Genomic DNA, 104,127 nt, shown 5'->3' on the forward strand with positions numbered 1-104,127 from the left:
GGGTCAAGATAAAGGCAGTTTAATAAAAGCAAAGGCCACGCACAGAAGCCAAGAAAAGCTAAAGAGTTATTTCCTACTTCCCATCAGCAGATGATGTCCAACCGCTTTTTGGGAAGCAGGGCTTCAGTACACATAGCTGCTGCTCGAGAAGACAAACATACTAAATAATGAATGGCCCCTCGCCTCCTTTCTTTTACCTTTATTGCTGGGTATATGTCATGGTGTATGGAATATCCCTTTGGTCAGTTTGGGTCAACTGTCCTGGCTATGTCCTCTCCCAAGATCTTGCCCATCCCCAGGCTACTGGTGAAGGAGGAATGTTGGAGAGACAACCATGATGGTGTGTGAGAACTGTTCAGCAGTAGCCAAAACACAGTTGTGCTAGCAATACAAAGCTGTGAAGGCTGCAAGGGGGAAAATCAACTCCCTCCAAGGCAGACCAAGTCCATAGGGATATGCAAGAGGTCATTGCTAAAACTTTAAATTTTGTGTAGCACTCTTTAGTCATATTTTCTTACAGTTGCAAGTACACTAGACTTGCCTATTTTCAAGTGAACTCTAACCTTCTCAGGAGAAATAATCTGTGCTGTTCAACGTGTGGGAAGTCTTAAAGTTTATGCCATGTAACCTTTCTAGATCATTTTGACTAAGAAGCTGGAACAATGGCTACACGTGCCTCATGTGTGTGATCTTTTCCTGCTTATTATTTACCAAAAATAAAAATGTTCTAAATTGTGGGTGTTTCCTATATAAAAATTGTCCTCTTTTTCTCCATAAGAAAGTAGGAAGTAAGCCTGAATCAAAATGTTTTTCTGCCTTAATTGTGATAATTTTATTTCATCTGTTTTTGTGAAAGACTTAGATTGGGCTATCCAGCATGTATTTTCTTAAACCTCATTTTGACAACACAAGAGTCTTATTTTATATTACAAGTCATTTGTTTAAATAAACACCAAAACTCCACCAAAAAAAATATTTTTTCTAAACCTTAATTATTTTTCAGATTTGATATCTTCAGTTATTGCAGTCCGGTTGTAATATACTAGCTACGTGTACTTTGGGGAAAAAAGGTTGTTGATGCCCAGTGCTTTGTGCATCCATAAAAAAAGGACTTTAATATAGAAGGAAACGGCCTCCACTCTAACTTCATTTTATAGAGTATGACTGTTCTATGTATGTTTGAAGTTCCATAATCTTCATTTTTATTTCCCCACTGCTCCATCCTGAGCTTCTGGGTATGTTTGTGTGCATGATGATGAGAAGTCCAGAACGGAGAGGCGTGACTGGAGTTAGCAGCTGACCTAGCTAGACAGATGGATGCTTTCCTGGTGTGTAGCATTTACATGGGATGTAGCCCACGATTGCAAATTTATCTAATACGGTGTTTTGCTCTGAACTATTTCAGAATGTTATTCCTCTGTGGTTTTCTGTATTCCTGTGCATAATTTTTAAGTAGCCGGACTTTTCATTTTCCCCAAATGAATCTCATCTTTATGATGGTCAATATTTTCAGCTTTGTGTTAATCACCTGGAATATATTACTACTGCAAGTAGTAATTGCATACTTAATTTTTTAAATGACTTTTATTTGTAGCATAGACCCTTTTAACAGTAACTATTTCAAGTAAATGCTGTGAGCAAACACTTCTTCAGTTACTTTCATTTCTCCTATTTTCATTCTGATTCCTTTTGAACATTCTTACTACTGTTACAATCACAATTGAAGTAAATTCTTTTATATGATCTTGTACCTGGAAAATATTTAAATCAAAATAGTTATATGGGAAGACTAATACTTTGATCGCTTTTAACAGCTAAAAGGTATAAGATTAAAATTTTGGATATTTAAAAAGAAATGATTTTATTGTAAAAGCAACTTTATGTATGGACTCTAGGTGGCAGAATTGTTTTATGTTCTGAAATTCACAAGTGTGGTGAACTTCATAGTAAAATTGAAAAGGCAAAGGTGTGCCAGCTTAATAGCAACTAGCATCCTTATTTGTGCTTTCAAATGTAACCAAATTTATAGTTTTAGAATGATTGCACACAAGTGTAATGGCTTAACTTCCCAGACTCCACTTTATCCTGTATTAGCTTCCTTAGTAAAGCTGAGAAGACTGTTACATTGCTGCTAGGTACCAGTGCAGGCATTTTGAATGCAGCCAGTGTTTAAAGGAAAGGTGGGCCAGATCATGAAAATTTTCTTTATGTTGAGCAATAATGAATTTTGTTTTGTAAACAGGTACATTGAATTTGTCAGAAAAATCGGTAGAATGAAGTGTATAAGCTTACTGAAAGAAAACTTGTTTGCTCTAAAATAATCTCACCATTCTTAAGCACTACTATAGCTGTTAAAAATTGCATTTCCATATGCAACATTCATAGGCGATATAAGCTTAGGCTATGTATGAGGAGGATTTTTGAGCAGATTTTATGCTGTGCTCTATCTTTAGGGTATTATAGTGTTGCTGTTCTTTCATACTTCTGAATTAGGTGTTGTGCTATTTCATGTTAAATGTCTCAGTTGTCTTTCCTATAATACTCTTGCTATAAAACCTTGTTGAATATGGAACAAGTGAGAAGTGGAACTTTTTACTGAAAATGTAGCTATTAGCCCTGTGTATTTGTAGACTGTTTTCTATTCAGTGCGGTGGACTATAGTAATACTAGTTAGACTGAAACATGAAGGAATGCTACTTGATTCCCAGAGTAACTTTTCATGAAAGGGAGTGTCTGATTTTTTAATATCCCCCTCCCCTCCAAGCAGTTAGTAACAAGTTCAGTTTTATGGATAGGTTTTTTTTATACCTATAAAAAAACCTTAATGTGACAGTTTTAAAAAAAAATAAATTGAAATACTCTGCTTCAGTTTGTTAGCTAAATAAATTCCAGTACTTTACTGCAAATTCCTTAAAATCCTGTTGTCCTAAAAGCGTAACTCAGGTGACCTATTTATTTAGGTAGTTATTTTTAAAATTGTCAGTAGCATGGTATGTATGTCAGAAGTGAACAGTTTGAGAAGTACTGTGAGGTCTCTGCAAACAGGTCAGTGCAGTTTTTTTTTTTATAGGTTCCTTAATGTGACAGTTTTAAAAAAAAAAATAAATTGAAATACTCTGCTTCAGTTTGTTAGCTAAATAAATTCCAGTACTTTACTGCAAATTCCTTAAAATCCTGTTGTCCTAAAAGCGTAACTCAGGTGACCTATTTATTTAGGTAGTTATTTTTAAAATTGTCAGTAGCATGGTATGTATGTCAGAAGTGAACAGTTTGAGAAGTACTGTGAGGTCTCTGCAAACAGGTCAGTGCAATTGAGCATCTTGTTCATTTTACATGTTATTCAAATGAAAGTCAGTAGGGGAAATGGGAGAGGTGCATATGTATGCAATTCAAAAAGGAGGATTTACTTCACAACCATGTAATTCCAGACTGTCTTTCTAGCTGTGGTTTCTACCTGAAGGAGAGGAAGGATGCTCGGTCAGAAATGATGGAAATTTTAATGGTCTGAATAGGCACAGTGCAGAGAATACCAATAGTTCACACAGACTTTCTACCAATATGTTTGCAATTGCTTGTGATTGTCCTGAAGTATCAGTCTTGCATGTGTCCAGCCTTTGATTCTGAGAGCATCCTAGTGCACAATGTAAAATGCAGTGCTTTAGAACTATCTTTAAATTAGGAAAACATGGGGGAGAAAAGATCAGTTTCAATATTGGTGAATAGTTTAGAAGCTGAAGCTACTGATACTTAGGTATACTAGAGTAATGCCTTAAATGAAAGACTCCAGATTTAAATGTGCTTTAAATTTAAATGTGCAAAATATTTTCTTTTAAATATACAATTCATCAGTTTATGTTTCATACAAAGAGTTATTTAGTTTCTGCTGTAATTTCATGAGACACCCTGAATGCTGCTTACATTTTTCATGTTAATGCAGTACATAGGACCTGCTGAAAATGTGTGATGGATATATACATTTTCTGGTATTGTATTGTCTTTCAATCCGTCAGTGGCTGTGAAGGACTTAGCAGGATGAGCATATCAAGCAAACATCTAAAGAAGTGTTGGTAGCAGCTTGATTTTTCTTTCTACAGTCCTATTGTAAGTTTGGGCAATATTTATCTTATTCTGCAGCTCTTGATGCTCTTGGGGTAGATGTCCAACAAGAAATCGTTATTGTCAACTCAAATAAAGAGTATGAGTTTGTGGTTGTTCCTGACTCTTTTTCTCCCTGCAGTGAAATACCAGAATGTAAAATCTATTTTGTAAACAATTTTTAATCAGCTACAGGAAAGTTTTGAAGCCCTATATGCCAGACTTTGTATCAGTGTATGTGCTTTTAGTTTAATATGTTAGACTTAATCTTCTAATTTCATTTAGATGATTAAGATGAAATATACTTTTCTTTATCTTTTCTTTGCCTCAGGAATTGTTTTCTGTGAGTTTGAAATCAGTATGTCTCCTTGATGATCATTATTAGAGTATTTTGGTTTTGTGGGTGTTTTTGCAGTGTTTTAGTTTTTTACTAGCATGATAAAGCTGCTATTGTGACTAGAAAACTTTGCTAATGAGCACTGGGGTTATGGCTAGTTACAGAAATTAAAGATAGGTTGCAGAATGAAGATTACAGGTTTTTCAGAACAAATTGTGATATATATAAATGGAAGCATTTTTATTACAAAAGGAGTCTTGTTAGTGATGTAATTTCACTAAGTCTTCCCCAGCAGAGTGGGCTGACCTTACTCTGGTATTTCTCCTGAAGCAGCCTGGTATGAAGTGAACAGCAGCAAATGTAACTTGACTCGGTGTATATTAGTCACTGTGTTGGCAAGGGGTAGAGCATCTGTGCCAGTAAATTTTGAGCATTTACATATTGTTGCAGGCTTTCCTAAAGAACCCGAGTCTTTTTCTGTTGGATGATTGACTATGCTTATCTGACCATACCTGCTGTTACTGTCTTTTGGCTACCATTGTTTTCCCTTCCAATTTATGTCTAGTTCATAAGTCTTCATTTTAGAGGCATGAGTGAGGTGGGTGGAAAAAATCTATTATGATAGGGTTTTATTTAAGGTAGTATGAAATCCTGATTTGGTAGTTGCTGAAACACTTTGCATCTTTTATTTCCCTACCACCACCACCTGATCTGTTGACTTGCTACTCGGTGTAGACGTGGTTGGAATCGACAAGGAGTGCTTTCATGGGAGTAGCAGCACTCTAGGCAGCTAACAAGAATCGATGGAGTTATGCTGTTACATACTGAGGATTTACATAAGCATTGTTTTTAAAGCATGTTCAGATTGCTTTAAGACTTAGCGCAGAGAAACGGATATTTAATTTTTTTTTCCTGCTTTGTCGCCCAGATCAGAAGTTTTTGATAATAACAATGTTGCACTTGGTGTTACATTTAAATCTAGGTCAGGAGCTAGTGGATGTGCGTATTCTGATCTCTGCAGGGATGAACAATGAAAATGTAGCAGTCTTGCAATTCTTCAGGGCTTTGCAAATCAGTTGGTACCTGCAGTGGACTTCCTGCGCTATCACTTTTCTGTCACAGGAATGTAATCCCATATCCCCAACCAAGCCAGTGAACAGCAAAATGATGGAACTGGTTCGAGGGCTTTGTTAAAACACTGCTGTTTTTTTCCCTTCCAAACTGATATTAGTTGTGGCCTTGAGAGAACTGCCTTTTCACGCTGTGGAGAAAAGATATCAGCAAGAACATTTTAATGCAGTGCATATTAGTGACTTCTCAGCAGTTGGGTGAAAATCTTATAGGTTGATTTTTTTTTTTTTTTTTAAATATCAAATTTTAAATTTGATACAGGAAGTATCAAAACTTTTTTTTTAATAAAATTTTAAATTTGATACTGAAGGTGTGGTTTCAGGCTATTAAAATCTGAGATACTAAAGTGCCTTTAAAAAAAAATGAGAATTTATGCTCACTTGCAGAGTATGTTAACTATAGGTTTTATGAATGAAATATGGATGTGAAAGCTTGTTGTAGCATTTTTGTGACAAAAAAGAGACTTGGCTTCTACATCGACAATCACTTATAAAATTCTTCCAGTTGATTTTAATTAGTTTGCCTTCCTGAATTCCAGAGGAGTAGCTTGTTGTTTCCAAGAGACAGTATGTGATGGAGCAGAGCAGTGATGAGAATGGTGATTGATATGCTGCCCAGTCCACAGTTTGGGAGAAATCTCTGAATTTCCAGTAAAATAATGTAGTTTAGACTTAACTTTGTGAAGAACAGAGCTGAATTTGAGTATCCTTGTATAATTGATACGTGCATGGCTTGTAGCTCTTTTAAGTTTTTTTTTTTGCCAGGATTTTCCTGACTCAAAAGAACTTCAAATGCAGTTCTGTGTGAGTTCTTTCAGTCTTTGTGAAAAGAACTGGGTTTGCTCAAGGAAAGACTTTGCCTTTGTAGGTGGTTTCTGGTGGTCTTCCAGTTCCTGCCCCTCTGGCTTGCAGCAGTTTTGACAAAATGCTGACTGAGGTCAAGTGAACAAGCTTAGAGAAGCTTTGCATTACAGACCTCTCTAAATGATTTCTACAAAATTCACCCTAGAAGTCCTTGTTTTGTAATTCATTTATTTGTTTTGTAATGCCAGTGCCATTATGTTAGCGCCACTTGTTCCAGAATATTGTATGCTAATGCTGAATATAAGCATTTTGTGAATGCTTTATACTATTCTGAACTAGTAAAAAAAGCCATTTTCATTAGCTGATAAAATATTTATTTTACTGATAAACCCTTATTGACAATATACAGTAATGACACGCATTGTGTATACGTATCTCTATAGCTTAAAATGGCTATTGAGTGGTAATGTAAGCAGCATAGTCTTTCAAAAGTTTAATTAGTGTTTACATTTTTGTTTAGAAAAAAGCTGTCCTACTAATATTACCAGGAGGAATGTGTTTTAAAAACCTTGATCAATGTAATTTGTTCAGTTGTGCATGAGTGACTTGGTTATCTGACAGAACACTGCATGACGTTATTAGAGTTATCCTGGATCACTCTTGAATCAAGGATTTGTGAGTGTGATTCCTGTACTTGCTTCCCCCAATATGGAGAGTTCTACCGTTTAAATTACTTGATGCTAAATGGAGTAAAGTTGTAATTCAAGATAAATATTGCAAGAACTGCACTGCAGTGTGATAGGGTTGTGCCTGTGAACCACTAACAGCCGGTTGAAGCACGCTGTGCTCTGCTCAGGACCTTGCTGGAAAGCACAGGAAGTGGCTGCCTGTCTGCCTTGCCTCAGCTGCTCCATGCAGGATCAGGGAAAGCCTCCTGAGCCTTCTTCCCTGAAGATAACGACTCTTTCTTAAGAGTAGCTGATTGTGCTTGTGTGGAAGAAAGCTGTAGCACAGGTTTGGCACACAGTGGGGCTGTGTCTGAGAGATCCTGTCAGGAGGCCAAAAGTGAGCAGACAGGTGCTCATTAGCAGATGCACACCTGGGCCTCAGAGATGAGACAAGTCCTGGGAATCTTGAGTAAAACTTTTCCCTCCTTGCTATGGCAGGAAGTGTTCCAGAGGGAGATCATAAGGACATGGTAGGCAAGAGGGGAGAAGGAGATGACAAAGCACTTTGTGAAAAGTTTGGTTTACCCTGTGGTGTAATGAAGCTAGTTACGTCTGGCAAATTTGAGCCTTAAGGAATAGGGAGTAACAATGATGCCTTAAAACTCGTTCTGTTTAAATTCTGTCACAGAAAAGCAGTCAGAAAATATCTACTTAGAAAATTGGTGCACTGGTTTTGTTGTTTTGTGAAGCTCAAGTAAATAAAACGGTTTCTTCTACCTGTGTTGTTATGTGAAACACAGATAGTCAGCAAAGTTCATGGGCATCTGATATGTTTTACAGAACTTTGCCAAGAACATTTTTGCAATTCTGCAGTCAGTAAAGGCGAGAGAAGAAGGCCGAGCACCTGAGCAAAGACCTGCACCAAATACAGCACCAACGGTAAGAGCAGCACTTTGAGTATGGAGGCTGTGTCACCACAAGTGAGAGCAGAGTGTCTTGTTATTGTGAAATACAAACCAACGAATGCACCGCTCGCAAGCATAACTTCACAAATATTCTTTGATTTAAGTTACATTTATTGGTATTTAAAGAGTTGAATACATTAATTTGTTCAATATGTTCTTGTTATTTAGAAATTAAACTGCCAGTGCCAGCTTCTGCATCTATCAAACGCTAGTGACATCCTGCATCTATTTGCAAAAAATATATTAGATGAGACTACTGCCATTTCAAACAAAATGTTTTGCTATTTTCCTGACAGATAGGGTAGCAAATGTTTAAGAATCTGGAACATGACTCATGAGTGGGAACAGCTTGAACCAGCTTTCTTTTGCCTGTAATAAATCAGGAGGACAGACTTTAGAGCTTTGTTGTTGAAGTCTAGCTAGGTATTAGACGGGATTTGGTTTGTATTGTGGTGTTTACTATTGAGCTCTATTACACCTAATATAGGCTTGAACTCAATGGCATTCTGCTGTAAAAGCTATTTAATCATATTTGGATTTAGTTTTGCTGCTACTGCATTTAACAAAGAAGTAAATTTTAATGGCAAGATGAATTCCAACGTTTAAATATTTGTTTTGTGCTGAATTCTGTAAATTGTACGTGGGACTGTTCAGATGTCCCATTCAGAATAGCTGTGAATGCATAAATAAGCCATCCACAAAAAAGACTGAATTGGTATTTAATGTGCCTCTAGATTTGGTGCTTTATTTTTTTTCCCCCCTCTGTGTCTTTTCCCTCCAAATTTGTTTTATTCTGTATGTTTAGGAGAATTTTAGCTTAATCATCCTAGTAAGGAGCATTTTATGTGTAGGGCTGAAGGCTTAATCATGAGTTTTCAGCAGACGTTTTTTTTCTGCCTGCTAATTCTTGAGATATTACAAAAATTCCGTGATATATAAAACTTACAGATTTTACTCATGTAGTTTGTTACTGCTACTTTAGTTTTGCCTCAGGTTGTTGTCATTGCTTTCAGTATGTACTTCTAAACTCCATTTCTGCAAGCTTGTAAATGGATGTTGAAGGGAAGCATATCACAAGTTTTCCAATGCAGTGAAACTCTTACAAAAGCGAACTAATTTTATACTCCTAGGCAGTTCCATGTAATATTTTATGAAGTTCAGTAACATCAAAGACCTTTCAGTATGTTTTACGAATCTAATTTAACCTGTTTTAGGATCCTGCTTTACGAAATAAGCAACCTATTCCAGCTGCCTACAACAGATACGATCAGGAAAGATTCAAAGGCAAAGAGGGTAAGTTGGTCATAATGCTTTTTTTTAAAAGAGAAAAAAAAAATTGGGAAATGAAACGGACAAATTCTAAAGTTTGGGTTAGGGGATTTTGTGCCATTACTTTTCTAACCTACGAAAATACAAAAAATAGCTGTAGCTATGCCTTAAGATAGCTTCTCCAAGTAAAAGTCTAAAAATATAATTTCTTAGAAATTATTTGTACGTCTAGGGAGCAAGCTCAAAGCTTTAAACCAGAACTTTTTGGGGGAGGGAATTTATTTGTTTGGGAAAGGTCATATGCAATTAATAAAAAAGCAGAACTTGCAAATATGACTGTCAGGCACATGAAATGAAATAGATTGCCTGTCCTTAATCAAAATTACTTTACAAGTTGCTTCCAGTAATTACAATAAATATTAGCTTTTTATGTCTCTGTAAATAAAAAAAAAAAAAAACCGAAGCAGTAGCAGCAGTAGAAAATATTACCTCCCTTCTGGAGAGAAGATGCAAATCATGTGTTTGCTGTGTTCGGATGGTTTTTTTTGTCTCTTGCAGAGGGCAGGCAAATCTTGTTACACTTTTGAGTCTAGTTCTTGAACAAAATAATTAATGAAACTTGCCATTCATGCCTCCTAAAGGCTTTCTTTTCTGGCTGCAAGAAGTTACGTGCTGTGAAATGCCATTTTAAACTGTAGATGAGCAATTCAACTTACATCTTTTAAAGTATTTGGCCTTGTCCATGTTAGTACTATTTTTGGTTCATGGAAACCGAGTAGCATTGATGTGCCATGGATATGAATTCTGAGATATTTTTCTCAGACAAGTTTATGTGCCTTAGCTTTCTAGTTTCTTATATTTGGCTTATTCATATATGGTGTTAATTTTGTATTTCAGTTTTCTAGGTGTATTTAAAGAAATAGTAGCTTATGGTGTAATGCCAAGTTAGATAAGTGTAGGCTAGCATTAGAAATACGAATTAGGTGTTTGAAAGAATGTATTTCAAACACAAGATTTACTATTGGAGGGTATTCATACAGCATTTATGGAAGCTATGTAGAATTAGTAATCAACATCTGGATTTCTTAGGAGAAGACCTAGAGATACTTGATCGATCTTCTCCAACTACAAATTAACCTTAGAAAATAGCAGATCTTACTTCTGGTGTGTTCTGTAATAGACTAAACTTTTGGAGTTATAGTTTTAGCAGAAACTCACAGTGCAGGTAGTTTTCAGAAGCCATTATTTAGGCATTAATGTTTTCCTTTGCCGTTCAGCACTGGTTTTGTGAACTGTAACTGAACTATAGGCATCACTTGCAACTGTATGTCAAGGGAACTCATTCCTTAAAGGATTTTTAATTTAATTGCCTTCAAAATTAAGTTGTGGGCCCAGTATATTCAGTGCACAAGTGAGATTGCAAACAGAAACTGTCATGAATAAAAGTAAAATAAGGCACTTTGTTCCTTTAAGACTTTTTTTTTTTTTGTTTAATAAGAACTGGAGGTCATGTGTTTATGGAAGGCTTGCAGTATTGGGGATTTTGGCAAAGAAGTCTGAAGGAAAGGGATTATTAAGTTCTAGATATAGTAACCTGCAGTAGTAAAAATGGATAACACTTGGGATGAAGTTCAACCCTATAGGTTTGTGTCACTCTGAAGGGTTTCCTCCCCTTACCCAGGCACGACTCTGTGTTTCACTGGAGGCTGTGGAAGGAATGATCATATGATGCATGTAAGAAGGTGTGTAGTAGTGGTTTTGGCTAGAGAACGAAACAAAACCAAGAGAGATGTCTTTAAACTTTTGTCTTTGTCTCATGTGTTTGCTCTTTCCTCGGAGACATTGAAACTGCAGGAAGAATTCACAGTAGTCCTCTACTAGTTGCATTGTGATTGCAGCTTAATGTCTGTCTACAGTTTCATATAGTACTACAGTATTCATGAAGACTTAAGTTTTAGGCAGCAAAGAGGTGAATTGCTTTTTCTTCGTGTATTTATGTGGTTTAATGCAGTTCTCCCCTGGTGCTTTCTGCCGGAGGCTGCAGGTAGGACCGTTACTCCCAGCTGCAATGTAGAGTACATCTGTTTGGACTGGCCCAAGGGCTACTGCATGTACGATCTCTCGTTTGATCTGTTCAAAGGCTTGTTTTTGTCCAAGACCCCAGTTAAAATTGTTTTTCTTTTGAGTCATTTCATAGAGGGGTTTTACAATCTGACTGTAACCAGGAATATGCATTCTCCAGAAACCAACAGGACCTGGAAAGGCTTGTGTTTGCTTTTTGTTAGTTGGTGGGGACATGGCTGTTATTTTGTTAACCACATCCATTGGGATCTGGGGATGCCCATCTTGCCATTTAATTTCCAAAAACTGGATCTCTCGTACAGGTTCCTTGGCCTTGCTTCTGTTGGTGGCAAATCCAGCATCTAAAAGAATTTGAATTATTTTCTTACCTTTTTCAAAGGCTTCTGCTGCTGTATTACCCCACACAATGACATCATTGATGTATTGTAGGTGTTCTGGAGCTCCACCTTTTTCCAGTGCAGTATGGATCAGTCCATGGCAAATGGTAGGGCTGTTTCCACCCGTGGGGCAGTTGATTACAGGTATACTGGACACCTCTCCAGGTGAAGGCAAACTGTGGCCTATATTCTGGTGCTATAGGAATAGAGAAGAAAGCATTAGCAATGTCAGTGGTAGTATACCACTTAGCTGCCTTGGACTCCAGCTAATGCTGGAGTTCTAGAATGTCTGGCAGAGCAGCACTCATTGCTGGTGTAACTTCATTCAGGCAATGATAGTCCACAGTCAGTCTCCATTCCCCATTAGGCTTTTGCACTGGCCATATAGGCCTGTTAAGGGTGAGTGAGTTTGGCTAATCAGCCTTGGACCCTCTAGTTGATGAATCGATTTCTGGTTAGGAGCTACAGAGTCTCTGTTAGTGTGATATTGTCGTCGATACACCGTTTTAGTAGCAGCTGGCACCTTTTGATCTTCAACTTTGATCTGCTCCACAACAGCAGACTCCTCTGAAAGTCCAGGCACAACAGCCAGCTGTTCAATGTCCTCAGTCTCTACAGCTGCTATACCAAAGACCCATCGATACCCTTTTGGGTCCTTATAATACCCTTTCCTGAGGAAGTCTATGCCAAGGATGCACAGGGCATCTAGACCAGTCATTATAGGGTGTTTTTCCCACTTATTCCTGGTTAGGCTCACTTCAGCCTCTACCACAGTCAGTTCTTGAGATCCTCCTGTCACTCCAGTGATAGTGATGGACTCTGTCCCTCTATGATTCGATGGCAATAGGGTTCACTGTGCACTAGTGTCCACCAGGGCTCTGTACTTGTGTGCTTCAAATGTGCCAGGCCATTGACTCTACACAGTCCAATAAGCTCTGTTGTCCCTCTCCTCCACCTGGATGGAGGCTGGGCCCCTCTAATTCCAAGGGTAGCACCCACTATTCAAAAGTGAGTTTGTGTTGTTCGCCAGGTTCACAGGGCTGGTGCAGGCGCCACGCGCTGCACTTCGTGTGGCCTGCTCACATTTGGATCTGAGGCCCGTGTGCTTGGACCGGACGTGCTCCGTCCAGAATGGATGAGTCCTCCAATGCTGGACGTTGCAGGAGCAGCAAAACCGAGCAAGAAGACGGAAGAGCAACAGAAGGGCTTGCCCCTCCTAATCCTTCAGCTTTTACACTAAATACGAGGGATATGGGGTGGAATACCCCATTGGTGAATTTCAGGGTCACTTATCTCCTCCGCTTCTCCCTGCAAGTGCGGCTTTTACTTTCTACCCCCTTCCATGTGGGACTCAAGCTTCAGCAGTGACCTTGGTCTGCACACCAATCCCTGGCAGTGACTCTAAACATGGAGTGTTATCACTGCTAAAAGCAGGCAGTCTGTGAAAATATGCTGCTAACTTCAAGACAGTGCAGTTAATTAGAAGAGCTTTAGCTGAAAAGTTAAATCACTAAACAGAACCATCTCTGTTTCTACCCCAAATGAGGACACTTTGTATATTTGTGTGGTTTATGCAGGGTTTTTCAATTAACAGTCGTGTTCTTAGCATAAACGATCCAAAGCTCATAGAGCTAAGACAGTAGCTTCAGGAATTTTAACATGAGAAGCATTAAGTAAACTGCTGAGTTGCAGCCAAATTTCTCTGCTTCTTCTGATGGATCATTATTTCTGGTGTGGTGGATAAGGATTCTTCTCTGGTTGGCTTACTTAAAATTTTCATGCCAGATGGGACAGGCTTTGCTGCTAGAATGGTTTAGATTGCTTTAATAGTTAATGTGAGTGGGTTGGTAATTGTCAAGTGCTGTCCTTGAAGAGCAAATCAAAGTGCTCGTGCAGCCCTGAGTCAGTCAGTGGTAGCTTTCCCTCAGATGGGTGTCTTGTTTCTGAAGCTTTGGTTAGGCAGGAGAGAGAAATCTTTCCTTTAGCATTTCTAAACTTCTGTGATATATGCCATATGTCTCTTGCAGTAGGACTTGTTCTGTTGTGGAAATACCTAGGACATACATATTAGTTGACAGTGCACCCACCATGCTGAACTGTTCACATGGATTTTGAGGTGGGGAGGTGAACTCTCTGCAATTACTTTCCCTGACTGCTCTTTCCTTCCTGTTGGGTTTCTTTCATGCTGGCAGCCGGTGATGGTATCCTCTCTTGAACAACATAGAGCTCCACTCTGTGCTAAACTTTCTCTACTTCTCCTTTTGTAGTTTTATTGCTTCATATTGCTCTCTTTAGCTTTATTTCTTACATTTTATAAATGTCATTTATAAAAGTGCATCTTTCTTAGTGGTATTTTATTCATGCCACAGACCATCTTGTTCAAACTATAGCCCGTCCTGTCTTCTTGAGCAACGTAATTTTTAAATGCTTTTCAGGATTTAAAAATCTGGTGTCCAAATATTGTTTGAGGCTTAGGAAGGTATCTTGGGTCCTCTCCTGTGTGCCTTAATGTTTGATATTTAAAACAATTTTTATTGACTTCTTCAGCTCAGTACAGTAAAGTTTTGAGCTCATGTGATCGTTTTGTTGGACATTATAGGTACTAAACTGTTTGGATGCTATACCTTGACTTTTCCTGGGTTTTTGGGTGGCTTTACTCAAGATCCTCCTGTTCACACGCTTGTTTCTTCAGTAATTCCAGAGTGTGAAGTAGTGCTGGGGTGATAATCTTGAAGATTTAACATTTTCATTATCTATTGAGTGTATCTCTTGGTACAGATGGTAAAGTTCCTTTGTGCTGCTCCAAGTGTTAGCTCTTAGAGGCTTGTTCCAGGACTGCTGTACTTGTTTGCCTTGTATTGTTGTTGTCAAGGTTTCAACACAACAGAAGCCAATTGTTGTTAAAATTAATAATGAAAAAAGACATGTAGTTGTATTTAGTGTAAACTGGAGAGGGTCTTGCTGTGCAGCCATGTGCATTTCAGTCCACAAAGGTGAATAGAATGTTGTTTACCACATCCAAGTGAAGCTTCAGGAAGGCTTGCTGTTGACTTTCTGATATTGTTATTCTGTGTTTGAATTATTCTTGTAATTGTGTTCGATTTTCAACCATAGCCATAGTTTTTTTAGAAGTATGGCTAGCTTTCAATCAGTCTTAAGTGTTAAGCCTATGCAACAGGGGACTCTGAAGTTTCTGAACTTGAGGTGACTCTGGACCATAAAAATTTTCTCCTCTGTCCGATATGTTGTTAAGAAAGCTTCTTTAAAAAGGAAGTATTTGTCATAAGTGTTTTCTTCTAAACTATGTAATCTCTGTTTACATAAGGAGAATAGGAGAACTGGTAGCAGAAGATGCAAAGTTCTGAAACTTGACTGCCTTGTTAGAGGTTTATTCATTGCATTAATTTTTAAGGTCATAAGATTGTGCTTTTGTTTTCTAGCAGCTAATATATGCAAGAGATTCACATTTGGAAACCAGGTTGCAGTCTGTCTCTCTTTTCTGGCTTGCTGTGACCAAATAGTTTGATAACTTTCAGTAGTGTATATTCACTTCAGTGCTGAAAAACACACAGATTCATATTGTAATTTTTTTTTTACTAGTACTTTGAGAAACTTTTAAAAACTTGGTGTTAATTACTTGTTAAGATTATAACTGAACTGTTACATGTGAACTGTGGAGAGTATTTCATAAACCAGTTAGTGTAGCTTGAAAGTTTAGGTGTGAGACTTAACTTTTACTGCTTAGGATATAGTACTGAAAAGGAGTGCTCAGTAAACTCTTACGTGGAATGAAATTTGGTGTCAGTGATTTAATTACCATGAATGTGAAGTGGAATAGTGAATGATTTCCAGGCACACTGCAGAGCTGTTGCTATCTTAGGTTTGAAGAGTATACAGCTGAAAAAAAGAAGTGGTTATTTAATCTTTTATCATCCACAGTTTATGCAAAGCATTTAGCTTGAGCTTTTCAGTGTTTTAGAGATGTGCTTCTTGGTTCTTTTTCAAGTTTGCCTAGTCTGCCTTCCAGAAATTTAGGCTAGTTTGGGTCTTCTTAAAGCTGTTATTCTTTTGGTAATGTATCAGTGCTCAAGTTTGCAGTCAGATTGGGTGGCTGGAGCCACAGCAGATGCAGTATCAAAACGAAGGGTGACCTAGATGGATGGTGAGAAGTGGACTTTTTAAGCAAATGGAAGACACTTTGATCATTAATACCTATATGGAAGAAAATGGAACACAGGCCTGAGTGGTGACCGAGAATATAAACAGTCCAATAAGCTGATGCATTAGGTTGCATATTTTTATTAGCAGGTCTAATTCTTTCAAGTGAGAGAGGGCACTCAGGCTGATGAATGGTGGTGCTAGAAAGGCAGCTAGTGATGAACCACACTCAAAGTGCGTGGTTCTTTTGACAGTCTTTGGGTCATTGAACTGTGAAATTGTGATTGTAATACATGCTGTGACTGGAGAAGAAAAGATGGCCTTAATGTTAACTGATGATGGTTTGTTTTTGAAGTGTTAGAAGTCATTATTCAGTACTAGTTTCTGTATGTAGTCTTAAAATGTAGTTTTTAAGGCATTTGTTGATGTTTTAATGCTTATAAAACAGAAGAAGTTGCAGTACAGTTTGTCACAATACCTTGTTGGGCTTTGCTTTCATTCTTACCTCAAATTCAGGTCTACACTAAGGCGTAATTTAATATGGACTGCTTTTTGTCTAAAGGAAGTTTGCATGATAACTTCGTTGTAATTTTATTGAAAAATCCCTATGTATTGAAGGCTTTCAAGTAAGTGTTTTTAACAGTTGTTCTCCATCTAATTTTAAGTTTAAAAATAAAGGTCCAAAGTCTTGCCATTGCGGTACTTCTAAAAGGCCCTTTTCTTCTTCAATACCCTTTCCTTAGTGGATGGCTCATAATTTTAGCTGCTTCCCCTATTACTATCGGTGAAGCTGTGATTTTGAAACTGGAGTTAGAAACTAATTCTTGGTAAGGTATTAGTATTTTGTCTCTGTGCTGGTGCACAACTTGGGAGCACAGGTTTGAACCGCTTTGGGAGAGAGGTGAGAAACATCTTACTTCTGTGTTCTTAGTCAGAGGGTATGGTACAGCATTTACACTGAGGTTTGCTGGGGGAATGTCTCCTGGTGCTCCACATTGCTGTTCTGCTCCTCTTTATTGTGGCCTGTGGTTCCTCTTGTATCCCAGGTCTGCTTTTGAGCAGCTGCATCAGGGTCAGCCACTACCTTCAGAGAATGCTCTGGAAGAAGTGCCTCTCTGCTTTCTAGCCTGGTCCTTGAACATCTTTTACAGCCAGCTGCATTAACCTGGCTAACACTCTCAGCAGTTTCTGAAGTGGGAATGCAGCCATAACTGTGGAGTCCCTGACTTGGATGCATTTGTGTTCTGCTTTACGCAGGCTACGCTCATTGAGTGGAGCTGAACATACTACCATATGTGGCTAAGTGTGCAAACTGTTGAGACCTTCTAGAAAGGCACAAAAGTGCAAGTGGCAGAGCTCTCACTTGTAGCAGCATTTATTTCTGTAGAGAAAAGTGAGTGGCTGACTGTTAGAATATCACATGAATGTGAGTGTGCTAGGTTAAGGTTAAAAAAACTGTATTCTGAGCAGTGTGCTGTTGCCAGTTAGAGGAGAATTGCTGTGGTTATCTGGAAGCTGGAGATGCTTAAGTCTCATTCAGCAATGGCTTCAGAGTTTCAGCCAGGAAACCTGGTAGCTGGTGGGAAGTTTGGGAGGTGATTTCTTCTACTCCTCCTATCCTACTTGCAGGTAATGGATGCTGGAGCCTGCAGTCAGCCTCATAGTGGCTGCAGTAACTTTGCAGGAACGTAAGTGGGTACCTGTCTCCTACCTTGTCCATTTAGCATCCCTTAGATTTATGTTACTAAGGAAAAGGACTATGCTGTTATTTACAGATTATCAGAACCCTTTTATTTGCTACTATTAAATAGCATTGGAAGGCCTATGTAGCTGCTGGCAGCGTTCAGCCGGTCTAATGCTTGAGGCCACCGGTGCCTCTGTCAGATCTGAGCTGTTTTCCTGCTAGGAGGAAGGGTCAGCACAAGCCTGAGATCAGGAAGCTGGTGAGAGCCAGAGCTCTGCTTAGTGGCTCTTGTGGCTCACAAAATATGAACCAGGATGTAAGTCTTATAAAAGAACAGGGTTCTTTTAGAGGCTTTGGAAGATTGTTGTGAAAGATGAAACAACTGGCAGATGAAACAAGTACAGGCTTGTCCCTGCCAGCTGCCTCTCTCCCCTTTGCTTTGCTTCCTAACTCTGCTGCTGGCTCTGTGGGCCTTTATTCCCTTTGCAATGCTGATGGAGACCTGAGCTAGTGGTTTGTTTTAATTATTTGAGAGGAATGTAAAGTTTTATTAGGGAAAAGTGGAAAGAATTAGCTGAAACAGGGTACAAACATGTAGAACTGATTATAGAACCAAGATTTGTGCTGAGTGGAAGCAAACTGTGGCAGGCCAGGCACAACAGGGCCTGCTTTGCTGACCTTGTTAAGGGGTGTCTGTATTCTGTGGAGTTTGGGAATAACATCTGATAGAAATAGTTGGAAATTTTCCATGTCACTGGCAAGAGGAACCCAAACTAGGTTAGTTTGGAAAGGGGAAAGGTTCCTCTGTTGTTGAAGTTCTGAAATTTATAAATAAGTGTCAGCCTAGATTATACACCTCAGATTTGTGTCACTCTAAGTCAGCAAAAGCATCTCTTCAACTTAGGGGAGCTCTACCAAGTATTCTGAAATATTAATGTGCTCCTTGCCCAGAAACGTTGACCTATATAGTTACAGAGAAAACTGTTAGGCATCAAAGTGTTGATTGGGTGCAGCGTCACTCTGTTTAGCTCAAGTCCAGCTGTAGGAGCCCTGAGCTAAGACTCAATGCATAATTGCATCTTGGGCTTGGGTAGAAAGTCAGTAAGGCAATATCAATTTATAAAGGGAAGCTAGGCTTCTTTTTATTCTTTTTTTTTCCTTTTAATTAGTAGAAAGACTGCATTCATGTCTGTCTGTACCTGCATTTTGCTTTCTTGGAGACAACTCTGTATAGCTCAGAAATGTTAAAACCAGCAAAAGGGGAGAGGTGGCCTTGAGGAGCCAAGATGAAGATGGGCTGGAGCTGAGGTGACTTCTGTGTAAAGTAAAATGTGGTCAGTAACACTAGAACTCTCCACTTGATAGTTGGTGTTAGGTCTGGTAGCATAGTCAAGGGGGACAAGGTAAAACCAAAACCAGTGTTCAGAAGGTGGATTATCTGTCAATGCTATGAGTCGTATATGATGAAATTTTCAACTTTTGGGTATCTTTTTGTAGACACTGGAGAATTACTAAATCAGGGGAACTTTTCTGCCTGATTTCCTACAAGTTTCTGATAACCTTCCTCATCTAAGGAAGAGCAGATAAACAACCGTAGATGATTCCCAGAGCATATGCATTGTTTTAAACATTTTTCTGTGTTTCAATTTAAGTTAATTTACTCATGATAAAGTCTAGTATTTATCTTTGACGTTTTGTAGGTTCAGGTATGAGCATTGCTTTGATTCTGAAATGTTTTTGGTGTATTATGTTTTTGTACTGATGCATTGTGTGAAGGTGTTGTAATAAGTGGCAAAATCTTCCAATTCTGACTAGCTGTTTCTGCACCATGTAAATTACCTTTACCTAAGCATATTTGAAATAGCCCAAAAGCTGCTTAGGTGTAGACAAATGCTTTCTTACCATGGTTTGATTGGTGATCACCATGGCATTGTAAATATGAATTAATTGAATGATTGGTTGATGGGGTCAGTTGACAATAGATGCATGAGGCTAGGGAACTTGCAAAAGAAAAAAGGTTTTCTTGCAAGTCCTGGTGGCAAAATTCCTGAGCTGACTTTGCTCTTAGAGCGCTGAGAGTAGGAGGACAGAGGAGGAGTACTGAAAAGTGAACAGACTGGTGGCAGCAGGCTTAGTCACTGACCACTTGCAGGTTTCTGGCACTCAGCATAAATTCGGTCTGATTAAAACTGCTGAAAAAGATCTAAATGATGAAGCAAACAAAAAAGATAGGAAAAAAAAAAAAAACAACACAAAAAAAACCACCAAAAAAAAAAAAAAACCAACAAAACCAAACACCAAAACAACCCTTTTTATAACCTTTAATCTAGTAATGTGAATTTATGCAGATTCTATCCATTGTATTATATGACAGTGATGTTGTTCTCTTCTGCACTCCAGAAATGAATTTATAATGTTATGTGGCCATGGTTTTACAGTCAACATGTAAACCAACTTCTTAATAAGTATATTTTTCCACTAATACAAGTTGAAAATGTTGCTTTTTAATGCGTTCTGGGAGTATGAGGTACTTCTCTATTTTGTAGTGAAGAGAATTTCCAAGACTGCGTGCATGTTGTAACATATTCTCACAAAGATTTAAGTTTATATGCTTTCTCTGGAGTGATTTCATACAACAGGAAAAGCTTACTCTGGTTACAGAACGCAGAAATACCCAATAGACCACTGTCTAAAGAAACCACCGATTTCCTAATTACTAACCAGGTTTTGTATTGTGAACAGAGCCAAAACCACTGCCAATAACAAGATGCATTTTTTGTGAAAATAATTGATATGTCCAGTGTTGTCCATTTAGACACGGCGTCCTTGTGTTGATAATGATTTACAAGAGACCTTTTTTCCTTTGCAGAGACGGAAGGCTTTAAAATTGATACCATGGGCACCTATCACGGAATGACTCTGAAGTCTGTAACGGTAAGCTAAAAGTATTTTCTTAAATATCTTTTATAGCAATGGTTGTGTGTACCCATCTGTCTGCGTCTCTTGTCAGCCTGGCCTAGGCTCTGGAAGGTCACTTTGGCTGGCTAGCAGAATTGATGAAAGGTCCCTGTTGTGAAAAGATAAAGCATGTTTCGATTTGGTCTCTGCAGACTTTGGAGATTTGCTCCAGGGATTTGTCTGCAGTAAAAAGGTGTGCTGGGAAGGCTTTGCTCTCATGTTCTTCTGGAGTGCAGCGTTTTTGTCCTCAACTATGCTAAGAGACTCAGATTTTTGCTAGGCTAATGTACATCTGTGAAGGACATATTTCATAATTGCACGTGATAAAGCTGTACTCCCAAAACTGAAGAAATAAAGCTAGGTTTTGGAGTATTGCTCTTGTTTCCTGCTCTGAATTTGATAACAATAAATTTGTTTAGTTTTCTATGACTTTACAGTGCTGTCAGTGGGAATTGCTGCATACACAAATGGGGAAAAGAGGCCCTCAAACAGATTATCTCTCTTTTTGGCTAATATTTGCCTGCTTTTGTTGAAGTGAGTTGAATGCTCTCAAACAAATGCTCTTTTGATCAGCTGGTAAGTAGGACAGATGCTACAAAACTAATGCAGAACCCTCATTAAGGTTTTTGCCATCTGCATACCTACATAAATCTGATGAATAGATGGCACTAAACACTTTCCTAAATCCATGCATTACTTCTAGTTCGCACTCGTAATTTGGACATAAAGTAGTATCTTGAATATAAATTAAGCTTTTTCATATTTGATAAAATGTTCTTCCCCAAGTCTTTAATTCCTCTGGACTTTAAATACTTAAGGAATATTTTAAGGAAAGAATCTGCTTCATTGTAAACAGTGTTGTTTCTAGATTAATTCAGAAATTGATTTGGTGAAGGGAAAATTAACTTATTATGTCTGAAGATTTGTTCTTGAATCTTGCACAACTTTAGGGCTGCTTTATGAGAAACCGAACAGTGTTGTTATACCAAACCCAGATTTCTATGCTGTAATTTATCTGTTTAAGGTGGTAGTGACTTGAAATGACTTAAATGACTTCCTAAATAGGTTCTGTTTAAATATCCCTGTAGGGAGGGAAAGGAAGACCAAAGGAAAAAAGAAAGGAAGATTATAGTGAAGTGGAAATGTTGAAACATTTTAAGCTTGTCAGTATAAAAACTGTAGAAGTGAAAGGATGCACAGTAACTATAAAAATCATAGAATGCCAGGGTGGAAGGGACCTCAAGGATCATCTGGTCCAACCTTTCAAGGTAAAAAAAAGCTATAGATATATAAAAAAAAAAAAAAAAACCAACAACAAAACAAACAGTATATAGTTTAAGTGAGATGGCCCAGCACCCTGTTGAGCTGAATCTTAAAATGGTCCATTGTAGGGGTATCCACCATTTCCCTTGGGAGACTATTCCAATGTTTAACTGTTCCTGAAGAAATTTTTTTTTTTTCTGGATTCCAATTGGAATCTCCCCAGGAGCAACTTGCAACCATTCCCCCTTCTATTTTCCATGTGACTCCTTGTAAAAAGGGAGTCTCCATCCTTTTGGTAGCCATCCTTCAAATACTGGTACATGGTACCAAGGTCTCCCCTAAGCCTTCTCTTCTCAAGGCTGAACAAACCCAGATTTTTCAGACCTTGTTCATACAGCAGGTGTTTAAGTCCCCTGATCATCCCTGTGGTCCTTTTCTGGACCCTTTCCAGCCTGTCCGTATCTTTTTTTGTATAGCAGAGACCAAAACTGAATGCAGTGCTCGAGGTGCTGCCTGACCAGGGCCGAGTCAAGTGGGACAATGACTTCCCTACCCCTGCTGGGGATGCCCTTGTTAATGCAGCCCAGCATCCTGCCCGCCGCCTCTGCTGCAGCACACGCTTCACTCATGCTGAGCTGGCTGTCCACCAAGACCCCCAGGTCCCTTTCGTAGCGCTGCTCTCCAGCCAGGTGGATCCCAGTCTGAGTTGCATTCCTGGGTTATGTGTTCCAAGGTGCAAGACCCTACACTTGTCCCTGTTGAACTTCATCAGGTTCTTGTTAGCCCGCACCTCCAGCCTGTCCAGATATTCCTGGGGGGTGGCTCTCCATTCTGGAGATTTTTATTTTTATTTTTTTCAAAAACAATTCATTCAAAAAAAGGTGGGGTTTTTTGAGGTCAGAAAGTAGTTCAGGTTGTTTATTCTAGGAATCCTAGCTCATGTGTTCAGCATACTACCTAGAGTTTTGAGGTAGTGTTATTCAGTTGTCTTTGTTTTCATTCTTCCATTAAGAAACAAAATATAACCGATATTAAATTACTAGTAAACCTTTTTGCAACATAAACTAGAATTTTTTGAAATAACTATTTAAGAGGTATTGCATGACTTCACATAAAGCATCATCTGGTGTCATGACAAACGCTAAAACTCCATCTGTCACTTGGCGTTTTTCTAAGAAAGAGCTTGTAAGGGATTTTTTGAGCCTTATTTTCCAGACTATTAAAAAAGTGCCCCAAATGTTTAGCTCATTCATAAATTGCAATGACATACTGATTTTGTGGTTCAGATGGGGGAGAAATAAATCTGTTGACTATGTGGCACAAAAATGTTCATCTCTTTCTGTCTAAACTTTATCACAAGGATGGACCAGATAGTTCTAACCCATAATCTTCAGACAGTTTTGTATAGAATGCTTAATCTCCTCTTGGTTAGCAAATTTCATATAGTGCTTTTCCTCGGGGTGGTTTTTTTCCTATTTTTTTTATGCTAGACAAAACTAGGGGGAGGAAATAGGAAAGTAATTTTTTTTTTCCCTAGAGGTTGAATAGAAAAATATATTATATTCATTATCAATATGGAGGATGGCACCAGAATAGCATTCTACCTACCTGATGTCATTTTCTATCCTTATAGTATTGGTATAATCCCTTCTGTGAACTCTTAAAACATTTCGAAGGAACTGAAATGTTAGGTAGCTCTTTGTTAAAGGCTGTGTTCAAACTTCAGACCTCTGATTTCCAGAGGAATGGTGAAACTTGAAAGGTTTGGTTTTATGCTTTTTATTTTGTTCTCCTTGACTTAGGTAGCTCCTCTGTTTCTTCTGTGATGTTTTCATTAGTGTATTTATAGCAAGTAGTCATATTCTCTTAAAACTAATTGTTTTGCTGGGTTAAACAAGCCTTATTTCACAATGAGCTTTCAATTCCCATGGGAATTTTCTTTCTTTAACTGTTCTAGTAATTGAGCTTTTTTACAAGAGTGGAGAAGTAAAATTTCAAGTAGTCTTCTAAGTGAGATCTCACTGATGGTTTGCAGAAAGGCATTAAGAATTTCTTACTGCTTCTGAAACTACAAATATTGAGATGGATGAATTATGTATTTTTCTTTATCTGTGTTCTTTATCACTCTTTCATATCTTCTTATTTTTGCTGTAGTTTCCACTTCAGTTATGAGTTGTGTGTTGGAGAAGATGGTTTATCTTGGTGTGGTCGTTGGGTGTTTAACATAGGTAACAGCATCTCCCTGGCCTTTCATTCTCCCTGTGCTATATTGATTCCTTTGGCTTCCTTGTTACACATTGGCCTTTATTTTCTGTGTCTGAAGGGAACAGGATTTTTGATGGTTAGTCTTGTACTTAAAAGGCTGATGGAGCCTTTAGCTTAGAAAAGGTCTAGTCTTGTTCCCAAATAAGCTCGGAAAAAGCTTTGTAGACATGCTTACTAGCTGAAGTGTAAATGTTGACCCGCTGTCTGGAGTTGCCCACCTGCTTCTCATGTAAATTTTGTAAGCAGTTTTTATTTGTTGTGTTATATCTCTTATGTGTCTTCCATTTACACTCTGCTTTATTGTAATTCTCTGTAATGATTTTTATGAAATGTGCAATACTTCTGTGTTTTTTCTTGCTGCAATGCGAGTTGTCCTAGATGCTTGTTCTTTTTAACACCAAAACAAAAACTTCTGCATCTTGACTGCTTTCTTTTCATCAGTCATGTTGGAAAGTTTCTTAGCATTCAAAATTTGTGCCAGAACAGATGGTGAATGGTGGGCTTTTTCTGAAGTAATGTCAGCTAAAATAACTTGTGCTGCTGGCAGTTCTTCCCTGTAACAGGGGTTTTGCTTAATTGGCACACTTACTTTCTCTTAGGAAGAACTGACTTATTTAATGAAGTTTTATTCTGAAGGCATGATTTTATTATTCTGGACCTGGAATTCTTTATGTATACATCTTCCTCAGAAAGCTTTTTCTAATACCTATGGCACCTTCTGTTGGTTGATGATGTTTTGGAAACCAGTGCGGTAGTGGTGGTAGCTGTAGCTATCTAGTTACCTGGCAGTTCATGTTGCATATCATGCAGCATGACTTCTAGAAACCTGCAGGCCTACCTGCAGGCTTCACTTCGAAGTATAATCCCCTGCAGAGCAGGACAACTTCTGTTTTTTAAGTGGAGAGTTTGTTGTTTGAGCGAGATCAAATGAGAGGTATGGCAGAGAAGTATGTTAGTATTTTTGAACCACACAGGGCGTGAGGGCATGCTGAGGGAGGATCTTAAGCTGATCTTCTCAACATGTTATTCTTTACTTGTGTAAATTTGACACATTTAGGGCATTAGCCTTCTGCTTTTCTAAAGAGAAATGTTGTTAACGTGGAGTATAAGCCAGTGTCATGTGGTGGCAGCCTAGAAAGTGTCTGATCTTTTGTATATAATGAAATTGAATTTTGGACTACTGGTTTCTGTAACTGGAATATGTGAGCAATTTAACTGTTACTATAGCTTGAGATGTCAAGATTGGAACCAACTAGCTATCTACATCTATGTCAGGATACAGGAGAGGTTGGTTGTTCCATGAGGCCTGATAAAGCTGGCTATTGTAGGTTGGTACTGAAGTATGTCCTCTTCCAAGCTGAGGGCACACTTTATATTGACTGTGTGCACCTGCAAATCTTTGTTTCTGCATGACAGTAATAGTCATGGTGATGCACACATCTTCGTGTTTTTTTTTTTTTTTCTTAAGTTTTCATAACTTTCATATGAAAGGAAGGAATAGAGTGATAGCCTGTGGAGTTGTGTGGAATGATTTCCTCTGAGCCAGTTCCTGTTTGGTCATGAGCTGTGATTCAGGGTGGTTATAAACTTGAGCACAAGCAAATAACATCTGCTTAGTGCTGCAGTAGGCCCTTGTAGAACTTTGTTGCCTGTACTGATTACTAGAAACTTCTCTTGTTTTCAACTTCTGGTTTCTTCTAGTGTCCGTGGCTGCTGAAGCTCAGAAGCTTCCTTTGCCTTTTGTCTTTGCTGCTACTAATGGAATATTTTGTTGTTCATCTGCACTCAGTAAGCAACCAGAACTACTGTTGGCATTTCTTTCTCTAAGCAGGTGGATGCAACAGCTCCTTCAAAGGTATTGAGACAGTGTCTGTAGTAGTTAGTTTGGGGCTATTGATACAGTTGGAGAGGGTTGCAGCTGAGACACTTCACTTTAGTAGACTGAAATGCTAATTCGTGTATTTAAACATGTAAGTTTTATCTTTAGTAAGAATTGATATGTAAGTTTTTAGTGCTTCTGAGTTTAGTGATAATGCTTTTCCTTCAAATTAAGTAACATCCATCTTTCCAGGGTAAATTGCCAGGCTTTACAACAATCTCTCATTTGTAAAATTACACTGAATAAACATATGAGACTATCAGTAATTAAACAAAATACATTACATTTCAGTCAAAACAAATACATTCCATAGTTTCAACAGAGAACAACTAATTAAAAATGGGGGTCCCTATGTAAGCCACAGCACAAGCAGGCTTAATTTCAGAAGAATCGGAAGACTGGTTCAGCATCTTTAAGGTCAGCAGCATCAGTTTGTGGGCAGTATTGGATTTTGAGCATTAACTAATCAAAGTATGTTACTGTTGTTGCCCTCAATCTTTTGAGTGTGGTATAGTCTGTTATTTTCTTATTTTAACTGAGAGGTTGCTTAATCTCTGGTGTATTTTCAAAGGATTAGTGTGTAGAAGGATGAAGGGAAATGCTAAGTTCCTGGCACCTTTAAAGACTGGGCCATTGGAGAGGAAGCGTGTTGAGGCAGAAGCGATCAACATGGTGTGTGCACACATTTTATATAAAACACTTGAGATAGTTGATATGCTTTTGTGTAAGTGGGTAAATCCATGAGATTTTTTTTTAATTTATCACATTAAGATTGTGATTCGGTGCCCAAACTTGAAATTAGTTTTCAGAATCATATGGTGGAATTGGACTTTGTCTCTCAATATACAGATAAATAGCACTTACCCTTAAAAAATTAATGAAAATTTAATACTTCTTAAATACTAGATAGGAGAGATACAACTACATTTCCACATGTCACTAGTTTTCTGTGTCGTGTACTCATCCCATTAAAATATTTGAGAGCAGTGGTATTGAGGGGGGAGTCAGGAAAACAACAGAGGCTTTGAAATCATTTGAAGCAGGCTCTGAATCGGGGCATAATTTTCATGCATCCTGTGCATAAGCTGGTCATTATTCTCAAAGTGAGTGTGACCGCAGCCGGCCCGTGCCCCTGCTCCCTGCCACCGGCCCACCAGCTGACTTGCTGTGCACACTGGTCAGTTTTTAACCCTCCAGAGAGGAAGTGAGATGAACTGTAGCAGCTGTCAATTAGAAGAGTGTTTTGTAGGTGATGCTGGAGGTAGAGACTTTTGTTCTCATCGGATTTGTCAATTTTTTTCATGTTAAATATATTTATCAGTAATTGTACTTGAGGCATAACCACGAGGTTCTCAGTGCACAAGAGTCAATGCCAGGATGTGAGCACTAACTCAAAAAATCATTGAGCTGGAGAAATGGATGTTTACCCAGAACACTCTGCCAGCAACCTTACAGTACTTTGGGGTAACAGACTAGAAGGCTTTGTGTGTCTAGTACTCTCGAGTCTTGTCTCGACGCTTGAGAGGGGGTGAAATGCGACTGAGTTTCCTAAGAACTATTACTCTATTTTATGTTTAAGGTCCACACAACAGTTTCAGTGGTTATTTCATTGCCTCAATCGTGCTTCAAATATTAAATTGCTCTCCCTTACATAGTTTTAGTGTAAATAGTCAAGCTGATAGAGACTATGGAAAATCACATATGAATGCTGCTTTCAAGAAGTGTTAGGCTGAAGAACGCTGCACTCATTTTCTCTGCAATTGTAAATTATGTGCATCTGTGCCAAGGTATCTTGCCATTGTGCTGTTATACAATGGAGCTGCCTGCCTTGTTCCTCATAATAGATTTTGTTTCGAGACAGAACTGCAAATTCAAGAAAACAAGTGGATGTTATATAACCAGTCACAGATCTGGAAGTTGGGCATTGCTGTGTTGCCCGGTACGTTACTGAATAAAAGAGGGCAAGACCTGGCGCCGTCCAGCTTCGTTACTGAATGGACGTGTTTGGAGTCGTCGTTCTGTGTGAAACTCAGCTGTGTCAGCGTGCTAAGTGTGCTTGTGGCATGCCTGTCAGGTCATGGAGTGGTTGAAATGGAGGAGTACAAATTATTTCAATCCAGGTATTTTTGAGCATGTGTCGAAGGAGAGCTTTAGACATCCAGGGATCTTACCTTCAAAAAGCTTGAGCGTTACAAATTCTTGGTATGCATCTTAAGATGACTTGCTGGTCTTGTCTTAATGTAAAGCTGAATGAGTTTGAGCTAGCACTGTGGGTGTCCCTTGAGAAACTCATCTGCCATGCACTGTGTGCACTAGGACTCAGATTCTTTACAAATGATTCAGGAGTCATTCTCATTTGGCAACATGACCCCAAATAGAAATGTCTGGGAAATGTTATTTGTTTTCTTTTAATTGGTGTCCATGTTCTGCTTGAAGCCTGTATAGGTGTGTAGACTCATTTGTTTCTCATGTCTTAAGATTTGTGTGTTCTCTCTCTTAATGAAAGTTTTAGAGGACATTGCTGATTGGTAACAGCTGTACTTAAACTATGGAATTTGGTACTTTGTCCTAACTGTTCTGAACAGTCAAACATCATGTGCTTCACGCAGCTTATATGTTAAAATTATCTCCAAACATCTACTGAGTATGTGATAGCTGCATCTTCAACTGACAGTTTGTCATCAGATTTCTTCTAATGGAGAAAGAACGACTTAGCTATTACAAAGTGTTGTAATTTATTCACAGCTGTTGAAGGGAGTATAAATGCCTTACAGACATGGTAGAAATGGACATGTGACAGTTCACTTTACATCCCTTCTCCCTGCAAGTTTATCCACACTTGCCAAAGTAATCACATGGGTAGCTGTCCCATCGGTTTTGAATAAGAGTTTTAATCAAGTTTGGAAAGTTTCTAACACACTTTGCAATTCATGATACAGTAAACCAAATCAAAGTTGACAATTCAAGTATTCAATGATAAGCTGAGTTATTTGTGTAAGTACCCTGAGATGACTGAGTCAAGATTTTCCTCTGTTCGGTTGCTGAGATTGTTCCATTGTCATTAGGCCATGTGATGCTTTATTACTTGATTGTTTGCTCTTAATGGAGTAAGAAAGAAGGCAGTATTTGTGGAAAGAAGTTTTCTGCTTGGAGTACTTGCTTAGCATCGTAGTTATACCTTTTTTTGAGCTTAGAAAGTAGGATAGTTGGTGATACCCTAGCAACTTCCATAGGAATGTGCCTCAAAGCCCAGTCTCCTGTACATCTCACTCATGCTACATATTGATGCTTAGTCAAGCAAGAACAAATTCTCCTTTATGGCTTTTTTTTTTTTTTTTTTTTTTTTTTTTTTTTTTTTTTTCTTTTCTCATTTCAGTAAGTTCTGTACTTTGTCCTTATTGTCAAGGCCATCTTTGAACATTCTTAAAGACTGTTGTTCAATTTGTGGACTTAGTTCAGCATTTGCTATTTTAAAGGCCTATCTCCTTTCCTTCCTGCAGTTTTTTTTCCTCATATTGAACTCTCACTGTGTGGCTGTTAACAATTGATTCCAACCAGAAGGTGTCTTGGTGTGGCAGGCTTTCTTCACAAGTGCACAGTTTGTACAAGATTGTGGTATAGGCAGCTGTTCTTTAGTTCTTGCATCAGAATGTCAGGTGAAGATAGTATTTTCAAAGCACATCAAACCTGCAGGGCTCAGAATTGAGACATGTAAGTTGATGAGAACCAGGTTTCCTACCATAGTGTTGCAGTCTTCTGGGGGGACAGATAAGTAATGTTATTCGGCACTATTTCAATGCAGTGCATCATCACTAATGAGATGTTGCAGTTAAAATAAGAAAACAGGTGATACATTTTAGACTTTAAATCAATTCCTTCTTGATGTGCTATTAAAAAAAGTAATTAAGACTGACTATATTTTGGTCTCTGTGATTTTGTTCCATCTAAATCCAGATGTTAGTACGCCTGTGTCTTTTTGCAGCCACAGGCTGTTGCTGTCGAAGTGGCATCCTCACTTTCAGGATGTTTGAATGTGTTTTATTTATCTTTGCTAAGAAAATTTAAGGGCAAAGTCCTTGTTTGCTCACTTTGCTGCTGGTAGTGGTGGATATTACACTACACTATTTCAGTGTAGTCTCTCTTGTTAGGTAAATATAAGACCACGTAATGAACACTGTATTAGTTGTGGCTCACTCAGCTAGAGTTTTGGCAATACTGATCATACTGGCTGAAAGATACCTGTGATTGTGATCTGTTGAGCTGCCATCTGGAGCTATATTTATTCTTTCATGGAGCAGTATGCTATTGTGAAAACTACTTGCATCGCTGCTGCTGGAAAGGCATTTGGTCTTTATTTATCTAAAGCTGTCTTAAAGACACGGCGCAGTTAAGTGAAGTAAATTGAGGCTTGCATATGTATGAAAAGTACCAGTAGGTAAGAGTTGAAAGACGTATTGGCTGTTTTCTTTTTTATTCACCACTTTCTATTTTGCCCCTCTATATTCTTAAAAGGATTGTGGGATTCTCTGGAGTCTTTTGAGCTTTGTAACTCACAGGAACTCAATCTATATATAGGACTTGAGCCTTGACACTGGGGATACTGATTGGGTTAAAATAAAAAATGTGGTATATATAGTCTTTGTGAGTTGATAAATGCACAGTGTGAATGTGAATTTCTTTGAGATAAAACATTCTGATTTTCTTTTTAAATGTAAAAGCAATTCTCAGACTTTTTTGTCCAATGTATTGAAAATGTCAAATTTATCTAAAGCAGTTGGTAAATTGAAATAAATTGTTAAATAACTTTGAGGACAACTGTTCCTTTACAAATTGATATTTGGATTAGCTGGAGTGTAAAACTTTCACTTTTTTTTATTTCACTTTACATTACCATTGCATTTGGCAGACTAAGTTTTAGGAAGTTAACATTCAGTTGATTTGCTACTTTAAGAGACTTAAGGTGTATTATTTGAACTAAAATATCTCATGGGTTTAGCTCTTTTGAGGTTAAAAGCAGGCGGCAGTTTCCCTCCATAAAGGTGTGTGAGTGGATTTTGTGCATAAGCCGTAGATATGTTTCTAAAATTCAGCTAAACTGTGACGCAAACTTTGTGTGATGTAGCAGTGTGGTAAGATTGCTTGTAGTTAATTGTCAGTCTACTTGCTGTAACTTCATAGTACTTTTAATGCAGGATATTTTGTTTTAATTCTAGGCTTCTCAATAGGGAATAAAAGTAATGTATTTTTTTCTCTATAATCACCTAAGCTTCTCTTCCACCTGAGTATAGTGAGTATCCCCCCATAACCTCCCTCGACCTGGAAGGAAGTGCAGTTGAGTTAGAGATGTTTGGTTTTGGGTTGCTTGGTGCTGCCATTTTGAAAAGGCAGAGAAAAAAGCACTGCCTGCCTTTCCTTCCTTGGGAACAGTAATTGGAGAGTTTCATTTCCCTGGCAGCGATTTTCCTAGGCAATTTTCAATTGACAAAGGCAATAAATTTTCTACAGGTTTCATTGAAATTGTGAAGTAGGTTCAAAGCATACTGTGGAGGAAGGGAGGGAATGCTAACTGAAGTAGACTGCTAACAAAACTGATTTCGGGGGATGGGGAGGAGGGGAAGGACCCTTTCCTTTGACTTTGGCATCAGGAGACTTAAGGATGCGTCAGGCAGCAGTATCCATCAGTCCTACTTACTCGTTATCTTTGGAGCAGATGATGTAAATCAGGCTAACAGATTGCACTGTTACTGAAATGAAAATGGTATCCAGTTGTCATTAACAAAGATCGCCTGCCTGATGAAATGTCTTTTATTGTGGTTGCTAAGTAAAACAAAAGACTTATGGTTGGAGAGGGTTTTATAAGGCCTTAACCTGATAGTAATAATTTTGTGGCTAATAATATATACAGTATATTATATACACAATGTAAACACTTACCTCATATTGGTCTATAAAGCTTGCTCGGTTTTAGGGTAGCATGGTATGCTGTAACAAACCACTGATTTTTGTGTAGGTTTCACATGTATAATTAGGCCTGGAAAATAATGTAATGAAAAAGCTTCCAAAAATATATGAACAGCAGGCAAAATGCAGATTAAAGTAGTAAAATACATATTAGAATACTAAATGGATCATAATGCTGTCTTAGAAATTAAGATCTAAAGGGACTCTGGACTGCCTGCTGTTATGTTAGATCTGGTTTTAAAGGGTAGTTTTAAAGTTGGCTCAAATTTCATGTTTGAAATATGAACATGTAAATCAACTTCCTTTTTCAGATCAGAAATCTTAAAAATTTTCCTCACTTGTTTGTTGTAGTTGCTATTTGGACTAATCAGGCAGTTTGCTCACCTTTATTTGTACGTGCTGAATATTTAATAATGGTAACTTTCATATGTATGTTATTCTACTGACAACAAACTCGCATATTCAGTGTTACTTATATTCCTTCTTCTGGCAGTTCTCAGCAAGACTCTTAATGTCCTTTTATTTCCTTCTCTGGAGAGCTGTCTGGACTTGGCTTGTATTGCCAAACAGTTGTGAGTTGAAATTCTTTCTAATATGAATGTAGGTATTAGAACTTCTTAGACAATGAGCACTGTAACAATAATCCATATGCAGGCAACGTTTTATAGATATAAATTTACAATACACAGAAAGTATATTTAAGTGTTGTTCTATCACTCCTTTATTCTTTCCCTCTGGGCTCCATATATAGAAGTTAATAAGTACTGAACATCCCCCAGTTTAAGATCAAGAATGTATTAAATAGTCACTATTAATATACTAATATTTACTAAAGTTCTCAATTATGATTAAGACTCATACCTTTAAAGAAGTAAAGTAACTCTTTCTGATGACTCTCAGAAGCAGAATGTCAATGGATGATAAACCTGACATATAATATTTGGTGAACTTCAAGGAGTTTTCTGCCTTTTGTTCAGGAAGTTGATGCTTCTTTAGTGAACCTATATTTAAGCTGTATAAAAATGCATAGAGATATATTGATGAATGTGGCATAACTAAACATTTCTCAAAACTGTGAATGTTATTTTATTTTTTCCTCCTCCCCCTACCCCCTTTAAAAAACAATGGCAACAACAAAAAAACAAGACTCACTTTGGCTCAAGGACACTTGGCTAGTTTTCTCTCTTACCACATTCCCCAGAAGGAAGCTAAATAAATTCTGTCCATTCCAAGACGAAAAGCTGATGAGGTGGGCAGATGTTTTCTTTTCTCAAGGGTAAAGGGAGTAGAATAAGGTTCTCTAGCAAGTATGAAGATGATGGGGCAAAACCTGTTTTGCTTCAGTTAAGCTGTAGAAAGGCATTTATGCCTTTCTGTAATATATTTTGGGGCAGTTTTTTGATGGGGGGAGAGAGCTCTCAGTCATTTTTATACTTCATGTGCTTTGTGACATTTTATTGGTGGAGAAAGACATATTCTGGTTTTATTTATTAGTTCACATTAACTGTGATCTGTAGTGTATTTGTTATACTTCAGTGTAAATTTAGATACTGTGACTTGAATTTTGCTTTTCAATTCTTTGTTTTTCACTGTAAAATACTTACAACTTAGAGATTTTCTACATAGAAAGGCATATGCTTATCTAAATCTGGGTTCCGTTATTCCTCAGTTCTTTTGATTAATATTTAGGTATTTTTCTTTTTTTAATCACTGTAACCTGTCATCCAGCTGTCATAGCTTCCAACCTGCTGCTGACTTCTTAGCTCTTTAATAATTGTAAGTTTACAACTTCCTTTTTCAGCATCTGATCTTCCTGGCTCCCATCTTTTTGTTTTTTATGGATTTTGTCAATACACTTGAGGGACTTCAGGATCTTCTGGAACTTCCTCCCAGCCTTCACTTTGAGCTGATGAGATCCTAAATATGGGATTTATTTTAAAGGGTTAAAAAATTATTTTTCGTTTGTAATTAAACACCTCAGGTCTTTCCAGGGTGAAGCTGTTTCCAGCTAAGCATGGCTAGGAGTCATTAGGGATTTAGCCTTTGACAATCATTTTTATTTTCCTGTTAAAGCATGTGCTTCATAGATCTGCCGTTCAGAAATAGCCTTTTCTCCTTAAGACAAAGGACAATGCAATCTAATATGGAAATATATGAGTATTCCTTAAGGCTATACCTTGATCAAGGCACTGGAGCAAATGAATTATGAAAGTGTGCAACACCAACATTCTTAAGTTATAATGCATTAAATTGCTATTGGCCAGTGATGTGTTTAGGAATAAAATTACTTAGCTGTAGTTTAATCTCCTTGGTTTACAGTGAGTGAATGCCAATTTACTTCTGCATGCACGTCAAGGCTGTACTGCTATCCAATGAGATCTAGACAGGCTAGGGAGCTGGGCAAAGGTCCTTCTTGAACTACGTGAAGTTTACAAGTGTAGAGTCCTGCATTTGGGGAGGAGCAAAACCAGGTACCAGCACCTATTAAGGGTCATACTGCTGAAAAGCAGCTCTGTGGAGAAAGACCTCGGAGTCCTAGTGGGCTGTGAGCTGTCCATGGGACAGCAACGTGCCCTTGTGGCCAAGAAGGCTAGTGGTATCCTGGGGTGCATTAATAAAGGTGTGTCCAGTATGTCCCCCTCTGCCCTGGTGAGACCACACCTGTAATACTGTATCCCATTTTGTGCTCCCCAGTTCAAGGAGGACAGGAATCTACTGGAGAGGGGCAATTGGAGAGCTATGAGGATGATTAAGGGACCTGAACATTTCTGTCTTTTTTTCATAGGAGTACTGGGGCTGTTTATTCTTGAGAAGAGAAGGCTGAGGGGGGATCCTATTAATGTCTATAAACATCTGAGGAGTGGGTGTCAACAGGGGACAGGCTCTTTTCAGTGGTGCAGTTCTACATCACCATGAGGAGAATCTTCGATACAGAGCACTGGACAAGCTGCCCAGAGAGGCTGGGGGGGGGCCTTCTCTGAAGAATTTCAAAACCTGCCTGGAGGTGTTCCTGTTTGGCCTGCCCTGGGTGATCCTGCTCTGGCAGGGGGGTTGGACGAGATGGTCTCTAGAGGTCCCTTCCAACCCCTAGCATTCTATGATTCAAAGATTCATGTAGGGATTTAGTGCATTTAATTTGATATGCTTTGATTTCTCACCTTTACTTGAATCCATATAAACCTTCAGATTGTTTTTTAGCTCATTAAGTTTGGGAGCAGCTTCCTCAGACTCTCACATGCATTTCCTGCTTCTTTTGGTGCTGAGGTCCCACTTCTTAGTGCTGTGTGCGTGTTCATTACTAGCTCACATAGGAGTGCAGATCTGATCTGAGTGAGAGCCAATACAAATTAAACAATTGCTCTTCACTCCAGGTAGTAATGGCAAGTTACAGATGTCTTTTTAAACTTTTTTGGTGAACAAATGCAAGGGTGGTCACTTTTAGTTTTACATAGTGTGTTTGGGGTCTTTAAGGTGAGAAAAGGATAGAAAATTAAATTGCTGTGAATGTTGAGAAGAGCGACTGTTTATTTTAGGCCATAGTCACTTCTTTCACACTTTGATTGTCTCTACACGAGGAAAAACTCATTCTTCTCATTCTCTTCTGCACAAGGGAAAACTCAGTTTTTTTTCTCCCATGTTCCTGAAGATAGGACAAGAGGAAATGGGCTCCAGTAGTGCCAGGGGAGGTTTCGACTGGTTATTAGGAAGAATTTCTTTCCTGAAAGACTAGTTAATACACTGGAACGGGTTGCCTGGGGAGGTGGTGGAGTCACCATTCCTGGAGGTGTTCAAAAAACATGTAGATGTGGCACTTAGGGACATGGTTTAATGGTCATGGTAGTGTTGGGTGATGGTTGGACTTGATGATCTTAGAGGTCTTTTCTAACCTTAATGATTCTATGATTCATTTCCAGAACTTAAGTGGGTAGACTTCAACTGATCAGTTTAAAATTCATCCTCTCATTTACTTACCTAAGCTGCTTAGGGCAGAATATTTTTTCCTTACAGTTTCTGTGGTGCTTGTCCTGCCTACGCATTTCCCCAGAAATGTGGCTTTCCCTGGTTTTGCATTTTTTATCTCTCTAATAGAAAAAAATGTACTATGTAACACTGAAGTATCTCAGTTTTTCATGTTTGGAGTAATGGACAGTAATTGTGAAGCATTTCTATGGGTTTTTCTTAGATTTTTTGTTTAATGTAGTTAGCAGTAGCACTGAGTTTAATGGTAATTTCTACTCGTATACTGCATGTATGGAGGATGGTGTAGTCTCAGAACATTCTTACAGTTAAATCTGCATAGCTAAATTTCTGTTTTATCATTACATTTATCAATAAGTAGGCAAATTCAAGTAGTATTTGTGTAAATTGTTGGATAAATTTTATCAACTCTTTAGGGGAGGAGTATTGGTAATAGCAGATCCTAATCAACATTTATTTATGCTTATTGTTTTTTTTTTTAAATCTGTTTTGATACATTGGCAAACCATTAAAAGAAGTTGATATGGTATAATAAATTTTGATGCCACTGTTATGGAAGGAGTTAGTCTGCAGTGTATGAGCAATGTTTTGATGATGTTTAGAGGACTCAAGCTTGTTAGTAAGCTTTGAAAATGTTGTATAAAAAGAGAAAATGTATTTTGGTATTTATTAGAACCAGACAGGTTTGTGTAATCGCTTCTCAAATGGTTATCTTCAGAAGTGATGTTTAGGGACTTGTTTAAAACACGACCACTTAGAAGATTCTGTGAGAGGAAAAGTTTCATCATTAGCATGTTCTTAAGGTGTTTGGGTGGGGAGGGAGATTGCAATGGAGTTTGTTTAGGGAAGTGCTGGTTTTCATGTTACATCTTTCAGAGACTCACTTCTAGTGGGTTACCACATATCTGTTTGGTAACTTGGGAAAAACCTTAGCTGAGAAGAGCTAGTTGTCCAAGGGAAGCAGGAGAGCAAGAAAAGAAAGGTTTATGAACCATTATAAAGTTAAGTCCATTTTTATTGACTTCCCAGTAGCCAGGGACAAACTATGAATTTGGATTTTTGTGTCTGTGTTGGCCACTGAAACAAATAAAATGTGACTTTTTTTGGGTGGCCATGGTGGGAGGCAGTCTTTTTTCTTTAGCAAGTGATCATTTTTCACTTCAACTAACTGACAAAGCCATTGTAAAATATGTTCAGCGAATATGTGAAGCTATTTTTACCCAAGAGTCTAAGTGTCATAGAAAAAAATGGAAGTTATCCAGCACCTTGCAGCATACATCTAGATATGATAAACAATGTAAAGGCCGGCTACGCAACCTTCTGGCATGGTTGAATCAGTCCGTCCATTCAGAGCATGACCACTGTCCAACTCTGCAATTTACCTTAACTTTAAACTGGATCATAATTATATATGCTGAAATGACTGTACCAGTGAATATTTTCAGCACTTAAAAGCATTGCAAAAGTATTTTGCTATATCCTAACTAGAATATCGTAGCATGTACTGCTTTCTGCAATTCAATTTTACATGGGCCAGTGAGAAAAAAAAGGAAAGAAAAGGCACTTAATGCTCACAATGTCAGTTTGGTCATGAACATTCTAGGGTTCATCTGTTCTGTGGGTAAATCAAGATGTTAGGAATCCAAGTGTTGATTTAGTATTTCATGTGCAACTCCAAGAAAATAGTGCGACAAGAAATCCCCTTTATTCCATGTGAAATCTTATACCACGAAAAACGTTTAGTACAAGATACATAGGTATTTTTCTCTTTCAGCACTGGAAGAGGTAAAAACTAGTATTTGTTATAAGGAGTCTTACGTGCAACCGTAACGTTTCTCAAAAAGGTGCTATTTATGAAATGTGTGCAGAAGAGGACAGTTAAAGTGTATGTTCATGTGCTTGAAGTTTTTTGATGAATAGGAGGAGGGGTAGGTAAGAAATGTGACAGTGCACTTGATTCTTGTTTTTCCATTCAGCTCTGCTAGCGTGAAATTTGGACGATAAATCATTTGAACTGTGTAACTTTAAGTAGAAAATGAGGAAACAGTGGAAGGTAAGAACATTAAAAAATGGTTGAGGGACACAGGGTATTTTGTAACAAATATGGCAACCCTTTTTTATTTAGACTTAAAGCTCCCAAATTATTGGCAGAAGGCTGTCATTCCTTTATTAACTATAATGAAAGTTAGAAACCTTAAGTTGTTTACAGCATCCATTTCTTAGCTTGAGTTTTGATTAGAAAGAAATTAATACCTTTGCTGGAGGCAGCAAGCAAACTTCCCTACTTTTAAAAATGAGAATTTGTGGCTGAATACTATGAAGTAGTGCTAATATAGCTTTTAAGTATGAAGAAACTATAATTATCACAAAATAAAATAGTAGTGATTCTTCCTCTAAATATTTTTGGGTTTTTTTTTATCATTTTGAGAACTCAGGAGAAAGATTAGCTTTTTAAGTTGTGTGGTTAACTTCCAAAATAGATATACTATCTCAAATTTGATAGAATGATAGAAGTAATCTTCTGCATCAACTTATAAAAATCTTTTCAGATTTGAAAGGCAGAATTTCCTCATGACAGTAATAGAGGCATTATTGAAAATATTTTTCTCTTGAAGATATGTTTACATAGGAACCATGTGGTTTCTGTGGGTTTGTGGTTTGGTTTCTTTTTTCCCCTTTGGTATGCGTCAGTGTGCTTACAGCATAAGCTTTGTAATTGGCTTTTTGAGGAACAGATGTGTTAGTTGTCCCCTCAGGTATGTATATTATATTTACGTTTATTTTACAGTCTTAAGTAACGTTAAGAGTAGCTCTGAATTGTGATCTTGTTTCTTTAAAATATTTGGACGTAAAAATGTTACCTTTCTCTATATTAAAAACAATAAAATACAATACTTTAAATTATTCAAGGATGATACAATGGGAAATTTGTTATTCTCTTGATTCAGGAGGCTGGATAATTGAGTTGAATTTTTATGTCTACAAAAATCAATGCCTAGGTGGACTTTGGAGGAATGCCTATAAAAAGACTGGCATTTGCATTAAATGGCAGTGCTAAATTTTTAACTGAGTCACAGATGGTGTTTGCTAGTGTTTCATTTTTGATTTATCATCGTGCATCAACCTGTATGTTATGGCACAACAGGCTTAAATTATGACGTAGGTTTTTTTGGTTTTATATTAAATTCATGCTTCTTTTGGAAGTGATGACAGCAACATAGAAATTCTGAATGAAACCCAGAATCTCTCACTCTCAAAAGATTTCTTAGATGTCAGCTTATTTAAATGCAGGATGTGTTAAATATTTAGTAGAGGCAATGAACAAGGTTTTTGTTTTCCTGGGTGACTTGTTTGGTATTTTATTAAGAAAGGATTTCTTGTGGCAGTTGTTTTTTCTTGCTTTAAAGTTTGAGTCTACTGAGATGTAGAAACACTTGGCCTTTCCACAAGGCAAGATGGGGGGGAGGATGTTCTGTTTTTTTCAAGAGTTGATAGGATTTGGTGGTTTTTTGATGGCATGAATGGTTTTCATTTTTAATTTAATACAAAACTTTAAAAAGTGTTAACAGGGAAATAACTGGGAATACTTAACTTCTTGAGGACTTAATGTTTTAATGTCTCATCCATCCTTGCAAGCATGGCTGTCTTCTCTAGTCTGATTTTTGTGATCTTGGGAAATTTTAGACCTTTAAGGGATTTCACACTGTTCACAGTTTCTTCCATCTTTTTTCAGTTGAGTTAATTGCAACACAATATCAAAGCTGGTATCCTTATAGTGCTGGGATGAGAAACATGTTACACACACTTTGCTTTCTAATGAGGTGAAGAAAAAGACACTTCTCCGCTATGCCCACACTGAGCACCTGGGAGATCAGAGCGAGTGGTCCACCTAATATTCATATTAAGCAGTTGAAATGTCAATTAAAGTTTATTAGATCAAGCTAAATGGGCAGAAAGGAAATGGATGTGCTTGTTCTGATGCATTTGTCCTCAAAGGCAGACTTGTATAGTCTTCAGTACACTCTGGCCTCCAGTGAAGTAAAGCAGCTTGCAGTGTTTTCTTATTTTTAAAAAAGTTTATATTGATTACAGACTGATAAAAACTGTAGAAGAACACCAGTTTCCTCTTACTCGTCTCTCAAGGAACTGATATCTGGAAGATACCAGGAGCATTTCAATTCACTCATTAGAAAGCATATTGTTCTCTCCAGCCTTTCCAGGCTTTGAGAAAAATCCTGTCAAAGACCTTAGCAGTCTTGACTTCTCCACCTGGTATCAACTGTGCACAGCTTAAGCATTCAAATGGAAAGCTTTGGAAACCTTAAAGCATAAAGCTTTAAGATCAAGCTTATGTGCTGGAAGGACTTTGTATTTTGAGGGAGAGTAGTAATTTAAGGTTACTGTCTCTTTATTGTCTCTGTCAGAACGTTTTGACCACAAGCACAGTCTTGAGAAAGGCAAAGGGAGTGGTTTGTACCCTGTGGTTTCTTATACAGCAGTTAGGTCATGAAACAAAATGCCTCATTACTATCATCCAGTTAGTGTTACCATGAAAACTGTCAGATTTAAATGCTTTAGAGTGCTCTTCTAACTGTTGTCATAGTAACATCAGATAGACAACATGGTAGTTTTGATCTGTATCCCATGTTCAACTAAATTCCTTTGCAATCAGCTGTGAAAGGAAAGTACCACATTGTATCAGGATAGATTTTCTCTGAGTTAACCAGGGACAAATGAAGACTGGAATTAACTCTTCCTTTGAAAATGAAATATAAATCCTTAGTATAAGTGATTGAGTTTTCTTGGCTTTTGGTTTGACTGTCCACACCAACAGTCTTACACGTAGAACGCGCTCTGTGGAGTTACTGACCGTCGTGTCATGTCTTGGAAGTGAAAAGCACATACTGCAGTCACAAACTTAAAACTTTTCTTAGAAGAATGGATTTACCTCACAGATAGTAATTTTCTTTGGAAGGGGAGAAGTGAAAACACCACTAGAAACTCAGATCCTACTTTCTAGTTTGACCTCACTTTTAATGCTTCCCTAAGCTTGCCCTGTTTTTTTTTTTTTAACCTCTGTGGTGTTATCAGCTACTATGTTTTTAGTTACATTCTTCTGTTTTCTGATGTACAAGAGCTTTTTTAACTGACTTGCTGTAGGAAGAAGGCATCTACAGCCCTCTACCAGCCTTCCACCCCAGAAAGCCTTTAACTTCACTCTTGCTGTGGGCACAAGGCAAAGACAACGTTCTCTCCTTTCTGACCTACATTCTCACAGTGCAGCTTGGCAGAGCTGGCTGCACGGCTCCCCTGCCTCCCTCCTTTCAGGCTGGGTACGTCTGGTGAGGCAGAGCTGAAGAAGGGACTGGATGGGCTAGAGATGTTATCTCTGGTAATACAGCAAATGCCATGTCTATTAGGTATGATCTGCAGTCTGAAATTGTGGTCAGCAAGGGTGAGGCTGTGTCTGCCCAAATCTCGTGTTGTTTTGGAAGAACAACCTGAAATGAAAAGGACAATAATGCTCTTAAAATTTGATAGGTGCAGTTATCAGTGTAATTAAGTAATTGTCCAATATTTGTTTCTTTCTGTTATTTGACAGCACAAAATAGGGATCGGGAAACATTTTTTAGAATTGTAAAGATATATTAAAACCTACTGATGGTTTTGCAAATCAGTTACAAGACTGTTCTTGCTAAGAGCACAGATGTGAGAGGTCTCCCACATTAGTTCTCCCCTGTATTTGCATTTTCTGTGCTCAAAATCTATTAATCTGTAATTGCAAATAACTCACATCACTGATTTTAAGTGGGGATGTGAAAGGAACAGTTCTGTTGTTGATGAATAACAAATTTTGTGGGACATCGTTTTGGTCATCTAGTATCAATGTGTAAATTTTTCTTTAGTTGAAAGTTAAGAAAAAAAGTATGAAATTCCAGTTTCTGTTTTTTGTTACTTTGCTTCACTTAGATAAGATTTTTCTCTGCTGTAGTGATGGTACTGGTGACATTGAAATTTTTTTATGTAATAACTTTTGAGTCATTCTGACTTGTATTTGTTCTCGATTTGAAGCAGACACAGAAGTAAAAACATTTAAAGCAAATACTGTACAAATGTCTATATCTCAAGGAGTAAAGTAGTTTTGGTTGGGTTTTTTTAATTGCATTTCAGACATATTGGACTTTTGGATACAAGCTTGTATCCTATTGCTCATGAAAATACTTTTTTTTTTTTTTTTGGTCCTCCTTTATGGGGGAAGGAAGAGAAAGAACTTGTTGAAGGTTTTAATGCTATAAATAATTATTGCACTGTTTTTAACATGAACTATTTTTATGTTCTAGTAGAGTGAGGAAATATGTTACACACAAGCTAGAAAATGCTAAAAATAATCAGAGAATAGAATGTAGATATTTCATTCCGTAATTGCATATTTCATCATAGAAGCTGTCCCTCTTCTGAAAGCTTTGTAATGAACTATGCTAGAAAACAGCACTTGGACACAAATTATTTAAGTAGCTTTTGGCTGCCTTGATAATGACTCAAATGTATTTATAGAGTAGTTTCAGCCTATACCCAGTCATTAATACAAATTTTTAAAAATTATGCTGGACCCTTAAAAAGGCATTAAAAATAACTTCTATTTAACATCTTATGCTCCTCGGTAGTATTTTAATTAGAAAGAAGTTTGATATACTGAACTTGTAGGTATTGTATCATAATTCTGCCAAGTTTGGGCAGATCAGCATCATACGTGAGCTCCGAAGTGGAGTACCCAAGAGGTTGTTTGGCTGCCAAACTTTATGATTCAAGTGCCAAACTATATAAGGTTTAGTTATTAACATCTTGGACTATACCCAGAAGTCAGTAACAGCATTTTGAACTAGACGGAGTTGGTAAAATTCAAAGAGAGTACATTACAGTCTAGCTTGAAAGTGCTGAGGGCAAGGAACACTCCTGAAGCCCTCTCCAAGATGATGGGCTGTGTTCTTGGCTGGCATTACTAAGGTAGAGGCCACTTAAGGTATTGTACTTCTTCCAGAGCTGGATACCCTTGAGTAGCAGCTGGCTAGACTCCGGTTGTCTAAAACCCACTACTGTGTAAAGCTGGCGTATAGTTGACTTCAGCCAGGTGGCTTTCAGCTGGGGTATTACCCGTGGCCTGCGCTAGCTGGGTGGGAGGAAGCAGATCAAGTGTGGAGTAAACTATAGATGGGTGTTGGAAGAACACTCCCAATGACTTTTTCTAATGCAGCTTGCATGTCGGTGTCACACGAACACCAACAGTTGTTACATAAACAAAGTGGATGCGCTTCCAATCTAGTTGGAGAAATCTTTTCTGCAGAGAGTTTCTATTTTTACACACATCTGCTTTTCCTGGAAATGGATGCTTCTACAATTTGAAGTGTCTTGGAAATGCTCTAATGTATGATTATCATATCTCAAATACAGCAGAAGACAAAATTTGGTGGAGGATCACCAAAAAGATGAAGAACAAATTCCCATATCCATCTTCAATAGGAACCCTTAGAATTTCTTCAGAGGGCTAGTCCAGTGCAATATAGTCTCTTCATGTGTCTAAGTGCCAGCATACAGACAACCTCAGGGCTGCTGAGAGTGCTCAGTAATACAATTTGTCTTTTCATTACAAAGAAAGAAAACCTGCTGTGATTTGTGCTGTGCATGGTATGAAAACTAGTCTTTAAGAACTAAGAACACTAGAAAAGAGAAGGAACACTACAGCTAGAAATAAATTTCTTCCTCAGCAGCTTTCCCATAGAAAGTGAAGTCTGAAGACCATAAATATAATCAATTTTATTAAATAATAAAAGTACATCAAATATTTGTTCTTTATCCAATTAAAAAGTCCCAGTCAAACAGAAAACTAATCACAATTCCATCATTTGCTGCTAAATCTGAGGTGGGTATTGCTTACCCTGGCACTGTGACAAACAGTAATAACCTGAATCTGATACAACTCAGCTGTAATTCTGTTGGAAAATAAGCTTTAAAAGTTCTGTTTGTTAGAAAACTGGAAACCTGTAAATAGATTTAGACTACTTCTCACATTTGTTTTCAGTGGTACGTGTTGTGGCTTCAATTCTAAAAAAAGCTTGGGTTTTGTTCTTGCCCATATTGTTGTCTAGAACTCTTATTGGTATGACGACCCATTCTTCCCCACCTATAAAGTAGGGTGTGTGGCTGAGCTTTCTCTAACAGAACTGTTTTTCACTTGACTGATCCTTTCTTTTCCTTGCACACAGGAAAGAGCAAAATAACAAAGATATGGTTGCTTTTCTCGCTCTTTCCTCAAAATGAGATGTTTTCAAGACTGTGAAGTTCCATTTTGCATTTCTGTTCAGCCATTAATTGCTTTACGTAACTTCAAGGTAACTCAATAGCAGATTTAATTAATTTGCATCAAGATGCCAAGCTGAATGTCACTTGGCACCAGATTTTAGGAGCTTGCCCTATGATGTCTAGAGAAAAATAACTTAGTCAATCTTTGAGGTGAATCTAGTTGAACCTATGATGGAACTTAGAACACCGCTTGCATTCCTGAAGGTGATGTTCAAAACCACAGTCTTCTGAACTTTGATTTTATTTATCCCTGCTTCCTAACTGAAATCAGCAACCTTCCCAAAGCTGGGCCTACTTTAAAAGAGTACTTTCTTAGTGTGTTACAGTTCATTGGTAGTGTCTTAACTTAATTGAAAATGTGACATTCCTAAATATATGGTACCTTAAAGAAGTGTATGACAATTTTAATGTGGTATTTGAAGGTAACACTGATCTGCCCTTTGTGCATTTCCTTAGTTTTTAATTTTTCATTTTATAGCAATTCTAGATAGCAAGAAATCATTACATTGAAGAGACCTAGAGCTATGAATTAATTTTTTTTTAAAATAAAATTTTAGCGGGGGAAATATGCTCAATTATCTTTTATTGGCACATAATTCCATAATTGTACCACCAAAGTGTGCATGCTTATTATTGCACATTAACACAAAAATTGTCCTATACCATCTTCTTTTCTCCTCCAATTTACTAGGAAAACCTTTTGGTTATAGTTTCGTAACATTAGTGTTATCAAGAGCTATACTTTTTATTTTTGGATTAAAAAAATATTTTTCAGACTCCACTATGTGATGGGTATCAACTAAAAGCTGTCCCATGAAGCTCATCCATTTTCACTGTACATGCGCTCAGCGGTATTTACAGATTGCACATGGCGGACACTTGACAGGGCAGCGTTGTCCTTCTAGTGCAGCTTACGGTGGCGATACCTGCCTGCTTTTTCTTTTGCTGCATTGGCACAGGCGTTGTGCTTATTTTGTTGTAAGTGGTTCCAGTATTTGATCAGTTCACTAGGTTGGAACTGATGGGAGGTAATTAGGTGGCTATATTTACAGCTGGAGTAAGAAACTCGCCAGTGATTGAAGACAAACTCATTGGGCGGAGGCATAGGGTCAATTCGCAGCTTGGCGAGACAGATTCCCACATATACATCCTCTAAATGCAAACGTCTGATGCTTAAGGAGACTTTAAAGATTTTTTCTGCTAAATCTCCAGAAAAAACATAGCCAGTTCCAGAGCAGAATACAGGATAACGTTCACTTGGATACAAATCGGGTGGCATATACCACTTACTATCTTTGTTCCTATTAGGTGCATAACCTCTCATTAAATAACCTGTGAAATACTTGTGCCTCGGAGGAAGTTCTGGTTTCAAAAGCTTGTGTATTAAATATTCAGTATTGACAAACATATCGCTGTCAGTTTTCATAACATAGGGAACGTGTGGACAGTAGGATGCAACCCAGTTCATTCCCATCAGAGTTTTAATGGTTAAATTATAGTAGGTGTCGAAGTATTCTTGTTGAATGATGTCATGGTACTGTCTACTTTCCTCTAGAATGGTACGCTGGAGGTATCCATTTACCTTGATGCTTAACCCCAGCAAAAAAATGCGAACAATTTGGATGCCAGGTGTCAGGCTTTCGTTACCCCAAGTTTGTCGAATGGCTTGTCTGGCTTCCACCTGGCCTGGCTCTGCAGCTATGAGCAATATTAGAAAAGGGGTCTTCTCCTGGCACTTCTCAGGCTCATTGATGATATATTTGAAATGATAGGAAGTTGCATGCCCAGTACCTTTCTCTTTGTAAATACTTCCATTGGCACTGAGGGTGTTTTCCAAGCCAGTTACTCCTTGCGGTGAGAGGTCCGTGTTGTTGGAGTTGGTGACTGTTTGAGGCCTGAGCGTCTGAGGTATGACATCTTTCCACATGTTCCTTAGAGAGCTGTGATTTGTCTCACTTTTTGTAGACCTAAATCCTCGTATAGTGTAAGCCATGGGATTGTCTCTGAATGCAGCTCTGCCTGGTAGCCAGTCGTGGTGATTGAAGAACAGAAACATAGCAAAAAGAAATACCAGAGAGACCAGACCAATGAGATGGGTACGAAACAGAGACCTTTTGGCATTCCAGGTCATCTTTGCAAAGCAGCAGTGTCGTCTTCTCCACTGAAGCATGTTGTAAGAATCTAGTGATGGAGTATGAGACAATGGCCACGCAAAATGCTTTTCCGATCGTGTTTGAATCGACTGCTATTCTTTGGTGTTCATTTTCTTTTGTTCACGTTGAGTAATTGTCTGCAAAGTTTTAAAAAAAGAGAGTCAGAAAACTTAAATTCTACACACTCATAAAAGGTTACAATGAACAACCAGGTATAAATGTAACTGTGTTTCAGTTTTTTAAAAAAAACGTAGCCTGTATTGATATAAGCAAGGTTCAAATTATGCAAAAAGCCAGCCTGGTTTTATGATTAAAGTTGACTTGATTAGCTAGGTTTTTGTGGTAAAGGTTTTGACAAACATCCTGGGTACCAAAGATTAAAAGGGGAGGGGAAAAAAAAAAGATCATCTTAGCAGAAGTGTGTAGTAAACATAAAAGGCTTTATGTATCCTGACTGTGAATTCCTTGTACAGTGCTTGAGAAGGACTGAATGGAAAGGCGTTGATACCAGATGGAAGGTTTATTGGCATTAATTAAAATCGATTTGACATGCAGAGGCTAGTACAGCTCGGCGTTCAAAAACCCTTTTTGTGAAATGGTCATGCATTGGTGGTGGGACAGACGGCGCACGGTTGATTATGGCAGAGTTGTGTTAGTCACAGAACACTGCTTGGCGTGTTTCCACTAGCCCCAACTGTGCTCAGAAAGTCAATGAGAAGATGCACCTGTCAAAATTAATTTTCAGGGTCCAGTAACCTCACTGCACAGTCCTCAGATGATAACACAGGTTAACATTTTCTCAAGCACCTTTAACCTTCTCCTCTACGTTGAAAGAAAATATTGAATGCAACACTTGGCTGCCATGCCAGGCTCATATGCAGCCGAGTTAAAATTAAGCTGTTGATTTGTAGCAGGCAGAGATGTAGGGTAAATCTTCATATTAACTTGAAGTAAAATTGCCTGGTGCTGTTTCTGGCAAACTGTCTGATGAACATGATTTTTGCTTCTTTCCTGTGAAAATGTATATGTAACTACTATGCTTCCAGTATCACATGGAAATCTCAAACATTGTTACCTGCAGCTGTAATGGTAGAAGGAAAGTACCAAAGTAGTTTGTGCCTCATTTTATCTTAATTTTTTTTTTCATATTCAAGAGCAGAGTCAATATGGCAGCTTCATGATGCTGCATATTAAAAGCTTATCACATCATCTCGTAAATGAACCTTTCACTGCACAGTAGCAGTTCGTTTGTGATTTTCAATTTGCCCTAATTTACTTCCTGGCTCTAGGGTTTTGTATAGGAAAAAGGATGACAGTTGAACAAGAGTCCAGAGAAAATGGTATTTCTAATATAAATATGTAATTTATTAATTGCTTTGCTATCTTCTAAAACCAATATTTGGATTAATGTCCACATTTAGAAATTAAGTGACATGTTATGTGGGAAATTATGGGATTTTACTTCATAAGGAAATACTTTAAGACGAGATAGCAGTTGAAAAATGTATTGAATTGTATGGGTGTGACCTAACATTCAATCTGCCCTGTTCATGTCAGTGAAAATTTGTATTTCAAAAGGATAGGGAGGGACACATAACTAAGTCTCAGTTTAATTACTGTATGTCAGTTTATATATAAACAAAATAAGGTGTATGCAGAAGGATGCCTCATTTGCAGCATTTGGGAGCAAGGTGAAGGAGGTGGCATCACACCAAGTCAGGGTTGTCTCTCTTGCTGACCTCCACTAGGAGGAGCAAGTAGGTGGGATTTTAACAGGGCTTTGTGACAATGTAAATGGGTCTGAAAAGACAGCACTGCTCCTTAATTCTGTTTCGGAAATAGCAAAATGTTTGCCTGGTGATATATTAAGCTCTTCCCCATCGCTGTGCTGTTACACAGCATTCATTAGTTCTCAAGCTCACTGAGAGTATTTCTGGTTGGGTTTTTTTTCTTTTGTTTTTTTTTTAATTGATGCCACTTGCTGGGGACTGAGCTATCTTTCTACGAAGTATTTTCAAGTCTGCAGCTGTTAAATCTGTGTCTAAAGGATGCAGCTTAAGAATGAACCTGAAATTCCACACTGATCTTTCTGTGCTGCTTTAACTTGGATATTATCCTTAGGTAAAAGAAAAAAAATCCCTGGAGGTAGAAGGCCTCTGGCCACTTGAACCTGCTTTTACATGCTCAGAAAATAAAAGCCTGCCCTCAAGACTAATAACTTTTTATTTCTCTGCAGTAAGTTTTAAGTGAATGCTCAGCTATTTGGGAAGAATATCTCTGCAAAAGCAAACATAAGTGTGGCTTCAAAGGGTACCCTAGATCTCACAGAAATTGTTTGATACGAGTTTGGAGGACACTAGTGGGAATATTCAATTAATTGTTGTTGCATTTCTGTGTGCATAGTTCAGGAAGAAAGTCAAACCCAGAATTTCATGAATACGGAGTAGCAGCTTGAATTGGAAAAAAAATTGTGACACTGAATTGTTCCACTTCTAAAATTGTCATCATTAAATGCAAACAATTCAGCAAATCTGTGTTTGGTTTTTAGCTGAGGCAGTGTTTTGAGGTTGTGCACCTACTTTCATATGGCAGTAGGTGCAAGTGAGAACCTTAAGTTATGTAAATACTTGTGTAAACTGAAAACTGTTTTCAGGGGCTGTCTTTCTATGATACACTGAGAAAGTGTCCCAGAAAAGGCAATTGTAATGGCTGAAACCTTTTTTTTTTTTTTTTTCAAGTCTGCATGCTCACATTGTGAACATGAAAAGAAGTTTTATTGTGAAGGATGGAATGAGAATTGTAAGATGTTTAAAGAGAGGAATTTCTCGGTTAGTTCCTTTGTTTTTCAGGGTGGGAGTTTCCTAGAAAATCTTCCATCTCTGCCTGTTAAAAAGGCATTGTATGAACAGGAAAAGGACCCACATCTATTTCCTGGGTTCATAAACCTATTGTCTGAAGAAAAAAAAAAAAAAAAACAAAACACCTTTGTGTCTCACTTTCTTTATAATTCAGGTGTAAAACATTTCAAAATATACAGTGGGTATTAAACATTGGAAATTCAACAATAGCACTTGTTCCTTTAAAAAATACTGCGTGCTAGGCTGCGTTGCTTAAAAATACTGTAAGCAGCTGTCAATATATATTAAACCCACTGTCAAATAGTATCATAAAAATATTATTTTTCTCTCAGTTTTTAATTAGTGCTAGAGTGTTACTGTTTTTGCCCAAATATTTAAAATTTAATTTCACAGAGGGCAACAGCCATTGGCAAGAGGTAAAAAAAAGACTAAATATAGCAAAAGGTTTCTACAATCACCTTGTCCTCTGAAAGTGTGGTGTTGCCTGTAGATCTGAATTTTGAAGATACGATTTACAATAGTTCTACTTCATTTTTGGCACTTGACTGTGCACTCACTGATGCATTATGAAATGCCAGATATATAAACTGTGAGTGCCTCTTGAATTTTTATTTGTGGTCTATGCTCTGCTGGTGTTTTGGCTCCTTGTACTTTCAGTTCTGCTCTATAATTATAGCTTTGCAGATTGAAGCATTCGACTTCCTATTCACACGATCTGGATTTTCATATTTTGATTAGCTGTGTGGGCAAACTCTTTAATTAAGAGGAAAGAGTTCAAAAGGCAGCCTGAGTCAGTATTTTGTTAAACAGCAGCAGCAGTTGAATATTAGGCCTCACATAATGTACCTGAGTTCGCTTAGAAATTGCATTAATCTTTTGCTCAAATCAGTACTCGGGATGAGGCTTGTTGTGCAGGTTTTTAAATGTCAGATATGAAAGTCGCAACACTAGCTAGGCATGCTTCTGCAGGTGTATTGCCTCAGGGTGGATTTTTTTGGTTTTAAAAGTTCTGGAAAGTGACTTCACCTTCTAAAAGTCTTAAAAGTGGTCTGAAGCCCGTGACTGTTGTATGCTGCATCCTTAGGTATGTGAACTCTGTCCAGCTGCAGTTGTTTTATTGCATGCTAGCATTGCCTTGGGCAAAGAAAACACATTTATGTTGACATATAATGATTTATTGCAGCTGATTGGTATACTTTGCAGATAGGCACTTTTTCTGTGATGTATCAAACTGGTACAGATTTAAGTCTTAAATTTGTATTGCAAATATTGATCTTGTTTGTTTGCTACTAGTGATGAAGCATTTAAATTCCAACATAAATAGAAATGGATGGCAATTAGATGGAATGTCATTTTACAATCCAAGTTAAACAGTCAGTGTTTTCACATGAAACAGAAATTGTAATGATGGCGTGAGATAAGTTACGAGCTCACCATTTTGAGTGTGCAGTGTTTGAAGGTTCCCTTTGGGAATGTCAGGGGAGCCTGATGTTACTTGTAAAATGTGGTGCCTGATTGCACTGCTGATGCTTTTAAATCATGTCCAATCTTTTGCATGCTCTCAGTATACGCTTGGCTGATATTAGCCTGATGACATTTTGCTTGTGTTTGGGGGGAGGGGGGGAGAAGCAAGTATAAAAAGGTCTGAAGGTACTTTTATGATAATGTAATTTGACTGCATGGTCTGTTTTGATGGTTCAGTGCTCTCAGTGTGCCACATCATGGACATTTTACCAGTGCTTTAAGATTACTTTAGATAAGGATTAATTCTGACCTAGTTTGAGAGGATTTCTGGGTTTTTTTTTTTTTCTGCATTGAGGGGAGGGTTTGAGTTTTTAATTTCTCAGTTAAAAGCAATCAATACAGCAGCTACAATATCCCCTTTAATCCCTCCTCTCTAGCCACACCAACCTTGTGCAGACTGTAAGCAATGCATTTAGTAGGCGTAAGGTAGTGACATTGTGCTGTGGGAGAGGAAAGCCTGCTAGGTTTTTTCTTCTCCCTGTTCAGAGCCGTTATCTCGGGGCTCTGCAAATTAGGGACAATAACTATCTGTAATGGCTGAAAAGGTAAGAGACAATCGAATGAGTATCACGCACAAGGATTTGACATACCTTCCTTGGTCAGGCCATTTATGGTGCGAGGATTATACCCACAGAAAATAGTTTTGGCACGCCATCCCTTCAGCAAAAAAGATGCTATCGAACATGCGCACATCCCCCAGCAGTCTGCTCCCTGCGATTGCTTTCCACGGTATCCAGCCTGTCCATCCGTCTGCTCGCTGCCGCGTTACCTTGCTCGCTCATAAGTGGTGTCCTTGTCTTGGGGCTGTTTGTGCATCCTTTGAACAAAAGGGCAGCAGTGCTCGTTCCTGCTCTGGCCGGGGCCGTCTGGGGCTGGCGGGCGGCGTGTGGGCGCTCTTACAGCGGGTGCTTCCCGTGCCGGACGGTGCAGCGCTGGGCTCTCCCCTCCTCAGGATCCATGTTTCTGACGGGAGCGCTAGCGCCTGGTGGCTCCGTTGCCTTTCATAATAGGATTCCCCTCTACTCCTTCCTTCATTGTTGCTAGGCAGTAATAGAAATGGTTTTGAGCTTTTTGAACTGAGGATTCTGGTCTATAAAATCCATTCCGTAGTTCCTCAGCTGCTGCACAGGCAGGCAGCAGTTTAAATGTGGGCTTTGACAGATGCTGTCTTCTGACAGAGCAGAATTTAACGTCATTGCTTGGCTGAATCCCACGTGATTGTTTGCATTCATTTTGACTAAATCCGAAGGCAGCCAGAAAGCTTCACAGGCTCTCGCTCTTATGTGATAAATGATACAGACTGAGTTCAAGCACAGTGATAGGTGGATGGTGCAAAAATTGTATGGTTATTAAATGAATGATTGAGGGTTTTTTCAAATTATTCTCACTTTTCCTTGACGCTGTAACTTATGATTCTCTAGGGGTTTCTTAATGCTAGACATTCTATTCCTGTATTCCAAAAGCTGTTCTTCAGTGCAAAGGAATTATAAGCATTTAAATACCGAAGCTGAATTTAACCCTTTTGGCTCGGTTCAAGTATAATTCTTTTGTGCCTTTGTGCCAAAGAAAAAAAAAATCTATTTCTTTGCTCATACTTCCTTTTACACATGCTTACTCTATAAAAGCTGCTTTTGGTAATCTTAGGTTAGTCAATTAAGCTGGACAACACTAATTTGTGAACACATGTTGTTAAGCTGCCTTTCTGTTGTTAATGGCTTGCTTTCTTGGTAAAGGTTGAAGTCTGGTATTGCAGAATCGTGGGTGCTTGATTTCAATTATTGATGGAACTAAAGTGTTTTTTGTCTGTTACAGACATCCTATGTCACAGAATTTGTCTTTTGGTCCTAATGAAACTTGTCTTACTTTCTTTTTTGTCCTTTCAATGGGTGACCCTTCTGTACTGAAGCATCTTATTGTATTTACTACATGTTATAAATAAAGTATTACAAGTGAGAGCTCAGAAAGCAGAAGGCTAGACTCAAATGTCACTGTGTTTGCCCACTCTGTTTTGAGAAGTTAATGACTAGCTCATTAGACTGTTTTTTTGCGTTTTGATTGGTTGGATTTTTGGTTGGGAGGATTTGGTTGTGGGTTAGTGTAGGGTTTTTTGGTTTGGTGGTGTTTTTTTGTTGTGTGTTGGTTTTGTTTGGTGGGGGTGTTTTTTTTGTTTTGTGGCTGGGTTTTTTTGGTTTGGTTTTTTTTTTTTTAGCCAAAGGAATAAAAAAAATTATATATATTTGCTCTATCACATGAAATCTCTGATAAGTAGGATTTGGGATAGGTACATCCTTTACTTGCAAATACGGCTTCCCTAGGCAGTCAGTGTGTTTTACTACTCTAGATGTATATTCTGATAATTTATTAGAAACATAATCAGATTTATATCCCCTTAACTAAATCACTTTTGCACACTAACTTTATTTATCTAGTCTTGTATGTGTTTCCTATCATAATGACAGTTTCCACAAATCCTATGATCCTGTTTGAGGACACTTTAGGAACATGAGCATATCTCCCAAATACCAAATACAAATACAATGTAAGGATCAGTGATGACTTGGATCTCCTCCACTATAAAAAAAAAAAAAAAAAAAAGTTTTTAAATAATAGAGCTGGGGGGGGGTCAGTGGGGTGGTGGAATGAGAGAAGAGAGACTCATGTCCAGCACCACTTAGTGTTCTGGGTGTTTATGAATAATTCACAATGAGTGCTTTGAGAGATTGTGTGTGTGCCCAGTCTACTGAATTTTCCACTTAAACACAAAGCTTTGTAATCCTTACCCTATGTAATATACAGAATGTTATATAATCTGTTGCTTTATGTATACAAATATGTGACAGAATTTGGCTAGGAGTGTTGTCAGTTTGCTGTATTCTGTACTTCGAGTAGGAGATCAAGTGAGGTATTCTTGTAGTTAATTTACCTGGGCTGATGTACATAGAAGCAAGGACTGTTTTTTTTCGAACACCATCATGTAAATCTGCCTCTTATTTTTGAATTTTCAGATAAGACACATATTCAGCAAACAAGTCTAATTCTCAGCACAACAGTTATTAAAATCCATTGTATTTTCACTTTATTTACTACTTCTTCACTGTACTTGGAAGTGTAACTGAAGGTTTGAGTTGTATAGTTTGTTTACATTCTGGAATGGGCAGAGCTGGCTTTATTTTTTCTGTGAATACTCATTAGTAAATAATAAAGGTAAAAAAAATCCCAAGGGCAGTTTTTTCTAAATATAGACTATAAAAAAATATAATTTTTAAATAAAGTTAGAAGGGAACAGACATCACTTTTGGCTTTTAATTATTTTACTATGTCACTTGTGCATAGCTTGTAAGGTTCAGGTGGAGCTCTTGCCTGCTGATGTGTGTAAAATCTGTCATTTTGCCATGCGAAACGAATTTAATTTTGAATTCTTAAATGTTAAAGAACAGGGTTGTTTTTTTTTTTTTTTTTCTTCACTCATTCTTTGCTTTTCAAGCTCATCTTACAGGAAAGTGGGGAAAAGCTTTGATTTTTCTACTACCTTCTATCTGGTTGTGAATGGTGTAGCTTCAGAGAGTCAAAGTTTCAGGAAGAAATTACTTCTCTTTTACAGCACTTTCTTCTTTACTACTTTTAAGTGATATGGTGTATTGCTGAGTATTTCGGGAGGGCAGAGCTTGCTTTGTGTTGGAAATGTGACCTGAGGGTTTTTGTAATCTTGCTGGGCTGGAGATTGGAATGAGCCTTATTTTGGCTAAATCTCATTGTGAAGGGTCAGTGGTCTGCTTGTTCCTGATCCAAGGAGTGTAGTATGTTCTGTCATGTTTCTATGGTTACATCTTAAATTAGAAGCTGCAACGACAGTGTTTGAAATGCTGCCATCCATTAAGACTAAGAAGTTACTCTAATGTGAAGATGTGCTGCGTGTGTGTAAGGAACACTGCAGAGTTACCGTGGCCAGTGAAAGGTTGACTGTTCAGCGAGTTCTGCAAAGCTAGAAGCACATGCAAGGAGTCAGAAAAGATGTCTGTCTACCTGGAAGAACCTGTCCACACAACAGCTGTGGACTGTGCAAAATTTCCTTATGCATAACAAAGGTGTGTAAATTTGGAGTATTTTCTTAAAAACCCTTGAACTTCCTACATGTCATTTTTCAAGGGTATCACTAGAATCTTGTCTAACTGGTTTTAAAACCAATCGGACTGTAAGGTTGTGCCATTAAGTTCTGTCTTCACGCCATTAACAGAGGTTTCTCAAATCAATTTCAAGTTGTTGTGGTAGCCAGGTGTGTAGTGCTTGGCAATTCTCTGCCTGGTGGCCGCAAGTCCCCTGAAAGTTACACTAAACATCTGCATTGTAGCTGACCTGCCAACTGAATGTTCCCACATGGACCATGCTTTCCATATACTCCATGAGTACTTTGCAAAGATTATTACATTTTATTGTAGTAAAACGTAGTATTATTTCAGCTGTAATATGTTGAAAATGTTTCAAGTGACAGTTTCAGTTTGAAATGATTAACAGCAACATTTTCAAAGCTTTTTTTTTTTTTTTTTTTGCTTTTAAACATTCTGGAAATGAGAACAGAATGTCATAAATGCTTATTTTTACTTTTCTGTGTCAGGAATTATTAGGTGTATGGCCAATGGCTATTCTGTTCTTTGCTTCAAAAAGAATACTTCTTCCTCAAGTCATTTAGAGTGGACAGGTCAAGGTTGTAGAATATTTGTCATTTTCTTGACTGCTTTGTGATCCCATTGTATTTCTTAAAAAGCATGTTTGTAACTGAGTGGAAATAGCAATCTAGAAACGACCACAAGTGTCAGTATTGCCTGCCTTATTTTCCTTAGCATATTTTCACCATTGCTTAGCTAGTTGAGAAGCACAGCTTACACTTTCTATGTTTTTTCACAACTGGCCAAGATTCTGCACTTTATGGTTTGTTTATGGTGTGCTTAAAATAAGCTTATAATCTTTGAATGTCTTAAATTTGAAACAGAAGTGCAGCAATACAAGCTCAATCAGAAACAGTGATAGATTGAGAAAAGGTTTCTAGTTGTTCTGAAACATGCATATTTTTGTTTGCTAATGAGTAGTTGATAGTTATGTTATTCAAAAAGGAATATCCCCTAACTTTGCGAAGTTGTAAGAGAAAAGACAGTGATCTTTTCAAGACAGGGGTATGCTTCTTGTTTTATCTTCCCTAGGAAATGTTTCAAGGGTAAGTTTCATAATTCCAAAGCCTGCCTGCATTTTTTTTTTTTTTTATTCAGTGAATTGACATTCTAGGTATCCAACAAGAATTCAATCCATTCTCCTGTCACGGATTCCTGTGAGGTTTGGAGAGCTTCAGAATTCACATGAAAAGCCAAAATACAAAGTGCTTTCAGTCTGCATTCTGTTCTGGTTTTGTGTCTTATTCAAACTTCGTGTGTTGGACGGCTGTCCAGACACGCTTCTTTCCTCAGTAATGTGTTGTTTGCTTTATCACATCCTCTTTCTTTTCTGTATTTTGGGTTTTCATGTCTTCCCACAGGCTTTACATCCAATTACTGCTATCTCAAGTGCTAATTGCAGATATTCTTTATTCCAGGGGATGGACAACATAATTTTGTTTTTATTATGCAGTAGTTTTGGTTGTGCGGTTCTCCCCTGATGAACAGGCAGTCCAGTGCCAGTGGTAATATTTTTCTGCCTGTCACAAGTGTTCCTTTTGCATTCTGAGAAGAGCAGGGATTTTATGAAGCTTTGATTCAGCACAGCAGGGGAGGAGAGCAGGCCAGCCAGCAGAAGTACCAAACGTTTGCAGGCAGTTTAAAGAACAACTGTGGAAAACAGACTTTTGTTTTTCCCCTTGCCTTATAACTTACCCCTAACACCAACCCTCGCACACCCAGCACGGGAATTTGAAATGACAACTTAAATTCTTACAGAAAGTGAGACTTTGGGATAGAGCTGATACTACATATCAAATCTCTTAAATCAGGAAGAATCTGGCATCCTATGGGAGGACACTACCTTCTGTGCCTAAGGGGCAAAATGCATTGTTCCAGCTGTTGCCAGCTGTCCAGCCCCATTTCTCTGTCTAATTCTTTCCTGAAACAGGCAGAGGAAGACCTTTTTTTCTTAGGCTATCTTTAGGCTCTTTAGGCATCCAGCACTACTGTTGCAATGATCTGAATAGTCTTGGTCCCTAAGATGCATTCCCAGGATGCAGACATCCTGCCCAGTGCCCTTGGACTGCTGGGTAATCTATGTAGAAAGACTGTTGAAGAAATGAGCAGCTCCAACTGTTCATCTGCTTGCTACATTTCCACATACCCCCCGCCCCTGCATGTGTATGGCTTGTATGTGAATAAAAAAGCATTTTTTTGAGCCTCAAATTCCTGGTTTTGAAGCTGAAATGTGGCAACACAGACATTTAGTTAATGTTAAATAATATTAAATTGAAGAGCTGGTCTTTCAGAGCTGTCAAAATTTCAAGTGTCTCAGAGTTGAGACCTATAGTGACTGTCACATTCCCTCAGTAGCTTTAGGACATTAATTCCTATAGCTCTGTCCTGTAGGTATCCTCATTTATAGCTAAATCTGTGGGACATGCAGGATTTATGAGAGAAGTAACAAAGATTTAGCAAGTGCCTAGAGCCTTTTTTTCAAGCACAGATGCTTAAACTAGGAAGAAAGGCAAAACCTGTGGAAAAATCCTGTCTCCAGTGATCCAGCAAGTACCCTTGTAATAAATTTAGCCAATATTTGTTCATATCTAACAGAAAACCTGAGATAAAATGGAGAATAATTCCCCTTTTAAGAGCAGTTCCATGCCACGCTCTTTGACATGTTGAGGGAACTAAAATTGCTCCGAACACCCTGCACACCACCGAGATTGATACATTGGCTTCAGCTTGGCCAGCCTGTTTCATGTATGTGGTTTTTCATAATGTTGTTCCATGTTAATGATTCCATCAACATGAAGTAGTTTCCAGTCTGTATATTAATGAAAAGCTGATTTTAATACATGCTGAGTTTTCTCATGTAGTGTCCTTCATACCATTGAACTGATTCCTGGTAATTTCCAAGTTAATTCTGTTTTGTGGCAAAAGTCCTTTGGAAGTAGACTTGTTTGGAAGATGTTTTATTGTATATGCTTCTTGTGAACAAAGACATTGAGTTACCACACAAAATGGCTTTGCATACCCCTGGTTGACAGTCTGTCCTGCAGACTGTCTCTTTCCACTTCTGAAATTCACATTAAATTTTAATAATAGCATCCCTTTAGCAACATCCAAGGAAAAGGAGACATGGCTTAATGGTTGGACTTGATGATCTTAAGGGTCTCTTCCAACCTAAAGGATTCTGTGATTCTGTGAATGGTGCTTTATTTCTGAATAAGTGTGTTCATAATTCCTTCTGTAATCTGATTAAGATTCTAGATTAATTTTGTGAGCCCAAGGATTTTTTTTCACATAAATTACTAATGTAGAGTCAGAGTCTCCAGGACTTCTGGCCCTCAAATATATGATATAGAAGAAATCCTTAAAGTTCAGTTTGTATTATGTTAATTGACAGAGAATATTGGTTCAGAATTAGAGAGTTTTTGTTCTTTTCTGCTATCCTAAACTATTTCAAATTTAAATTCTAGGGTTTTTTATTTTCTCTAATTCAGTCCCTTCCAACAGGAATAAGGAGTCAGAGAGAGCTCTCTTGCATCTTGTCCATCTCAAGTCATAATATTAAGAATTATTAGTGCATACTGTAGGGAGCTATGTGTTTAGCAGGGAAAAAAAAAACCACACACACACAACTAGATATATTTAATGTAATAATGCAGACTTAATAAAATTTGGCCAAAAATTAAGGATTAGATTTTTCTGTAATAGATGAATATTCTTGTAAGTCTTAATCAACATCTGCAAAGCTTTCTATCGCTCATCCGTTCCACTGGAGTTAGTTCATAGGGAGCATCTGTCATCTAAAAAAATCAACAACAGAACCTCTTAAAAACACAAAAAACTGTTATCCTCTTAAACTCCAGATATCTCATGACCCCCTTTTTTTTTGTTTTCTCATCACAAGTATTTTCATTAGACTTCTACAAATACTTTTTCAGTAATTTTTGCTTAATGTATGTTTCTTATTTGCATGTGTATTATGTTTTACACTGAGGAAAAAAAAGAAATAACTTTTAGGAAACCAAATCTGGCTTCTGCCTGCTTTGCATCTCCATCTTACTGTTTTCAATGGAGTTACTTAGTTTGACAAATATAAAGATCTCTGTAATTCTATTAATATTAGTAAAAAGTGTAATAAAAAAAAAAAAAGACAACAGTCTATTTCTACTTGTGTTGCATTTCTAGGTAAGCAAGAAAAACAATAAAATGGAATACAAATCCCTTCTTAATTTAATGAAGCCTGGATACAATACAAAAAGAATTCCCCACCACCACCACCTTTTTTTTCTTTTTAAAGAATCTAGGTCACCTCATATGGAGATGATTTCTTTACTGTGAAAAACCACCACTTTTTTTTTTCCATTTTCTTTTCTTTTTTTCCTTTTTTTTTTTTTTTAAGTTGACCCTACACAGTGCTATCTGGTACTATGCACCAATATCTGTGCTTTTATGCTGAGTTTGCTTTGTGACAGGAAAGAGGGGGGTTGTTATGTGTAATTAACTAACTTATCTGAGGTACTCTGGGAGAGAGGAATGGGCAGGGAGATGTGTCAGTAATGTGAGAAATGCTGGGTACAGTGGGGAGGGTTAGAGCAGGTCTCTTCAATCCGTACTTCTCTTGCTAGCAGGTTGCTTTGGACCAATGCCAGATTAAAATTGGATCTGTGCATTCACATGGTAATGCACACAATCAAATAAGCCTTGTGGAATGTCAACCATTAGGGAATAGATGCATCAGCCTACTCGGAATAGTCTGGAACTCTGGAGTTGATTCAGGTCCCATGTGGCTGGAGCTAAGAAGCTCTGACTCTGTGTAGAATTGCTTGCTTGTTCTCAAAACAATGCTGTGGCATACATGAGATGCTTGCAAGATTTATAAATAGTAGCTCCATGCTGTGTGGTGGTGCTGTTTCTGGAGCCATGCTGGCCTGGGAAGTGAACTGGCTGTGCTTCCCTAAAGCTGCCCTGAGCTCCTGAAATCGCTAAATCTAACCACCTCTGTCATCTCAGGTGGAAAATGTGCTACCTAGAGTATCTGATCCCAGTTGATTGAGACCTGATGGCAACAAAAAGTTGGGGGGGTTTTAGAACAGCTGTCATACTGGTAGTGCCTAATCATTTTTATCTAATTTTCTGATGTTTTTCTTCAAACTAAGCACTAAACAGTGACAAATTTCAGAAGATAAGTGTTTTTGCTCCTCCTTCAAAATAGGCATATATGAATTTGCCCAAGAATATGACAATGTAGAAGCTGAGAAGTAAGGAAGAAATATGTAGCCTGGCATTAGCTGTTCAAACTTTTCCTTACATTTCCAAAATGTCTTTTTAGAGGAACAGGAATAAATAAAAATGTTTGCTTTCTATACTTATTACCAGCCTTTTGAGCCACACATAGAATTACTATGTTGCCCTTTCTCAAAAGGTGACGCTGCTATTTTGATTTGGTGCTTTTCTCATAAAAGTAGAGCACCACCAGATTAAAATGAGGAAATTATTGGGCAAGTCTCTCTGAAATTGAATCTGTTTGTGACTGGTGAAGCCCTCCTAAGCACGTACAGAAAGTTCTGGGGTGTCATAAGAGAGGAATCTTGTTATGCTTTGGGTTTTTTTATTGAGATCTTGGCACTGAAAGCCTAACTGTATTCCAAAACATTGTTGACTCTTAATGGCTTACTCATTTTTATTTCCTGCCACCTAAGAGGTTAGCTTTCTGGTGAGGGGACCTTCCTTTGCAACAGATTGTGAGAGAAAAAAAAAACATATTTTTTGTCACTGACAGTAGACTTTTCAAAGGCAAAACGACTATTTGAAGTAACAGGACAGATGTGAGGGCTGAAGGAGAGCTGAAGAGGTCTTGCTGCTTAAGGCAGATTTCCTTCAGATAAACTGTGAAATCTACAGGATCATTATGCATGACTGATATTTGCTAACATGTAAGTTGCAGAAATAATAGTTGCAGTGAACTTCACCTGTGTCTGTGGTGACTGGCGTAGTCTGTCAACTTAGACATTTATTCACAGTGGGAAGTTCTTCAAGGCAATTTTATGTGTCTGTGTGTATATATATATATACACATGGCGGAGTGTGGGAGTGGAGAGAGAGAGTGAGTGAGAGGCAACATTGGAAACTTCTAAAATTTGTTTTAAAATACACTTCTGAGTCTGCTCATTTTTTTGGGTATTTTGTGGGTTTGGTTTTTTTTAATTTTTTTTTTTTTTTGCAGTGGTGGATGGAGACTGCATAAAAGTCATGGTATAATAGGAAGATCCTAAAATTTGTAGTTTTTATAAGGCACTTGTCCTGTCTTCATCTTTGAACAGAATGACCCCAGACTGTTTGAATGAGACCTTGTCAGTTTACCTTCATTTAAGAGGCCTGCACTTCTGCACTACCAAAAATACAGCTGTGCTGTAGACATTTCAAAGAACAATTGTATTATAAACCAGATCTCATCATGCATAAATAGAAGCTCAGAGATAGTCTTATCTACTGTATGCATTGTCTATTAAATGGAAAAATAAAAGTTGAATGCTGTCTTCTTAGTGCTTTGAGAAGGGCTTAATTTAATCTTCTCTACTAAAGAGAGAAGAATAATGGGGAATTTCAATATAATGCCAAAGGAGGCTGAAAGTAGAGGCAGAAGGCCAAATGGAAAAATTCCTTGTGTGATACAGCCAGAATACATCCTGTATTTTAACTTAATGCACGATTTATTGCCATTAGAGTTATTTTTTGATACAGGCCGTATAACATCATCAGCTTTTGCATTCTACAGTAGGGTGGTATGAATATGTGTATTTAGGATAGAAATACCAATAGCAGTTTGCACATCTTAGCTGGTATATAATATTGTAGCAATAATTGACAAATTCTTTTGTATGCATGCTAGTACAAATAATTTTTAAGGGAATTGTTTCAACCTAAATATTTGTCATGAAGCACACAAGTAGAAAGCATTCTTGCATTGATGAAAATATGGTATCTATTCTTCTGTTGTTTGTCTTCAACACAAATCTATGATGTGTGACTAAAAGACAGCCCTGTCAAAGGCTGCGTAAGTTGTCAGAGAGCCATGCTTTTACAACACACTTAAATGAAGACAGCTGAAATTTAACACAGTATTGTCTGTTTTGCTCTTTGGGTACAAACCAGAAGGTTTTAATTTCTTGTAGTGTTTGCAGAATTAGTAGGGTTCTTTTTAAATCTTGGAATCTGTTGGACAAGTACGAATGCTTAATCTAGGAAGTACAGAATTTTGGGTTCAGAGGATGTCTTGCTGGCTGTTTCTGATAACATGTACAGTGGTTTAGTACTTACTCTACAGTAGTGTTCCCTGCAGGATATTTTAACTCTTTAGTTTGTTTACAGCTGTACCTTGGGAGGGAAACTTCAGACCTTTTTGAGTTACCCAGTTGTACTGAATGGAAATTTCTTGGAGAAGAGTGTGTGGGGGAATAAATGTTTTGGTCTAATTTGAGTGCTCCTTCATAATTATAAATAAAAACAGATTTCAATTAAAACGGAATTCTGGAATGAGAGTTCTGCCATGAAAAGCACATAGTGCAATGGGTCTCACTGGGAAACAAGGAAGGAGAGAGTTGGAGAACAGGACTACAAATGGCATATAACAGTACCCAAAACATCACTTTTTTTGTTCTAGGTGTTTAACTGTGTTGGAGTGTGTGAACCTTCTACGTAGTGCAGTGTAAGGAAAAGATCTCAGCAGTCTGGAAGACAGTTTGTCAGAACTACTATTACTGATATAAGTGGGAGGCTATTAATGTAAATTTTGGAAATGCTCAGACATCAGAATATTGTAGTGAGGAAGATATGTTAATGCTTTTTACTAGTTGTAGGAGCAGTCATTTGAGGAAGAGTGCAAATTTTTTTTTCCATGGTGTTTTACTGTGTTAAATATATAAAGCATGGGAGGCTATGTAATTCCTAAAGTTAAATATTAAGTGCTTATGAACTTTGTAGGTTTGGTTCTTGAAGTTTGTATGTCTGTTCTTTTGAATCCCAACATGCCTCTGTGCCCTGGCTTAAAATGTGAGAAAATGTTTCCAAGGAGCTGTTTTGTTGAAATCTGAATGTAAATGTTTTGGTGCAGTAATAGATGTCTTCTTTGAAGTTAAACCTACTCAAATATTTTAATTTTACTTGATACAACTGTATGGAATCACCAGGCAGAAAGAAATACTACAACCAAATGTCAGTTCCAGCCATAAAAGTTTTCATAATGTTGCTTTTTCATGTGGCACCATATAGCAAGCCTGTACATTGAAAATGGGAGGTATTCTGTGTCTGTTCAAAATAATTCATTTCTCTCTGATTTAGGATTTTTAGCGAAATAAGTTTGTTCAAAGGATGAACAGTAACTTTGTGTTTGGGGGCAGATTGTACCAGATTTCATAGCTTCTTGTACTAAAGATGGAGTGTAGATCAGTTCCTCTGAACAGATTATCAGCCTGTTGACAAAGACTGTTATATTGTTGTGTGAGGAAAGGAGATGGGGAACAGAATGTGGCCTAGTAGATGTGTGTACAGCTCATCCCATCCCCCCTGCTAGAGGTGCTTTTATCACAAAAAGCTTTGTCTGAAGTTTTTGTTGCTGTTCCCATGCATTTTAACCTTGAATAATGCTGTGTTTATGTATAGTGTTTGGCAAACATTTCACAGGGCCTTTTCTGATCATACTAACTGTAAAAGTAAGGCTTAAATTAGGCATTTGAGAAAGGGTGAAATGACTGAATTTGCATTCTTGCCATGGAGAAGTGGTATCTTGTTGCTATTATGATCAAGGGTGCTTAGCCACAGTGTTAAAAAGCAAACAAAAAAGCCTGTTTACTCATCGTCCTCCCACCACCGCCCACCAAAAAACTCTGATTTCATTCACTTCCGATCTTCATGGCAAAAATGTTTTCTGCCTTTCAGTCGTTTTTTTTAAATGTGTTAAAGCAATAATATCTGTAGAGTAAGAGCAGGATAAAATTGAGGGTGGGGAGGTGGGCGAGGGTTGTGAATATGGTGATTCTTTGATTAATTTTTATTCTTTGATGTCATATTAAAAAGGAATATATAATTGAAAACAAACCTGTGAACTCCAGCATATGCGAGTGCAGAACTCAACAGACTCTCGCAAAAGACTAATGCAGAAATTTTTGCAGCTAATTACTCCTCTGTTTCTAACTTGCTTGTCTGATGCTGTGCAGATATCTCAAGTCTCAATATTTTGTCAATATTTTTATCACCAGCACCCAAGATAATTAATCTGCTCTGTCTCAGTGGACAGTTTGTTGCTATGAGGGCCTTAACAGATGTTATGTTGGGGTTTTTCTATTCTGTTTGCAAATAGCACAGGTAACTTGTAAAAATACACAGTTATTCTTTTCCTTTTTATATTCCTTTGTCCTGTACATACAGTTGCTATCACTTCACTTTGCTGTAGCCTGTGAAGCAAGGGGATATCCAGCAAAACTGTCTGGAGTGTCTTAGAGTACAACTTGCAAAATAAAGAAATACAAAGAGTTAAGAAGAAAATTTGAGTGCATAAATTTTTTTACCATTATTACTTGACTGACTGCACACGTCTGTACTTTAGTGTTACTGTCAGCCTGTTCCAGTTATAACAGGCCTAAAGTTCATCACCTCTTGTGGTTTAAAAATCCCTATTCTTTTGCAGTTGACCTTGCATGGTAGATTCGCTGTTTCTCCTAAAGGAAGAAGCCTTGAGTGTAAGACCGTCTGCAATTAGAACATTTTTCTAGGCTTTACCCTGCCCTGTGACAGTTGAAAATAGCCCTTTTTATGTCAAAGTGGTTATAGTATATTGTATTCTTACAATCATCACTGTCATCAGTCAAGCCCTCTTATCTCTTGGCTTGTTCACTACAATTTATAATACCTAAAGCTTTTGATCCTGAAAAACTTCTGAACTCATCACTTACTTTTCTAGGCAATACAAACAACTAAGAGTTCATCAGTCTACTCCTTAGCTTTGTGCATTGCCTCCTAAAGGAACACACTTTGAGGATTTTCTCCTGGTATTTTAAATCTTCCAAGGTGATTGCTTGCAAAATTGCTTTCATCTCTCTGACCATGAAAATTATGATAATTGTTTTCTTGTATTGTAATGTAATATATAACCATAGTGCTGGGATTGTAAAAGCTGGTAAGGTATGGAAGAATAATATTGAAACCTCTTTACAGTGAATAGAAAGGATATCACATCAAAATGAAGTACAACAGGGAGAAAGTCGTGCTGGATAATATGTTGAAGCAATCATGAAAAAAAATAAGGTTTTTAATCGCTTCCTATGTATTAGAATTCTAGTATTACAGCATCCCCTGTTCTAGCAACACAATTCAGTATAACCAAGGGAAGGCTGGAAAGAGCCTCATCAGTTTCTGTTGCATTGAGATGTTGAACAGCATCACATGAATTTAAACAGTTGCTTGGTTCTTGGTTCAGTTTGCGTTTTCTGGTAGAATTTTCCCTCAGAAATAAAGGATCCATCTGTATGCATTTAGGCATCTGCAGAGCTTTTAAAAATATTCTTCATGCGCAAAGCATTTCAGGAGTCTTTACAGAAGTTGCAAAGGAGCCTTCCTCAGCTCTTTTAAGCCTTTTTCTCTGCAAATTTATTGCTTGCTGAATGCAGGTGTAAGTGGGGTCTTCTTCCCATTGCTCTTTACCAAGCTGCATTTTCTTTAATGCCCACAGGGGCGTTCTTTTGAACACCATTTCCAAAGCAGGACACAAATAGAAAAGTGATTTTTTGTTTAGAGTTTGCACATCAGCAGTGCTTTACACAAGTGAGTTATTTGAACGCTGTATTCTGTGGGGTTCTGATGAAAAAACACTTAATGTCAATGACTTAATACTTGCAGTTACAGGTAGTATTGGAAATAGAGATTCATGGATGTGTGAATGTGAAAGTTGGAGACAAAAGCATTAGGAAAGTGTAGTAAATTCACATTTATGTAAATTTCAGTTCTGTTGAGTTAGTGTGCACATTCTGATCTTAGTACACAGAACACCAGTAGGGCATGAACTTTTGCACCTGAATTTTAAGAAAGATGAAACAATTCTCAGAGCGTGTTTGTCAGAAATCTTAGTGATTGCTGAATAATATGCATGAGGCTGGCTCAGAGAGTTACCCCAAAGGGAAATAATTCTAAGCAAAAATATTTTAATGATACCTACTTTTGTCTCCTTGCTCAGCACAAATGAATGAGAGAGACATCTAAATAAACATAGGTATGTATGTTATAGGCAGGCCTCTATTTTTTAAAAGAAGCAAACGATACCTCTGGTGTTCTCGGGATTAAGCGTTGTTTTTTTATGAAAATAGCTTATCCCTAGGAAGACAGAAGTACATACATATTTCATCTATCTTTGTCAACACCATTGCTCTTCCATTCAGAATTGCTATCTCAGTACCAAAAGTTGGAATTACATGACTGACAAATTCAAGATGAATATTTTAATGTTACTGATACCTTGTGGAAGGATAAAGATGGGAGGGGCTTTAGCACACTTCCTTGAAGACTGTTCAGAAATGTTTTGAAATCTTAGCTTTAGGATCATCATACTTAAGTTTTAAGGTATCTCAGTAATTCATTAACTTTCATTAACTCTTTCCAAAAACATCTCTGGTAATGTTGTTGTTATTCTAGCATATTTGTATGGTTTTGTTCCTAGCTGATCACTAGTCACTACAGTATCTGTTTAGGTTCAGTTGTAATTTGTGTTGCTTAGAACCATTTTCTTTGCACAACTGGGATATTGCCTAAACTACCTATAAGAAGACCAATTAATTCCATCGTATTTTTCCACATTTAAACTAAGCTTCTTTTAACCTGTTTGTAATGAACAAGAAATGGCAGTGAATATTTTTCATATTTTTTCAATTACACTGATCTACAGGCTTAACCTGCTACTGAAAGAAAAATCAGTAGTCGTGTTCTTTATTGTTTTACAGTGTCAGTGTTCCAGAATCTGAATATTGTCATTTTTTAATTCTATAATGGACTAATAAAGGACCGGGTTTGTAAACAAAAGTTTTATTTGAATGCTGCGAAACAACAAGTATTAGTATTTCTAAGTTTCAGTTGATCCCTTGGTGACTTCAGCATAGTTTTATTTCTGCCAACCCTCCCTTGCTGCTTCTCTCTCCCTTTGCTCTGCCATTGTAATGCTGTACTCACTCAGAAAAGATTGTCTACATAGGATTTTCTTACACTTGCAAAATTTATGTACTAAACATAGAATCATAGAATCTTTTAGGTTGGAAGGGACCTTTAAGATCAAGTCCAACCATTGAGCCATTAGGGCTCTAAAGTCCTCTGCTAAAACAGATCAGAATCTGTCAGGGTTGGAAGGGACCACAAGGATCACCCAGTTCCAACACCTCTGCCATGAGCAGGGACCCCTCCCACTAGATCAGGCTGCCCAGAGCCTCATCCAGCCTGGCCTTAAAGACCCCCAGGGATGGGGCCTCAACAACCTCCCTGGGCAACCCATTCCAGGGTCTCACCACTCTCGTGGGGAAGAACTTCTTCCTCACGTCCAGCCTGAATCTGCCCACTTCCAGCTTTGCCCCATTCCCCCTAGTTCTGTTGTTACTTGAGATCCTAAAAAGTCCCTCCCCAGCTTTCTTGTAGGCCCCCCTAAGATACTGGAAGGCCACAATAAGGTCCCCTCGGAGCCTTCTCTTCTCCAGACTGAACAGCCCCAACTCTCTCAGTCTGTCCTCACAGCAGAGCTGCTCCAGCCCTCGGATCATTCTCGTGGCCCTTCTCTGGACATGCTCCAGCAGGTCCACATCCCTCTTGTAATGGGGGGTTCCAGTTTACTAATTTTAACAGTATTTTGAAAATTATGCTGAAATTTGTTGTATCTTTTTAAAAAGATGGGCATCAAATTTTCTTCTTTGCAACTGATTTGGAGGCTTGGCAGTCTTCAATTGGTATTTTTCTTCAAACTGGACTTGATAAGATGTGATCTTCACTGTAAGCAGTTTTGGGGTTTTAAAAAAATATGATTTGTATAATTTTTACTAACTCCTTTGATGTCTTGTCACATCACTTTTAGTTGTTGAAGTAGGAAATAGTGGAGGTATGGTGTTATTTTCTTGAGCTGATATCATAAACATTTGATAAATAAGCTTTTCCTCTTTTAAAGTGAGTTCTATAAAAATATCTCTAATTCTGCTTAAACTCCCACTCTTTTCTAGACTATGAAGAATTTGAAGCAATGTAAACAGAAGTGACCTTTTTATTAATATCAAGCAATGGAAGTTTAAATGGCTGAGATATTAGCAGTATTTGCACAATAGTTAAGAGCCTGATATAAATTTCTAATTTTTTACAGCATAGGTTAAAGTTAGGAAGGCAGTTAAAAGCTTGCAATTTATTAATTAAATGTGTGTCTTGGGGGCTGCATATGCAGACTGGTGTGCATAGAAGTATGCAAATAAGCTATACCAGTTTCCTGTGTCAATAAAATGGTGATGTGAAACACTAGTTAAAATATTATTAAAATTTTCTTGATGTGAACAGAAGCCAGAGAATTATTATGAAGGCTCCAGAGGCAGAGCAACTCCATTGAATTGTTTTGCTTAGTTTTTTGGAAGACCTGTTTGGGTTTTGTTTGGGTTTTTTTTGTTTTTTTTCCCCACAAAGTTTTTAAGCACTTTAAATTTTTAGAACAAAGACTTGTGTTCAGAATCCAAGCTATTTATCCAAGAGAGATAGATGTTTCTATCAGTCTCAAAATAGGGCATCTGGACAAGTTGTTAGATACGTATTTTTGAAGTCGTCCCATTGGTTTAGCTGTTTGTCATACATTGATGTGTACAAGATTTAATTTCAAGAAAAATAATACTTTTTTTAACTTTAGAGTTGGTTTAGATTTTGCCGTAGTTCTTCAGGCTGGCTTTACTAGAATTCTCAAAAGTTCAATACTCGAAATGACTTGGGCAATGACAGCAAAGTTGCTGGTAATTAAAAAGAATTCATGCAGTCTCTTCTCTCAATTAAAATGAGTAGATTAAGTCTGTTCTTAAAAAGAATATTACAAGCTTACCATCCACACGTATTTATTTCTTCTCTTTTGAGATCTGTGTGTTGCAGGTTTTTTTCATCTTATGAATGGAACAGTCTTTGGTTGAATTGTCTTCCATCATGGATGGTGAAGCCAAAAGCTGCTTTATATGAAAGCAGTTGCTGATACTCTTGTAGAATCAAATGTTACTTTTTACTTGTACTCCTTCTGTACAGGACCATGCAAGGTACCAAAATAAAAAAGTTTAGGTTTTTGGGTAAAGAGCTTGTACTAATTTAAATGATACAAAGCAACAAGATAGAAATTAGATTTGCTAAATTAAAAAAGCCACAAGATGGCATCAAACTATCGATTCTATCTATTGCTCTTAACATTTTTTCGAAGGTCAAAATGTTACAGATTGTATGGATCCCTACAAAGAAAGCAGTTGGGATAGTGCATATGCAACAAAGTAGAGTTTGGGCCTGTTATTTGTATCTTGCAAAGCCACAAAAAGAAATTTTTAATAGCTATATTTTGTTGTTCTCCAAGGTAAAAAGAATTTGCCTCTTCATAATATATTGCAACTTGCCTGTGTAATGTAGAATCAGGGAAGGGAAAATGAATGTACACGTGAAATGAAAAGCATGAAGTAAGCCAAAATAGATCAATTTAAGGCACTTGAAGCAATAGACCTAAGGCTTCTTGTTATTGTAAGCACAGCTTACACTTATGAAACTTAGCAGAGCATGTAGCAGTGTGTGAATTTTTAAGACAAGCATCGAAGTTGTATGAAGGAATGAGGGAAGAGAAGAACACACTAAGAGCTTAATTACTAGGGCACACAATAATAATAGAAGTGAGTTGTTCTTCAGGGTGTGAGGTTTTTTCCCTTGTGTGACTGTAAGTGGGGAATCTGGATTATTTTTATTTTATTTTATTTTTTTTCCATGTGCACTACTTTGTTTTCTATTCATGCATTGGTTTGTGAACCCAGTATTTTTAGGTAGGACAATGCTAAATAGGAGAACACATACACTGAAACCAGTTCTTGAGCAGACGTTTTGTAAATGTCTAATAGGATAGGAAACATTAGTACTGAAATGGAGTGAATTCCTCTGAAAAGTATATACAGTGGTGTATTTGTAAATGATGCTGTGAAATTCAGAAAGGTATGAAGCAGAATGTTCTGTTTTCCTGATTTCATTCTGTCATTTTATTGCTTATGAATGGTTAAATACTCATGTGTTCAGTGTAAATCATAAGTAAACTATATATAACCTTCTGTGGTAAATGAGCAAAACTAAACCGAGTAACACGTTTTTGATTAAAATACCATGTTAAGTGGTCGTCCTAAAGAAGATTTGTATTTTTCAAATTACATGGTTTTGTTACTAAATTAGTTTCAACTTATGAATATTCATAATTTACTCCTTAACAGACTCAAAAGGCTTATGCATAAGAATTAGGAACGCCATCTTCAAGCAACACTAAGTGTTCAGAAACTTTGAGGAAATGAATGTTCTTTAAATAGCTAAACAGTGACTTCTGCTGCTTCTGATACTTAGGGTACAGGTACCGAAACAAAAGCTCCTCTAACTGGAGTTTGAATTTGCAGTGTGCTAGTTACTTAAGTGTAACTTTTGCATTAAAAACTTCACATTAGAAGATTTGAAATATCTTACTGTGTGCTCACTGAGAAATAAGCAATTGTTTTTATGAGGAGTTAAAGCATGCAAACAAGAATTTGCTTCCAAGTAGCTAACAGGCTAAAAGTTACCAGCAGCATGTACCTTGTGTAGTTGAGTGAACCAGCTATGAAGTTTACCCTTGTCATTTTTCTTTTCCTCTGGAAGAAATCCTAGCATCTAGTTCTTGGTGGTTATACTGGTCTTGTAAACAAAGCTTGTATAAATCAGTACATTATCCTAGAAAAAACTTAGATCGCTATCTGAATGCTTTTAAAAAGCATTAATTTTGTGTCTAAACTTAGCATCTTTTGTTTTCAGGACAATATGAAATGTCAGCAAAATTTTCCTGCTAACTAATGACTTACTTATTGAAAGCAGATTTTCTTTTCTGATTAGTGTATGTTGTCAACCATCACTGCTCTGTACTTATGGGTTTTCCTCATCCTAATAGTATGCTTTTCTGCTTACTTACAAACCATTTAAGAAATGTGGTCTTGACATACTGATCAGAGTTTCTTTTGCTACATTGGCTGCAGATTTTACTTAGCAGAGGGTGGTTAGAGGATTAGGTTGGTGATAATCATAAAGAGAGAAGAGACGTAAATGAGTTACAAAGGATAGATATTATGCCTTCAGAAGGTGACAGTTGAGCTTCTGTGCCAAGATACCAGAATATCAGGAGTTGTGAGCTGAGGTTCATCCATGAAATGATCACAGTCTAAGGCAGTGATTTACAGAACTAAAAGCTGTGACCTCCATTATTTATTGATTTTCAGAAATAGTTCTTACAAACAGGTCATAGGCATGGAAGTGGTAGCTATTTTATACCTAATATAATTTTTTTCATACCATGATCAGGTATTTTCATGTGACTTTTTTTAGTGTGCTGCTTTATTTGGTTCAGGGTTGGATTTTTTGTTTCAGTGCAATTTTCTCTGATGTCTGCCTTTTGCTTTAGGCTTCTGCACTAAGTTTCCTGTTTATCAGTGTAGCCACTTTATTTTGTTAGGCTTCATTCTATGTATATACTGGTGCTTTATGGACATTTTGGTAAAGAGAGAAATCACAAGCACAAGTCACATGTAAACCAAAACAAGTGTTTGGTTATAAGTTTTTCCAAGAATTTCCAGGAACTCTAGAATCTGTGAAGCACTTTCTGATTCCTTCCCTTCGTTGCAGCTGCTGTGGGACCTGCAGGGTATGTTTGAGACGTTGGAGACACTGAATAAGTGGAAGTTGAGGCAGAAAAGTTGCATTACTGATTCTTCAGGGGACAAAAGAAGAATGGACATGTAGGACCACAGACAGTAATAGTTAAGCAAGCATCCAAGCAAACTGAATTGGATTTAGAAACACAAAACTTAGCATTGCAGGAAGCAACATTTAGCTTGATTTCCCCCACCCCTCATTTCATAAAGGGCTGTAAATTTAAGGAAATGATACAGGAGAATTCTTGATATTTCTACAAAATGTGTAATTACTACACCACAGAAACAGCATTTTCACACAGAAAATTACCTTTTTCTATAGACACAGATGCCAAATATTTTATTTCCACTCTCTTGGTTAAAAGAAAGCTGCTGTTTCTCATTCTCAAGTCTTCTCTCAAATGTAGTCAGCCTGTCCTGATGTTTTTCCTTTAGTGTATGGTACCCTTTATAGTTTTCTTAGTAATTATTATGAAAAGATATTGGCAAAAATACGTTTTTTCAAAAGCTAAAAAAAGTTTTACAATAGTTCCTGAATCAAGTGTTCTTCACAGATGTTGGTATTTTAATAAACAGAAAAGAGTTATGGGTAAATTCAGGAGTAATCTGTTTCTTGCACTTGGGGGTTAAATCTTTATACTGAAGATGAATAGGAGATTACTGACTGTAAAAGTTAGAAAAGCTGCATGCTGCACCAAATGCCAGCTCCAGACTGTTGTCACTGATCATGGGTGGCTTTGACTAAACAGGGAAGAGACATTTTCAGTAAAGGGCTTATCAAGTGATCTTCTCTTCTTCGTATTTCACATTTCTTGAGATAAAAATGGAGTTTAACATCCATGGTGGAAACTTAAAAGCAGTTAGTTTCTTTACGTATTATTTAAACTGTGGGATTTAATGCTGCTTGCCTGTAGTCCCCTGTTCATTAGGGTTTTTTTATTTTTAATTACAACACATATTATTATTTATGCATGGACATACAAATGTGATAATGCCATATTGGAGTCCTTTCCAACAGTTTTTTTTCCAGACTGGGATCCTTGACCTTTCTGAGTGTCTCACGGTTGTAGGATATGCTTCACATAGCGTTTAAATAATTTTCAGATAAAATTCATGGTTTCATGTTAAAAGGTTTTCTGTCAGCCTTGCAAATTGAAGTGGCTCGAATAGATAGCTTTTTTTTTTTGTACCGTGTTATTGATATATGTTTTGTTCAGTGAGGTTGCACAGCATTAACTGCAAACAGAATTTGCTCTTGCAGGAATTAAATGTTGCTTTGAAACCAGACATGCGTGACCTCACTGTTCTCTTACGTAGTGTGTTGACTCTGCAGAGTTAACAAGAATAAATAGTAGTACAGGTCTTCTGTTGGTTACATTAAGGTAATTGGATAAGGCATGAGCAGAACTAATTGTCATGAGAGTGCTATTCCTGGGCACTGAAACTCTTCAAGACAGGAATGCATTGTAAGTTTTTGGTCCTAGTTTTCCATCCAGATCATAAGCAGATCTTCTTTCGCAATTTCTATTGCAAATTGCTTACATTTACGTTACTAAACCTTGTGAAAGTGATCATAGGTAAAATGAAACAATACTATAAATAAAAAAATGTATTTGAGTATAGAAAAAAAAATTCCTTATTGCTTTTTGATGGTTAAATTGTAAGCCCGTAAAAGCTTATGAGGTGGTCTGTCCTCTCCATGTCTGAAAAGAGTTTTGAATATTTTCATTATCTTCTTTCTTCTATTTAATGGAAACATATTGCCCTCATTTTCATGATACCCTCTGTAACTCTATATTTAAAAAAACATGTACCTGACAAGAAGGCCAGCTGTTAATGTTACCTCTTCTCTTTTTTAAAAGGAAGGTGCTTCTGCTCGAAAAACACAAACTCCAGCGGCACAGCCTGTACCACGACCAGGTAAGGTAGCCTGCTATCGTTTGTGCTTCTCTTCAGTTAGCTGAAGGATGAAGTGGAGATCGGGGTTTTTTTGTGCCTTTTAACTGCATAGGCATTGGAAATTACACGTAATTTTTTGTTTCATGTTATACCATGGGGTTTGGGTTCATTCTTTTAGTGTTGCCCAGTTAGCCCTTTGAGAGGATGCACTAGTGAAATTAAAAAGTAACTGACTTCTTGGTTGTCGGCTTTGTAGCTCACAAATGCCAGATCAGATATAGAGATAAGAGCTGGTTAATACTCCAAGGAGAAACAACCTAAATAGAAAAGCTAATCTCAGAAAGATATATGTCATTACTTCTGCTATTAATGTTTCAGAAATAAGTCTTTTTCTGAATGTGTTACTACTTCTTCACACTTCTTAGCACATAAGATATTTGTAATGGGGCCAGAATCCTCAACTGCCTTTTTAATTCCCAGTTAGTAGATTTCAGCTACCAAGTCAGTTTTGTATGCCAGATTGATTTGAGATTCAAAGATAGAATTAGGTATGTTTGGTTTTGTTTTAATGAGGAACCCTTAGAGTTTTTAAGAATGTAAGAGGTACAGACAGTGTATGATAGGATCAGTGTTTCTAAACAGCCATGTGCCTATCTGCATCTAGTTTACATACTGTGAGAATTTCTGGTTTGGTAGAAGAAAGTCTCAAGTGAAAGGTGTTATTTAAGAACAAGATGATGGTTATTATTTTTATCAAGGTACTGGAAAGGGGACATTCTGAGTTTTTTTGAAACAAAACTACTTTTTAATATACTTTTCATAGAAGTACTGCTCAAGTACTGTATATTTTGTTGAGACTACTAAATGCTTTCAATGTGTGCCTTGCTTATTTCTTGAGATTTATTAGTAAGATTTAATGCTAAGACTTAGTATAATAAAAAATGATTCTTCAAAAAAAATCTGTTCTAGTATTGAATATTCCCAGCATAACTAAATGTTGTTGTGTACAGATTCTTCTGTTTAGTTATTTTGGTACTGGAAAGGTCATGCTGCCTGTCATACTTATCTCACTAGCCCCGTTAAGCATAATAATGCCAGTGGTGTTGACAGACAGCAGTATGAAAAGGGTAGAAGTGGCAAGAAAAGAAACCTGACTGAGTTGTCACAACTGCCTACTCACTTCATGGGCTTTAACTGGCAGAAGTGTATTTTTTATTTTGCATTGTATAGGTTATACTGATCTTGCCCTTCTCTGAGGCTAATCCTAGGCATCATCTTGCCTCTGTACTTAAGTTGAAGAGAGTAAGAGAGAGAGGTATAGTCTGAAGAAAGTATATACTGCCTCAGTAAAAAAAAAAAAAAAATCTTCCAAACCACAAAATATCCTACAACAGGTAGAAAGTTCTGAAAAATCTTTCTCAGCAGTAAAATCATTTAAAATATGTGATTTCCAGGAAGATGCTGCTTTGCAGATGGAAAAGCATTAGCTGAATTGAACAAAACAGTTGTACAATTCTAACTGTAACAAGTGAGAAGTGCTTTTAATTTACCTTTTTTTTTTTTTTTTTCCCCTGCACCTTTCTGCAGTACTACCTATTCTACTAACTTTTCTTGATACAGCAATGAAATGTCTTACAGATGCTTTTTTCCTCTTTTTGTTGTTGTTTGGGGGTTTTTAGGGCAGCAGGTACTACCCATATATTTAAGGAACTTTTTTACATTAAGGAGATCATAGATTTAAAAAAAAAAAAAAAAAATGCATTGGGTAGGTAAAGTTCATGTAGTTCAATGTAGTGTTGCCAATTATGTCTGTCTGACAGTGTCAGGAAAAGATAATTAAGGATATGGTCTCAATATTTCAACAATGGCAACTATGTGTTGTGAATATTTATACTGCTCTAGGAAGTTTCTGAAACAGTTGGTCATAAATAAACATGAGCGAGCTGATGCTATGAAATTGGAAGTCAATTAATGAAACTTGTCGTGCGTAGTAGCAGTTGAGTTAGTCAGCATCAATCTTACTACTACTCACAATTTTCTGATATTGTGAATTAGGATAAACAAATGATGATAATTATGAAGCACAATAGTTCTTAAGCTAGGACACCTGAAAACTGAACTATAGAATGTTTGTTGGAGGAAGCCAGATTATCCAGTAATAACACCAGACTGATGAAACATGTGCTTTTGCAACTTTGGACTGAAATATTTCCCATATTAAGAAGGTCACAACTTGGAACACTGAAGTGGAAACATTTTACTGGGGGGAATAGGGGACAGGAGGGGAATTCTTTGGCGGGGATGTTAGTGGTTTGGTTGGGTTTGAGTTTGGTTTTTTTTGGCTTTTTGGAGTTTTTTTGTTGCTTGAGTGCTACCATATCCGTTATGCTTCATTGCTTCAAGCACCTGAAGAGCTCACATAGCTCAAACTGCAATCCAAAATTAACCGGAGTAAGCCTGAAATTCAGGTTTTCATTGCTGAAAGTTGTGCATGTGTTAAGGGTAGCTAAAACTTATATATGCCATGTACAATAACTACTACTAATGGAAAAGGAAAGGGTCTGTAAAGATTAGCTTCTTGTGAAACAGTTTCCTGTTGGTTCAGCACTATTGAACTTAAGATCTACAAGCAGCTTTTTCTCAAGATTACTGGCAATTTTTGTTCAACGCTGTAGTCCCCTGACCTTTTTGAAGGATAGAAGGATGACTAGCTTCAGTAAAATCAGGAGAGATTCACTCAACTGTCCTGACATCTGTTTCAAGCAGCCAAAAGCTGTCGTCTTAATAGAGACCCAAATTATAAATCTCTTCTTCGATTTTTGTGTATTGTGTCTGTGACACTTCTGTTCACTCCAGCAACTAAAAATATTGAAATGTTACCTTACAATGACATTTGTATTTATGTATTAGTCATTCTACCATATTTTCTATTTTTCTTCAGTTTCTCAAGCAAGACCACCTCCCAACCAGAAAAAAGGTGAGTCAGTTTTAGTTCTACGATCCCTTCCATTTTTATGTGAATTTTGCCCATGCATTCTTTTGTTGGAACCACAAGCAACACTAGAAACAAGTGGTGGAATGCAGACAGCATTATCTTTTGCTAATTGAGTCCTACCCATATTTGGAGACTCACTTTTTCCTGTGAATGAAAACCTGCCATTTAGAAAAGACGTACTTCAATTTTCCTTGAATGTTTTTCCATTATTTTGATCTGTTAGGTAAAAGGTGTTTTTATTTACAGTCCCTTTTAATAAAAAAAAAAAGGGTGGGGAAAGAAAGCCAACAACCAAAGCCACTGCCACAACAACAACAAAACAACCTAGGCAAATGTAACTTTATCTTTACAGGATCTCGAACTCCCATAATCATTATTCCTGCAGCCACGACCTCTTTAATAACAATGCTTAATGCAAAGGACCTTCTGCAAGATTTGAAGTAAGTAGCTGATTAGAACATACTGTATTAAAAGAAATGTTTTCAGATATGAAGGTATACTAGTATGAAAATCTACAAGAGAGGCTATCTACTGTCTTGTGACAAGCTAGTTTTACAGACTAGAGTATAAAAAGAAATCAATACCTCTCAAAAAGTTTTTTCCTTTTTCCTGCTATTTTCAGAGGTTTTACACAGTTGTGGTCTCAAGGCCAAATGGGCAGACTGGGGGGAAAAGTCTTAGAGTACCATTTCTAATCTCTGTAGTGGTTATTTTTTATAAAACAGATATTCATGCAAATTCATTTGAAGTTGCGAAGATTTGTTTATTGCATCCCACATGATTTTAAGATTTGTTATGGCTGAATACAGTCAAAACTGCAAATTACTTTCTTCATGGTAAGATAAAAGTCACTACTATAGTAAAACAAAAAAAAAAATTAATCAAAAAACCAACCAAGCAACCAAAAAAATCCCCAAACAAACAAATACATAAATAAAAAACACCACAACAAAACAACCACCATCCTTCTCCGTGTCCAACAGATCATGGTATTGAGAGTTGCTTATTAGTTAACACCAGTTAATTTTTCTGAAACTGGCAGTCATTTTCACAAAGAAATATGAATGTTATAGATAGTCTGCAGTTGTATGTTCAAACAATGTGGAGCCCTTGTTCTTCCACCTTCAGCACTTTGGTGAAGTGCTTCTTTATGAGACTGCATGCTCTTTTTCTTTAAAAATAGGCTGTCCTTATTGTGGTGCTACAGCTTTCATTGGAGTTACTCTAGCATTTCTTTAAACTGTGCTCTGAGGTACTAGATGCCTTCTGATCTCCAGCTATTTCTAGTTCCTACATTACTGCCACATATCATCAAAGATCTGTAAGCATACTGGACTCCTATTGCCTCTTCTGAAATACTTAATTGGAGAATAGGCTGGCTTTTAACATTATATTTTAATGTACAAGCAGTTACTGAACTGATATAATGGTGTTGACAGAGGATGATGCTTGTTTATGTGGGTTATTGTGTCTAAGAAAAAAATTTCACAACTAGAAGCTGTGGATTGTACATCTATGTAATTTGTGACTTTTTGGTACAGGAGTACCTATAATGGAATTAAGCAACTATATGTCATGTCTAAGTATATCTGTGGTAGGAGGCTTGCACTGTTTTCAGCTCCACTGGGTGGAGGTATAGTTGACTTCTCAAGACTTACCCCAAGAGGAAGCTGGTTGTTCAGAGTGCAAAGAACATGATCCCCCAAAGAAAATAAATTAAAAATTAAGTTTAAGGGTTCAAAGGAGGACACTGATGTAGTAAACAAGTATGAAGCACAAGCTGAAGTAGCAAGGTATGTTAGTAAATCAGTGTGCAACAGCAGAATTCAGAAGAGCAAAATATTAATTTAGCCATGACAGTTCTGGCAGTCTTCTAGAAAATATGCCACCTGGCATGCATGGTTTGGGTTTTCTTTTTTAATTTTTTATTTTTTTGCCTTCAAATTTATTCAAGCACTTTGTTTACGAATGGCTGCGGGGTTTGTTTTTGCTGTTCAGGTGTGCAGAGTGTCAAACTAGCCTTGATGTAGTGTGTGATTGATAGATATGTGATGCTTTTCCAAGGAAAGATGATTTACCTAATTTCTGCCTCTAAGTCACCACCTTCTTTAACTCATTCCTCACTTTCAGCTAAATTTGACAGAACAGTAGGGATTTGGAAGACGCATGTCATTGCCACAAATTTTGGAATAAGGAAATACTGTCCAGATAGAAAAGACACACACAAATTCATACTCCCTCTCTTACGCCTGCTGAGGAAGATTCAGGTAGATCTGAATTTCTTGTATTTCTAGATATAGTCAGCCTGTTTGTATTAGCAATCAGAGGACATCAATGATATAGCACAAAGGAAATAGATTTTTGGAGCTGGAAGAGTAAGAGGCATTGCAGAGGAGACTGCTAAGAAATGTAGGAGACCCCTGGAAGAATGAAGCCCACAGGATTGTTTGGTATGGAAGCTGTGATACACGTGTGACATGGGCTATTTACAAGAGCAACTTTTTCTTCCATGCTTGATACCTGAGGCAGCACAGTTCTGTGAAGTGTGTGATAATAAAGCATCAGTATTTAGGTTTTATAAATAAAATCACTTTTGTAATTCTCTCCATTTATATGCTTCTTAAAACAAGGAACAAAGCTGAAATTATAATTAGAAATCAAACAACTTAAAAACTGATGGTCATAGCTGGGAGTCTCTGTCTTTTAGGATAGTTTTTGTTTAGAATGTTAGATTTTTTTTTTTATAAGTAACTGGACTGTAGCACACTGTTCCTTGAGATGTGAGAAAAAAGTAATTCTGGTATCACTGGCAGATATTTTAGGTTATTTGTTGTAAAAACAAACAGAACAGTCTTCCTCTAGTGTTATGGTAAGCATTAAACTCTATTGTCAAGGACTGAAAGAAACTTATTAGTTATACCAGCATTTTTAATAAGATTTCTCATAGCTCTGTAGTGTGGGTTTTGGGTTTTTTTTTTGCCAAATTTGGCTGGTTTTTGTGATGCTTTGCATCTATAACTCATCACTAACGTTATGCTCTTCTTTGAGGTAGAGAATATGGAAAGCATGAAAGCTATCATGAATAGAATGAAATGTGTATAATGATTAAATGGAAGCATGTTACTGGTTTAAGATATAAATATTTTAAAACATCCGATTTGTACGTTGGATATATTTGTTGGGACTTAGATTTTGGCAGCCATTTCTATATATAATTGTAATATATATCATTCACATGCTGTATAATATGCAAATATTCTTGATAACCTTTTCTTGGAAGGTTTTTTTAAGGAGCCAAGTACATGATGAAAATGGAGAACTTCTAAATATTAAAAAGATATGATAAATTTAAAATCAAATTGGCAATACTTTATTTACTATCTGAATGCAACACTAGTTATCATAATTGGTGTGTAAAATCTGACTTTCCAGACTAAAGTATTTAAGAATATCTGAAGTTAGGCTTTTCAGAGGCAATGCTTCTGCTTTACATGGAACAAAAGCGACACAGGCATTATCAGGCAGATGTAAATGATTAAACGATGATTATGTATTTTTATTATGATGATACTTTTACTCATTATATGTTTCACCATATGTGGCCAGGCAGATTTATCTATCTTTGAGATGGAGCAAACTGTCTGAAAGATTCAGGGATGATGTATTACAAAAAAAATCTTTAGTTTCTTGCAAAAATAGGTGTATGAAGGTTTTGATATTGTAATCTAACAAACAAATTGAGAGTGCTGTAAAAATAAGTCACCAGTTTTAAACACAATCAAATATGTATTACAATGATCTCTGTTACTGTCCAGCATTGGAGTTGTGTTACTCTTTGTTGTGGCTTTTTTCAGTATGCCTGAGTTCTGGGCCAGGAAAGTGCTGACCTGACCTTGGTGAAAATACTTCAAAGTTAATGCTAGCAATTGATTTGAGTTTAGAGCCTGGGCATGAGCAGCTCTGGCAGTTTAATGGATAGTATCTTACCAGTTACTTCCCATAATTTGGTCTTGTTCAAACTCCTGTCTGTTAACTTAGAAAAGGGTTCTACTGTCTTTGTAACGTGAAAGTGCACCAGTTTTTATGTGGTTGTATGATTTTGGCAATTAACAGCAAGAGAATTGAATGCTACTCATTTTCTAGTAGGGGTGTACAATTGGATTCTAAGTAGATAGAGGTTTTGGTTTGTGTGTGGTTTTGTGGTTTGGGGATTTTTTTGCTGGTGTTTTGGTTTTTTGTTTGGTTTGTTGTTTTTGTTTGTTTGTTTTTTACCCAGGGGATAGTAATCTAAAGAAGCAACAAAAAATTGTAAGCTCTTGCACAGTCAGGTGTCAGAACAAATTTCTGGTGTGTTGGAAGATAAAAAAGGTGTCAAGTACAAATGTGTAGTTGATCCACTAGCTCAAGTATTGTGGCAAATAATTCAAATAATTCCCAAGAGAAGATGGATTTTTTCAGTGTTTCTTTTCATACTCAGATTTGTTAAGCTTGTCTTTTATGTCCAGGTAGTGATAGAGTAAGCTGTGATTATGTTTATAATCATACAGTAATTTCTATTGATTCTTGTAGCTTTTATTATACTTACTGAATCGATGGTTCCTAGAAATACAAATATATATTTAATAAACTTTCTGTAAGTTTACATTTATTCCTGTACTCTGACTGTGCACATATCTGTAAGCATTTCTTTCAGTTCTTTCTTTATGACAGTCATCTTCTCTGCTGTTCCATGTGAACGTTGTCATATTTTTTTCTGCATAAAATTCAGGGAACAAGATATTCTATGTTCTGTTCTAGAGAAATGCATTCAAAAACATTCAGGCTTTTGCAGTAATATAACACTGAAGCTATTGTCTGGAAGATAACATGGGGCATAACTGAATGGTGCCTTTATGGCTGTACCAGTTTCCAGCTGAAATGGAGAGAAACTGTCAGTAAAGCAGGGTTGGAATGAATTCTTAAACACAGAAACATTTAAAGCTAGAAGTAGACATGAGAGTGTCTGTTTCAGCCAAATTTGAGGGGTCTCCAATATAGTGATGCAATTGTTAGACTCTCTAGAAAAGCAATATTGCTGCTTTTCTAATTTGGCAGGGGTGGCTACGTTTCCTGCTTCCATTTAAAATGTTTGCTTTCTCACATTTATAAATTAAATATAGCATGTGACCTTTTAGATTGCTGTTCATATGAGTATTTGATTATCACTGTAATGGATGTATGGCTGTTTGGTTTTTATTTGTGTATTCTGTTCGTTTGTTCTCACTTGGTACATGGGACATATAATGAAGAGCAAAATTCTTCTCAAGCTCTTCACCATTTTAGGTGATCCTGGCTTTTCATCTAGACCTTGCCACTTGGGTAAAAGGTGTTTGGGGGTGGTTTTTGGTTGTGGGTTGGCTTTTTTTTTTTTGTAATTTTAATTTTTTTTTTTTTTTTTAAAATTACTATCTTTCCAGCCCAGATTCCTTAGTTCTGATGACTGAAGAGAGACTCATGAATGGTTTTCTTAAAAACTCAAGACCACCAAGAAAATCCTCATTTTAAATTACAAAATATCCTATCAATTATTGGCAAAGCAAAGCCTGCAACATGTTGGCAGGACAGGCCAATAGCTATGCTCATGATTAAAACTGCACTTCACTTTCAAGTTTTTAAATTAGTAACTTGACTAAAAATACTTAATTCTGATGTCACATTTGATAGATTTTTCCAAAGTATGAAGTAATAGAACTATGTTGAAAGTTTGTGTGTAGCGCTCAATTGTATGTGTCAGTTGGTTCTGGTAGACAAAACGTATGTAAATATTAGCTGTTATTCTATTTCCTTCAATTATTGGTAAAATTACTGTCTTCATAGTACTTTTAAAATAATATTCTAGGTGGCCTAAATGTACTTTCCCCCCCGGTGTATCCTGTATGGCTGGGCTTTTCTTTGTTTTCTTTAGAACGGTGGCGTTTTACATTTACTAAATAAATAAGCATAATTTTATTTATAGCTTATCATTCACATCTGTTATGTTTTGTCTGTATTTGCAATACCAGTCAACTTCAGTCCACAATTGTTACTCATTTGCAGCTGTTTTTTATAATGTTCCAGTGCAGTTGTATATGTATGGGCACACACATATCTGGTTGTGACTTCTTGGTTTTGAAAAACTTTTAAATCATGAAGAGTGTAAGGGGGCTTCATCTGTGGGTTTGTATTAGGAAAGGAAAATAATTTTCCTTGAAGGTTTATTGACAGTTACCACACAGTAACATTAAAATGTGTTTTGGGGCTTCCACCCCCCTCCACCACCCTCACCCCCACCCCTCCCCACAAAATGCCATTTTCTCATTGGATATGAGATGGTGGCAAAACCTAGGATTTTCAAGTTGAGGAATAATGAACTTTTCCTTATAATGCATTTTTTATTCCTGTTTTCTATTTTTCCTACAGTAGGAAATACACATGCTTGTTTAAGCACTTTCACATTTGTTTTAGTATTCCAACAGAAATAGATGAAGGAAAGCAAATGGAAACTATGAAAACAACTTTGCAAAAAAAAAAGCAATAAACTTTTAAAAAGCACCATATGTACTATAATGAAGAGAAATATTACCAATTACGTAGAGTACTGTGTTTTTAAAATGTAACACCAATATTCCTGATAACTTTTGCAGTGAAGTGAAACATAATGGTGTTTTTTTCAGAAGTTTTGGAAATTAACTGTCAGCAGCAGTGTTAGTAGTGCGGGTGGGTGATTCTGAAGGGAGCACTAGGAGAACGTGGGTCTGGGCTCTCCTTTTTCGATGGCCCAGTAGGTGGTACCAGTCACATCAATTTACGTTTCTGTGACATAGTTTTAGTTCTGTAAAATGCATGATTTTTTGATCTTTCCACTGAGATTCATCAGTTACAATGCTTATGCTATTGTCCCATTTATGTCAATTTTGAGAAGTGTTCTGTGTGTTTTATTTTGTTATCACCTTAAAGAAGAGACCTTCAAAATGGAACTGTGTTGTTTTAAGGTGAAAAAAATAAAAGATCTGTAATTCAATTGGGGGGAGGTTGCATCTTAAGCATTTATTTTTGTCTTACAGAGGTTACATAAGCAATAAGGATGATATTATCCTTGTTTTCCAAGCACTTTCTCTATCAGAGAAGGTATTTAGAATAGAAAATAATTCCAAATGATATTATCATACTTCATAATAACCAGACAAATCGTTCATAATGTGAAATCATCACCATCCAAAAAAATAAAACATGACTCAAAGCTTTTTGACCAAAAACCCTAGCTTTCTCAAGAAAATACAATTCTGATGGCTCTAAGAGCATGAGCTCTAAAATTTTCTCCATGAAACAATTGGTTTTTTGTGCTCAAGCTTCCCCATGTTACCCTTGATCACTAAAAATGAGTTATGGACAATTAGGCGTTTGTGATCTGGTCTCATCTGGAAATGTGTTGGGTAAGGACAGCAATGGGTGCCGTGAATGTATAAGAAGGGGTCAGGCTGTAGTTTTGAGGGGCAGAGGACCTTTTAGTGCACCTATTCTTATCATAAGGGCTTATGAAAAAATCACTCTTCTATTCTTTGCTATTCTGAATGAGTGGTGACGACTTGGCATACTGAAAATGAGATGGCTTCAGTAAACTGCCAATGATGCAGAGTTCTGATAAAGTTACTTTTCTTGCTGATTACATCAAATAAATTACTTTTTTCTACTGAATGTTTCTTTATTCCCCAAGGTTTGTGCCGTCAGATGAAAAGAAGAAACAAGGCTGTCAACGAGAGAATGAAACTTTAATACAGAGGAGGAAGGACCAGATGCAGCCTGGGGGAACTACAGTCAGCGTTACTGTACCTTATCGAGTAGTCGACCAACCTCTGAAACTTATGCCACAAGACTGGTAAAGTAGATTTCCCCTTCATAGAATTTCTTAACCAGGAGAATGCAGAATTTGGAGGGGATCAATAAAATGCTACTAAATTCACTAAAAAGTAAAGATATGGATATAAGAATGGATTTGCTTGTTAACTGTATAGAAGTCTCTTCTTCAGGTGAAAGTAATATGAAACTAAACTTTATTTTAAAAGTCTTCAGAAATTGCATTTTTTAATTTATTAATATACATTTTAGCAGTGTGAGCAGACCAACTTATTTTATTAGGCTTGCCTGCAATGCTGGAGAAATTCAAACAGGAATATTCATATTGTTTTTCTGGTTTGTGGCACTCCAGCCTGCAAGTCCCTGAAAGATGTTGAGAGGAAAATGCTCCTTTATTCTCTGCTTTCTGAATGAGAGCCTATTGAGGAGATGCATTTTCAGGCCTTCAGCATTTGACAGTCTAACTTTTTTAATAGTTTGAGATACAGAAAACACATCAAACATAGAAGATTCAATCCTGAAATCACAGTTCAATCAGATTCATTGAATTGGAGTCAATGGTGAAGGGAGAGCCCCAGCTGGGGAAAGGGTGTCATAGAGAGCTTTTACTTTTAAGAAAAAGCTGGAAACGGATTCTTTTGTCTCTAGCCCTTTCGTTAATGCTGCGAAACCGTATTTCTCTTTGAGTAGGAAAGTTCCAGAGAAGCATCTTTTTGGTATTTGGTATAATGAATTGGGCAACGTTTTTACTTCTTCCTTACAAGTGTGAGGGTTTTAGACACACGTGACAACACTGTTGGTGTTTTTGTAACTTCCAAAGTAGATTTTAATGGAGAGGAATACTTTGAAAAGGTACTGTTCCTAAATTGTTCTCTGTATTGAGAAGTTGAACTCATCAGAAATCTCTGGTTTTGAAATTCTACATATCAAATACCATTTAAAATGTCCAATGATAAAGCCTCTAAGAACCATCTACAATGGTCCCTAAATGCTTCTGACCAGAGCAGTGAAGTGGTATGGGGTTTTTAGCTTGTTTTTATTCAACAGAAAGTCAGATACTAGTATCTAGACACTAACATGTTGCTGCTGTTTGCCTGAGGGGTTTTGTTAGCTATTACAAAACCAGCAACATCTTTTCGACTGGTAAAGTTTTAGTCTGACTTGAAAAAACAAATTTTAAAAAATCATACCAAAATTCTGCCTTGATTATCCTTTTCCAGTTGGGTTTTGGCAGACTTTACAATGAATTAAATTTGAGGATTAGATTAAGGAGGTAATTATTTGTTGCAGTACATAAGAGCCAAGGTTGAATGATGTAAATGTTCAAGAAAAAGGTAAGAATGTGTAGGAAGTAATTTGTTCTCAGAGGCTGGCGTTTTGTTTTGTTTTTCCTAATTAATGTAAAAGTTTCATCTCTCAAATTTCTTTTTGTAGACTGCAGGTACTGGCTACATACCCTTACAATACATTACGTGTGTTGCAGAAATTTAGCAGATGTTTCTTCTAATAAATTCTTCGAAGTTAACATTCAGAATAATGGTTTTTAAGTTGATAGATCTCATTTTACAGTGTTGCTCATAGAAGATTATCTCTAAAACCTTGGAGCACTTCTTAAAAGCAAAGTGACAATGATGAGACGTAAACATTGTTTGACTTTCTATAAATGCAACATTAGAAACTGAACTGCATCCTGCAAAGGGATGGAGCTGAAAGTCCAGAAATACCACATGGGGTTTTTTTCACACGTGGCAGAGAAAAAGCATTTGTGCTGGAGATGTGGTTGTTCAATGTGGTATGCTGCTGTTACTAAAATAAGGAACTATGGTAATGTATATTGCCCGCTTCAGAGCGTGTACTTTACGTGCCCGAGGCCATCAACGTGTCCATCTCCTTCTGTGTTCGTAGGGATCGTGTGGTGGCAGTGTTTGTACAGGGTCCTGCCTGGCAGTTCAAAGGTTGGCCTTGGCTCTTGCCTGATGGATCACCTGTTGATATCTTTGCAAAAAGTAAGGGTTTGGGTTTGTTTTGTTTGTGTTTTGGGGTTTGTTATTCTTTGTGGGGTGTTCATATTTATGGCAGAATACTTCCGAGTACTGCCAAGGTGCTGTTGGTTGGTTGAGAAGACAGGGGTTTAGGTCTTTGCACAGATGGCAAATACTAATATGCCCTCCGCAGTTCTTCTGACCTGTGGAAGTTTATGGAAATCCTCTCAGAGCTGTCATCTTTCCAAGAGGTTCAGAAATAGCTAGGGTATGCATTTACTTTCAAAATTATAAAAAAAAAAAAAAAGTTGAAATGACAATGTATATTATAACACTTCATAGATAACAGGTTTACAGACTGTCCTCAGGTTTCATTGTTATTTTGAACAGAGGCTTAATCAGCTGGTATTTCATTACAGAGCTTTACAGATATTATCTGGTGTCTCACAAAAACCTGTACATTTAATAAAGTACAAATACTTCTAAGCTGTGAGCTAGGTGTTACTACTGTATAGATCTGAACAGGTTTTTTCAGTTATCACAATTACACACAGTATGGATTGAGACACGCTGCACTTCTCTCTCACAGTTCACCCTTCTGACTGTAAGGTGAGCGATAATATCTAAAGAAACTGTCAGCTTCTGTTCTCTGTTGCTTCATTGTGAACCTGCCTTAGAAAATAGAATTCTTTTACAGTGTCCAGTAGTTCCTGAGCTACAGATTTAAAAGAACCAACAAATCAATGCATGCACACAAAAAGAAAACAAAACAAAACAAAAACAAAAACAAAACACCCTTCCCCCCAAACCCAAAGCAAAAACCAACCAAAATAACCCCCCAACAAAAACCCACAAAATCTACCTTGTTTCAGTCTGTCATCTTCTGTGAGTGTGATGGGGAAACAAGTTTGATTGGGTTTTATCTGTGCACGTACATGGGATGTGAAGTAAAAGCCAGAAAGAGAAGTTTGCTAGTTTGGTAAGGAGCAGAAAAACCCAGAAGAGTTGCCAGGAGGCTAAGGATGTATCTGTGAACAAGAAAAAAGAATTAGTTGCTTAGGGGGAGGATTGAGAACGGACAGGGAAAAAGCATGAAAGAGCATGAAGGTCAATATAAAAGAAGAAATATGCCACCCGAGAGAGTTTAACAAAAGAGACTGACGAATGAAGAAAATAACACTTCAAAATGAAGATACAGAGAAAAAAAATGTAAAAAGCAAAACCAAGAAAAATGCTCTTAAATATTTGTGATCTATCTAGTAGTTGCATGCTAGTTCCTGTTCATTTTAACATTATGTATATATAAATGTATATAGAGCCACAGGTATTATGACATGCTTTAACATTTTTGAAGTCTACCGTGTCAAAAGATGTATGCAGTTAGCCTGCATAGTTCGTTCTTGAAGGTGTACGAACTCTTACATTTTTCAAGTGAAAGAAGGATATCTGTTCTTACTTGACTCATAAAGATACACTGAAATGGACCTTTTTCATTTTAGAAATGCATTCTGTTGTTTCAAAGTGAAGTATTTTTAAAATATTTTCATGTTAAGAGTATGTATAGGGCCTTTCCTAATGACTTTAATCACTCCTCAAAATAAAAAGAGTGTAAATGGAGAGAGCACAATGTCAGTCTAGTTATATGCTTACCTTTTCCTGAAGCTATTGCTTTGCCCATATTTATAGCCTTCAATAGTCTTCATAAATGTGGTTTCTGGGATCTGCAACAGTTGACTGTTTCATCTGCAGTTTACATTTAATCATGTGAGTCACTGGGTCTGTAGAGGTTAACAAATAGTCAAAGCTTATCACTATAGTTGGAAAACAAGCAGGTAGCTTACCAGAAAGGATACCTTCATGAAATTTGTATTGGACCTGAGCCTGTCAAACTGGCTTTATTTGTTCAGTTGCTATGTCATGTAGGATTTGGTTAGTTGAGTCTCTCAAATTGTTCTTTTTACTTTTCTTCACGTGTCCTGAGTGTTTACTGTTCATGCAGGAAACAAGCTTGGTTTTGCACCTGCATTTGAATGTTTGAGATGAAATTTTGAATGATGTCACTTTACTGAGGAAATACTGAATTTTGCATACCGTTGGAAAGGTCTTGCTGATAGAGCACATCAGTGTGCTTTAATACTGATTTTTTTTCAGATTCAGAAGTGGATTGTCTTCTGCTCAGTATCATTTAACTTTAATGCAGAGGCTCTATCAGGTGTTCAGTTTTTTGTAAATGCATAGCCCCAGTATATCCATTTGCTTTCTCTGGAAATATTTTATAACGTGTAACATTGTATAGCAAAGATAATGTGTATGTATTCTTTGTTTTCATTCACAAAACTTGGAAGTTTATTTGGCAATGGTACAAGACAGATGATCACTGCTTTAGTTGCTTAATTGAAAAAAAAAAAAAAAAGGCGCTAATTTCAGATACCAATCTTCCAGAAAGCTCCTAGATGTATAATTTTATAGGTTGACCTCTCTCTGGTAAAGGGGACTGATTTGATTTGATTTTAGCCATTTGGCTAAAGTTGTAGGTGGACTTTGTGAAAGAAAATAATGAAGTGTTATGCCAGAAAAGATACAACCATGGCATTAAAAACAACTGTTTTCCACAGATCTGGTCAAATGCTTGTGCTGTACTTCTCCAGTAATACCCAAAATAGAAAATGCATCAAACTGGTTGCCAGACTGGAATTGTACAAATCCTTAAATACTTTGCACTGGATTATGTCAAAACTGTGATTTACCCAAGGAAATCAAGAATTGCAAGAAGACCTTCATACTCACTATCTTAATACTTACCCTTTATGTAGTTCACATGACAGTATTTTCAAGGAGCAAAATAACTGTTGATGTTTTATAATATTTAACTGAGTACCAGATCGGGGGAAATTGGCAGTTACTCATTTTTCAGAATGCCTCACGTGGCATTTGAGGGTTACACTAGCATTCTGCTCTGTCTTCTACAGAGACTCCTGGGGAAACAGCCAAGCTTCCTTCTCAGTGGCCTCAGAAATGCTTTGGTCTTTAATTCTTAGACAGTTCAAAGACTTCCAGAAAGAACATCTGTTTCCCCAGGAAAATGCGCTTGAATTGGCAATGAGTTTCTGCTGTTCTCCTGGAATCTATGCATCTAAAAATCGGGGCTTCCCTTCCACCTGTAATAGCGTGAGAGGCTGACAGTGGCCACCGACCACTATGTTTATCTCTGTGCCCTTTATTAACTAGTTGACTTTGTTGAGAGATGGGCTCATTTATTTTGTTCTTACAGTCTACCTGAAAAAAAAGAGGGATGGGTTGGGGGTTCTCTTTGGCTAATAATTAAACACTGTAAAATCATTGAGTTTGTACACTAAATGACTTCCTGTTTCCTGTAGTCAAAGCTTTTCATCTCAAATATGATGAAGTACGTCTGGATCCAAATGTACAGAAATGGGACGTAACAGTGTTAGAACTAAGCTACCACAAAAGGCATTTGGACAGGCCAGTATTCCTACGCTTTTGGGAGACTTTGGACAGGTATGTTTCCTGTTGAAAGTCCCTTAGCGCTCGTGCTTTTATGATGCTTGCTAGGAATGAAGAGTAACAGCAACAAGGGAACTGTGTACAACTTGGACATCTGAACAACATTTTAGCTTGAATATATTGCTTGTTTAGAGCTTTCCTGATGATATGGTTAAATATACCTCTCTACTTTATTATGGACTATAAGTAATAATGTACTATACAGTGTACTATACATGGATTTAGGGAGGGGTAGTTACACTTAATTATCAGTTAGGACCACGATTCCCTGGCTCCCTTTAGGAAGAAGGAAGGGAATGGAGAGCAAGGTAGGTGGTGCAGAGTTTTTCTTTGTTCCCCCAGCCCTCCCCTTGGACTGCAGTTCTGAGCTTAGAAGCTCTCCTTTATCTCTCCACCTCACTAGACAATAGTCTAGAAGAGGTGAGAAACTACCTTAAAGAGCCACAAAGCATTATCTTGTCCTGATGTACTTGAGCCCACAGCACTGGGTAGAAGGAGGTAGAAAATGATAAGGCACATAATGAGTTTTGGACTGGTGATTCTTCAGTATCTTGGGGTCCTTACAAATAGCTAACCCTGTGTTTTATGAGAAGTGAGGGATGGAGCAGCACCAGCAGCTCTATGAAGAACAGCATTGCTTCTGACTCTGCTTCTTCATGGTCCAGAACACAGTCTGAATTGGAAGTTCATTGCAATACTTTTTTCATGTTGTAAAGAATGAAGTTTCTTTTCATGAAGTAGTTAAAGAAATACTGAGGAAAAGGAGAAGCCCGTGCATTTCTTTAATATTAACTCCTTGAACGATCAAGTGAACTTGAAAAAGAAAAATTCTATGGGAATTGTCAAAACAATTCCAAGCATCAGACTTTCTATGGCTTCTTATTTAAAAGTCTCAGCAAAACTGTGTATCTGAATTCCCAGAATAAACTGACTGTTATAGTTATGTGATGCCTTAGAAAACATGAATTTTCTTCAAAGCAAAGGTTTTTAGCTGACTGCCTTTTAGTGGGACAAATATTGTGCATAATACAGAGCTATATGGCATGTAAGACATTGCAACTTGTTTGCAGCTTGCTAATTCTCCAAGAATAAAAGTAACAAAAGAGTAATCATGTTCTTTTAATTTTTTTCAGGTATATGGTAAAGCACAAATCTCACTTGAGATTCTGAATCCTCAGCTGCCATTTATTTCCTGAAGTATGGATGGAGAAATATGAAAGGGGCTCCAGTTTGGAGACCAGAGCTCGCACTATATGATCTGCCAAGAACTTTAAAAATGAAGAAGGGTCACAGTTTAAACTTTTTATAAAATCTTGTTTGGATGCTTCATGCTATAGCAGGTTGATACCTGTTCTTATTCAGAAGCAAAGGGGTTTTGCTTAAAACTATTTTTTTAATGTTGTTAGCCTTCTAGTCTGCAATCCAAATTGTATATTTTGATAGCAGCGGTTTCTTCTCTGTTTTGTTAAATTAGCCACATTTTTAAATAATGTGTTTTGTTCCTTATTAGAAAATAGATTGATCTTCACTGCAGGTTACAAATGTGTGTGTGCGTGTGCGCACGTGCGTGAGTGTATATATGTGTGTGTCTGTGTCTATATATATATAATGTATGGAAAAAAAAATTATAGACACACTTAGACACACATAGATGTTACCAGGCTTTTTAAACCACTTAGCTTCTGAGCTTAGTTTTGGTTTTCCTTGCTTATTGTTTCACTTATTGAAAATATTTCGTTGTGAATGGTATTACATTTTAGTCAATAGGACTTGCAAACTGAGCAAAATGGAAATTGTTTGGGATAAATCAAAATGTCAACCTGTATATGTATATTCTGTCAGTCTTTGTCGAAAAAGGGAAGATGAAAAATCTAGAAATACTTTTTGGGTTTTGTAATGTCCCAGTTTACTAAATCTTTAAACTTTATTATAGGGATACCTTCAGGTCATGTTAACTTTAAATTGCCATTCTCCACACAAATCTCTGTTTAAACTGAAAGTGTCCCTGTGTATGTTCCCATCCATCAAAATACCTTTACATACAAGTCCAAGTGTTACCTAGATTAAACAGTGAGTAGAGAAGGAGAGAGTTTGGATTTCTTTTTTTCTGAAATAGCCATCACCAGGAGTGAATAGTTTCAACTTCTTTGCATTTATACCTCTAATATTATTTTCTTGTGACAGAAGTAGCCCAGACTATGTCTACAGGGGCTGTAATTTTCTTAAATCAGTGGCTAATAGGGCCTCCTAACAGTCCTGCATTGGAATGGAAAATAAGCCTGCTCCAATTACCAAAGAACAGATTCCTTGATCTGCAGTTTACCTGAGGCCAGAAGACCCTGGTATTTGAATGAATTTATGGAATCTCTGTATCTATTTATAACATGAAGTTGATGTTGCATACCAGTGGATGTAGAGAAAATGACAAAATACTGTAACACCCACATGTTTTTTTTTCTGGGATAGAAAATACATGTTTATATTCCTGTTCTTGAAATTCTAAACCTTTTTTTTTTTTTAATATACTTTACTCTTAAGGTCTGATGAAAGTAAAATGTTCTACCTATTATTCCTTAGTTTTGCTTTTTATTTGATATTACCTTCATTTTTAGTAAAACTAGAAGGCATGTCTCCTTAAGAGGTTTTTAAAACTGTCTTAAACTTATGAAGACTGAGAGGTCTGACTTCCATTTATATATTTCCACCCCTGCTATATTGAGACTATTTTTAAATGGTCTTACTGGAAACAAACAAACAAGCAAAAAACACAAGCACCCAAACAAACAAACAAAAAAACCCAATGACTCAAGAATAGAAGACTGGGATTTTGAATGGATTCTGTGAAGTGACTGAGAAGAGCAGGCAGTACTTCTGACTACTAGGAGGTCTCCTATTTGCATGGGCAGTTGGTCAGTACCAAATGACTGGTTTTTCCCAATACTTGTGCTTATTATAAAAGTATCTGTGTCATACATGAGTGAGCTAAAACTTTCAATACTTTGTTTTAACTTGTACTTTAATGAGAAAAGCCGTAATGACTTTGAACAGAGCACTCACCACAATGAGGAAGTGTTTCAGTTTAGGGTTGATTACTGCTATAAATAGTGGGATATCCTGTATGTTCTTTTTCACTCTCAAACATTTCCAATGAGAAATTTTTTTTTCAGACTTAAAGAATAGTTCATGGCCCGTTCAGTTTCAAAGAGACTTCTACAACGGGCAGCAAATTTAAAGAGCAAGTTCTGAAGAAGCGTGTGCTTCATGTGCACTGTGACATGCAAATTACATTGTAGTCTTAAAAAAGGCAAGGTCCAATTACCTTTTCTCTGTCCTGTATTTCACTTGTCTTAATCATGTGTGTAATCCCAGGTCCACTACAGGAGATGGCTTGATTTAGATGTAAATTTATGTATATATTTGGAGTGACTCCTCTGAAGCTGGTGAAGTTACGTGGATATGAAACTTGCAGAAAAAATCCGTGAAATCTTTGTATGAACTGTGCCCTATTTTATGGTTTGAGCATAGACCTTGAACATCTTAGAATTTTGTACTTGCAAGCAATTTACAGCGCAAGTTGTAAAATATGTATTTGTGAAGGAGTTGGCACCTGATCATGCATATTTTTGTCAGTCATAAAAGTAGTGGTGTTTATAAAATGAGCCATTTTGCAATCAGAATCCTGCTGGTATTATTGGAAGTTTAATTAGGTTGTCATGATAGCATTCCTAAAATAACTGCACATAGATTATGAAACTACTTGGACTTAAAGACTTAGCCTTACCAGCTGCATTTTGCAACACAGCTGGAATTTTAGACATGTTATGCTTAATTTATCTACAAGTTAATGTAGAGTAATAAAAAAACCCACAATACTAAGAACCCAGAAAGCTGAGGCATCAGACATCTGTGAGCTGCATTCTTATTGCTGAACAAATTTGATCCACTACTTAGAAGTGTATAAAGTGTGTAAATTGTACTCAAAACGTATAACTAAAACTGAGCTGCTTCACTGACTGTCGTTTGTCAAATAGTAGAATGATACTAGCACAGGAATTGGATGTCAAATTGGCTGTTTCTATTAAACATCTTAAGTCTCATAACTCTAGACTGTTTCATAAATACAAGATGAATGAGATGAAACAAGCTAAAACAAGATAAAAACTGGTTTGAAGTCTGCTCTTTGGCTCCCATATTGTCTGCAGGTGATATTTCCTTTAGTTCAAGGTTATAGGGGTCAGTAGATATATCTGAAGTAATGATTTTATATTAAAAACTAGAATACCTATGATTTATACTATTTGAGCTTTCTGATTGATAACCTGAACAAAGCAGACAAAAGGGGAGTGTACCTGAAGAAATTGTACATCTGCATCCTCAGTTGATGAGGCTCAGCTCTTTAGCTACTACCTGGAAATTCTTGTAGCAAGGCAGTTTCACAAATGGGTATTAAAGTCAGTGCTTGAGACAGACAATTTATAGAACTGTTCTGCAATGCTGTAAACCTCTTTATTTCTGAATACACAAGAAAATGTAGACAGCAGGTTGTGTGCTAAGTTGTCCTTGATCATAGGTTGAACTGTTACGCGATACTTGACAGATAAGTCTTTATCAGAACAGCTAATTTGGTTTTGGCTTTCATTTGATATACAGTTAGTGTATAAAATATTACCATTCTCTGCAGGGACTTGCAAAAGTAAGTTTTATTAGTACAGCTCTCATTCTTATGCTGGTGAAATATGCACCTAGTTGCCAATTCTTGCAAATGCTATATGGAAGAAAAAAACTCTTCAAAATTAATGGCTTAGTGATTTTAAAATTTAATGTCATGAATACATTTTAATTCAAAAGCCATAACTAATGCCATGTACTTTATTAGAGCAATGTGTTCATGAAAAAATAAAATCCCTGCCTGAAATTGTTGGCCAAGTAGGTTACAGTTCAACTAATCTGTGGAAAAATGTGCCACAACCTGGAGTCTCTAATGTCATATTCTGGGTTGCTCATTCGTTACTAAACTGATGTTTTTGAAGAGACATGGCAGTTTTGCTTTAGTTTTTCCGAACAATTACATACTTCAATAGAAATTGTGTAGTTTGCCTTCTTTGGTTTGCTTTTCCCTTAAGACTGTTAACACGATACAACAATTCTGAGACAGTGATTGAAAACAGATCACTTTAAGTATGAAGCTTTTTAAGTGGAGCTCATGCACTTGACATAGATTAAGATGGTTCTTTAATGGAGCTATGATCCAGAGGGTAACAGTCATTGTTCAGCTGTCATTGACTTGTCTGTAGATCATTCTCAGTAGTGATGCTATCACAGAGGGCAAGTTTCAGAATAATGAGATTTAATCAAGCAGAATTCACTTGCAGGTAGTACACAGTGACAGGCCATGCATCCATATACTGACTTACTGTGTTCATTTTTCTTTAAACAAAAGTATTAAGATTTTTTTTTTTAATCAGAATGCAAATGCAAAGAACAATCTCAAATGCTTGAAACTATTGCAGAGACTAGTTCACATGTAAAACTGAAAGATATGAGGTGATTCATAAAATCTGTAAGAAAAATATCTTGGTTTATGGTTTTTATTTGCATCTGTAAATTCTTTTGCTCTAGTTTGTTTTATTTCAAATTCATAAAAACTGGTTACTTGGTTCACAAGGTTCCTGCGTGTATCACTGAAAACTGTCAAAGTTCTTTAGCTGCAGTTACTGGAAAGTTTGGTTAAATAAGCATAGATTATAAATTCTGGCCTGTGTCAGTGGGACCGCATTTTAACAGTGGTTTTGAAGATTAAAGTTAAAATGAAATCATATAAGAATATGGTGGGAACAGCCACTGTTGAACAAAAGGAGAAGACAAACTCATGAGGCTAACCATCTAAACACTCACATAACTGTCATAAACTTGTGTTTAATACCTGTTTCGATAAATCTAGATTTTTTTGTGTGTATCACCACTTGAACCATTAAGATCTGGACTATGGTGTTGATGTTTCTACACAGCTAATAGTTTACTGTCAGCTCAAGTCTTTAACCTTTGAAAATTCTTACCAAACAGTATCTTGAGGACTTTCAAAGGTGGGATGTCTTTCTAAATGCAACAGTCAGCTGTGAAAGAAAAACAAAACGAAAAAAAAAGCATGTTTCTTTTGTTCCTATTAATCAGAACCAAGCCTGTATTTCCATAATACTGAATGGATATTTACTGGTGAAATAGGAGGTAAAAAAAATTACATTAAAGAAACATGATTATTTTTCACTAGTTCGTACCCTCTTGGAATCCTGTCAAGGTGACCCATCCAGCCCCTCAGTCTTCTTGCCTGACATCTTTTTCCAAACTGGGTGACTGTTCCCAAACCTATAAGCTTTCTGAGGACCTCAACACAGTGTACACCCATGAATTATTCCTCCGTCCCATCTTCATCATTGCACAAAGATGGCAGCAAAAGCACAAGGAGGACAAGCTCCTCCCTATTACTTCTCAAAGAACTGGTTGCAAACTTTAAAATAAAATTTTAAAATGCAAGTATGACCTACTGAATATTCTTCATGCTTCTTTATAGTTTTAACCAGAAGTAATGAAGTTGTGAGGTTTTGAACGAAACTATTGAAGGCATACTAGTTATTTCCTTAGTCATTATGTCTCTAGTTATTCTCCAAAGATCTTTAACTGTGGGTTTTTATCTGTTACTGCAGATAAATATTAGGAATGGAATGGTGGCAGGGAGGTTGGACTAGATGATCTTTTGAGGTCCTTTCCAACCCCTAACATTCTGTGTGAATCCGTGAATGATTATCCTGAGCTCCACCAAGTTGAGTCAGTCTTGAGACTGAATGAAATCTAAACGCATTATTACCTGACAGCCTTTGTTCCACAGCTGGCAGATGATTTAAGGAGCACCACAGTAGGTTTCTTTATTGATTTTGTGAGAGACGGATGTAATGTAACAAAATTGTGAGCAGTGAAGAAAATAAAAAATTGATACTTGTTTTTCAGATGCTATTCAACACTTGTAATAGAGCTATTTATAATTTTGTGAGAATTGTGGGGTGACCACAGCAATTAATAGTAATCCCAAGAGCAGAAGGTGTGGATTTGAGTGTTTTCTAGGGCTTTGAGTTACTGATAAATTTTACAGCATGGCCTTAAAAGGTTCAGATGGTCACAGAAAACCGTACTGTGACTGAATGGTATGTCACCAGCTGCCTCTTTGTGTGCAGCGGGATGTTTTGGCTGACCCCTTCCTCAATTTGGGTGTTCATTATCACAATCACTGCAGTGGGGAAGGAGGTGATCTTTTACATATTCACATCCCCTACTGGGGAGCTTGTTTTAGTTGTATACTAGGCATTTCTTGTTCTGATACCCTTCAGAACAGCTGCCGTGGTTTTCTTGATGCTAACATGCTAATCCATATATGTGGATTTTAAAATGATATAACACAGATAACAGGAATAAAATGATTTAGCAGGGCTTCTCTTTTTCCTATGATACATATCACTGCTGAAGATCCTGCAAATAACACAGGTGTTAGAGTGGAAGATTAAATTAATTGCTTCAGAGTGTAATGTATAGTCACTTTATACGGTAGGTATTTTAAGCTGTTAACTAACTTTGTTATAATTCACTTGTTTGAAACTTAGATTGCAGGTTTCACTGGAGAGAGGAGATTTTTTTATTCTGTAATAAAACTTGTGTGGATGAGTGTCTTTTATGCATGATGGAAGCAATTAATCTGGTTGCTGGAAAGTTGCTAAAAAGAATAACAGGATTAAGGGGGGCAAAGGGGCAGAGAACCTAACCTCCCCTCCCAAAAAAAAAAAAAAAAAAAAAACACACCAACCACCCCCCAAAAAACAACAACAAACCAGAAGAGCTTCCTAAAGTCAGATTTCTAAACTGGGCTCAATGGACTAAATTGCTCTTATAATAATTTTGGTTTAGCTTTATCAAATAGAATGATCTGCAAATTCACTCAGTGGTATAAAATTTCTTCAATTTGATTAATTTTCACTTTTAATCATCTTGATTTTTCTGGCTTTGGTCAGTACCTGTTGGTCTGTTCATCTTGCCTTTTTTTTTCCCACAAATATCAAGACAGCTAGATGTTCTTCTAAGTAAAAAAAATGAACTAAGTACAAAACTATAGCTAATTTTGCGTTTATATGCATGTACATTCACATTATTATTCCATTGAGAAAAAATGTGCATCCCTCATGATGCACGTTGTAATTTCTTACATCATACTTTTCTAATGTATCAAAATTAAAATGCATTGCTCTCCATATGTTACATTTTTTCAGAACAAATTTGACATTTGGCTATACAACATAAGACAATAATCAATATGGTAACTATGATACAGAAGAAATTATGGGCAAGGAGAACTCTACAGTTAATAATTTACTTCTCAGGAGGCTTATTTTTACACTGATGCAGATTGAAGAAGGCTGTGTTCTCTAGCCATTTCCAAAAGCAAGAAATAGCCTTGGAGAACTTCAGCAGAACGAAATCTGCCAAAAATCTCCTGGATGACATTGATTATGTCAGGGATTTATCCACTTAATACATGATCCTGAAATGTTATGCAGGAATCTTCAAGGCATTCTCATGTTTCACACAGTCTGCATCTCAAAACGGTGCTGAATTTGCCATTGCTAGCCCAACAATTCTTTGTGCATCGTGTTGTACAATGCATTTTTTAATGCTTCTTTTCTTCTGTTCTGGAATCATGATGTATACTATTATTCCTGGGATTAATGCATTACCAATCACATCATGGGGAGGGAGTGGGTATTGTAAATTTTTTCTAATTTTTGACTCCTTAAGTATACAGTATATCTTGCAACAGGAAGTAATGTCTGTTGCAGGTGGGAGTGTGTCTGGGAAGAGAGATGTAGCAGAAAATTGCAAAACTAAGTGGATTGTGGTCATTGCTTAATAGGATTTTTGGGGGCACAATATGAATGCATAATAAGGCATCATTCCCACACTCTCAACCTGTAGCAAAGTCTTCATATATCCTGTCTGTTGGTTCTTCAAGAGAGTTTATTTCCAGTTGTTTTCTGAGTCTTTCATCTTTCTACCATATTGCAGTACCTGCCCACTTTATATTGTGGTAAAAATAATTAAGCTGACTAGTACAATATTGCAAGCCTTGTAAACAGTCATTGTTCTTATCATATCCACATCAAATTTATTATTTTTTTTTTAATAGTGGTAAAACATGACATAAATTTTATGTCTGAAATACAGAGATAAGTGTCTGGTTTTCTTTAATGCAGCTCTTAATGTTCCGTACCACACTTAGCAATGCAGTGTATGGCATTGTCCGCAGACTAGAAGACTCCTTAAAACCCAGCAATAACCTTGAAGCTTTTAGCAACAAGACAGAGAAACAGGGGTTCTGCAGCATCATAAAATGAAGATAAGGTGAGGAGGTTCAGGACCAGCAAAGGAATCATGTTTATACAGTGGCTGGAGGCCACATGATTTATCTTAGCTTAACATTCTGTTTATTTTGCTGTAGTTTTGTGCTTGGACATGAGAAAAGCTATGTATCACTTCCTCTATTATATGAAATGTCAGAAAAAGTATATGAGAACTCTCAAGATTTACTTGATAAATAATGACTGAACTTTTTTCTTTATGCCATTTCCTTTATTAAAATGTGCAACTGAAACAATCTTAATTAAGTAGTTGCCTGACTCAGCTAACTATAACATCTTTCTCCCTGGGTAAACTAGCTGACCCTGCAAAACCCTAATATAGGTCATGAGGTAAATTGGCATAGCTTGTGTGTTAGCCGAGTATGTAGCTAATAACTGCTAAAGACAGCAGTTTTTCTACTATTGGAAATTGATCACAATGTAAAAAAAAATTATTAGCTATTTTGACATAAGGAAAAATCTGTAAGTCCACACATGTCTGAGAAAACAGCTGCTTGCATATAGCCAGATTAATTTTGCATAAATAATGCCATAACATGATTGATATAAAAGATGATGTATTGATTTTAAGATGTATTACTTTGAATCTTTCAGTTTCTAGAAATTCACTGCTTTTGTCCATCAGCCCGAGTGTTCGAGCATAGTTTTGTCCTCCTGTGAAGGTTCTAAGACCAAGCTTTGTGTCATACGTGCCTGGAAGGCAAAAACTCTGCTGGAAAGTATGAATGATTGCTGTTAACTTAAGCTTCTAAATGGCATGCCTTGTGTACTTTACAGAGAAATTCTGTGCTATTAACGTCTACCTTCCTGCTACAGCCCTTTTTAACTCCAGCTATTTGAATTAATAGGTGCATCTTTCAGCAAATGATAAAACTAATTTACCAAAGTTACAGGGTAAAGTGCAAACCCTAGTATTACTTGTCATGCAGAGCTAATATGGTTTTACTCTATTTTCTGTGGATGTCTTTCTAAGTATTATGCTTGCAAAAGAGCATGACGGAAGAAAACTAGTGATTCTGGATCAAGTATTTACAGTATTGAATTAAATTTATTTAACTAAATTTGATGTGGAAAGTCTACATAGAGTGCAACAACACAGTGCAAGCAAACTGAGCATGGGACATTTAGGCTTTCTGTGGGAACACATTCCTCATCCAGACTGCAAGCTACCTGCAGTGGTGGGTGCACTCTTTGAAGCTCACTCTAGAATGTGCATTAAATGGTCAAGAAAGGCCAATACACACTTCAAGGAAAAAAAAAAATCCATTATATTTAGGCTCTTGGTGCTGCTAATTCAGTTACTGTGGAAGGATCTTCTAAGCCTTCAAGGTCAGTGAAAGGCTTCTAGACTTAGCCTAAAACTTGTGTTCATCTCATAGCCTTCATCTTGAGTTTGATCCTGCAGTGGTGGGAGTCATGTTATATGAAACATTTTTAAAATGGAGGTTGTATTGACATGGTTCAATGTAAGCATTACTTTGTTTTCACTTTTCAGTGGTACAGATTTATTTTGTCAGTATGTTCCAAGAGAAATGCATTTTGTTTGGGTTTGTTTATGTAGTATGTGTCTTCTGTGTTGACTCCACTCTTCCTTTGATTACATTGTTGATTCTTAGTCACTAGAGGAGAAATTAACATGCTCTTTTTAGGCTCAGGGAAGATTTGCTGTGTTTTGCAGTATCTAAAGGTAACTGTAGAGGAGGCAGTGCTTCCTTCTTTACAAGGGTGCTTGGTGAAAGGATAAGAGGCAAGAGGGACAAGCTGCTCCAGGGTAAACTGGAGAAAACAAAAGAAGAAAAAGAAACAAACCTTCATCAGAGCAATTCAGCATAGGAAACAGCTGCTGACCAAATAGTGCAAACTTATTTCCTCACTGGAAGTACTTGAGGGCTTAATTGTGCTCTGGATAGACCAGTCTGTGGCCCTGCTTTTAAGAGAAGATTTGACTTGGGGATCTCCGAAGACCCAGACTTTTCTGAGGCCACAGCTCCTCTGAATTGTGACCTTACTGTCTTATGGTGGTCTCGAGGCTACTGCTTGTTCTCATACCCAGTAAAGATGTGCAACACATTGGTCAATGTTAGGACCCTGTTAATCATATATCTGCCTTTTAAACAGAAGTGCCTGAACTCAGTCATGTGGTGATGTCCCTTACTGGGTCGAGGGCTTCCATGACGGTAGAGTCACTGGTGTTTTGCAGGGAAAATGAACCATAACCCCTGCTCCAAAGGAAGATCACCTCCCTTGCACACTGCTGGTGGCAGCAGATCGACTGCCTCCTGCTAGGGTCGCAGCCCTGCCTGCCTGGGGCCCTGGGCTCAGGAGCCTCCTGCCTCAGGACATTCCCCTCAGCTCAGGCGGCTCTGGAGGCCCCAGCCACCTGAGGCGGGACCCTCCCACCTCAGGCCACACCTCGGAGCTGCAGCCCGGCCCTGGCTCTAACCTCCCCCACCCTCTCCCCGCCTGGGGACCCTGCTGCCCCCGCAGTTTTAACAAAACCAAAAGCCCTTTTCCCCTCTGTCTCCTACCGCCACGTCTGTGCAGTACCTGTCCATGGGGTTGCTGAGACGTGGAAGAAAGCGGTAGGTTTTGGCTTTCCCACCTGTTACTGTGTTTCATTTGTCTCATCAGTTTTTAATTAGCAGAAGATGGTGCTATTTAAATGTTATTCTGAGTAATCTTCTAATAATGGCCAGGATGATTTTCCTATGTAAATATTAACAATCAAGTTTATTTACTGATTGTTTCTCCTGCCAATTAGTAGCATTGCTTAATTCACACCCATCTCGGCTTAAGCAGAAAAGTGCTTAAAAGGGTTGCTTCATTTTCTGTTCAGATCTAGACTGAGAAAATTACTTTTTGTAATGTACTTTAAATAAAAGTCTGTACCCACAATAGTGACATTTATTATTTTTTTGTGAAAAAAAAAAAATGTATCGCTGACTTTCTTCCAGTGTTACTTGTGATTTTTTTTCCCCCTTCCATTATTAAGATAACCACAAGGTTTTTTAATTGGTGAGCAAACATTTTAAGAATAATCACAATGGCTTTAGTCATGTCTAAATTAATTTTTCTCTAAACGTTCCCTAAAACCCATGTGGTACATTTTTATGTGTAGAAATCAAAAGCATACCATGAAGCTCCATTTTTTTAACAAGCTTTTAATGGAAATTTCATGTATTTTCAAAGTTGCTAAGATAACTTAGGCAACATCCAATATAATTAGCCTTCATTTATTTTCATAAGTCTTAAATCTGAAACATTTCACGAGGAACTTACTACTAAGCTAAAATGATAATTTCTCACAGAAATGGTAGAACTGAACCAGGTTTTACTGCGAATTGCTGTGCTACTGGCAGTAGTTGTGGGAGATGTAAGTGTCCTTCACAAACCTTAATGAATTTATATTCACAGGAAAAATAATGCTTTCTGCATGACCCATACACTATTCCAGCACAGAAGTGAGAAGCAGAAGTTTAGCTTACTAACTTGAAGATGAGAATAATGCTGAATGCATTTAATAAATAATTAAAGGATTAAAAAAAATTTAAATGTTAAATAATAAAATAATTAAAATCTCCTTACTCAAAGGAAAAAAATGGCACAGGGCAGGAGAATGAAGCTCGTTATGACCAATTGTGTGATCTGGAAAACTGAGGTGAAAAGAAAGGTAGGAGGGATGAATAGTTAGATGAAATGATGAGGCTAAAGATATTATCTTACAACCCCTGCCACCAATCCTTGTATATGAACTCAATACGAAATAACTTTTTTAGCTTAAAAATAGACCTACAAACTGCAGAGACCTGTTGAAGTGGAAGCCTTCATACACATGCATGTATTGCAGACCTGTGTGCTCAGTACAGTGTTGAATATGCTGGTGGGAGGGCTGGGAGGCTGCCCTGCCAGAGTCTAAGGCTCTACACCAAGCTCCTGGCTGTTCTGGTGGCTCACTGTAGTGGGAATGGGGGAACCCTGTTTCTATAGTTGCCTGGACAATTTGACTGAAAAGGATAGCAAAGAGGAGCACACCCTTTGAAATCCTTGGCTTCAAATACTCCTCAGTACCTTTCCAACCCTATTCAGTCTCTTAGATTTTTAAATTTTTTTTTTTTTTTGGTGTTATGTTGCTCCCCATGTTTCCAAAGTCCTTCCTGCCTCCCAGCCAGCTGTAAGCCTTGGCATGCTATTGCACAGTTTTAATATTCCTTGAAGTAGTGATCTGTCTGAAGTGCCAGTTCCTTACTAGCTACTGTTCAGAGTGTTAGACACAGTGGTGGGACACATCCAGAGCTGCCATCTTTTCACCACCATTCCTTACCCAAATCTGTTTCTATGACTGCATCTATACTGCACTGGGAATTGTATTAAGAGAAACCTCATTGCAGTGATCAACAGTGTGCAAGGCATTTCAGAGTTCAAGGATTTTCAGGTGAAATCCAAACAAATTGGCCTAAAACTTTTCCCTCTATCAGTAAGTAGCTGAGCTCTGAGACTTGTGCACTGTCCTGGTTTGGTGTAAAATAGAGC

At 37.2% G+C, this 104,127-nt stretch overlaps 2 protein-coding genes across 2 annotated transcripts; one reads left to right on the forward strand and one right to left on the reverse strand.

Annotated features, from left to right (window-relative positions):
• Positions 1-7,193: 7,193 nt before the first annotated feature.
• On the forward strand, positions 7,194-92,902 carry CDC73 (cell division cycle 73; the record flags this gene model as incomplete). The annotated part of the gene is made up of 11 exons (XM_008936965.1): positions 7,194-7,245; positions 7,873-7,973; positions 9,214-9,292; positions 20,439-20,503; positions 73,732-73,789; positions 76,710-76,745; positions 77,116-77,203; positions 84,496-84,657; positions 86,541-86,641; positions 89,995-90,136; positions 91,276-92,902. Coding segments are annotated over 11 exons (921 nt in total), but the record flags the coding sequence as incomplete, so codon positions are not given.
• On the reverse strand, positions 44,997-46,528 carry B3GALT2 (UDP-Gal:betaGlcNAc beta 1,3-galactosyltransferase, polypeptide 2). The gene has a single exon (XM_008936964.1). It carries the CDS (start codon positions 46,399-46,401, stop codon positions 45,133-45,135), a length of 1,269 nt encoding a protein of 422 aa, XP_008935212.1. The 5' UTR covers positions 46,402-46,528; the 3' UTR covers positions 44,997-45,132.
• Positions 92,903-104,127: the final 11,225 nt, after the last annotated feature.

Source organism: Merops nubicus, unplaced genomic scaffold (assembly GCF_000691845.1).
Source record: "Merops nubicus isolate BGI_N331 unplaced genomic scaffold, ASM69184v1 scaffold7933, whole genome shotgun sequence".
In the NCBI taxonomy this organism is placed as follows: Eukaryota; Metazoa; Chordata; class Aves; order Coraciiformes; family Meropidae; genus Merops; species Merops nubicus.

What these genes read in the sequence shown, in the direction of transcription:
- B3GALT2 (XM_008936964.1), bottom strand. Translation starts at nt 46,401, where the DNA reads ATGCTTCAGTGGAGAAGACGACACTGCTGCTTTGCAAAGATGACCTGG.